General features: G+C 46.6%; 1 protein-coding gene across 1 annotated transcript; it reads right to left on the reverse strand.

The window, feature by feature from the left end:
* Positions 1-24,049: 24,049 nt before the first annotated feature.
* LOC137377255 (protein FAM180A) lies at positions 24,050-110,429 on the reverse strand. Its single transcript, XM_068046799.1, has 3 exons — positions 110,125-110,429; positions 105,668-105,753; positions 24,050-30,561 (listed from the first exon to the last, which is right to left on the reverse strand). Exons 1-3 carry the CDS (start codon positions 110,219-110,221, stop codon positions 30,226-30,228), a joined length of 519 nt encoding a protein of 172 aa, XP_067902900.1. The 5' UTR covers positions 110,222-110,429; the 3' UTR covers positions 24,050-30,225.
* Positions 110,430-141,410: the final 30,981 nt, after the last annotated feature.

Below are 141,410 nucleotides of genomic sequence, written 5' to 3' on the forward strand. Positions count from 1 at the left end.
CATCAGAGAGACAAATTATTCAAGAGAAATGGACATTTAACTGAGATTAAGAAAACACCACTGGTTTAAACCAGAAGTGGACCAGAGCTGCAGAGATAAGTTAGAGCAGGAAACAAGAGAGGCAGCAGAGATTGGGGCCTGAGTGCAGTGCGCCATTAGCAGCAAGCTGCACTGATACTCACCATGACCTTTCTGGTCAAGCTGCAGGACAACAGTGGGAGAGAGCACACTCTGTGCGTTAGTCACGGCTCCTGTTATTCTGCATACCTCCAAGATCAACTCATGGCCTGGAATATCAATACAATTCTTAAGGAGTAAAGTGTGGCCAATTTCAGGAGAAGCCCACACTACTTAAAAATAGTCAACACCTCTTAAAGAGGAAGTGGATTCTGGCTGCAGGAAGTGCTGTAACATTAAAATGGCTGAAGGAGGGGTAGAGCGGGTAGTAAGGGACTCTGATGCTGCACTTGAGGCCTTGGTGCAGGAACTGAAGAGGAGGAGAGACATTCTTTAACCCAGGAGGTAGAATTCCCTACTAGTTACAGATGTGGAGGCTATGGATGAGATTGCCAATCAGATAAATACCTGGAGTATTGCACCAAGAATATGAATGATTTTTTTGATTTGTTCAAAGGATGTGAGTGTTGCTGGTAAGGCCAGTACTTGTTGCCGTCCCTGATTGCCTTTAAGAAGGTGGTGGTGAGCTGCCTTCTTGAACCGCTGCAGTCTACGTGAGGTAGGTACACCCACAGTGCTGTTAGGAAGGGAGTTCCAGGATCTTGACCCAGTGACAGTGAAGGAACGGCGATATAGTTCCAGGTTGGGATGGTGTGTGGCCTGGAGGGGAACTTGCAGGTGGTGGTGTTCCCATACATCTGCTACCCTTGTCCTTCTAGGTGGTAGAGGTCGCGGGTTTGGAAGGTGCTGTCTAAGGAGCTTTGGTGCGTTGCTGCAGTGCATCTTGTAGATGGTACACACTGCTGCCACTGTGTGTCGGTGGTGGAGGGAGTGAATGTTTGTGGATGGTGTGCCATTCAAGCGGGCCGCTTTGTCCTGGATGGTGTCGAGTTTCTTGAGTGTTGTTGGAGCTGCACCCATCCAGGCAAGTGGAGAGTCTTCCATCACACTCCTGACTTGTGCCCACATTCAGCAAACCTGGGCTATATTCAGGTTTGGGCTGATAAATGGCAAGTAATATTTGCACCACACATGTGCCAGGCAATGACTATCTCCAACAAGAGAGAATCTAACCATCTCCACTTGATGTTCAATGACATTACCATCGCTGAATCCACACCTTCAACATCTGGGGGGGTGAAAACTGAACTGAACCAGCCACATAGAACTATCGAACCATCAAAGAATTACAGCACAGAAGGAGGCCGTTCAGCCCATCGTGTCCGTGCTGGCTGAAAAAAATAGCCACCCAGTCTAATCCCATTTGGAAACAAACGAACTTATTAGCGAGAGACAGCATGGTTTTGTGAAAGGGAGGTCGTGTCTTACTAATTTGATTGAGTTTTTTGAGGAAGTGACGAAGATGATTGATGAAGGAAGGGCGGTGGATGTTGTCTATATGGACTTTAGTAAAGCCTTTGACAAGGTCTCGCATGGCAGACTGGTGCAAAAGGTGAAGTCACACGGGATCAGAGGTGCGCTGGCAAGATGGATACAGAACTGGCTCGGTCACAGAAGACAGAGGGTTACAGTGTTTTTCTGAATGGAGGGATATGACTAGTGGTGTTCCGCAGGGATCAGTGCTGGGACCTTTGCTGTTTGTATTATATATAAATGATTTGGAGGAAAATGTAGCTGGTCTGATTAGTAAGTTTGCGGACGACACAAAGGTTGGTGGAGTTACGGATAATGATGAGGATTGTCAGAGGATACAGCAGGATATAGATCGGTTGGAGACTTGGGCGGAGAAATGGCAGATGGAGTTTAATCCGGACAAATGTGAGGTAATGCATTTTGGAAGGTCTAATGCAGGTGGGAGGTATACAATAAATGGCAGAACCCTTAGGAGTATTGACAGGCAGAGAGATCTGGGCGTACAGGTCCACAGGTCACTGAAAGTGGCAACGCAGGTGGATAAGGTAGTCAAGAAGGCATACGGCATGCTTGCCTTCATCGGTCGGGGCATAGAGTATAAAAATTGGCAAGTCATGTTGCAGCTGTACAGAACTTTAGTTAGGCCACACTTAGAATATTGCATGCAATTCTGGTCGCCACACTACCAGAAGGACGTGGAGGCTTTGGAGAGGGTACAGAGGAGGTTTACCAGGATGTTGCCTGGTCTGGAGGGTATTAGCTATGAGGAGAGGTTGGAAAAACTCGGATTGTTTTCACTGGAATGACGGAGGTGGAGGGGCGACATGATGGAGGTTTACAAAGTTATCAGCGGCATGGACAGAGTGGATAGTCAGAAGCTTTTTCCCAGGGTGGAAGAGTCAGTTACTAGGGGACATAGGTTTAAGGTGCGAGGTGAAAAGTTTAGAGGGGATGTGCAAGGCAAGTTTTTTACACAGAGGATGGTGAGTGCCTGGAACTTGCTGCCAGGGGAGGTGGTGGAAGCAGATACGATAGCGATGTTTAAGAGACATCTTGACAAATATATGAATAGGAAGGGAATAGAGGGATATGGGCCCCGGAAGTGCAGAAGGTGTTAGTTTCGGCAGGTATCAAGATCGGCGCAGGCTTGGAGGGCCGAATGGCCTGTTCCTGTGCTGTACTGTTCTTTGTTCTTCCAGCACCTGGTCCACAGCCTTGCTGGTTACAGCACTTCAGGTGCATGTCCAGGCACCTTTTAAAAGAATTGAGGGTTTCTGCCTCCATCACCATTCCTGGCAGTGAATTCCAGACACCCACCACCCTCTGGGTGAAAAAGTGTTTCCGCATGTCCCCTCTAATCCTTCTACCAATCGCCTTAAATCTGTGCCCCCTGGTAATTGGCCTCTCCGCTAGGGGAAGCAGGTCCTTCCTGTCTGCTCTATCTAGGCCCCTCATAATTGTGTACAACTCATTTAAGTCACCCCTCAGCCTCCTCTGTTCTAAATAAAACAAGCCTAGCATATCAAATCTTTCTTCATAGCTGCAACTTTCAAGCCCTGGCAACATTCTTGTAAATATCCTCTGTACTCGCTCCAGAGCAATTATGTCCTTCCTGTAATGTGGTGACGAGAACTGTACACAATACTCCAGCTGTGGCCTAACCAGTGTTTTATAGAGTTTCAGCATTTTGTATTCTATACCTCGGCCAATAAAGGAAAGCATTCCATATGTCTTCTTCACCACTCTATCAACCTGTCCTGCCCCCTTCAGGGACCTATGGACATGCACTCCAAGGTCTCTCACTTCTTCTACCCCTCTCAATATCCTCCCACTTATTGTGTATTCCCTCACTTTGTTTGCCCTCCCCAAATGCATTACCTCACACTTCCCTGGATTGAATTCCATTTGCCACTTTTCTGCCCACTCAACCAAACCATTGATATCTTTCTGGAGTCTACAGTCATCCTCTTCACTATCAACGACATGGCCAAGTTTTGTGTCATCAGCAAATTTCCCAGTCATGCCTCCCACGTTTAAGTCCAAATCATTAATATATACCACAAACAGCAAGGGACCCAACACTGAACCCTGTGGAACGCCACTGGAAACAGCTTTCCATTCGCAAAAACATCCGTCGATTACTACCCTTTGTTTCCTGTCTCTGAGCCAATTCTGGATCCAACCTGCCACCTTCCCCTGTATCCCATGGGCTTTCATTTTACTGACCAGTCTGCCATGTGGGACCTTGTCAAATGCCTTACTAAAATCCATGTCGACCACATCCACTGCACTACCCTCATCAATCCTCCTCGTTACTTCCTCAAAAAACTCAATCAAGTTAGTAAGACATGACCTTACCTTAACAAATCCATGCTGACTATCCCTGATTAATCCATGCCTTTCTGGGTGACAGTTTATCCTGTCCCTCAGAATTGATTCTAATAATTTACCCACCGCCAAGGTCAGACTGAGTGGCCTATAATTATTTGGCCTATCCCTCGTACACTTTTTAAACAATGGTATAATGTTCGCAGACCTCCAATCCTCTGGTACCTCTCCCATATACAGTGAGGATTTGAAGATGATCCTCAGCGGATCCGCTATTTCCTCCCTGGCTTCCTTTAACATTCTGGGATGCAATCCATTCAGCCCTAGTAATTTATGCACTTTCAAGGATGTCATACCCTCTAGTATTATCTCTCTCATTATGCTTATCGTATCTAATATTTCACACTCCTTCTCTTTTACTACAATGTCTGCATCATCCCTCTCCTTTGTGAAGACAAGAGACAAAAAACTCATACTGTGACTGCAAGAGCAGGTGAGAAGCTGAGAATTCTGCGGCAAGTAACTCACCTCCCAACTCCATAAAGTCTACCCACCATCTACAAGGCACAAATCAAGAGTGTGATGGAATACCCACCACTTGCCTGGATGAGTGCAGCTCCAACAGTACTAAAGAAACTCAGTCCCATCCAGGACAAAGCACCCTGCTTGATCAGCACCCCATCCATCACCTTAAACAATCACTCCCTGCACCACCAGCGCACAGTGGCAACAGTGTGTACCATCTGTAAGATGGAATGCAGCAACTTTTGACAGCACCCTCCAAACCCGAGACATTTAATACCTAGAAAGGCAAGGACAGCAAATGCATGGGAACGCCATCACCTGCAAGTTCCCCTTCAAGTCACACACCATCCTGACCTGGAACTATAGCGCCGTTCCATCACTGTCGCTGGGTCAAAATCCTGGAACTCCCTTCCTAACAGCACTGTAGAAGTACCCACTAGATGGACTGCAGTGATTTAAGAAGGCAGCTTATCACTGTACTATCTGTGTTGCTATACTCTTTGTCCCCTTTAAAGGTGGGTTAAGGTAACTGAATATTATTGACATCACATCCTCCAAAGATGCTTACAGTCTTTTTACATAATCCACCCAGCAACAACCTACATCACATTATATTACACCTCCCCCAAGTCTCTGACTTCATTCATCAGGATAAGTAATGCTGTGGTGTTTTCACAACTCTGCCTCAATGTGTTCTCCTTTCACTTGAAGGTGTTTGAGGTTTGAGTCTTTTAGTTCTTCCTGCTCACTTGCTTGTATTTGAGGGAACTATTCGATGACTCAAGTTCTCTATTCCTGTTGTCCTCTGGGTTATCTGTTGACTGCAGCATCACTGGTTCATCAGCTCTCTCTGATGACTGATTCTCTTGCTTTCCATTTGTTTCTTCTGCAGTGCCAGTACCAATGATCCTCTGTTCCTTTTCATCATCTCCTGATCAGTCTGCACAATGTATGATTGTGCATATGGTGATTTCTGTATCACGTTTCCATATTGAGTCTGGTCTTGAACTCAAACTGATTCTCCAGGTTGGATGTCTGACAGATTTCTCACTCTGTAGCATCTATCATAATTAGTTGCTTGAATTGACCACTCTCTATCCTCTCCCTTACTTTTCCAAGGCTTCTGCACTGATTCGTGGCTTTAGATTACTTGGAATTATCAGAAGTTGTGTCTTCAACATTCTTCCCATTAACAATTCGCATGGGGTTAACCCATTCTGAAGTGCTGTAGATCGATAGCTTAACAGCGCTAGTTGAAAATCTTTGTTTTTCTTCAATAACATCTTCACAGTTCCTATACCCCTCTCTGCTTCTCCACTGTGCTGAGGGTACCTTGGTGAACTGGTGACATGAACATAACTATATGTTTCAGTAAACTCTTTGAAACGTTTGTTCGCAAATTGAGGCCCATTGTCAGATATCACAATATCTGGAATGCCAAGTGTAGCAAAAACTTCTGACAAAGATTTATCACAGCTGCTGAACTCTGGCCATGTAGTCGCTTAACTTCAACCCATCTCGAGTAATAGTCAACGACAACAATGAACAACTTCCCTTTATGCTCAAAAGATCCATTCCTAGACACTCACATGGTCTGGACAGAAACGAAGATGACATGAGTGGCTCTCTCATCTCTTGTCTGGTAGTAACACATGTGTTGCATCTGGATATCATTTCTTTGATCTCTTTTGATATACCAGGCCACCATACTGAGTTTCTCACTCTTGCTCTACATTTGGTAATTCCTAAATGACTTTGGTGTAATTTTTCCAAGAGATCCAATATTAAAGCTCTTGGGATGACCAAACTTTTGTCATAGACTAGCATATCATTCACAATACTTAGAAGACTCCTTTGCTCATGCCATTTCCTTAAAACAGGGTTATGTGGCATATAGTCTGACCAACCATTTTGGTAATATTCTCTTATTCTTTCGCATATTTTGTCGTCTTTCTGCAAATTTCTGATTTCGCTCAATTTCTGAGCTGTTGCCAGTAAATTCTCGGTTATTGTTAAAGCAAAGACTTCTATCTCCTCCAAAAGTAGGAGATCTCCTTCTTCAGGTCTTCCAATTGCTGCTCATAATAATGCATCTGTTGTTATCTGCTGTTTCCCTGAACCATAGGTGGTCGTCGTATTATTCCTCATTAGTCTTAGTTGAAATCTTTGTAAATATTTGTACCCTTGGAGGTAACTTTGCTAGCTCTTCTGGATTCAACAGTGTCACAAGTGGTTTGTGGTTGATTTCAATCTTAAACATAAGACCCAATATGTAGTCCAAAATTTTGTCCAATGCCCAGGTTGTTGCCAATGCTTCCTTCTAATGACTGCACATCTCTGTTCAGTTTCAGTTCTGGACTTTAATCAAGACTGCACCTAATCCTGTTGCTGATGCATCTGCTGCAATTATGGTCGTAAGCTCTGGATCATAGTGTGTTAATGCCTCTGATGAAGTTAACATCTCTTGGATTTTCTCAAAGGACTTTCTGTGGATTTCTCCCCAACACCAGATATTACTGCTCTTTAGCTGCTGTCACAAAAGCTTGTTTATAGGAGGTATATTTGGTAAGAATTTCTCTACCTGCTTCACCATTCACATGAATCTTTGTAGTTCCGTTATGTTCTTTGGTTCTGGGAAATCTCTTGTTGCCTTCGTCTTTTGTGTATCTGACTTGATACCCGACCCATCAATTATGTGACCAAGGAACCTCACTGTTGGTTGCGAAAATACAAACTTTTCATTCAATATGACAGCTGCTTATTCTAATCTTTGTAATACTGCTCTTACCTTGTGTTGTGTTCTTTCTGGTTTGAACCATGAATTAGGATGCCATCCATGTGACAGATTATCCCCTCTTAAACCCTTCAGGATCCTTGTTATCATTTTCTAAAAGATCTCAGGTGCTGATGTAATACCAAATGGCAACCTGTTGTGACAGAATCTTCCAAATGATGTTATAAATATTGTCAACAATTTAGACACTTTGTCCAAAGGTAACTGTCAAAATCCACCATTTGCACCTAATTTTGTAAATATGGAGCTTTTTCCCAGTTTTGTCAAACTTTCATCCACTGATGTTGTTGGGTGGATCTCTCTCCACTGCTTTATTAAGTTCAGTGAGGTCTACACAAATTCTTATAGATCCATTTTGTTCCTTTACTGGAACCATACCAGAGCACCATCTAGTAGGTTTAATTATTGCTGATATCACTCTTTGGTTCTACATTGCTTCTATTTTTTTTAACCTTTTCGAGGAGTTGGTGAATAAACACACTGGCGCTGTTTCTTTTCTCAGTGATGTGATATTCCGTTTTCAAGTTTCCCAATCCTCTAAATACCTTCAGTTATTCAGCCCTAAAAACTCTTGGCTGCTTCTCTTGTCTCCTTAATTTCTTCTACCCTACATAACAGTTTCAGGTCGCTGCAAACCTTCCTGCTGAGTAATGAATACTCTAATTCTTATTAATATACAGCATTTCAGGAATCTCTTTATTCTCATATCTTAAAGTCGTTCTTAGTTCTTCTGTAACTTTCATCTCTGTGCCTCCAGGCCCTTATAGCTTCTTGTTTGTTGTTCCTTATCTTCCCTTTAGCCATGGTTCCTTATCCAATTGACAGAAACCACTGCCCCTGTGTTTAATTTAAAGCTAGTTTAATTTTCTCCTACCATGATATCTGCTGTCCAACAATTTTCATTGGCTCCTTGTATTTCTCCTAAGAAAGGAGTTTCAGTTGTTTGCTGATCTTATACCTCGTTTATTCTCTTGTTTAAATGACGTGTCCCTTTGCTGATCTGCAGTATCTCCTTCTTGCTGCGATATATGGACCGGAAATGTTCCTTTTTACAACATAAAGATTCTGCCCCCCATGGCTGGGCAATTTTCCTGCCGGTGCCTCTCCCGACCACACCTACTGCAATTCAGTGCTGCTGCCTCTAAATGCCTTTCCACTTTTCTGGCTTTTTGGCGCCATTCCTTTTGTTTTTATTCCCACAAACTCTTCTGAGTCTAATGCCTTCAAGATCGGACTCTCCCTGTCGCCTCGAACTACGGGTCGGTTGAATTTTCTATCCTTCGCCTGTCTGCTCAACTTAAGTCTTCCCTTGACTATAGCTATATGACAGCAAATTGTCTGTAATTCCGGCTATGATTCTATCTTGAATCAACTCCTGACGCAAGCTTCCATATGCGCAATCTCCTGTGATCTTCTATAGGTCATTAATAAACAGATCAGTGCTTTTCCCTTTTCTCTGGGTACGCTTATTAAACTTTGCCTGTTCAACGATAATGTTTTTCCTGATCTTGAAATACTGTTCTAAAGATTTTATAACTTCAGCATAGTCTGCTTCTCATCGATTCCTTGTGTTATAAGAATGTCGTCTGCACATTCCCCATGGCGGACAACAATGTACTGAGCTGTACCTTGTCTGGTCTCTGTGCTAAACCTGACGCAGAACGGTACCTGTCAAACCTCTGGACCCATTTCAGCTGCACCTCGGCTTGGTTTGGGCCTACTACCCACTCAAAGTTCTTTGGCAAGGGCAATGACTTTTCCACCTTCTTCTGTTTTTCAATGTTTTCATTTCTTCACTTTTCTGCTGCCACCGTATAATACCCAGGTTACTGTACTCTTTGTACCAAATGCAGATATTAGTCTGTGGGTTAAGGTAACTGCAGTTTACTTACAAGCTTCCACTACAATACTTCTCACATGAGGTTCTGTACAATCCGTGACATCATATCCTGTAATGATGCTTACAGTCTATTTACATAATCTACCCAGCAACAACTGCATCACATTATACCACAATCACCACCTTCTCAAGGGCAATTAGGGATGGGGAAGAAATTCTGGCCTTGCCATAATGCTGCCATAGAAACTCAGACCGCTGCCGCTCTGGGTGGTACTGGTGAAAGGGGCTTGCAGGGTGTCACAGCAGTCCAACAGTTTCTTCTCCTGCAGAGCACTAGGAATGCTGATGAACTGCCCAAGGAGAGTGGCCCTGACTACCTAGTGAGGAATCTGCTTTCCTCTCTCAGGATGACAACATGCCCCTTTCTAGTCAACCGCTCTGCTAGTGCGCTTGCAAACAGCCAGCTCTAACTGCAACCGAGGCCAAGATGGTGTCGTCTGCAGCCGTGTCCTTTAGACGTAGAGCTGCTCGAGGCCACTCTCCAAGTCCAGCTGGAATATCCTGAGTGGAAGCTCAGCAGTAATCCATCTCCCAAGCTGTAGCCACTGAGGAAATATCCCATCGAAGCATTAAGATAGGTAAAGAACAACAAGCAGTGAGGCAATGCACAAGGATGAAAGTCATATTTTGTGTGAGGACTGAGATTATTTATTTGATCAATTTGATTTAATGTTTAAATTTGGTGTAGGTATTTATGTTTCTATGGAAGTGAGGGCAAGAGCAGAAGTATGGTGTAAAGGGATGCAATGAGATGGTGTTTAGAAAAAAGAGATAATGATTGTAGGACAGTTGATGGTCAGGGAGTGGGAGATCCTCAATGAATGAGTCACTGCCTTTGTTACAGGTCTTCCTCCTGCTCCTCCTGCAGCTTGTGCAATGGACTGCCCCCTCCTGATGGTGAAGTTGTGGAGTATGCAGTAGACAATCACAAATCTACATATTTGCTCAGGGGTGTTCTGCAAAGCCTGTAAGGGACAGTCCAGGCAATAGAAAAGTTACTCGAGTACCCCGATTGTTTGCCCTTTGTGGCAGCGTGGCTCTCATTCCAGGCTTAATTTCCAACTGTGCACAAGTTCCTAACTGCAGTAATGAGCTATGACTGGAGGGAATAATGCTTACAACCAATAGCCAGCCTGCAACCCGGAGGTCTGGTTTGAATAAAGGCTGCACAGAGGACTGGTGCAGATTGAAGGAGTCAAGACTGCTGCTGGGATAACTGCAGGGTGTGCTGCCTGTGTTTAAAGTCAGCTGTATGGCCTTCTGTAGAGTGCCCTCCTCCTCCTCTTCCTCCTCCTACTCCTCCTCCTCCTCCTCTTCCTCCTCTCACACCTGACAGCTCGTCCTGCTCTGTGGCGTCTTTAAATATTCAGGCTCTGGAAGTAACCATGGCCCATGGTGAGAGCAGTCAGATATTACAGTAGATTCTGCTTTACTGTGCTCAGAAAGAGAGGATCACAAGGAGCAAATATGCAGAAGTAAATGGAATGAGAAGAACTGCTGCTCCTAAGGAGCCAACTGTTTACTGTTAACACAACCAGAGGAAGGACAATGGGCCCTGTTCCATTGTGGACCATCCATCAATTTAGCTCCAGGTGCTCCCCACAGGTCAGGGGCTGTGGAAGAACCACTGGACCATCCAGCTGTGAACTGCTCACTCGTACATAATGAGGCAGATTAAGTCTGGTGGGTACCCAGCATTGATCCACACAGCAGACTGAATCTGGGGTTACCAGAGGTCACTGTTGGAATGTGTACCTCAGCATCACCATCATGTCGATTGGGTTAATTCAGAAACCAATGATTTGGCCATATTGGCTGGCTGGCTCACTGTGGCTCAGAATAGTCAATTTCACTGCTCGGACTGTGAGTAACACGAACAAAAGATGCTCAATTTGGCGTTTGAACACTTTCTCTCATCTCTCAGTTGTCCAATGGTCACTTCTCCACTCACTGCTCCCATTCTGTATCCTGAGGGCCAAGGGTAACTCAGCCCCTACCCCACTCCAGATCCACCCCAAACCAGACACTCCCCCCACTCCAACCACCCCCCATCCAGACACTCCCCCCACTCTAAGCCCCCCATCCAGACACTGCCCCCACTCCAACCCCACCCCCAGACAATGCCCCCACTCCAACCCCCCCCATCCAGACACTCCCCCCACTCCAACCCCCCCATCCAGACACTCCCCCCACTCTAAGCCCCCCATCCAGACACTTCCCCCACTCCAACCCCACCCCCAGACAATGCCCCCACTCCAACCCCCCCCATCCAGACACTCCCCCAATCCAACCACTCCCCCCACTCCAACCCTCCCATCCAGACACTCCCCCCACTCCAACCCCTCCCATCCAGACACTCCCCCCACTCCAACCCCCCCATCCAGACACTCCCCCCACTCCAACCTCCCCATGCAGACACTCTCCCCAGTCCAAACCCCCCATCCAGACACTCCCCCCACTCCAACCAACCCCCATCCAGACAATCCCCTTACTTCAACCCCCCCATCCAGACACTCCCCCTACTCCAACCCCCCCGTCCAGACTCTTCCCCCACTCCAATGCTCCCCATCCTGGCTCCACCCCCCAACACCCCTCTGCATTTATCCAGAGTGAAAGACATCTGTTGCCATGTAGCTCGTCCCCCATTATATCTACAGTTGTTTTATTGATCAAATGGTGACTTGCTGTGCCCATCCTGGTAAGTGGTTCCATTCAAGCTCTGCTCCAAGTCAGTTTTAATGTTTAACAGGTTCCCACATTCCTCCACTTCTGATTGCTCCATCTGGAACTACTTCCATTGAATGTTATAGTCTGTCCGGCAGATTGAAACCAATTCACTCTCCAGGGGTAAATCCCACAGAGTGACATCTTACCCAAAGGCCTTCAAAGTGACACTTTATCGAAGGCTTTCTGTAAATCAAGGTGTACAACAGCAAGCTGTCTGCCATCATCCACTAACATGGTCATCTCTTCAAAGATCTCACTCAGATTAATCTATATCCATGCTGGGGTTGTCTAACAGCTGTTCATGTCATCATCATATACGAAACATTGGGGTACAAACCCACAGTGCCTCCCTCATCTCTTCTCTGCAGACATCCAGGCAAATGGGTCTTCCTGGACCTTCTTCACAGTCATCAAACTAACTGGAGGCATGTTCCTCGGGACTAACTTCTTCCAGGTCTTAAATATTAGACCCACATGTGCCTCCTTTGGCTGATTGGAATATTTATTTTATTTTTTATTTAGAGATACAGCACTGAAACAGGCTCTTCGGCCCACCGAGTCTGTGCCGACCAACAACCACCCATTTATACTAACCCTACAGTAATCCCATATTCCTTACCTACACTAGGGGCAATTTACAACAGCCAATTTACCTATCAACCTGCAAGTCTTTGGATGTGGGAGGAAACCGGAGCACCCGGCGAAAACCCACACAGACACAGGGAGAACTTGCAAACTCCGCACAGGCAGTACCCAGAATCGAACCCGGGTCCCTGGAGCTGTGAGGCTGCGGTGCTAACCACTGCGCCACTGTGCCGCCCACATGGGCTGCTCAACATATGAACTTGCATTGTCTCCCAGTACTCTCAGCCCTCTGGTGTAAATGGTATTGGACCCAGTAGCACAAACAGCCTGGAGTCTCAATTATCCATGATGAGAATGACCCTGAGGTGGGCGCATGTCGATACCTCTTTAAATAGTAGATGTGGCAGTGAATTACTACAATGATTTCTTTAAGCATATAAAATAACAAGTTAACTTACAGTTGTTTCAGGAGTTGCAAGTTGTCTGCTGCTTTATGGCATCACACACACAGGAGAGGGAAAAAAACAAAGGAATCACCTAACAAGTCACATGACAAATCCCACGATGATGATTCAGATGCTACTTAAAGCCAATGTGCACCTCACATCACATCTTTCCCCACAAAATAGAAGGATATACTGTCTACCTGTCTAAAAAAAACACACATTGAGAAACTCTGAAATTTAACCAACTCTAAACACGTGATCATAAGCAGGCACTACGACAACAAATAGTCCTTCACTTGAGATAGAGGCTGATGCCGTTTTCCAGATCTGTGATCAGTGATTGTGTTTGACTACCAAACATTTCAGGCGCAGTTGTTTTTTTCTTTGGAGATTGTGACTAGTTCAGAGGACCAATGGGAACCTGCTTTTCAGAAAGGTCCTCAATCTCTGGAATTTTGCTTACAGGTGACTCATCAGTATAAATCAACTGACGGTTCCTGCAGAATGATGAATCTCCGACTTTCACATTGCAACTTCGAGGACCCAGTACACATGTGCATGTTCCAGCACTCCGAGTATTCTGGCCACAGTGTTTCATCCATACTGTATAACCAGGTGTATTGCTTGAAATGGCTTGGCATTTCTGTTAGAGTGAATCTGCTGATGTTGTTTCATACAAGCAAGTGTCTTCCTCAGTCGAATATCTGAGCAGCAGCAATATTCCAGCTATGGAAAGCAGTGTCTCGCACTTTCAGCCTATAAGTCTTTGTGCAGGACATGCACCTACACCTTCACTCAGTGTGTTACACCAATCTAACAGAGCTAGAATATCTGATCAACTGAACTCTTACATGTCATGAAGTCTGATGTTATTCTCAGTTTGCTGTTGGATTGCAGGTAGTAAGGTGATGCCATCACATGTCTAAATCCCCATCTCTTGGCAAACACTATAAAACACTGCAAAGGAGGTGGTGGCGAAGTGGTATTATCACTGGACTAGTAACCCAGAGACCCAGGGTATTGATCTGAAGATATGGGTTCGAATCCCACCACAGCAGAAGGTGGACTTTGAATTTAATTAATAAATCTGGAGTTAAAAGCTAGTCTAATGATGGCCATGAAACCATTGTTGATTGTTGTAAAAACCCATCTGGTTCACTAATGTCCTTTAGGGAAGGAAATCCCCAGCCCTGTCGACTCTGCAAAGTCCTCCTTACGAACATCTGGGTGCTTGTGCCAAAGTTGGGAGAGCTGTCCCACAGACTAGTCAAGCAACAGCCTGACATAGTCATACTCACAGAATCATACCTTACAGACAATGTCCCAGACACTGCATTACTATCCACCAGAGGTGGCGGGACAGTGGTCTACAGTAGGGAGGGAGTTGCCCTGGGAGTCCTCAACATCGACTCCGGACCCCATGAAATCTCATGGCATCAGGTCAAACATGAGCAAGGAAACCTCCTACTGATTACCACCTACCGCCCTCCCTCAGCTGATGACTCAGTACTCCTCCATGTTGAACACCACTTGGAGGATGCACTGAGGGTGGCAAGGGCACAAAATGTACTCTGGGTGGGGGACTTCAATGTCCATCACCAAGAGTGGCTCGGTAGCACCACTACTGACCGAGCTGGCCGAGCACTAAAGGACACAGCTGCTAGACTGGGTCTGCGGTAGGTGGTGGGGGAACCAACACGAGGGAAAAACATACTTGACCTCGTCCTCACCAATCTGCCTGCCGCAGATGCTTCTGTCCATGACTGCATTGGTAGGAGTGACCACCGCACAGTCCATGTGGAGACGAAGTCCCGCCTTCACATTGAGGATACCATCCATCGTGTTGTGTGGCACTATCACCGTGCTAAATGGGATAGATATCGAACAGATCGAGCAATGCAAAACTGGGCATCCATGAGGCGCTGTGGGCCATCAGCAGCAGCAGAATTGTACTCAACCACGATCTGTAACCTCATGGCCAGGCATATCCCCTACTCTACCATTACCATCAAGCCAGGAGACCAACCCTGGTTCAATGAAGAGTGCAGGAGGGCATGCCAGGAGCAGCACCAGGCATATCTCAAAATGAGGTGTCAACCTGGTGAAGCTACAACACAGGATGACTTGCATGACAAACTGCGTAAGCAGCAGGCAATAGACAGAGCTAAGCGATCCCATAACCAACGGATCAGATCGAAACTCTACAGTCCTGCCACATCCAGCTGTGAATGGTGGTGGACAATTAAACAACTAACTGGAGGAGGTGGCTCCACAAATATCCCCATCCTCAACGATGGGGGAGCCCAGCACATCAGTGAGAAAGATAAGGCTGAAGCATTTGCAACAATCTTCAGCCAGAGGTGCAGAGTTGATGATCCATCTCGGCCTCCTCCTGAAGTCCCCAGCATCACAGATGCCAAACTTCAGGCAATTTGATTCACTCCACGTGATATCAATAAATGACTGAAGGCACTGGATACTGCAAAGGCTATGGATCCTGACAATATTCCGGCAATAGTACTGAAGACCTGCGCTCCAGAACTTGCCGCGCCCCTAGCCAAGCTTTTCCAGTACAGCGACAACACTGGCATCTACCCTGCAATGTGGAAAATTGCCCAGGTATGTCCTGTACACAAAAAGCAGAACAAATCCAACCTGGCCAATTACCGCCCCATCAGCCTACTCTCAATCATCAGTAAAGTGATGGAAGGTGTCATCAACAGTGCCATCAAGCAACACTTGCTTAGCAATAACCTGCTCAGTGACGCTCAGTTTGGGTTCCGCCAGGGCCACTCAGCTCCTGACCTCATTATAGTCTTAATTCAAACATCGACAAAAGAGCTGAACTCAAGAGGTGAGGTGAGAGTGACTACTCTTGACATCAAGGCAGCATTTGACTGAGTATGACATCAAGGAGCCCTAGCAAAACTGGAGTCAATGGGAATCAGGGGGAAAACTCTCTGCTGGTTGGAATCACACCCAGCGCAAAGGAAGATGGCTGTGGTTGTTGGAGGTCAATCATCTGAGCTCCAGGACATCACTGCAGGAGTTCCTCAGGGTAGTGTCCTAGGCCCAACCATCTTCAGCTGCTTCATCAATGACCTTCCTTCAATCATAAGGTCAGAAGTGGGGATGTTCGCTGATGATTGCACAATGTTCAGCACCATTCGCAACTCCTCAGATACTGTAGCTGTCCGTGTAGAAATGCAGCAAGACCTGGACAATATCCAGGCTTGGGCTAATAAGTGGCAAGTAACATTTGCGCCACACAAGTGCCAGGCAATGACCATCTCCAACAAGAGAGAATCTAACCCTTGACATTCAATGGCATTACCATCGCTGAATCCCCCACTATCAACATCCTAGGGGCTACCATTGACCAGAAACTGAACTGGAGTAGTCATATAAATACCGTGGCTACAAGAGCAGGTCAGAGGCTAGGAATCCTGCAGTGAGTAACTCACCTCTTGACTCCCCAAAGCCTGTCCACCATCTACAAGGCACAAGTCGGGAGTGTGCTGGAATACTCTCCACTTGCCTGGATGGGTGCAGCTCCAAGAACACTCAAGAAGCTTGATACCATCCAGAACTAAGCAGCCCGCTTGATCGGCACACCATCCACAAACATTCACTCCCTCCACCACCGATGCACAGTGGCAGCAGTGAGTACCATCTACAAGATGCACTGCAGCAATGCACCAAGGCTCCTTAGACAGCATCTTCCACCTCTACCACCTCGAAGGACAAGAGCAGCAGATGCATAGGAACATCACCACCTGCAACCTCCTGTCCAAGTCACACACCATCCTGACTTGGAACTATATCACCGTTCCTTCACTGTCTCTGGGTCAAAATCCTGGAATTCCCTTCCTAACAGCACTGTGGGTGTCCCTACCTCACATGGACTGCAGCGGTTCAAGAAGGCAGCTCACCACCACCTTCTCAAGGGCAATTAGCGATGGGCAATAAATGCTGGCCTAGCCAGTGACGCCCACATCCCATGAATGAATGAAAAAAAAAATTCCGCTAATTCAAATTGTGGGCGGTTATCCATTACTAGGAAATCTGGTATCTCAAATCTTTCGAATGAAAGAATTTGGAGGAGTGGACCATAGGGCCCCCTAAGCTTGTTTCGCCATTCAATGTGGTCAAGGCTGATCTTCTACCTCAATTCCACTTTCCACTCGCTTCCCATATCCCTCGAATCCCTGAGAGATTAAAAATCTGTCTGTAAGAGGATAAGAACATGTGCAAGCCTCTCTTAGAGTTCTCTTGGAACATTAGATGCAATTACAGAAGGTGATAAAGTTACTGTAATAGTCACACACAACAAGCAGGGTGCAGCCATTTAACTCACAAAGGTCAGCCCCAATCTTTGGCCAAGGTCTAGCTGCAATAATGGGCTGCATTTTAAGACTCTGCCACTGAAATAGGCGGCGGGCATAAAACAAAAGAGGCCCGCACGCACGGGGACCACGTCACTGAGTTGCTGCAATTTCAAACATAGCGGCTCATTAGCATGGCCGCAACGCCCGCCCACCCCACGATCACGGGGAGGGGGCGGGAAAGCTGTCACCAGCAACGGTGTCCGGCACCAATGCCCAGGTGCCGGCGCCATTTTTAAAGGGCTTGCAGCCCGAAATTAGCTTTCAAATTTTTCAAGGGCACGTTGCTTTTAAGGTTAAAAAATGAATGGACAAGTCTTCCCATGCATTCTCCCAACCCCTCCACTGGCATTTAACAACATTCCTGCCCTTTCCCCCCTCCCCCGGATTACCTATATTGAAAATTTGACCTGCTCCCCAACCCCCACAACCAAAGTTCAGCACCTTTGTCCTTCACCCTTCCCATCATCTCCCCGACCAATCTGAGGCATTCTAACCCTGCTCACCCCTCCCCACAGGTGTCGCGCCACGTTTCCCCAAACGGAGATTCGAAGACGCGGCATTGCCAGCCGCCAAAATGAAGATGGCAACGTGATGGCAGAATCGCTGCTGGCTGCAAGGTAAGTAGGCATTAATATATTTTAATGCGGGTCCCATCGCCGGGCGGCAGGACGGCCACCAGGAGGACTCATCATCGTGGCCGAGATTGGTACAGGGCCTGCTGTCGTTGGGGTCAGTGGTGGGCTTCCTCCATACCGATCTTCATTGTCCCCCCACCATCTTTCCCGGCGGCTGAGGGGCTTTAAAATCCGCCCAACGGCTCCTTACTTATAGAACTCCGATGAGCTGAACAGATTTCACACTTTGCTATGCACTCTATGCTCTGTTGACATCCTGGGCCAATAGAGGCTATGGATACAACCTCCCTATGCTAATGTGTGTCGAATGAGCTGCTGACATTATTTTCTTAAGCAATGCAGCTGGTACCATGAGGTTCTGTCCTTTGAATATCCCCTTGGATAGTTAGTCCTTCTCAAAAATCAAAAGAAGGGTGGATGCATTAAGGTACCTCTGGCTTGATCCCAGGCCAGCCTTGCTTCTGAACTGAGTCATCCATTGCAGCATGATTGAGATGTTGCCAGCGTGAGTCTCCAACTGGAGGTGATTCACGATGATCAGTTTCACCCAGAACATATGTAAAATCACAGGGGTAAACGTCTGGCAGGTATGCTTTGCTCAGTGTATCAGTCAGGACCATCTTCCCCGCTTTCTCCTAAGATACTTTCAGACAAAAGTTTTAGAATCTTAACAGCATTCTTTGAAGCCTCTGAGTCACATTGTTTAGTGGCTTGTGAATTGTTTCTAAGTGACAGTGATCTGTTTCAATGTTCATCATGTTCCGCTATAGATGTGGGCTTCAAATTTATCACAGGTGACCACGATCACCAGACGTTCTTTCTTTACCTTTTATGTGCCCTTAATGCAAATGTGACTGGCTGTCCATTCTGCATGAATGCTGCTCTATGTCCAGATTGAGATGCATCGCATTGTAGAGAGGCTTCTTCCTTGAGATTATAATGCCTAAGGACGGCTGTACTAGTGACTGCTTCTTTGAATCAGTGCAGTGCCAATTCTCATGTTTCTCCCCAGAACCATCCTGCGTCTTTCGCATTAAATCTCTGAGTGGTTTTGTAATGTCTGACAGACATGGGAGAAACTTACTCGAATACTGAACAATCGGTGGATCCCTGTTACTTCAGTCAGTGTAGCCATCTCCAAAACTGCTTTGACTTTGGCTCGATCTACACTAAGTCCTCTTCCCATAGCAAAGTGTCCAATAAGCAGAAATTCTGGCCTACAAAGCTTCATTTTGTTAATGTTTAACATTACCCTACAATAGTTGCATCAATGTAGGGATGCTTCTAGGCTTTTATCTTGGTCTTGAATAGCTGTTTCAAGTGTTTATCCAAAGCCAACCATCCCAAAACCATCTGCAATGACTTCTATTCCTTGCAGGTCTTCCACTAGCTCATGTATCTTTCGTTGGAAAACATCTGGTGCTGAGTTGATTCCAAATGGACTAAACTTCCAGCAATATCACCCAAAAGCTATGTGGAATGTTGTAGCATGTGACGACTGTTCTTTGAGACTCACCTGTCGAGCCTGATTCGATACTCTCCTTCAACTTGTCCTAACCCATCACTGAATATTGGTGGATGTTTCAGTATTAGACATGCCTTGGTTAGTGGTTTGTTGTCATTGATCACATATACCTTTAATCCAGTAGGTGCTACTCTATTAATTTCATCATTCTCATTTTACTTAATGATGTTCGTACTCACACAGGCCTTTCTATCCAGCAGAGGTTGCTTCGTCGTGCTATCGATGAGCTTACAGTCCAACTTACAATTATAGTCAGCAAGTAAGACCAGAATTCGTACTTGTCCTCTAATGGGGTGACTTCCGTCAGAAGCTAGAATCGTGAATTAAAGTGGTTCTGCCTTTGTAAACTTAAAATCTCTTGTTTTTTGTATATCTGAAGCAGAATTGTTGCATTTTGCACCCATTTCTATTGAAATCTTAGATAATTGCCAGACTCAAGTATAAGTAACAAACTCCAAGTCATCCAAACCAATAGGACTAACTTCATTGATGACAAATGCTTCTTTTGTCCTTGGTTCTTCACCTAATTACTCCAGTTGTCTACCTATGTGCGGGCGATTCTTTTCCATGTGAAATGATTGTTCTTTCCACACTTGTTGAACCTCTTCTCAAAGGCTGGACAAAGCTCTGTCTTGTGGAACTGGCGATCCTTTCCACAGTTCCAGCGCTCATGAGTCTTTGGGACTTTTGGAATTGACTCAAGGTTTGCCTCTATCATGACTTGAGGTTTCCTTGGCTTTAAGTATCGTACTCAAATTCTGTTATTACAACTCGCCGATGACTTTGAATTGCTGCACCATGCTTTTAGCCATGTGACAAATCTCATCTGTCTTCGACAAGGTTAAATGAGCTCTTGAAGCAGTCTCTCTCCTTCAACCTTGAACCTGCAACTCCAAACACGATTCGGTCTCTGAGTGTCTCGTTCTGGTGTTATGGTGTCAACCTCACACTCTTCAGTGAGTTTTCATAGTGCTGTACAATACCGGTCATATGTTTCACCAGCTTCCTGCATTCACCTGCTGAATTTATATCAAAAGAAACATTTGTGTCTGTCTGCTGCTGCACCAAAACACACAAAGGGAGCGAGAGTGACAAAGAAAAACAAAGGAATCACCTGATACATCATCTGCTGAGTCACATGACAAATCCCATGATGATGACTCAGATATAACATACTTACAGCCAAGCGTCCCAGCACCCCTCCAGAGATATAGGCCAATATCAAAGCCAGAGGGTGAGGGAGCTTGGGCCTGCAGTATCTACCAGAAATGTTATTAATCAGCTGTGACAGTCTTCCGTAAGCTGTTTTCTTACTCACAGAAAATGACCAATGAGCTCTCTCTATCTGTGATGTTAACCTCAAGAAAGATTTGACAGTTTCTCCGATGATTTTTTTGGAAACATTGTTGAATTTTAAGACTGTATGTTGTAAAATAAGATCCAGCACACAAGATAAAGGGAATTCAATCTTTGCCATTCTTGTCATTTATTATGTTTTTCATTTTTTTCCTGTCACTTACAGCCTTTGCCAGTAGATGGAAGCAATGGTCAGTAAGAATGGTCAGTGACAATGGTCTGGGGCAATGGTCTGGGGCAATGGTCTGAGACAATGGCCAGTGACAATGGTCTGGGACAATGGTCAGTGAAAATGGTCTGGGGCAATGGTCTGAGACAATGGCCAGTGACAATGGTCTGGGACAATGGTCAGTGAAAATGGTCTGGGGCAATGGTCTGAGACAATGGTCAGTGACAATGGTCTGGGACAATGGTATGGGACAATGGTCAGAGACAATGGTCAGTGACAATGGTCTGGGACAATGGTATGGGACAATGGTCAGAAACAATGGTCAGTGACAATGGTCTGGGTCAATGGTATGGGACAATAGTCAGAGACAATGGTCAGTGACAATGGTCAGTGACAATGGTCTGGGTCAATGGTATGGGACAATGGTCAGTGACAATGGTATGGGACAATGGTCAGAGACAATGGTCAGAGACAATGGTCAGTGACAATGGTCTCGGACAATGGTCTCGGGCAATGGTAAGTGACAATGGTCAGTGACAATGGTCTGGGACAATGGTCTGAGACAATGGTCAGTGACGATGGTCAGTGACAATGGTCTGGGAAAATTGTCAGTGACAATGGTCATTGACAATGGTGTGAGTGAATGGTCTGTGACAGTGGTCAGTGACAATGGTCTGGGACAATGGTCAGTGACAATAGTCAGTGACAATGGTCTGGGTCAAAGGTCAGTGACAATGGTCAGTGACAATGGTCAGTGACAATGGTCTGGGACAATGGTCAGTGACAATGGTCAGTGACAATGGTCTGGGACAATGGTCTGGGACAATGGTTACTGAAAATGGTCAGTGACAATGGTCTGTAACAATGGGCTGCGACAATGGTCTGGGACAAAGATCGGTGACAATGGTCTGGGACAATGGTCCGTGACAATGGTCAGTGACCATGGTCTGGGGCAATGGTCTGAGACAATGGTCAGTGACAATGGTCTGGGACAATGGTATGGGACAATGGTCAGAGACAATGGTCAGTGACAATGGTCTGGGACAATGGTATGGGACAATGGTCAGTGACAATGGTCAGTGACAATGGCCAGTGACAATGGTCTGGGTCAATGGTATGGGACAATGGTCAGTGACAATGGTATGGGACAATGGTCAGAGACAATGGTCAGTGACAATGGTCTCGGACAATGGTCTCGGGCAATGGTAAGTGACAATGGTCAGTGACAATGGTCTGGGACAATGGTCTGAGACAATGGTCAGTGACGATGGTCAGTGACAATGGTCTGGGAAAATTGTCAGTGACAATGGTCATTGACAATGGTGTGAGTGAATGGTCTGTGACAGTGGTCAGTGACAATGGTCTGGGACACTGGTCAGTGACCATGGTCTGTGACAGTGGTCAGTGACAATGGTCAGTGACCATGGTCTGGGACAATGGTCAGTGACAATAGTCAGTGACAATGGTCTGGGTCAAAGGTCAGTGACAATGGTCAGTGACAATGGTCTGGGGCAATGGTCACTGAAAATTGTCTGGGGCAATGGTCAGGGACAATGGTCAGTGACAATGGTCTGGGACAATGGTCTGGGGCAATGGTTACTGAAAATGGTCAGTGACAATGGTCTGTAACAATGGGCTGCGACAATGGTCTGGGACAAAGATCGGTGACAATGGTCTGGGACAATGGTCCGTGACAATGGTCAGTGACCATGGTCTGGGGCAATGGTCAGTGGCAATGGTCAGTGACCATGGTCTGGGAGAATGGTCTGTGACAATGGTCAGTGACAATGGTCTGGGGCAATGGTCAGGGACAATGATCAGTGACAATGGTCAGTGACCATGGTCTGGGAGAATGGTCTGTGACAATGGTCAGTGACAATGGTCTGGGGCAATGGTCAGGGACAATGATCAGTGACAATGGTCAGTGACAATTGTCTGGGGCAATGGTTACTGAAAATGGTCAGTGACAATGGTCTGTAACAATGGGCTGCGACAATGGTCTGGGACAAAGATCGGTGACAATGGTCTGGGACAACGGTCCGTGACAATGGTCAGTGACCTTGGTCTGGGGCAATGGTCAGTGGCAATGGTCAAGGACCATGGTCTGGGGCAATGGTCAGTGGCAATGGTCAGTGACCATGGTCTGGGAGAATGGTCTGTGACGATGGTCAGTGACAATGGTCTGGGGCAATGGTCTGGAACAATGGTCAGTGACAATGGTCTGGGGCAATGGTCACTGAAAAATGTCTGGGGCAATGGTCCGTGACAATGGTCAGTGACAAAGGTAATTGACAATGGTCTGGGACACTGGTCAGTGACAATGATCTGGGACAATGGTCTGGGACAATGTGCAGGGACAATGGTCAGTGACAATGGTCTGGGACAATAGTCAGTGATAAAGGTCAGTGACAATGGTCTGGGACAATGGTCAGTGACAAGGTCTGGGACAATGGTCTAGGACAATTGTCAGGGACAATGGTCAGTGACAATGGTCTGGGGCAATGGTCAGTGACAATGGTCAGTGACAAAGGTCAGTGACAATGGTCTGTAACAATGGGCTGCGACAATGGTCTGGGACAAAGGTCGGTGACAATGGTCTGGGACAATGGTCCGTGACACTGGTCAGTGACCATGGTCTGAGGCAATGGTCAGTGGCAATGGTCAGTGACCATGGTCTGGGAGAATGGTCAGTGACAATGGTCAGTGACAATGGCCTGAGGCAATGGTCTGGGACAATGGTCAGAGACAATCGTCTGGGACAATGGTCAGTGACAATGGCCAGTGACCATGGTCTGTGATAATGGTCAGTGACCATGGTCTGGGAGAATGGTCATTGACAATGGTCTGGACAAAGGTCAGTGACAATGGTCTGGGACAATGGTCAGTGACAATGGCCTGGGACAATGATCTGTGACAATGGTCAGTGACAATGGTCTTGGTCTGGTCTATTACCGGTAGAAGGTCTATGTATCTGTGTAATCAGGAAAAGTATAACTTTAGTTGAAGGTGGTAGTAGCATTTAATAAGCACAGTAAATTCTACGATACGTAGGAATTATTCTAAGTTAATTAAGGAAGCAATTAAAGCAAATTAACTAATAGCATAAGTAACAATGGCAGGACAGGTGTTATGTTGCAACTGTGGTATGTGGGAGCTCCTGAATGCCAAGACGATCCAGGACAATGACATCTGCAGAATGTGTGAGCAGCTAGAGGAATTACGGACCAGGATTATTGATCTGGAAGCCGAACTGCAAACACTGTGCAACATAAGGGAGGGGGAGAAATACCTGGACAATTTGTTCCGGAGGACGGTCACACCTCTTAGAACAGGGGCATCTGTTTTGGTCAGCAGTGAGGGACAGGAGGATGTGACAGTGAGTGAGGCAGGAAAAGGGACCAAGCAGATGGTCGTGGAGGAGCCTCAGACTTTGCAATTGTCAAACAGGTTTGAGGTGCTCTCAACTTGTGTGGATGACTGCAGGGTGGATGCGCAGACTCGTCATGGCACTGGGTACAGGAAGCCATTCATGTGGGAGGAGCAAAAAGAAATATAATGGTAGTAGGGGATAGTATAGTGAGGAGGATTGACACTGTTCTGTGCAGTCGAGAGCATGAGTCCAGAAGGCTTTGTTGCCTACCCGGTGCCAGGATTCAGGACATCTGCTCAGGGTTGAACAGGAACTTGGAGCGGGAGGGGGAGGATCCAGTTGTCGTGGTCCATGTAGGTACCAACAACATAGATAGGTCTAAGAAAGAGGTTCTGCTTAGACAGTATGAGGAATTAGGCAACAAATTGAAGAGCATAACCTCAAGGGTAATAATCTCCGGATTATTACCTGAGCCACCTGCCAATTGGCAGAGGACACATAAGATTAGTGAAGTAAATACATGGCTCAAAAATTGGTGTGGGAGAAGTGGGTTTAGGTTCGTGGGGCACTGGCACCCATACTGGGGAAAGTGGGGGCTGTACCATTGGGACAGTCTGCACCTGAACCATGCTTGGACCAGTCTTCTAGCAAACAGTATAACTAGGGAAGTAGAGAGGGCTTTAAACTAAACAAGGGGGGATGAGGGATCAAGCTTGGGTAGATGTAACAAATCAAGGCAGGAGAACAGAATAGTAATATGGGAAATGAAGGTCAGAGAATGGCAGGAACGGACAGAGAGAAAAGAAGCTAAGAACACACCAACAGTCAAGATTATGTGTTACAAGGATAACAAAAAGACAAAACTAAAGGCTCCGTATCTGAATGCACGTAGCATTCATAACAAAGTAGACAAACTGATAGTGCACATTGAAGTAAATAAATACAATCTGATAGCCATTACGGAGACATGGCTGCAGGATGACAAGGATTGTAACAAGGATGGCATTGGTGCAGTAGTTAGAGATGACCTTGGTTCAAGAGATCCGGATGTAGAATCGATTTGGGTGGAGATGAGGAATAGTAGGGGAAAGAAGTCACTAGTGGGTGTGGTCTACAGGCTCCCTAACAGTAACAATGTAGGACAATGAGATAAAGGGATGGCAATAATCATGGGTGATTTTAATCTACATATAAACTGGAAAAATCAGATTGGTGATTGTAGCCTGGATGAAGAGTTCATAGCATGCTTTCGAGATAGTTTCTTACAGCAGCACATTCTGGAACCAACCAGAGAGCAGGTTATATTAGAGTTGGTATTGTGTGATGTGACAGGGTTAATTAATGATCTCAGAGTAAAGGCACCTCTAGGTAGCAGTGACCACAATATGATTGAATTTTACATCCAGTTTGAAAGAGAAAAGAGTGGGTCTAAGACTAGTATTTTAAACTTAAATAAGGGCAATTATGTGGGCACGAAAGCTGAGCTAGCTGAAGTGAACTGGGTTACTAGGCTAGGAGATAAATCAACAGAGAAGCAGTGGCAGACATTTAAGGGGATATTTCTGAAAACTCAGAATAAGTATATTGCTACTACAAAGAAAAATTCTAAGGGGAGGACCCACCATCCATGGTTAACTAAAGAAGTTAAGGAAAGTATCAAACTTAAGGAAAAGGCATATAATTGTGCAAAGATGAGTGACAGGTCAGATGATTGGTCAGAATATCAAGAATGGCAGAGAATGACTAAAAGATTAATCAGGAGAAAGAAATTAGAGTATGAGAGGAAGCTAGCTAGAAATGTAAAAACGGATAGCAAGAGTTTCTACAGGTATTTAAAAAGGAAAAGAGCAAGTAAAGTGAGTGTTGGTCCTCTAGAGAGTGAGAATGGGGAGTTAATAGTAGATAATAAGGAAATGGCGGATGAAATGAACAAATATTTTGCTTCTGTCTTCACTATAGAGGATACAAAAATCATTCCCATAATAGCTGTAAATCAGGAGGTGGAAGGAAGAGAGGAACATTGTGAAATTACAATCACCAGGGAAGCAGGTCTGACCAAATTGATGGAGCTGAGGGCTGACAAGTCCTGACTGAATTCATCACAAAAAGCTGGTATGCAGATACAGCAGATAATAAAGAAGGCTAATGGAATGCTATCCTTTATTACGAGAGGAATTGAAAATAAAAGCAAGGATGTTATGCTTCAGTTATACAGGGCATTGGTGAGACCACATCTCGAATACTGTGAGCAGTTTAAGGAAGGATGTGAATGCGGTGGAGGCATTTCAGGTGGTTTATTAGATTGATACCTGGAATGAGTGGTTCTTCTTATGAGGAAAGGTTGGACAGACTGGGTTTGTCATTGAATATTTTTAAGCTGGAGGTAGATAGATTCTTGTTAGGCAAGGGAATCAAAGGTTATCAGGGTAGATGGGAGTGTGGAATTCGAGACAGATATGACCATTAAATGGCGGAACAGGCTTGAGGGGCTGAATGGCCTACTTCTGCTCCTAATTCGTAAGGTTGTATGGTATGGTTGTATGGACAGTGGTCAGTGACAATGGTCAGTGACATTGTTCTGGGGCAATGGTCTAGGACAATGGTCAGTGACATTGTTCTGGGGCAATGGTCTAGGACAATGGTCAGTGACAATGTTCTGGGGCAATGGTCTAGGACAATGGTCAGTGACATTGTTCTGGGGCAATGGTCTAGGACAATGGTCAGTGACAATGTTCTGGGGCAATGGTCTAGGACAATGGTCAGTGACATTGTTCTGTGGCCATTCACCAATCACTAGGACCTCCCAGATTGCTTGACATATGTAATTGGACAAATTTCTCACAGAAATAATTCCTAGAAAGCGTGATTAAAAGCTTGAGCTTGAGTGATATGTTTTCATGGAGGATCTTAAAGCAGGAAAGGAGGGTGTGAAGAGGCAGAAGGATTTAGCATATTGCCTAGATGCTGAAGCCATGGTGTAGGCTGGTGCATCAAGCGGTGTAGGGTAGTGATGCACTAGAGGCCATGTTCAGAAGAAGAGACAGTAAAAGTGATGTTGTAGAAGGAGGTTACAGAGACGGGCGCTGGCAAGCCATTGGGGGATTTGAACACAAGGGTAACCATTTTAAATTGGAGAGGTTGCGAAATTAAATTCCAGGGTCATTCAGTGAGAATAAGGGTGATGGGTGAATGGACCTTGGTGCAGGATAGAATAGCAGAATTTTGGAAAGGCTGAAGTTTGGGAATGACGTCTCCGGACGCGCACACAAATATGGGGAGAAATCCGGCTTGTGGTTACCCGTTCTGTAGCTGTGTAATCCCTGTGTCACAAAGCCAATGACACTATCTTCCAGCTTAGAAAGGGCAGTCAGTGAAGTTTGCAGCAAACACTTAACTGAGTCGTATGATGATCCCAGAGCTGGTTTTCTGACAAGAGTGTTAACCTTTTTATTTTAAATAAGTCAGTCTTTCCCCTAAAACATTAGCCAGAGGAGAGTCACATGATGTATCTTCCTGATTACGTCACCAGCAGTCTTTCTCAGCTTGCATCTGATGAAGGCTAGTATACCATTTGCCTTCCTAATTGCTTGCTGCACCTGCATGCTGGCTTTTTGTAACTCATGAACAAAGACTCTCAGATCCCTTTGGACATCAACACTTCCCAACCTCTCACCATTTAAGAAATACTCCTCCTTTCTGTTTTTTTTCAACCAAAGAGGGTCATTTCACACTTATTCACATTATATTCCATCTACCATGTCCTTGCCCATTCACTTAGTCTGTTCAAGTCCCCTTGAAGCCTCCTTGCATCCTCTTCACAATTTACATTCCCTCCTAGTTTTGTGTCATCAGCAAATTTGGAAATATTACATTTGGTCCCCACATCCAAATCATTTATATAGATTGTGAACAGCTATGGCTCATGCATTGAGCCTCTACCTCGCCCCTCATAGAGGTGTTAGTAGTTAAATGATATGATTGAAGTCAAATAAAACCATAGGCTGGGGGAGGGGATCATGGAAGGGAAGATTTTAAAGAAAAATAAAGTTCCATTTTTGTAGCGCTGTCTATAAGCTCTGAAAACACAAAGCTGTCTCCAACCAGTGAAGGCCTTTTGAAATGTCTTTTGTTATGAGAGTGCTTCTATTTTTTGTAAATGGTAGTTGAATTACGGACATAGATTCATCTGGAAGTTTGAAGAGATGCTGAACTTCGTGTTTTTTAAAAAGAGGTCACCAGAAGATTTCCTGGACTTGGCTTGTAAACAAGCCCTTACTGAAAGGCACCTGTTTTCAGATAAAATACCAGCTTGTGGTTTTGACTTGGAGAAGATGTTTACAGAGAAGTGACAGGTCAAGATTTATAGGAGGCAGGAGGCTTGATTCTTGTGACATTGTTTTTTTTTTAGAGATACAGCACTGAAACAGGCCCTTCGGCCCACCGAGTCTGTGCCGACCATCAACCACCCATTTATACTAATCCTATATTCCTACCACATCCCCACCAGTCCCTCTATTTCCCTACCACCTACCTATACTAGGGGCAATTTATAATGGCCAATTTACCTATCAACCTGCAAGTCTTTGGCATGTGGGAGGAAACCAGAGCACCCGGAGGAAACCCACGCAGACACAGGGAGAACTTGCAAACTCCACACAGGCAGTACCCGGAATTGAACCTGGGTCGCTGGAGCTGTGAGGCTGCGGTGCTAACCACTGCATCACTGTGCCACCCCTGTGCCGTTTTGGTTTCACTTTGGACAGTGACTTGGAGTGTAAACTGCTTGGAAAACAGTTGGGTTTTGCCTGCCAAGGAAACCCAGCTCATCTCTTTCTCTCCCTTTGAAAGAAACCCTGTGTGCCCAGTGTGTCAGTCTCCTCTTTCCTTCTATATTTGAAGAAACCCTGCGTATCAAATGTGTGGGAACTGAAACCCTTTTTGCCACATTTCTGCTGTAAGGCCTGAATGAAACCTCTGTTGCTGTATTTCCTGGAAAGCCTACCCAAACTGATCTTCAACATTGCCTGAAAAGAACTGTTCGAGGAAGATTCCAGATACAGCTGTCTGTATGTATCTGGAATGCGAAACCAAAAACAAAGGACATCTTTACATATTTTCTCATTTTTTTCCAGGAATTAGCAAGTATTTCACCCAAGTGTTTTTTTCTGTCTGCTTTTTTTGTAAGAGCTCTAAAACAAAAATCCCTTGATTTTTCTGGTGAACCAATGTCTGTGTGTATGTGTGTATGTGTGTGTGTGTGTGTGTGTGTGTTGGGGGGGGGGGCGCTAAGGTACAAAGGGAATGTTTATACTTCAATCTGTGTGTTTGTGTTTTGCTTCATTACTGGTTACAACTTGTTTTATGATAAACTGATAATTTTGTTGTTTATTAAAGAAACCTGGTTGGTATGTTTTATTCTGGGAAAAATAGAGTATATGATTGACCGTATCGGTAACTGGGAAAATTGTGGAGAAGTGGGATTAGAATAAACAGTGCACTCCTCCCACCTCGGTCACAACACTTTGCAATTGTAAAGTAGGGAAACGTGAGCTGGAGAAAATAGAGAATTGTGATTCCAGGGAAAAGGTTTGGTGACATTTGTTGTTGAATTAGGAGAACATAACAAATGTAATTGTGGGGACAGGAAGTCCCTCAGTCTCTGGAAAAATGTGTTGCTTGGCAACCTGCCGTCTGCCTTCCTATTAATACTCTGTATTACAGAATCAGCAGCAAACTATCAGGATAGGAGAATGACACATTCTGGAAGAGCTGGATAGTGATTGGCCAATCCCATCATATCATGGAGAAAATCTTTGTTCTTTTCAGTGATTCACGTCCTTATATAAATGTTTTAGAATCTTAATTATGAGAAAGAGAAAGATACTGTATCCTTGGAGACTGGGCTCTGAAGGCAGTAGGCGAGAGACTAACACATAACCACCTTCCCTGACAGGTCATGGGTTATTGCAGCCACCAGCTGACAGAACAGGTCACCCCAGGCCTGCCTGTCTGTCTGATTGCTGCTCTGGGCTCGGTGGGCTGTGTAGACTGACGCCAGGAGCAGTTGTTCAAAAGTGTCCATTTCTAAAGTTTCCCCTGTGCTTGAAGCATCGGCCAGCCTTTTCCGGATGGCAGAGGGCGTCTTTGGGACATGAGTGTTCACTATCCTGTGGAAGACACTAGCTGAGTGCATTGAAGATAGTTCCTCATCCTTCAGAGTTACAGTGTTGCTGTCATCAATTGTCAGGCCCCCGAACAAGAACTGAAAAAACAGAAACAGTTACACAGGAATAAAACATCACAATCCCTCCATACAAAGTCACACGGATTTAGTATTTAGTTACTTTCATAATACTGTGCGCTGTGTCCCATAGATCAGTTTAGTATCAGATAATTTAACAATATAGATCGGTTCCAGGAGGTTGGTAGATGGGGACCCATGCTCAAAAAAGCCCTGGATCCAAACTTCTATGATCAACCCAGGTCTGGATCTGAACTCTGTGATCAACTCAGCCCTGAGTCCATCCCATGTTCCTGACATACAAGTCATGTCCTGAGTGTTCTCTCTGACAGCTGGCACAAATTTCCTGGCCTCTTCACCCATCCAGTCTGGGATAATGTGCATGAGCTGCAGCAATCGAAAGAGGCAGTACATTGCTAGGAGCTGATTCCTCCCTGCCAGTGTAACACCATGTTCCTTTACCACAGGTAATCAAAGCGTCCAACACAATACTGACCGCTAACACAGTGCAGTAGGAGCAGCTCCCAGCAATACTGACCGCTAACACAGTGCAGTAGGAGCAGCTCTCAGCAATACTGACCGCTAACACAGTGCAGTAGGAGCAGCTCTCAGCAATACTGACCGTTAACACAGTGCAGTAGGAGCAGCTCCAAGCAATACTGACCGCTAACACAGTGCAGTAGGAGCAGCTCCCAGCAATACTGACCGTTAACACAGTGCAGTAGGAGCAGCTCCCAGCAATACTGACCGCTAACACAGTGCAGTAGGAGCAGCTCCCAGCAATACTGACCGTTAACACAGTGCAGTAGGAGCAGCTCCCAGCAATACTGACCGCTAACACAGTGCAGTAGGAGCAGCTCCCAGCAATACTGACCGCTAACACAGTGCAGTAGGAGCAGCTCCCAGCAATACTGACCGTTAACACAGTGCAGTAGGAGCAGCTCCCAGCAATACTGACCGTTAACACAGTGCAGTAGGAGCAGCTCCCAGCAATACTGACCGCTAACACAGTGCAGTAGGAGCAGCTCCCAGCAATACTGACCGCTAACACAGTGCAGTAGGAGCAGCTCCCAGCAATACTGACCGCTAACACAGTGCAGTAGGAGCAGCTCCCAGCAATACTGACCGCTAACACAGTGCAGTAGGAGCAGCTCCCAGCAATACTGACCGCTAACACAGTGCAGTTGGAGCAGCTCTCAGCAATACTGACCGTTAACACAGTGCAGTAGGAGCAGCTCCCAGCAATACTGACCGCTAACACAGTGCAGTTGGAGCAGCTCCCAGCAATACTGACCGCTAACACAGTGCAGTAGGAGCAGCTCCCAGCAATACTGACCGCTAACACAGTGCAGTAGGAGCAGCTCCCAGCAATACTGACCGCTAACACAGTGCAGTAGGAGCAGCTCCCAGCAATACTGACCGCTAACACAGTGCAGTTGGAGCAGCTCCCAGCAATACTGACCGTTAACACAGTGCAGTAGGAGCAGCTCCCAGCAATACTGACCGCTAACACAGTGCAGTAGGAGCAGCTCCCAGCAATACTGACCGCTAACACAGTGCAGTTGGAGCAGCTCTCAGCAATACTGACCGTTAACACAGTGCAGTAGGAGCAGCTCCCAGCAATACTGACCGCTAACACAGTGCAGTTGGAGCAGCTCCCAGCAATACTGACCGTTAACACAGTGCAGTTGGAGCAGCTCCCAGCAATACTGACCGCTAACACAGTGCAGTAGGAGCAGCTCCCAGCAATACTGACCGCTAACACAGTGCAGTTGGAGCAGCTCCCAGCAATACTGACCGCTAACACAGTGCAGTTGGAGCAGCTCCCAGCAATACTGACCGCTAACACAGTGCAGTAGGAGCAGCTCCCAGCAATACTGACCGCTAACACAGTGCAGTAGGAGCAGCTCCCAGCAATACTGACCGTTAACACAGTGCAGTAGGAGCAGCTCCCAGCAATACTGACCGTTAACACAGTGCAGTAGGAGCAGCTCCCAGCAATACTGACCGCTAACACAGTGCAGTTGGAGCAGCTCCCAGCAATACTGACCGCTAACACAGTGCAGTAGGAGCAGTTCCCAGCAATACTGACCGCTAACACAGTGCAGTAGGAGCAGCTCCCAGCAATACTGACCGCTAACACAGTGCAGTAGGAGCAGCTCCCAGCAATACTGACCGCTAACACAGTGCAGTTGGAGCAGCTCCCAGCAATACTGACCGCTAACACAGTGCAGTAGGAGCAGTTCCCAGCAATACTGACCGCTAACACAGTGCAGTTGGAGCAGCTCCCAGCAATACTGACCGCTAACACAGTGCAGTAGGAGCAGCTCCCAGCAATACTGACCGCTAACACAGTGCAGTTGGAGCAGCTCCCAACAATACTGACCGCTAACACAGTGCAGTAGGAGCAGTTCCCAGCAATACTTACCGCTAACACAGTGCAGTAGGAGCAGCTCCCAGCAATACTGACCGCTAACACAGTGCAGTAGGAGCAGCTCCCAGCAATACTGACCGCTAACACAGTGCAGTAGGAGCAGCTCCCAGCAATACTGACCGCTAACACAGTGCAGTTGGAGCAGCTCTCAGCAATACTGACCGTTAACACAGTGCAGTAGGAGCAGCTCCCAGCAATACTGACCGCTAACACAGTGCAGTAGGAGCAGCTCCCAGCAATACTGACCGCTAACACAGTGCAGTTGGAGCAGCTCTCAGCAATACTGACCGCTAACACAGTGCAGTAGGAGCAGCTCCCAGCAATACTGACCGCTAACACAGTGCAGTAGGAGCAGCTCCCAGCAATACTGACCGCTAACACAGTGCAGTTGGAGCAGCTCCCAGCAATACTGACCGTTAACACAGTGCAGTAGGAGCAGCTCCCAGCAATACTGACCGCTAACACAGTGCAGTAGGAGCAGCTCCCAGCAATACTGACCGCTAACACAGTGCAGTTGGAGCAGCTCCCAGCAATACTGACCGCTAACACAGTGCAGTAGGAGCAGCTCCCAGCAATACTTACCGCTAACACAGTGCAGTAGGAGCAGCTCCCAGCAATACTGACCGTTAACACAGTGCAGTAGGAGCAGCTCCCAGCAATACTGACCGTTAACACAGTGCAGTAGGAGCAGCTCCCAGCAATACTGACCGCTAACACAGTGCAGTTGGAGCAGCTCCCAGCAATACTGACCGCTAACACAGTGCAGTAGGAGCAGTTCCCAGCAATACTGACCGCTAACACAGTGCAGTAGGAGCAGCTCCCAGCAATACTGACCGCTAACACAGTGCAGTAGGAGCAGCTCCCAGCAATACTGACCGTTAACACAGTGCAGTAGGAGCAGTTCCCAGCAATACTGACCGCTAACACAGTGCAGTAGGAGCAGTTCCCAGCAATACTGACCGCTAACACAGTGCAGTAGGAGCAGCTCCCAGCAATACTGACCGCTAACACAGTGCAGTAGGAGCAGCTCCCAGCAATACTGACCGCTAACACAGTGCAGTAGGAGCAGCTCCCAGCAATACTGACCGCTAACACAGTGCAGTAGGAGCAGCTCCCAGCAATACTGACCGCTAACACAGTGCAGTAGGAGCAGCTCCCAGCAAGCTGTCAGCCATGGAGATTGAACACAGTGTCGCAGTATATTCTCCAGCCAGCTGTGGTTGCTGATGTGAAAGGCAGCTGCAGGAATGCTGAGCACTGGCAGGACACCCAGGACTGCTCAGTTCCGAGCTCTCAATCTCAGCAGTTCAGAGTATGGCCCTTCTCCCTCTCCCCCACACCCTGATGCCATTACTGGGGCAGTCACCAATGCTAAATTGAGATGGCAATGCCAACCAGTTAGTCTAGATATGACATGGTAGCTGCTTCAGACTCTTACATACCTGATTACTTATGCAGATCACATGAACAGATCAAGTTCAAGTGCGCATACACAGACTTTGACAGATGTTTATAGAGGAGGTCATGTACAAGCACAGAGGATTGCCATGAATCTGGTCTGACTTTGATAAACTGAAAGGAACCATCTGTGAGCTGCTGCTGAACTTCACTGTGAATTTCCATTGAAAAACAGGCTCAGAGTCTGAGAATGGAAACAGAGAGAGGGATCCAAGGAAACAGTTCTGGAAAAAGCACACAGGAACACTGCCAGCTTGAATTAACCATTACATCGTAGACAGCTATCTGCCTCTTAGGAACTTGAAAATGGATGTTCCTATATGTAAGTGTGTGTGTGTGAGTATATCAGTGTGTGTGTGTGTGTGTGTGGCTGTGTCTGCGTGACTGTATCCCTGTGAGTACGTATTTCTGTGTGCATATATTTGCGTCTGTGTATATGTGTGTGTGTGTTTGTGCGTGTGTGTCTGGGTGAGTGTGTGTCTGTGTGAGTGTGTGTGTCTTTGTGAGTGTGTCTGTGAGTGTTTGTGTCTGTGTATGTCAGTGTAAGTGTATGTGTCTGTGTGTGTCAGTGTAATTGTATGTCTCTGTGTGAGAGTGTGTGTTTGTGTGAGTGTATGTGGCTGAGTATGTGTGTCTTTGTGAGTGGGTCTGTGTGTGTGTCAGTGTAAGTGTGTGTCTCGATGTGAGAATGCGTGTTTGTGTGAGATGTGTCAGTGAGCCTGCGTGTCTGTGTGTGTCAGTGTAAGTGTGTGTCTCCGTGTATGTGTGTATAAGTGTGTGTCTGTGTGTGTGAGTGCGTGTGTGTGTCAGTGTAATTGTGTGTCTCTGTGTGAGAGTCTGTGTTTGTGTGAGTGTATGTGTCTGTGGTTGTGTGTTTGTGTGTGAGTGTACGTGTCTGTGGATGTGTGTTTGTGTGTGAGGGTGTATGTGTCTGTGAGTGTGTGTTTGTGTGTGAGTGTTTGTGTGTGAGTGTGTGTTTCTGTGTGAGTGTGTGTGTCTGTGAGTGTGTGTCTGTGAGTGTGTGTTTGTGTGTGAGGGTGTATGTGTCTGTGAGTGTGTGTTTGTGTGTGAGTGTTTGTGTGTGAGTGTGTGTTTCTGTGTGAGTGTGTGTGTGTCTGTGAGTGTGTGTCTGTGAGTGTGTGTTTGTGTGTGAGTGTTTGTGTGTGAGTGTGTGTTTCTGTGTGAGTGTGTGTGTCTGTGAGTGTGTGTCTGTGAGTGTGTGTTTGTGTGTGAGTGTTTGTGTGTGAGTGTGTGTTTCTGTGTGAGTGTGTGTGTCTGTGAGTGTGTGTCTGTGTGAGTGTATGTGTCTGTGAGTGTGTGTTTCTGTGTGAGTGTTAGTGTCTGTGAGTGTGTGTTTGTGTGTAAGTGTATGTGTCTGAGTGTATGTGTCTGTGAGTGTGTGTTTGTGTGTGAGTGTTTGTGTCTGTGATTGTGTGTTTCTGTGTGAGTGTGAGTGTCTGTGAGTGTGTGTTTGTGTGTAAGTGTATGTGTCTGAGTGTATGTGTCTGTGGGTGTGTGTTTGTGTGTGAGTGTATATGTCTGTGGGTGGGTGTTTTTGTGTGAGTGGATGTGTCTGTGAGTGTGTGTTTGTGTGTGAGTGTATGTGTCTATGGGTGTGTGTTTGTGTGTGTCTGTGTGTGTTTGTGTGAGTGTATGTGTCTGTGAGTGTGTGTTTGTGTGTGAGTGTTAGTGTCTGTGAGTGTGTGTTTGTGTGTAAGTGTATGTGTCGGAGTGTATGTGTCTGTGAGTGTGTGTTTGTGTGTGAGTGTTTGTGTCTGTGAGTGTGTGTCTGTGGGTGTGTGATTGTGTGTGAGTGTATATGTCTGAGTGTATGTGTCTGTGAGTGTGTGTTTGTGTGTGAGTGTTTGTGTCTGTGAGTGTGTGTCTGTGGGTGGGTGTTTTTGTGTGAGTGTATGTGTCTATGGGTGTGTGTTTGTGTGTGAGTGTATGTGTCTGTGGGTGGGTGTTTCTGTGTGAGTGTATGTGCCTGTGGGTGTGTGTTTGTGTGTGAGTGTATGTGTCTGTGAGTGTGTGTTTGTGTGTGAGTGTTTGTGTCTGTGAGTGTGTGTTTGTGTGTGAGTGTTTGTGTCTGTGAGTGTGTGATTGTGTGTAAGTGTATGTGTCTGAGTGTATGTGTCTGTGAGTGTGTGTTTGTGTGTGAGTGTTTGTGTGTGAGTGTGTTTGTGTGTGAGTGTGTTTGTGTGTGAGTGTGTGTGTCTGTGAGTGTGTGTTTGTGTGTGAGTGTATATGTCTGTGAGTGTGTGTTTGTGTGTAAGTGTATGTGTCTGTGAGTGTGTGTCTGTGTGGGGGTGTGTGTCTGTGAGTGTGTGTTTATGTGTGAGTGTATGTGCCTGTGGGTGTGTGTTTGTGTGTGAGTGTGTGTTTCTGTGTGAGTGTGTGTGTGTCTGTGAGTGTGTGTCTGTGAGTGTGTGTTTGTGTGTGAGTGTTTGTGTGTGAGTGTGTGTTTCTGTGTGAGTGTGTGTGTCTGTGAGTGTGTGTCTGTGAGTGTGTGTTTGTGTGTGAGTGTTTGTGTGTGAGTGTGTGTTTCTGTGTGAGTGTGTGTGTCTGTGAGTGTGTGTCTGTGTGAGTGTATGTGTCTGTGAGTGTGTGTTTCTGTGTGAGTGTTAGTGTCTGTGAGTGTGTGTTTGTGTGTAAGTGTATGTGTCTGAGTGTATGTGTCTGTGAGTGTGTGTTTGTGTGTGAGTGTTTGCGTCTGTGATTGTGTGTCTGTGGGTGTGTGTTTGTGTGTGAGTGGATGTGTCTGTGAGTGTGTGTTTGTGTGTGAGTGTATGTGTCTATGGGTGTGTGTTTGTGTGTGTCTGTGTGTGTTTGTCTGTGTGAGTGTATGTGTCTGTGAGTGTGTGTTTGTGTGTGAGTGTTAGTGTCTGTGAGTGTGTGTTTGTGTGTAAGTGTATGTGTCGGAGTGTATGTGTCTGTGAGTGTGTGTTTGTGTGTGAGTGTTTGTGTCTGTGAGGGTGTGTCTGTGGGTGTGTGTTTGTGTGTGAGTGTATATGTCTGAGTGTATGTGTCTGTGAGTGTGTGTTTGTGTGTGAGTGTTTGTGTCTGTGAGTGTGTGTCTGTGGGTGGGTGTTTTTGTGTGAGTGTATGTGTCTATGGGTGTGTGTTTGTGTGTGAGTGTTTGTGTCTGTGAGTGTGTGTTTGTGTGTGAGTGTTTGTGTCTGTGAGTGTGTGTTTGTGTGTAAGTGTATGTGTCTGAGTGTATGTGTCTGTGAGTGTGTGTTTGTGTGTGAGTGTTTGTGTGTGAGTGTGTTTGTGTGTGAGTGTGTTTGTGTCTGTGAGTGTGTGTCTGTGAGTGTGTGTTTGTGTGTGAGTGTATATGTCTGTGAGTGTGTGTTTGTGTGTAAGTGTATGTGTCTGTGAGTGTGTGTCTGTGTGGGGGTGTGTGTCTGTGAGTGTGTGTTTATGTGTGAGTGTATGTGCCTGTGGGTGTGTGTTTGTGTGTGAGTGTATGTGTCTGTGGCTGTGTGTTTGTGTGTGAGTGGTTGTGTGCGAGTGTCTGTGTGTGTCTGTGGGTGTGTGTTTATGTGTGAGTGTGTGTTTGTGTGTGAATGTGTGTGTCTGTGAGTGTGTGTGTGGTTGTGTGTGTTTGTGTGTGAGGGTGTATGTGTCTGTGAGTGTGTGTTTGTGTGTGAGTGTTTGTGTGTGAGTGTGTGTTTCTGTGTGAGTGTGTGTGTGTCTGTGAGTGTGTGTCTGTGAGTGTGTGTTTGTGTGTGAGTGTTTGTGTGTGAGTGTGTGTTTCTGTGTGAGTGTGTGTGTCTGTGAGTGTGTGTCTGTGAGTGTGTGTTTGTGTGTGAGTGTTTGTGTGTGAGTGTGTGTTTCTGTGTGAGTGTGTGTGTGTCTGTGAGTGTGTGTCTGTGTGAGTGTTTGTGTCTGTGATTGTGTGTTTCTGTGTGAGTGTTAGTGTCTGTGAGTGTGTGTTTGTGTGTAAGTGTATGTGTCTGAGTGTATGTGTCTGTGGGTGTGTGTTTGTGTGTGAGTGTATATGTCTGTGGGTGGGTGTTTTTGTGTGAGTGGATGTGTCTGTGAGTGTGTGTTTGTGTGTGAGTGTATGTGTCTATGGGTGTGTGTTTGTGTGTGTTTGTGTGAGTGTATGTGTCTGTGAGTGTGTGTTTGTGTGTGAGTGTTAGTGTCTGTGAGTGTGTGTTTGTGTGTAAGTGTATATGTCGGAGTGTATGTGTCTGTGAGTGTGTGTTTGTGTGTGAGTGTTTGTGTCTGTGAGTGTGTGTCTGTGGGTGTGTGTTTGTGTGTGAGTGTATATGTCTGAGTGTATGAGTCTGTGAGTGTGTGTTTGTGTGTGAGTGTTTGTGTCTGTGAGTGTGTGTCTGTGGGTGGGTGTTTTTGTGTGAGTGTATGTGTCTATGGGTGTGTGTTTGTGTGTGAGTGTATGTGTCTGTGGGTGGGTGTTTGTGTGTGAGTGTATGTGCCTGTGGGTGTGTGTTTGTGTGTGAGTGTATGTGTCTGTGAGTGTGTGTTTGTGTGTGAGTGTTTGTGTCTGTGAGTGTGTGTTTGTGTGTGAGTGTTTGTGTCTGTGAGTGTGTGTTTGTGTGTAAGTGTATGTGTCTGAGTGTATGTGTCTGTGAGTGTGTGTTTGTGTGTGAGTGTTTGTGTGTGAGTGTGTTTGTGTGTGAGTGTGTTTGTGTGTGAGTGTGTGTGTCTGTGAGTGTGTGTTTGTGTGTGAGTGTATATGTCTGTGAGTGTGTGTTTGTGTGCAGGTGTATGTGTCTGTGAGTGTGTGTCTGTGTGGGGGTGTGTGTCTGTGAGTGTGTGTTTATGTGTGAGTGTATGTGCCTGTGGGTGTGTGTTTGTGTGTGAGTGTGTGTTTCTGTGTGAGTGTGTGTGTGTCTGTGAGTGTGTGTCTGTGAGTGTGTGTTTGTGTGTGAGTGTTTGTGTGTGAGTGTGTGTTTCTGTGTGAGTGTGTGTGTCTGTGAGTGTGTGTCTGTGAGTGTGTGCTTGTGTGTGAGTGTTTGTGTGTGAGTGTGTGTTTCTGTGTGAGTGTGTGTGTCTGTGAGTGTGTGTCTGTGTGAGTGTTTGTGTCTGTGAGTGTGTGTCTGTGGGTGTGTGTTTGTGTGTGAGTGTATATGTCTGAGTGTATGTGTCTGTGAGTGTGTGTTTGTGTGTGAGTGTTTGTGTCTGTGAGTGTGTGTCTGTGGGTGGGTGTTTTTGTGTGAGTGTATGTGTCTATGGGTGTGTGTTTGTGTGTGAGTGTATGTGTCTGTGGGTGGGTGTTTGTGTGTGAGTGTATGTGCCTGTGGGTGTGTGTTTGTGTGTGAGTGTATGTGTCTGTGAGTGTGTGTTTGTGTGTGAGTGTTTGTGTCTGTGAGTGTGTGTTTGTGTGTGAGTGTTTGTGTCTGTGAGTGTGTGTTTGTGTGTAAGTGTATGTGTCTGAGTGTATGTGTCTGTGAGTGTGTGTTTGTGTGTGAGTGTTTGTGTGTGAGTGTGTTTGTGTGTGAGTGTGTGTGTCTGTGAGTGTGTGTTTGTGTATATGTCTGTGAGTGTGTGTTTGTGTGTAAGTGTATGTGTCTGTGAGTGTGTGTCTGTGTGGGGGTGTGTGTCTGTGAGTGTGTGTTTATGTGTGAGTGTATGTGCCTGTGGGTGTGTGTTTGTGTGTGAGTGTATGTGTCTGTGGCTGTGTGTTTGTGTGTGAGTGGTTGTGTGCGAGTGTCTGTGTGTGTCTGTGGGAGTGTGTTTATGTGTGAGTGTGTGTTTGTGTGTGAGTGTCTGTGTGTGTGTGTTTGTGTATGAGTATATGTGTCTGTGGGTGTCTGTTTGCGTGTGTGTGGTTGTGTGTGCGTGGTTGTGTGTGAGTGTGTCTGTGAGTGTATGTTTGTGTGTGTGTCTGTGGGTGTGTGTTTGTGAGTGTGTGTTCTGTGGGTGTGTGTTTGTGTGTGAGTGTTAGTGTCTGTGAGTGTGTATTTGTGTGTAAGTGTATGTGTCTGAATGTATGTGTCTGTGAGTGTGTGTTTGTGTGTGAGTGTTTGTGTGTGAGTGTGTGTCTGTGGGTGTGTGTTTGTGTGTGAGTGTATATGTCTGACTGTATGTGTCTGTGAGTGTGTGTTTGTGTGTGAGTGTTTGTGTCTGTGAGTGTGTGTCTGTGGGTGGGTGTTTTTGTGTGAGTGGATGTGTCTGTGAGTGTGTGTTTGTGTGTGAGTGTATGTGTCTATGGGTGTGTGTTTGTGTGTGAGTGTATGTGTCTGTGGGTGGGTGTTTGTGTGTGAGTGTATGTGCCTGTGGGTGTGTGTTTGTGTGTGAGTGTATGTGTCTGTGAGTGTGTGTTTGGGTGTGAGTGTTTGTGTCTGTGAGTGTGTGTTTGTGTGTGAGTGTTTGTGTCTGTGAGTGTGTGTTTGTGTGTAAGTGTATGTGTCTGAGTGTATGTGTCTGTGAGTGTGTGTTTGTGTGTGAGTGTTTGTGTGTGAGTGTGCTTGTGTGTGAGTGTGTGTGTCTGTGAGTGTGTGTCTGTGGGTGTGTGTTTGTGTGCGAGTGTATATGTCTGTGAGTGTGTGTTTGTGTGTAAGTGTATGTGTCTGTGAGTGTGTGTCTGTGTGGGGGTGTGTGTCTGTGAGTGTGTGTTTATGTGTGAGTGTATGTGCCTGTGGGTGTGTGGTTGTGTGCGAGTGTCTGTGTGTGTCTGTGGGTGTGTGTTTATGTGTGAGTGTGTGTTTGTGTGTGAGTGTCTGTGTGTGTGTGTTTGTGTATGAGTATATATGTCTGTGGGTGTCTGTTTGCGTGTGTGTGGTTGTGTGTGCGTGGTTGTGTGTGAGAATGTGTCTGTGGGTGTGTGTTTGTGAGTGTGTGTGTCTGTGGGTGTGTGTTTGTGTGTGAGTGTTTGTGTGTGAGTGTTTTTTATCTGTGGGTGTGTGTTTGTGTGTGAGTGTTTGTGTGTGGGTGTATGTTTGTGTGTGAGTGTTTGTGTGTGAGTGTGTTTGTGTGTGAGTGTGTGCGTCCGCGAGTGTGTGCTTGTGTGAGTGTATGCGTCTGTGGGTGCGTGTTTGTGTGTAAGTGTATGTGTCTGAGTGTGTGTTTGTGTGTGTGTGTGTTTGTGTGAGTGTATGTGTCTGTGAGTGTGTGTTTGTGTGAGTGTTTGTGTGTGAGTGTGTTTGTGTGTGAGTGTGTGTGTCTGTGAGTGTGTGTTTGTGTGAGTGTTTGTGAGTGAGTGTTTGTGTGTGAGTGTGTGTCTCTGTGTGAGTGTGTGTGTCTGTGAGTGTGTGTCTGTGAGTGTGTGTTTGTGTGTGAGTGTGTGTGTCTGTGAGTGTGTGTCTGTGTGAGTGTATGTGTCTGTGAGTGTGTGTTTGTGTGTGAGTGTTAGTGTCTGTGAGTGTGTGTTTGTGTGTAAGTGTATGAGTCTGAGTGTATGTGTCTGTGAGTGTGTGTTTGTGTGTGAGTGTTTGTGTGTGAGTGTGTTTGTGTGTGAGTGTGTGTGTCTGTGAGTGTGTGTCTGTGGGTGTGTGTTTGTGTGTGAGTGTATATGTCTGTGGGTGGGTGTTTTTGTGTGAGTGGATGTGTCTGTGAGTGTGTGTTTGTGTGTGAGTGTATGTGTCTATGGGTGTGTGTTTGTGTGTGAGTCTATGTGTCTGTGGGTGGGTGTTTGTGTGTGAGTGTATGTGCCTGTGGGTGTGTGTTTGTGTGTGAGTGTATGTGAGTGTGTGTTTGTGTGTGAGTGTTTGTGTCTGTGAGTGTGTGTTTGTGTGTGAGTGTTTGTGTCTGTGAGTGTGTGTTTGTGTGTAAGTGTATGTGTCTGAGTGTATGTGTCTGTGAGTGTGTGTTTGTGTGTGAGTGTTTGTGTGTGAGTGTGTTTGTGTGTGAGTGTGTGTGTCTGTGAGTGTGTGTCTGTGTGTGTGTGTTTGTGTGTGAGCGTATATGTCTGTGAGTGTGTGTCTGTGTGGGGGTGTGTGTCTGTGAGTGTGTGTTTATGTGTGAGTGTATGTGCCTGTGGGTGTGTGTTTGTGTGTGAGTGTATGTGTCTGTGGCTGTGTGTTTGTGTGTGAGTGGTTGTGTGCGTGTGTCTGTGGGTGCATGTTCGTGTGTAAGTGTATGTGTCTGAGTGTGTGTTTGTGTGTGTGTGTTTGTGTGAGTGTATGTGTCTGTGAGTGTGTGTGTGAGTGTGTGTGTGTCTGTGCGTGTGTGTTTGTGTGTAAGTGTATGTGTCTGTGAGTGTGTGTTTGTGTGTGAGTGTGTGTTTGTGTGTATGTGTGTGAGTGTTTGTGTGTGTGTGTGTTTGTGTGTGAGTGTTTGTGTCTATGGGTGTCTGTTTGTGTGTGTGTGGTTGTGTGTGTGTGTCTGTGAGTGTGTGTTTGTGTGTGTGTCTGTGGGTGTGTGTTTGTGAGTGTATGTGTCTGTGGGTGTGTGTTTGTGTGTGAGTGTGTGTTTGTGTGTGAGTGTTTGTGTGTGAGTGTGTTTGTGTGTGGGTGTGTGTGTCCGTGAGTGTGTGTTTGTGTGAGTGTATGTGTCTGTGGGTGCGTGTTTGTGTGTAAGTGTATGTGTCTGAGTGTGTGTTTGTGTGAGTGTATGTGTCTGTGAGTGTGTGTTTGTGTGTGAGTGTGTGTGTCTGAATGCATGTGTCTGTGAGTGTGTGTTTGTGTGTGAGTTTTTGTGTCTGTGTGTTTGTGTGTGAGTGTGTGCGTCTGTGAGTATGTGTTTGTGTGAGTGTATGTGTCTGTGAGTGTGTGTTTCTGTGAGTGTTTGTGTGTGAGTGTGTTTGTGTGTGAGTGTGTGCGTCCGCGAGTGTGTGTTTGTGTGAGTGTATGCGTCTGTGGGTGCGTGTTTGTGTGTAAATGTATGTGTCTGAGTGTGTGTCTGTGAGTGTGTGTTTGTGTGAGTGTATGTGTCTGTGAGTGTGTGTTTGTGTGAGTGTTTGTGTGTGAGTGTGTTTGTGTGTGAGTGTGTTTGTGTGTGAGTGTATGTGTCTGTGAGTGTGTGTTTGTGTGAGTGTTTGTGTGTGAGTGTTTGTGTGTGAGTGTGTGTTTCTGTGTGAGTGTGTGTGTCTGTGAGTGTGTGTTTGTGTGTGAGCGTTTGTGTGTGAGTGTCTGTTTCTGTGTGAGTGTGTGTGTCTGTGTGAGTGTATGTGTCTGTGAGTGTGTGTTTGTGTGTGAGTGTTAGTGTCTGTGAGTGTGTGTTTGTGTGTAAGTGTATGAGTCTGAGTGTATGTGTCTGTGAGTGTGTGTTTGTGTGTGAGTGTTTGTGTGTGAGTGTGTTTGTGTGTGAGTGTGCGTGTCTGTGAGTGTGTGTCTGTGGGTGTGTGTTTGTGTGTGAGTGTATATGTCTGTGGGTGGGTGTTTTTGTGTGAGTGGATGTGTCTGTGAGTGTGTGTTTGTGTGTGAGTGTATGTGTCTATGGGTGTGTGTTTGTGTGTGAGTGTATGTGTCTGTGGGTGGGTGTTTGTGTGTGAGTGTATGTGCCTGTGGGTGTGTGTTTGTGTGTGAGTGTATGTGTCTGTGAGTGTGTGTTTGTGTGTGAGTGTTTGTGTCTGTGAGTGTGCGTTTGTGTGTGAGTGTTTGTGTCTGTGAATGTGTGTTTGTGTGTAAGTGTATGTGTCTGAGTGTATGTGTCTGTGAGTGTGTGTTTGTGTGTGAGTGTTTGTGTGTGAGTGTGTTTGTGTGTGAGTGTGTGTGTCTGTGAGTGTGTGTTTGTGTGTGAGTGTATGTGTCTGTGGCTGTGTGTTTGTGTGTGAGTGGTTGTGTGCGAGTGTCTGTGTGTGTCTGTGGGTGTGTGTGGTTGTGTGTGTGTGGTTGTGTGTGAGTGTGTCTGTGGGTGTGTGTTTGTGTGTGTGTCTGTGGGTGTGTGTTTGTGAGTGTGTGTCTGTGGGTGTGTGTTTGTGTGTGAGTGTTTGTGTGTGAGTGTTTTTTATCTGTGGGTGTGTGTTTGTGCGTGAGTGTTTGTGTGTGGGTGTGTGTTTGTGTGTGAGTGTTTGTGTGTGGGTGTGCGTGTTTGTGTGTGAGTGTGTTTGTGTGTGAGTGTGTGCGTCCGCGAGTGTGTGTTTGTGTGAGTGTATGTATCTGTGGGTGCGTGTTTGTGTGTAAGTGTATGTGTCTGAGTGTGTGTTTGTGTGTGTGTGTTTGTGTGAGTGTATGTGTCTGTGAGTGTGTGTTTGTGTGAGTGTTTGTGTGTGAGTGTGTTTGTGTGTGAGTGTGTGTGTCTGTGAGTGTGTGTTTGTGTGAGTGTATGTGTCTGTGAGTGTGTGTTTGTGTGAGTGTATGTGTCTGTGGGTGCGTGTTTGTGTGTAAGTGTATGTGTGTGAGTGTGTGTTTGTGTGTGTGTGTTTGTGTGAGTGTATGTGTCTGTGAGTGTGTGATTGTGTGTGAATGTTTGTGTGTTAGTGTGTGTGTCTGTGAGTGTGTGCTTGTGTGAGTGTATGTGTCTGTGAGTGTGTGTTTGTGTGTGAGTGTTTGTGTGTGAGTGTGTGTGTCTGTGAGTGTGTGCTTGTGTGAGTGTATGTGTCTGTGAGTGTGTGTTTGTGTGTGTGTGTGTTTGTGTGTGAGTGTTTGTGTGTGAGTGTGTGTGTCTGTGAGTGTGTGTTTGTGTGAGTGTATATGTCTGTGAGTGTGTGTTTGTGTGAGTGTATGTGTCTGTGAGTGTGTGTTTGTGTGTGAGTTTTTGTGTGTTTGTGTGAGTGTATGTGTCTGTGAGTGTGTGTTTGCGTGTGAGTGTTTGTGTGTGAGTGTGTTTGTGTGTGAGTGTGTGTGTCTGTGAGTGTGTGTTTGTGTGTGAGTGTTTGTGTGTGAGTGTGTGTGTCTGTGAGTGTGTGTTTGTGTGTGAGTGTTTCTGTGTGAGTGTGTGTGTCTGTGAGTGTGTGTCTGTGTGAGTGTATGTGTCTGTGAGTGTGTGTTTGTGTGTAAGTGTATGAGTCTGAGTGTATGTGTCTGTGAGTGTGTGTTTGTGTGTGAGTGTTTGTGTGTGAGTGTGCTTGTGTGTGAGTGTGTGTGTCTGTGAGTGTGTGTCTGTGGGTGTGTGTTTGTGTGTGAGTGTATATGTCTGTGAGTGTGTGTTTGTGTGTGAGTGTTTGTGTGTGAGTGTGTTTGTGTGTGAGTGTGTGTGTCTGTGAGTGTGTGTTTGTGTGTGAGTGTATATGTCTGTGAGTGTGTGTCTGTGTGGGTGTGTGTCTGTGAGTGTGTGTTTATGTGTGAGTGTATGTGCCTGTGGGTGTGTGTTTGTGTGTGAGTGTATGTGTCTGTGGCTGTGTGTTTGTGTGTGAGTGGTTGTGTGCGAGTGTCTGTGTGTGTCTGTGGGTGTGTGTTTATGTGTGAGTGTGTGTTTGTGTGTGAGTGTCTGTGTGTGTGTGTTTGTGTATGAGTATATATGTCTGTGGGTGTCTGTTTGTGTGTGTGGTTGTGTGTGTGTGGTTGTGTGTGAGTGTGTCTGTGAGTGTGTGTTTGTGTGTGTGTCTGTGGGTGTGTGTTTGTGAGTGTGTGTGTCTGTGGGTGTGTGTTTGTGTGTGAGTGTTTGTGCGTGAGTGTTTTTTATCTGTGGGTGTGTGTTTGTGTGTGAGTGTTTGTGTGTGGGTGTGTGTTTGTGTGTGAGTGTTTGTGTGTGAGTGTGTTTGTGTGTGAGTGTGTGCATCCGCGAGTGTGTGTTTGTGTGAGTATATGTGTCCGTGGGTGCGTGTTTGTGTGTAAGTGTATGTGTCTGAGTGTGTGTTTGTGTGTGTGTGTTTGTGTGAGTGTATGTGTCTGTGAGTGTGTGTTTGTGTGTGAGTGTTTGTGTGTGAGTGTGTTTGTGTGTGAGTGTGTGTGTCTGTGAGTGTGTGTCTGTGGGTGTGTGTTTGTGTGTGAGTGTATATGTCTGTGGGTGGGTGTTTTTGTGTGAGTGGATGTGTCTGTGAGTGTGTGTTTGTGTGTGAGTGTATGTGTCTATGGGTGTGTGTTTGTGTGTGAGTGTATGTGTCTGTGGGTGGGTGTTTGTGTGTGAGTGTATGTGCCTGTGGGTGTGTGTTTGTGTGTGAGTGTATGTGAGTGTGTGTTTGTGTGTGAGTGTTTGTGTCTGTGAGTGTGTGTTTGTGTGTGAGTGTTTGTGTCTGTGAGTGTGTGTTTGTGTGTAAGTGTATGTGTCTGAGTGTATGTGTCTGTGAGTGTGTGTTTGTGTGTGAGTGTTTGTGTGTGAGTGTGTTTGTGTGTGAGTGTGTGTGTCTGTGAGTGTGTGTCTGTGTGTGTGTGTTTGTGTGTGAGCGTATATGTCTGTGAGTGTGTGTCTGTGTGGGGGTGTGTGTCTGTGAGTGTGTGTTTATGTGTGAGTGTATGTGCCTGTGGGTGTGTGTTTGTGTGTGAGTGTATGTGTCTGTGGCTGTGTGTTTGTGTGTGAGTGGTTGTGTGCGTGTGTCTGTGGGTGCATGTTCGTGTGTAAGTGTATGTGTCTGAGTGTGTGTTTGTGTGTGTGTGTTTGTGTGAGTGTATGTGTCTGTGAGTGTGTGTGTGAGTGTGTGTGTGTCTGTGCGTGTGTGTTTGTGTGTAAGTGTATGTGTCTGTGAGTGTGTGTTTGTGTGTGAGTGTGTGTTTGTGTGTATGTGTGTGAGTGTTTGTGTGTGTGTGTGTTTGTGTGTGAGTGTTTGTGTCTATGGGTGTCTGTTTGTGTGTGTGTGGTTGTGTGTGTGTGTCTGTGAGTGTGTGTTTGTGTGTGTGTCTGTGGGTGTGTGTTTGTGAGTGTATGTGTCTGTGGGTGTGTGTTTGTGTGTGAGTGTGTGTTTGTGTGTGAGTGTTTGTGTGTGAGTGTGTTTGTGTGTGGGTGTGTGTGTCCGTGAGTGTGTGTTTGTGTGAGTGTATGTGTCTGTGGGTGCGTGTTTGTGTGTAAGTGTATGTGTCTGAGTGTGTGTTTGTGTGAGTGTATGTGTCTGTGAGTGTGTGTTTGTGTGTGAGTGTGTGTGTCTGAATGCATGTGTCTGTGAGTGTGTGTTTGTGTGTGAGTGTGTTTGTGTGTGAGTGTGCGTGTCTGTGAGTGTGTGTCTGTGGGTGTGTGTTTGTGTGTGAGTGTATATGTCTGTGGGTGGGTGTTTTTGTGTGAGTGGATGTGTCTGTGAGTGTGTGTTTGTGTGTGAGTGTATGTGTCTATGGGTGTGTGTTTGTGTGTGAGTGTATGTGTCTGTGGGTGGGTGTTTGTGTGTGAGTGTATGTGCCTGTGGGTGTGTGTTTGTGTGTGAGTGTATGTGTCTGTGAGTGTGTGTTTGTGTGTGAGTGTTTGTGTCTGTGAGTGTGCGTTTGTGTGTGAGTGTTTGTGTCTGTGAATGTGTGTTTGTGTGTAAGTGTATGTGTCTGAGTGTATGTGTCTGTGAGTGTGTGTTTGTGTGTGAGTGTTTGTGTGTGAGTGTGTTTGTGTGTGAGTGTGTGTGTCTGTGAGTGTGTGTTTGTGTGTGAGTGTATGTGTCTGTGGCTGTGTGTTTGTGTGTGAGTGGTTGTGTGCGAGTGTCTGTGTGTGTCTGTGGGTGTGTGTGGTTGTGTGTGTGTGGTTGTGTGTGAGTGTGTCTGTGGGTGTGTGTTTGTGTGTGTGTCTGTGGGTGTGTGTTTGTGAGTGTGTGTCTGTGGGTGTGTGTTTGTGTGTGAGTGTTTGTGTGTGAGTGTTTTTTATCTGTGGGTGTGTGTTTGTGCGTGAGTGTTTGTGTGTGGGTGTGTGTTTGTGTGTGAGTGTTTGTGTGTGGGTGTGCGTGTTTGTGTGTGAGTGTGTTTGTGTGTGAGTGTGTGCGTCCGCGAGTGTGTGTTTGTGTGAGTGTATGTATCTGTGGGTGCGTGTTTGTGTGTAAGTGTATGTGTCTGAGTGTGTGTTTGTGTGTGTGTGTTTGTGTGAGTGTATGTGTCTGTGAGTGTGTGTTTGTGTGAGTGTTTGTGTGTGAGTGTGTTTGTGTGTGAGTGTGTGTGTCTGTGAGTGTGTGTTTGTGTGAGTGTATGTGTCTGTGAGTGTGTGTTTGTGTGAGTGTATGTGTCTGTGGGTGCGTGTTTGTGTGTAAGTGTATGTGTGTGAGTGTGTGTTTGTGTGTGTGTGTTTGTGTGAGTGTATGTGTCTGTGAGTGTGTGATTGTGTGTGAATGTTTGTGTGTTAGTGTGTGTGTCTGTGAGTGTGTGCTTGTGTGAGTGTATGTGTCTGTGAGTGTGTGTTTGTGTGTGAGTGTTTGTGTGTGAGTGTGTGTGTCTGTGAGTGTGTGCTTGTGTGAGTGTATGTGTCTGTGAGTGTGTGTTTGTGTGTGTGTGTGTTTGTGTGTGAGTGTTTGTGTGTGAGTGTGTGTGTCTGTGAGTGTGTGTTTGTGTGAGTGTATATGTCTGTGAGTGTGTGTTTGTGTGAGTGTATGTGTCTGTGAGTGTGTGTTTGTGTGTGAGTTTTTGTGTGTTTGTGTGAGTGTATGTGTCTGTGAGTGTGTGTTTGCGTGTGAGTGTTTGTGTGTGAGTGTGTTTGTGTGTGAGTGTGTGTGTCTGTGAGTGTGTGTTTGTGTGTGAGTGTTTGTGTGTGAGTGTGTGTGTCTGTGAGTGTGTGTTTGTGTGTGAGTGTTTCTGTGTGAGTGTGTGTGTCTGTGAGTGTGTGTCTGTGTGAGTGTATGTGTCTGTGAGTGTGTGTTTGTGTGTAAGTGTATGAGTCTGAGTGTATGTGTCTGTGAGTGTGTGTTTGTGTGTGAGTGTTTGTGTGTGAGTGTGCTTGTGTGTGAGTGTGTGTGTCTGTGAGTGTGTGTCTGTGGGTGTGTGTTTGTGTGTGAGTGTATATGTCTGTGAGTGTGTGTTTGTGTGTGAGTGTTTGTGTGTGAGTGTGTTTGTGTGTGAGTGTGTGTGTCTGTGAGTGTGTGTTTGTGTGTGAGTGTATATGTCTGTGAGTGTGTGTCTGTGTGGGTGTGTGTCTGTGAGTGTGTGTTTATGTGTGAGTGTATGTGCCTGTGGGTGTGTGTTTGTGTGTGAGTGTATGTGTCTGTGGCTGTGTGTTTGTGTGTGAGTGGTTGTGTGCGAGTGTCTGTGTGTGTCTGTGGGTGTGTGTTTATGTGTGAGTGTGTGTTTGTGTGTGAGTGTCTGTGTGTGTGTGTTTGTGTATGAGTATATATGTCTGTGGGTGTCTGTTTGTGTGTGTGGTTGTGTGTGTGTGGTTGTGTGTGAGTGTGTCTGTGAGTGTGTGTTTGTGTGTGTGTCTGTGGGTGTGTGTTTGTGAGTGTGTGTGTCTGTGGGTGTGTGTTTGTGTGTGAGTGTTTGTGCGTGAGTGTTTTTTATCTGTGGGTGTGTGTTTGTGTGTGAGTGTTTGTGTGTGGGTGTGTGTTTGTGTGTGAGTGTTTGTGTGTGAGTGTGTTTGTGTGAGAGTGTGTGCATCCGCGAGTGTGTGTTTGTGTGAGTATATGTGTCCGTGGGTGCGTGTTTGTGTGTAAGTGTATGTGTCTGAGTGTGTGTTTGTGTGTGTGTGTTTGTGTGAGTGTATGTGTCTGTGAGTGTGTGTTTGTGTGTGAGTGTTTGTGTGTGAGTGTGTTTGTGTGTGAGTGTGTGTGTCTGTGAGTGTGTGTCTGTGGGTGTGTGTTTGTGTGTGAGTGTATATGTCTGTGGGTGGGTGTTTTTGTGTGAGTGGATGTGTCTGTGAGTGTGTGTTTGTGTGTGAGTGTATGTGTCTATGGGTGTGTGTTTGTGTGTGAGTGTATGTGTCTGTGGGTGGGTGTTTGTGTGTGAGTGTATGTGCCTGTGGGTGTGTGTTTGTGTGTGAGTGTATGTGAGTGTGTGTTTGTGTGTGAGTGTTTGTGTCTGTGAGTGTGTGTTTGTGTGTGAGTGTTTGTGTCTGTGAGTGTGTGTTTGTGTGTAAGTGTATGTGTCTGAGTGTATGTGTCTGTGAGTGTGTGTTTGTGTGTGAGTGTTTGTGTGTGAGTGTGTTTGTGTGTGAGTGTGTGTGTCTGTGAGTGTGTGTCTGTGTGTGTGTGTTTGTGTGTGAGCGTATATGTCTGTGAGTGTGTGTCTGTGTGGGGGTGTGTGTCTGTGAGTGTGTGTTTATGTGTGAGTGTATGTGCCTGTGGGTGTGTGTTTGTGTGTGAGTGTATGTGTCTGTGGCTGTGTGTTTGTGTGTGAGTGGTTGTGTGCGTGTGTCTGTGGGTGCATGTTCGTGTGTAAGTGTATGTGTCTGAGTGTGTGTTTGTGTGTGTGTGTTTGTGTGAGTGTATGTGTCTGTGAGTGTGTGTGTGAGTGTGTGTGTGTCTGTGCGTGTGTGTTTGTGTGTAAGTGTATGTGTCTGTGAGTGTGTGTTTGTGTGTGAGTGTGTGTTTGTGTGTATGTGTGTGAGTGTTTGTGTGTGTGTGTGTTTGTGTGTGAGTGTTTGTGTCTATGGGTGTCTGTTTGTGTGTGTGTGGTTGTGTGTGTGTGTCTGTGAGTGTGTGTTTGTGTGTGTGTCTGTGGGTGTGTGTTTGTGAGTGTATGTGTCTGTGGGTGTGTGTTTGTGTGTGAGTGTGTGTTTGTGTGTGAGTGTTTGTGTGTGAGTGTGTTTGTGTGTGGGTGTGTGTGTCCGTGAGTGTGTGTTTGTGTGAGTGTATGTGTCTGTGGGTGCGTGTTTGTGTGTAAGTGTATGTGTCTGAGTGTGTGTTTGTGTGAGTGTATGTGTCTGTGAGTGTGTGTTTGTGTGTGAGTGTGTGTGTCTGAATACATGTGTCTGTGAGTGTGTGTTTGTGTGTGAGTTTTTGTGTCTGTGTGTTTGTGTGTGAGTGTGTGCGTCTGTGAGTATGTGTTTGTGTGAGTGTATGTGTCTGTGAGTGTGTGTTTCTGTGAGTGTTTGTGTGTGAGTGTGTTTGTGTGTGAGTGTGTGCGTCCGCGAGTGTGTGTTTGTGTGAGTGTATGCGTCTGTGGGTGCGTGTTTGTGTGTAAATGTATGTGTCTGAGTGTGTGTCTGTGAGTGTGTGTTTGTGTGAGTGTATGTGTCTGTGAGTGTGTGTTTGTGTGAGTGTTTGTGTGTGAGTGTGTTTGTGTGTGAGTGTATGTGTCTGTGAGTGTGTGTTTGTGTGAGTGTTTGTGTGTGAGTGTTTGTGTGTGAGTGTGTGTTTCTGTGTGAGTGTGTGTGTCTGTGAGTGTGTGTTTGTGTGTGAGCGTTTGTGTGTGAGTGTCTGTTTCTGTGTGAGTGTGTGTGTCTGTGTGAGTGTATGTGTCTGTGAGTGTGTGTTTGTGTGTGAGTGTTAGTGTCTGTGAGTGTGTGTTTGTGTGTAAGTGTATGAGTCTGAGTGTATGTGTCTGTGAGTGTGTGTTTGTGTGTGAGTGTTTGTGTGTGAGTGTGTTTGTGTGTGAGTGTGCGTGTCTGTGAGTGTGTGTCTGTGGGTGTGTGTTTGTGTGTGAGTGTATATGTCTGTGGGTGGGTGTTTTTGTGTGAGTGGATGTGTCTGTGAGTGTGTGTTTGTGTGTGAGTGTATGTGTCTATGGGTGTGTGTTTGTGTGTGAGTGTATGTGTCTGTGGGTGGGTGTTTGTGTGTGAGTGTATGTGCCTGTGGGTGTGTGTTTGTGTGTGAGTGTATGTGTCTGTGAGTGTGTGTTTGTGTGTGAGTGTTTGTGTCTGTGAGTGTGCGTTTGTGTGTGAGTGTTTGTGTCTGTGAATGTGTGTTTGTGTGTAAGTGTATGTGTCTGAGTGTATGTGTCTGTGAGTGTGTGTTTGTGTGTGAGTGTTTGTGTGTGAGTGTGTTTGTGTGTGAGTGTGTGTGTCTGTGAGTGTGTGTTTGTGTGTGAGTGTATGTGTCTGTGGCTGTGTGTTTGTGTGTGAGTGGTTGTGTGCGAGTGTCTGTGTGTGTCTGTGGGTGTGTGTGGTTGTGTGTGTGTGGTTGTGTGTGAGTGTGTCTGTGGGTGTGTGTTTGTGTGTGTGTCTGTGGGTGTGTGTTTGTGAGTGTGTGTCTGTGGGTGTGTGTTTGTGTGTGAGTGTTTGTGTGTGAGTGTTTTTTATCTGTGGGTGTGTGTTTGTGCGTGAGTGTTTGTGTGTGGGTGTGTGTTTGTGTGTGAGTGTTTGTGTGTGGGTGTGCGTGTTTGTGTGTGAGTGTGTTTGTGTGTGAGTGTGTGCGTCCGCGAGTGTGTGTTTGTGTGAGTGTATGTATCTGTGGGTGCGTGTTTGTGTGTAAGTGTATGTGTCTGAGTGTGTGTTTGTGTGTGTGTGTTTGTGTGAGTGTATGTGTCTGTGAGTGTGTGTTTGTGTGAGTGTTTGTGTGTGAGTGTGTTTGTGTGTGAGTGTGTGTGTCTGTGAGTGTGTGTTTGTGTGAGTGTATGTGTCTGTGAGTGTGTGTTTGTGTGAGTGTATGTGTCTGTGGGTGCGTGTTTGTGTGTAAGTGTATGTGTGTGAGTGTGTGTTTGTGTTTGTGTGTGTGTGTTTGTGTGAGTGTATGTGTCTGTGAGTGTGTGATTGTGTGTGAATGTTTGTGTGTTAGTGTGTGTGTCTGTGAGTGTGTGCTTGTGTGAGTGTATGTGTCTGTGAGTGTGTGTTTGTGTGTGAGTGTTTGTGTGTGAGTGTGTGTGTCTGTGAGTGTGTGCTTGTGTGAGTGTATGTGTCTGTGAGTGTGTGTTTGTGTGTGTGTGTGTGAGTGTTTGTGTGTGAGTGTGTGTGTCTGTGAGTGTGTGTTTGTGTGAGCGTATATGTCTGTGAGTGTGTGTTTGTGTGAGTGTATGTGTCTGTGAGTGTGTGTTTGTGTGTGAGTTTTTGTGTGTTTGTGTGAGTGTATGTGTCTGTGAGTGTGTGTTTGCGTGTGAGTGTTTGTGTGTGAGTGTGTTTGTGTGTGAGTGTGTGTGTCTGTGAGTGTGTGTTTGTGTGTGAGTGTTTGTGTGTGAGTGTGTGTGTCTGTGAGTGTGTGTTTGTGTGTGAGTGTTTCTGTGTGAGTGTGTGTGTCTGTGAGTGTGTGTCTGTGTGAGTGTATGTGTCTGTGAGTGTGTGTTTGTGTGTAAGTGTATGAGTCTGAGTGTATGTGTCTGTGAGTGTGTGTTTGTGTGTGAGTGTTTGTGTGTGAGTGTGCTTGTGTGTGAGTGTGTGTGTCTGTGAGTGTGTGTCTGTGGGTGTGTGTTTGTGTGTGAGTGTATATGTCTGTGAGTGTGTGTTTGTGTGTGAGTGTTTGTGTGTGAGTGTGTTTGTGTGTGAGTGTGTGTGTCTGTGAGTGTGTGTTTGTGTGTGAGTGTATATGTCTGTGAGTGTGTGTCTGTGTGGGTGTGTGTCTGTGAGTGTGTGTTTATGTGTGAGTGTATGTGCCTGTGGGTGTGTGTTTGTGTGTGAGTGTATGTGTCTGTGGCTGTGTGTTTGTGTGTGAGTGGTTGTGTGCGAGTGTCTGTGTGTGTCTGTGGGTGTGTGTTTATGTGTGAGTGTGTGTTTGTGTGTGAGTGTCTGTGTGTGTGTGTTTGTGTATGAGTATATATGTCTGTGGGTGTCTGTTTGTGTGTGTGGTTGTGTGTGTGTGGTTGTGTGTGAGTGTGTCTGTGAGTGTGTGTTTGTGTGTGTGTCTGTGGGTGTGTGTTTGTGAGTGTGTGTGTCTGTGGGTGTGTGTTTGTGTGTGAGTGTTTGTGCGTGAGTGTTTTTTATCTGTGGGTGTGTGTTTGTGTGTGAGTGTTTGTGTGTGGGTGTGTGTTTGTGTGTGAGTGTTTGTGTGTGAGTGTGTTTGTGTGTGAGTGTGTGCATCCGCGAGTGTGTGTTTGTGTGAGTGTATGTATCTGTGGGTGCATGTTTGTGTGTAAGTGTATGTGTCTGAGTGTGTGTTTGTGTTTGTGTGTTTGTGTGAGTGTATCTGTCTGTGAGTGTGTGTTTGTGTGAGTGTTTGTGTGTGAGTGTGTTTGTGTGAGAGTGTGTGTGTCTGTGAGTGTGGGTTTGTGTGAGTGTATGTGTCTGTGAGTGTGTGTTTGTGTGAGTGTATGTGTCTGTGGGTGCGTGTTTGTGTGTAAGTGTATGTGTGTGAGTGTGTGTTTGTGTGTGTGTGTATGTGTGAGTGTATGTGTCTGTGAGTGTGTGTTTGTGTGTGAATGTTTGTGTGTGAGTGTGTGTGTCTGTGAGTGTGTGCTTGTGTGAGTGTATGTGTCTGTGAGTGTGTGTTTGTGTGTGTGTGTTTGTGTGTGAGTGTTTGTGTGTGAGTGTGTGTGTCTGTGAGTGTGTGTTTGTGTGAGTGTATATGTCTGTGAGTGTGTGTTTGTGTGAGTGTATGTGTCTGTGAGTGTGTGTTTGTGTGTGAGTTTTTGTGTGTTTGTGTGAGTGTATGTGTCTGTGAGTGTGTGTTTGCATGTGAGTGTTTGTGTGTGAGTGTGTTTGTGTGTGTCTGTGAGTGTGTGTTTGTGTGAGTGTATGTGTCTGTGGGTGCATGTTTGTGTGTAAGTGTATGTGTCTGAGTGTGTGTTTGTGTGAGTGTATGTGTCTGTGAGTGTGTGTTTGTGTGAGTGTATGTGTCTGTGAGTGTGTGTTTGTGTGTGAATGTTTGTGTGTGAGTGTGTTTGTGTGTGAGTGTGTGTGTCTGTGAGTGTGTGTTTGTGTGAGTGTATGTGTCTGTGAGTGTGTGTTTGTGTAAGTGTATGTGTCTGTGGGTGCATGTTCGTGTGTAAGTGTATGTGTGTGAGTGTGTGTTTGTGTGTGTGTGTTTGTGTGAGTGTATGTGTCTGTGAGTGTGTGTTTGTGTGTGAGTGTGTGTTTGAGTGTGAGTGTGTGTGTCTGTGCGTGTGTGTTTGTGTGTAAGTGTATGTGTCTGTGAGATTGAGTTTGTGTGTGAGTGTGTGTTTGTGTGTGGGTGTGTGTATGTGTGTGAGTGTTTGTGTGTGTGTGTGTGTGTTTGTGTGTGAGTGTATGTGTCTATGGGTGTCTGTTTGTGTGTGTGTAGTTGTGTGTGTGTGTCTGTGAGTGTGTGTTTGTGTGGGTGTCTGTGGGTGTGTGTTTGTGAGTGGATGTGTCTGTGGGTGTGTGTTTGTGTGTGAGTGTGTGTGTCTGTGGGTGTGGGTTTGTGTGTGAGTGTTTGTGTGTGAGTGTTTGTGTCTGTGGGTGTTTGTTTGTGTGTGAGTGTTTGTGAGTGAGTGTTTGTGTGTGAGTGTGTGTTTGTGTGTGAGTGTTTGTGTGTGAGTGTTTGTGTGTGAGTGTGTTTGTGTGTGGGTGTGTGTGTCCGTGAGTGTGTGTTTGTGTGAGTGTATGTGTCTGTGGGTACGTGTTTGTGTGTAGGTGTATGTGTCTGAGTGTGTGTTTGTCTGAGTGTATGTGTCTGTGGGTACGTGTTTGTGTGTAGGTGTATGTGTCTGAGTGTGTGTTTGTGTGTGTGTTTGTGTGAGTGTATGTGTCTGTGGGTGTGTGTTTGTGTGTGAGTGTTTGTGCGTGAGTGTTTTTTATCTGTGGGTGTGTGTTTGTGTGTGAGTGTTTGTGTGTGGGTGTATGTTTGTGTGTGAGTGTTTGTGTGTGAGTGTGTTTGTGTGTGAGTGTGTGCATCCGCGAGTGTGTGTTTGTGTGAGTGTATGTATCTGTGGGTGCATGTTTGTGTGTAAATGTATGTGTCTGAGTGTGTGTCTGTGAGTGTGTGTTTGTGTGAGTGTATGTGTCTGTGAGTGTGTGTTTGTGTGAGTGTTTGTGTGTGAGTGTGTTTGTGTGTGAGTGTATGTGTCTGTGAGTGTGTGTTTGTGTGAGTGTTTGTGTGTGAGTGTTTGTGTGTGAGTGTGTGTTTCTGTGTGAGTGTGTGTGTCTGTGAGTGTGTGTTTGTGTGTGAGCGTTTGTGTGTGAGTGTCTGTTTCTGTGTGAGTGTGTGTGTCTGTGTGAGTGTATGTGTCTGTGAGTGTGTGTTTGTGTGTGAGTGTTAGTGTCTGTGAGTGTGTGTTTGTGTGTAAGTGTATGAGTCTGAGTGTATGTGTCTGTGAGTGTGTGTTTGTGTGTGAGTGTTTGTGTGTGAGTGTGTTTGTGTGTGAGTGTGCGTGTCTGTGAGTGTGTGTCTGTGGGTGTGTGTTTGTGTGTGAGTGTATATGTCTGTGGGTGGGTGTTTTTGTGTGAGTGGATGTGTCTGTGAGTGTGTGTTTGTGTGTGAGTGTATGTGTCTATGGGTGTGTGTTTGTGTGTGAGTGTATGTGTCTGTGGGTGGGTGTTTGTGTGTGAGTGTATGTGCCTGTGGGTGTGTGTTTGTGTGTGAGTGTATGTGTCTGTGAGTGTGTGTTTGTGTGTGAGTGTTTGTGTCTGTGAGTGTGCGTTTGTGTGTGAGTGTTTGTGTCTGTGAATGTGTGTTTGTGTGTAAGTGTATGTGTCTGAGTGTATGTGTCTGTGAGTGTGTGTTTGTGTGTGAGTGTTTGTGTGTGAGTGTGTTTGTGTGTGAGTGTGTGTGTCTGTGAGTGTGTGTTTGTGTGTGAGTGTATGTGTCTGTGGCTGTGTGTTTGTGTGTGAGTGGTTGTGTGCGAGTGTCTGTGTGTGTCTGTGGGTGTGTGTGGTTGTGTGTGTGTGGTTGTGTGTGAGTGTGTCTGTGGGTGTGTGTTTGTGTGTGTGTCTGTGGGTGTGTGTTTGTGAGTGTGTGTCTGTGGGTGTGTGTTTGTGTGTGAGTGTTTGTGTGTGAGTGTTTTTTATCTGTGGGTGTGTGTTTGTGCGTGAGTGTTTGTGTGTGGGTGTGTGTTTGTGTGTGAGTGTTTGTGTGTGGGTGTGCGTGTTTGTGTGTGAGTGTGTTTGTGTGTGAGTGTGTGCGTCCGCGAGTGTGTGTTTGTGTGAGTGTATGTATCTGTGGGTGCGTGTTTGTGTGTAAGTGTATGTGTCTGAGTGTGTGTTTGTGTGTGTGTGTTTGTGTGAGTGTATGTGTCTGTGAGTGTGTGTTTGTGTGAGTGTTTGTGTGTGAGTGTGTTTGTGTGTGAGTGTGTGTGTCTGTGAGTGTGTGTTTGTGTGAGTGTATGTGTCTGTGAGTGTGTGTTTGTGTGAGTGTATGTGTCTGTGGGTGCGTGTTTGTGTGTAAGTGTATGTGTGTGAGTGTGTGTTTGTGTTTGTGTGTGTGTGTTTGTGTGAGTGTATGTGTCTGTGAGTGTGTGATTGTGTGTGAATGTTTGTGTGTTAGTGTGTGTGTCTGTGAGTGTGTGCTTGTGTGAGTGTATGTGTCTGTGAGTGTGTGTTTGTGTGTGAGTGTTTGTGTGTGAGTGTGTGTGTCTGTGAGTGTGTGCTTGTGTGAGTGTATGTGTCTGTGAGTGTGTGTTTGTGTGTGTGTGTGTGAGTGTTTGTGTGTGAGTGTGTGTGTCTGTGAGTGTGTGTTTGTGTGAGCGTATATGTCTGTGAGTGTGTGTTTGTGTGAGTGTATGTGTCTGTGAGTGTGTGTTTGTGTGTGAGTTTTTGTGTGTTTGTGTGAGTGTATGTGTCTGTGAGTGTGTGTTTGCGTGTGAGTGTTTGTGTGTGAGTGTGTTTGTGTGTGAGTGTGTGTGTCTGTGAGTGTGTGTTTGTGTGTGAGTGTTTGTGTGTGAGTGTGTGTGTCTGTGAGTGTGTGTTTGTGTGTGAGTGTTTCTGTGTGAGTGTGTGTGTCTGTGAGTGTGTGTCTGTGTGAGTGTATGTGTCTGTGAGTGTGTGTTTGTGTGTAAGTGTATGAGTCTGAGTGTATGTGTCTGTGAGTGTGTGTTTGTGTGTGAGTGTTTGTGTGTGAGTGTGCTTGTGTGTGAGTGTGTGTGTCTGTGAGTGTGTGTCTGTGGGTGTGTGTTTGTGTGTGAGTGTATATGTCTGTGAGTGTGTGTTTGTGTGTGAGTGTTTGTGTGTGAGTGTGTTTGTGTGTGAGTGTGTGTGTCTGTGAGTGTGTGTTTGTGTGTGAGTGTATATGTCTGTGAGTGTGTGTCTGTGTGGGTGTGTGTCTGTGAGTGTGTGTTTATGTGTGAGTGTATGTGCCTGTGGGTGTGTGTTTGTGTGTGAGTGTATGTGTCTGTGGCTGTGTGTTTGTGTGTGAGTGGTTGTGTGCGAGTGTCTGTGTGTGTCTGTGGGTGTGTGTTTATGTGTGAGTGTGTGTTTGTGTGTGAGTGTCTGTGTGTGTGTGTTTGTGTATGAGTATATATGTCTGTGGGTGTCTGTTTGTGTGTGTGGTTGTGTGTGTGTGGTTGTGTGTGAGTGTGTCTGTGAGTGTGTGTTTGTGTGTGTGTCTGTGGGTGTGTGTTTGTGAGTGTGTGTGTCTGTGGGTGTGTGTTTGTGTGTGAGTGTTTGTGCGTGAGTGTTTTTTATCTGTGGGTGTGTGTTTGTGTGTGAGTGTTTGTGTGTGGGTGTGTGTTTGTGTGTGAGTGTTTGTGTGTGAGTGTGTTTGTGTGTGAGTGTGTGCATCCGCGAGTGTGTGTTTGTGTGAGTGTATGTATCTGTGGGTGCATGTTTGTGTGTAAGTGTATGTGTCTGAGTGTGTGTTTGTGTTTGTGTGTTTGTGTGAGTGTATCTGTCTGTGAGTGTGTGTTTGTGTGAGTGTTTGTGTGTGAGTGTGTTTGTGTGAGAGTGTGTGTGTCTGTGAGTGTGGGTTTGTGTGAGTGTATGTGTCTGTGAGTGTGTGTTTGTGTGAGTGTATGTGTCTGTGGGTGCGTGTTTGTGTGTAAGTGTATGTGTGTGAGTGTGTGTTTGTGTGTGTGTGTATGTGTGAGTGTATGTGTCTGTGAGTGTGTGTTTGTGTGTGAATGTTTGTGTGTGAGTGTGTGTGTCTGTGAGTGTGTGCTTGTGTGAGTGTATGTGTCTGTGAGTGTGTGTTTGTGTGTGTGTGTTTGTGTGTGAGTGTTTGTGTGTGAGTGTGTGTGTCTGTGAGTGTGTGTTTGTGTGAGTGTATATGTCTGTGAGTGTGTGTTTGTGTGAGTGTATGTGTCTGTGAGTGTGTGTTTGTGTGTGAGTTTTTGTGTGTTTGTGTGAGTGTATGTGTCTGTGAGTGTGTGTTTGCATGTGAGTGTTTGTGTGTGAGTGTGTTTGTGTGTGTCTGTGAGTGTGTGTTTGTGTGAGTGTATGTGTCTGTGGGTGCATGTTTGTGTGTAAGTGTATGTGTCTGAGTGTGTGTTTGTGTGAGTGTATGTGTCTGTGAGTGTGTGTTTGTGTGAGTGTATGTGTCTGTGAGTGTGTGTTTGTGTGTGAATGTTTGTGTGTGAGTGTGTTTGTGTGTGAGTGTGTGTGTCTGTGAGTGTGTGTTTGTGTGAGTGTATGTGTCTGTGAGTGTGTGTTTGTGTAAGTGTATGTGTCTGTGGGTGCATGTTCGTGTGTAAGTGTATGTGTGTGAGTGTGTGTTTGTGTGTGTGTGTTTGTGTGAGTGTATGTGTCTGTGAGTGTGTGTTTGTGTGTGAGTGTGTGTTTGAGTGTGAGTGTGTGTGTCTGTGCGTGTGTGTTTGTGTGTAAGTGTATGTGTCTGTGAGATTGAGTTTGTGTGTGAGTGTGTGTTTGTGTGTGGGTGTGTGTATGTGTGTGAGTGTTTGTGTGTGTGTGTGTGTGTTTGTGTGTGAGTGTATGTGTCTATGGGTGTCTGTTTGTGTGTGTGTAGTTGTGTGTGTGTGTCTGTGAGTGTGTGTTTGTGTGGGTGTCTGTGGGTGTGTGTTTGTGAGTGGATGTGTCTGTGGGTGTGTGTTTGTGTGTGAGTGTGTGTGTCTGTGGGTGTGGGTTTGTGTGTGAGTGTTTGTGTGTGAGTGTTTGTGTCTGTGGGTGTTTGTTTGTGTGTGAGTGTTTGTGAGTGAGTGTTTGTGTGTGAGTGTGTGTTTGTGTGTGAGTGTTTGTGTGTGAGTGTTTGTGTGTGAGTGTGTTTGTGTGTGGGTGTGTGTGTCCGTGAGTGTGTGTTTGTGTGAGTGTATGTGTCTGTGGGTACGTGTTTGTGTGTAGGTGTATGTGTCTGAGTGTGTGTTTGTCTGAGTGTATGTGTCTGTGGGTACGTGTTTGTGTGTAGGTGTATGTGTCTGAGTGTGTGTTTGTGTGTGTGTTTGTGTGAGTGTATGTGTCTGTGGGTGTGTGTTTGTGTGTGAGTGTTTGTGCGTGAGTGTTTTTTATCTGTGGGTGTGTGTTTGTGTGTGAGTGTTTGTGTGTGGGTGTATGTTTGTGTGTGAGTGTTTGTGTGTGAGTGTGTTTGTGTGTGAGTGTGTGCATCCGCGAGTGTGTGTTTGTGTGAGTGTATGTATCTGTGGGTGCATGTTTGTGTGTAAGTGTATGTGTCTGAGTGTGTGTTTGTGTTTGTGTGTTTGTGTGAGTGTATCTGTCTGTGAGTGTGTGTTTGTGTGAGTGTTTGTGTGTGAGTGTGTTTGTGTGAGAGTGTGTGTGTCTGTGAGTGTGTGTTTGTGTGAGTGTATGTGTCTGTGAGTGTGTGTTTGTGTGAGTGTATGTGTCTGTGGGTGCGTGTTTGTGTGTAAGTGTATGTGTGTGAGTGTGTGTTTGTGTGTGTGTGTTTGTGTGAGTGTATGTGTCTGTGAGTGTGTGTTTGTGTGTGAATGTTTGTATGTGAGTGTGTGTGTCTGTGAGTGTGTGCTTGTGTGAGTGTATGTGTCTGTGAGGTAGTGTTTGTGTGTGAGTGTTTGTGTGTGAGTGTATATGTCTGTGAGTGTGTTTTTGTGTGAGTGTATGTGTCTGTGAGTGTGTGTTTGTGTGTGAGTTTTTGTGTGTTTGTGTGAGTGTATGTGTCTGTGAGTGTGTGTTTGCGTGTGAGTGTTTGTGTGTGAGTGTGTTTGTGTGTGAGTGTTTGTGTGTGAGTGTTTGTGTCTGTGGGTGTTTGTTTGTGTGTGAGTGTTTGTGAGTGAGTGTTTGTGTGTGAGTGTGTGTTTGTGTGTGAGTGTGTGTATGTGTGTGACTGTTTGTGTGTGTGTGTGTTTGTGTGTGAGTGTATGTGTCTATGGGTGTCTGTTTGTGTGTGTGTAGTTGTGTGTGTGTGTCTGTGAGTGTGTGTTTGTGTGTGTGTCTGTGGGTGTGTGTTTGTGAGTGTATGTGTCTGTGGGTGTGTGTTTGTGTGTGAGTGTGTGTGTCTGTGGGTGTGGGTTTGTGTGTGAGTGTTTGTGTGTGAGTGTTTGTGTCTGTGGGTGTTTGTTTGTGTGTGAGTGTTTGTGAGTGAGTGTTTGTGTGTGAGTGTGTGTTTGTGTGTGAGTGTTTGTGTGTGAGTGTTTGTGTGTGAGTGTGTTTGTGTGTGGGTGTGTGTGTCCGTGAGTGTGTGTTTGTGTGAGTGTATGTGTCTGTGGGGACATGTTTGTGTGTAGGTGTATGTGTCTGAGTGTGTGTTTGTGTGTGTGTTTGTGTGAGTGTATGTGTCTGTGGGTGCGTGTTTGTGTGTAAGTGTATGTGTCTGAGTGTGTGTTTGTGTGAGTGTATGTGTCTGTGAGTGTGTGTTTGTGTGTGAGTGTGTGTGTCTGAATGCATGTGTCTGTGAGTGTGTGTTCGTGCGTGAGTTTTTGCGTCTGTGTGTTTGTGTGTGAGTGTGTGCGTCTGTGACTATGTGTTTGTGTGAGTGTATGTGTCTGTGAGTGTGTGTTTGTGAGTGAGTTTTTGTGTGTTTGTGTGAGTGTATGTGTCTGTGAGTGTGTGTTTGCGTGTGAGTGTTTGTGTGTGAGTGTGTTTGTGCGTGAGTGTGTGTGTCTGAGTGTGTGTTTGTGTGAGTGTATGTGTCTGTGGGTGCATGTTTGTGTGTAAGTGTATGTGTCTGAGTGTGTGTTTGTGTGAGTGTATGTGTCTGTGAGTGTGTGTTTGTGTGAGTGTATGTGTCTGTGAGTGTGTGTTTGTGTGTGAATGTTTGTGTGTGAGTGTGTTTGTGTGTGAGTGTGTGTGTCTGTGAGTGTGTGTTTGTGTGAGTGTATGTGTCTGTGAGTGTGTGTTTGTGTAAGTGTATGTGTCTGTGGGTGCATGTTCGTGTGTAAGTGTATGTGTGTGAGTGTGTGTTTGTGTGTGTGTGTTTGTGTGAGTGTATGTGTCTGTGAGTGTGTGTTTGTGTGTGAGTGTGTGTTTGAGTGTGAGTGTGTGTGTCTGTGCGTGTGTGTTTGTGTGTAAGTGTATGTGTCTGTGAGTGTGAGTTTGTGTGTGAGTGTGTGTTTGTGTGTGGGTGTGTGTATGTGTGTGACTGTTTGTGTGTGTGTGTGTTTGTGTGTGAGTGTATGTGTCTATGGGTGTCTGTTTGTGTGTGTGTAGTTGTGTGTGTGTGTCTGTGAGTGTGTGTTTGTGTGTGTGTCTGTGGGTGTGTGTTTGTGAGTGTATGTGTCTGTGGGTGTGTGTTTGTGTGTGAGTGTGTGTGTCTGTGGGTGTGGGTTTGTGTGTGAGTGTTTGTGTGTGAGTGTTTGTGTCTGTGGGTGTTTGTTTGTGTGTGAGTGTTTGTGAGTGAGTGTTTGCGTGTGAGTGTGTGTTTGTGTGTGAGTGTTTGTGTGTGAGTGTTTGTGTGTGAGTGTGTTTGTGTGTGGGTGTGTGTGTCCGTGAGTGTGTGTTTGTGTGAGTGTATGTGTCTGTGGGGACGTGTTTGTGTGTAGCTGTATGTGTCTGAGTGTGTGTTTGTGTGTGTGTTTGTGTGAGTGTATGTGTCTGTGGGTGCGTGTTTGTGTGTAAGTGTATGTGTCTGAGTGTGTGTTTGTGTGAGTGTATGTGTCTGTGAGTGTGTGTTTGTGTGTGAGTGTGTGTGTCTGAATGCATGTGTCTGTGAGTGTGTGTTTGTGCGTGAGTTTTTGCGTCTGTGTGTTTGTGTGTGAGTGTGTGCGTCTGTGACTATGTGTTTGTGTGAGTGTATGTGTCTGTGAGTGTATGTTTCTGTGAGTGTTTGTGTGTGGGTGTGTGTGTCTGTGAGTGTGTGTTTGTGTGTGAGTGTATGTGTCTGTGAGTGTGTGTTTGTGTGTGAGTTTTTGTGTGTTTGTGTGAGTGTATGTGTCTGTGAGTGTGTGTTTGCGTGTGAGTGTTTGTGTGTGAGTGTGTTTGTGTGTGAGTGTGTGTGTCTGTGAGTGTGTGTTTGTGTGAGTGTATGTGTCTGTGGGTGCATGTTTGTGTGTAAGTGTATGTGTCTGAGTGTGTTTGTGTGAGTGTATGTGTCTGTGAGTGTGTGTTTGTGTGAGTGTATGTGTCTGTGAGTGTGTGTTTGTGTGTGAATGTTTGTGTGTGAGTTTGTTTGTGTGTGAGTGTGTGTGTCTGTGAGTGTGTGTTTGTGTGAGTGTATGTGTCTGTGAGTGTGTGTTTGTGTAAGTGTATGTGTCTGTGGGTGCATGTTCGTGTGTAAGTGTATGTGTGTGAGTGTGTGTTTGTGTGTGTGTGTTTGTGTGAGTGTATGTGTCTGTGAGTGTGTGTTTATGTGTGAGTGTGTGTTTGAGTGTGAGTGTGTGTGTCTGTGCGTGTGTGTTTGTGTGTAAGTGTATGTGTCTGTGAGTGTGAGTTTGTGTGTGAGTGTGTGTTTGTGTGTGGGTGTGTGTATGTGTGTGAGTGTTTGTGTGTGTGTGTTTGTGTGTGAGTGTATGTGTCTATGGGTGTCTGTTTGTGTGTGTGTAGTTGTGTGTGTGTGTCTGTGAGTGTGTGTTTGTGTGTGTGTCTGTGGGTGTGTGTTTGTGAGTGGATGTGTCTGTGGGTGTGTGTTTGTGTGTGAGTGTGTGTGTCTGTGGGTGTGGGTTTGTGTGTGAGTGTTTGTGTGTGAGTGTTTGTGTCTGTGGGTGTTTGTTTGTGTGTGAGTGTTTGTGAGTGAGTGTTTGTGTGTGAGTGTGTGTTTGTGTGTGAGTGTTTGTGTGTGAGTGTTTGTGTGTGAGTGTGTTTGTGTGTGGGTGTGTGTGTCCGTGAGTGTGTGTTTGTGTGAGTGTATGTGTCTGTGGGGACGTGTTTGTGTGTAGGTGTATGTGTCTGAGTGTGTGTTTGTGTGTGTGTTTGTGTGAGTGTATGTGTCTGTGGGTACGTGTTTGTGTGTAGGTGTATGTGTCTGAGTGTGTGTTTGTGTGTGTGTTTGTGTGAGTGTATGTGTCTGTGGGTGTGTGTTTGTGTGTGAGTGTTTGTGCGTGAGTGTTTTTTATCTGTGGGTGTGTGTTTGTGTGTGAGTGTTTGTGTGTGGGTGTGTGTTTGTGTGTGAGTGTTTGTGTGTGAGTGTGTTTGTGTGTGAGTGTGTGCATCTGTGAGTGTGTGTTTGTGTGAGTGTATGTATCTGTGGGTGCATGTTTGTGTGTAAGTGTATGTGTCTGAGTGTGTGTTTGTGTTTGTGTGTTTGTGTGAGTGTATCTGTCTGTGAGTGTGTGTTTGTGTGAGTGTTTGTGTGTGAGTGTGTTTGTGTGTGAGTGTGTGCATCTGTGAGTGTGTGTTTGTGTGAGTGTATGTATCTGTGGGTGCATGTTTGTGTGTAAGTGTATGTGTCTGAGTGTGTGTTTGTGTTTGTGTGTTTGTGTGAGTGTATCTGTCTGTGAGTGTGTGTTTGTGTGAGTGTTTGTGTGTGAGTGTGTTTGTGTGAGAGTGTGTGTGTCTGTGAGTGTGTGTTTGTGTGAGTGTATGTGTCTGTGAGTGTGTGTTTGTGTGAGTGTATGTGTCTGTGGGTGCGTGTTTGTGTGTAAGTGTATGTGTGTGAGTGTGTGTTTGTGTGTGTGTGTTTGTGTGAGTGTATGTGTCTGTGAGTGTGTGTTTGTGTGTGAATGTTTGTGTGTGAGTGTGTGTGTCTGTGAGTGTGTGCTTGTGTGAGTGTATGTGTCTGTGAGTGTGTGTTTGTGTGTGAGTGTTTGTATGTGAGTGTGTGTGTCTGTGAGTGTGTGCTTGTGTGAGTGTATGTGTCTGTGAGTGTGTGTTTGTGTGTGTGTGTTTGTGTGTGAGTGTTTGTGTGTGAGTGTGTGTGTCTGTGAGTGTGTGTTTGTGTGAGTGTATATGTCTGTGAGTGTGTGTTTGTGTGAGTGTATGTGTCTGTGAGTGTGTCTTTGTGTGTGAGTTTTTGTGTGTTTGTGTGAGTGTATGTGTCTGTGAGTGTGTGTTTGCGTGTGAGTGTTTGTGTGTGAGTGTGTTTGTGTGTGAGTGTGTGTGTCTGTGAGTGTGTGTTTGTGTGAGTGTATGTGGCTGTGGGTGCATGTTTGTGTGTAAGTGTATGTGTCTGAGTGTGTGTTTGTGTTTGTGTGTTTGTGTGAGTGTATCTGTCTGTGAGTGTGTGTTTGAGTGAGTGTTTGTGTGTGAGTGTGTTTGTGTGAGAGTGTGTGTGTCTGTGAGTGTGTGTTTGTGTGAGTGTATGTGTCTGTGAGTGTGTGTTTGTGTGAGTGTATGTGTCTGTGGGTGCGTGTTTGTGTGTAAGTGTATGTGTGTGAGTGTGTGTTTGTGTGTGTGTGTTTGTGTGAGTGTATGTGTCTGTGAGTGTGTGTTTGTGTGTGAATGTTTGTGTGTGAGTGTGTGTGTCTGTGAGTGTGTGCTTGTGTGAGTGTATGTGTCTGTGAGTGTGTGTTTGTGTGTGAGTGTTTGTATGTGAGTGTGTGTGTCTGTGAGTGTGTGCTTGTGTGAGTGTATGTGTCTGTGAGTGTGTGTTTGTATGTGTGTGTTTGTGTGTGAGTGTTTGTGTGTGAGTGTGTGTGTCTGTGAGTGTGTGTTTGTGTGAGTGTATATGTCTGTGAGTGTGTGTTTGTGTGAGTGTATGTGTCTGTGAGTGTGTGTTTGTGTGTGAGTGTTTGTGTGTGAGTGTATATGTCTGTGAGTGTGTTTTTGTGTGAGTGTATGTGTCTGTGAGTGTGTGTTTGTGTGTGAGTTTTTGTGTGTTTGTGTGAGTGTATGTGTCTGTGAGTGTGTGTTTGCGTGTGAGTGTTTGTGTGTGAGTGTGTTTGTGTGTGAGTGTGTGTGTCTGTGAGTGTGTGTTTGTGTGAGTGTATGTGGCTGTGGGTGCATGTTTGTGTGTAAGTGTATGTGTCTGAGTGTGTGTTTGTGTGAGTGTATGTGTCTGTGAGTGTGTGTTTGTGTGAGTGTATGTGTCTGTGAGTGTGTGTTTGTGTGTGAATGTTTGTGTGTGAGTGTGTTTGTGTGTGAGTGTGTGTGTCTGTGAGTGTGTGTTTGTGTGAGTGTATGTGTCTGTGAGTGTGTGTTTGTGTAAGTGTATGTGTCTGTGGGTGTATGTTCGTGTGTAAGTGTATGTGTGTGAGTGTGTGTTTGTGTGTGTGTGTTTGTGTGAGTGTATGTGTCTGTGAGTGTGTGTTTGTGTGTGAGTGTGTGTTTGAGTGTGAGTGTGTGTGTCTGTGCGTGTGTGTTTGTGTGTAAGTGTATGTGTGTGTGAGTGTGAGTTTGTGTGTGTGTGTGTTTGTGTGTGTGTTTGTGTGTGAGTGTATGTGTCTATGGGTGTCTGTTTGTGTGTGTGTAGTTGTGTGTGTGTGTCTGTGAGTGTGTGTTTGTGTGTGTGTCTGTGGGTGTGTGTTTGTGAGTGTATGTGTCTGTGGGTGTGTGTTTGTGTGTGAGTGTGTGTGTCTGTGGGTGTGGGTTTGTGTGTGAGTGTTTGTGTGTGAGTGTTTGTGTCTGTGGGTGTTTGTTTGTGTGTGAGTGTTTGTGAGTGAGTGTTTGCGTGTGAGTGTGTGTTTGTGTGTGAGTGTTTGTGTGTGAGTGTTTGTGTGTGAGTGTGTTTGTGTGTGGGTGTGTGTGTCCGTGAGTGTGTGTTTGTGTGAGTGTATGTGTCTGTGGGGACGTGTTTGTGTGTAGGTGTATGTGTCTGAGTGTGTGTTTGTGTGTGTGTTTGTGAGAGTGTATGTGTCTGTGAGTGTGTGCTTGTGTGAGTGTATGTGTCTGTGAGTGTGTGTTTGTGTGTGTGTGTTTGTGTGTGAGTGTTTGTGTGTGAGTGTGTGTGTCTGTGAGTGTGTGTTTGTGTGAGTGTATGTGTCTGTGAGTGTGTCTTTGTGTGTGAGTTTTTGTGTGTTTGTGTGAGTGTATGTGTCTGTGAGTGTGTGTTTGCGTGTGAGTGTTTGTGTGTGAGTGTGTTTGTGTGTGAGTGTGTGTGTCTGTGAGTGTGTGTTTGTGTGAGTGTATGTGGCTGTGGGTGCATGTTTGTGTGTAAGTGTATGTGTCTGAGTGTGTGTTTGTGTTTGTGTGTTTGTGTGAGTGTATCTGTCTGTGAGTGTGTGTTTGAGTGAGTGTTTGTGTGTGAGTGTGTTTGTGTGAGAGTGTGTGTGTCTGTGAGTGTGTGTTTGTGTGAGTGTATGTGTCTGTGAGTGTGTGTTTGTGTGAGTGTATGTGTCTGTGGGTGCGTGTTTGTGTGTAAGTGTATGTGTGTGAGTGTGTGTTTGTGTGTGTGTGTTTGTGTGAGTGTATGTGTCTGTGAGTGTGTGTTTGTGTGTGAATGTTTGTGTGTGAGTGTGTGTGTCTGTGAGTGTGTGCTTGTGTGAGTGTATGTGTCTGTGAGTGTGTGTTTGTGTGTGAGTGTTTGTATGTGAGTGTGTGTGTCTGTGAGTGTGTGCTTGTGTGAGTGTATGTGTCTGTGAGTGTGTGTTTGTGTGTGTGTGTTTGTGTGTGAGTGTTTGTGTGTGAGTGTGTGTGTCTGTGAGTGTGTGTTTGTGTGAGTGTATATGTCTGTGAGTGTGTGTTTGTGTGAGTGTATGTGTCTGTGAGTGTGTGTTTGTGTGTGAGTTTTTGTGTGTTTGTGTGAGTGTATGTGTCTGTGAGTGTGTGTTTGCGTGTGAGTGTTTGTGTGTGAGTGTGTTTGTGTGTGAGTGTGTGTGTCTGTGAGTGTGTGTTTGTGTGAGTGTATGTGGCTGTGGGTGCATGTTTGTGTGTAAGTGTATGTGTCTGAGTGTGTGTTTGTGTGAGTGTATGTGTCTGTGAGTGTGTGTTTGTGTGAGTGTATGTGTCTGTGAGTGTGTGTTTGTGTGTGAATGTTTGTGTGTGAGTGTGTTTGTGTGTGAGTGTGTGTGTCTGTGAGTGTGTGTTTGTGTGAGTGTATGTGTCTGTGAGTGTGTGTTTGTGTAAGTGTATGTGTCTGTGGGTGTATGTTCGTGTGTAAGTGTATGTGTGTGAGTGTGTGTTTGTGTGTGTGTGTTTGTGTGAGTGTATGTGTCTGTGAGTGTGTGTTTGTGTGTGAGTGTGTGTTTGAGTGTGAGTGTGTGTGTCTGTGCTTGTGTGTTTGTGTGTAAGTGTATGTGTCTGTGAGTGTGAGTTTGTGTGTGTGTGTGTTTGTGTGTGTGTTTGTGTGTGAGTGTATGTGTCTATGGGTGTCTGTTTGTGTGTGTGTAGTTGTGTGTGTGTGTCTGTGAGTGTGTGTTTGTGTGTGTGTCTGTGGGTGTGTGTTTGTGAGTGTATGTGTCTGTGGGTGTGTGTTTGTGTGTGAGTGTGTGTGTCTGTGGTTGTGGGTTTGTGTGTGAGTGTTTGTGTGTGAGTGTTTGTGTCTGTGGGTGTTTGTTTGTGTGTGAGTGTTTGTGAGTGAGTGTTTGCGTGTGAGTGTGTGTTTGTGTGTGAGTGTTTGTGTGTGAGTGTTTGTGTGTGAGTGTGTTTGTGTGTGGGTGTGTGTGTCCGTGAGTGTGTGTTTGTGTGAGTGTATGTGTCTGTGGGGACGTGTTTGTGTGTAGGTGTATGTGTCTGAGTGTGTGTTTGTGTGTGTGTTTGTGAGAGTGTATGTGTCTGTGGGTGCGTGTTTGTGTGTAAGTGTATGTGTCTGAGTGTGTGTTTGTGTGAGTGTATGTGTCTGTGAGTATGTGTTTGTGTGTGAGTGTGTGTGTCTGAATGCATGTGTCTGTGAGTGTGTGTTTGTGCGTGAGTTTTTGTGTCTGTGTGTTTGTGTATGAGTATATATGTCTGTGGGTGTCTGTTTGTGTGTGTGATTGTGTGTGTGTGGTTGTGAGTGTGTGTGTCTGTGGGTGTGTGTTTGTGTGTGAGTGTTTGTGTGTGAGTGTTTTTTATCTGTGGGTGTGTGTTTGTGTGTGTGTGTTTGTGTGTGGGTGTGTGTTTGCGTGTGAGTGTTTGTGTGTGGGTGTGTGATTGTGTGTGAGTGTTTGTGTGTGAGTGTGTTTGTGTGTGAGTGTGTGCGTCCGCGAGTGTGTGTTTGTGTCAGTGTATGTATCTGTGGGTGTGTGTTTGTGTGTAAGTGTATGTGTCTGAGTGTGTGTTTGTGTGTGTGTGTGTGTGTTTGTGTGAGTGTATGTGTCTGTGAGTGTGTGTTTGTGGGTGAGTTTTTGTGTGTTTGTGTGAGTGTATGTGTCTGTGAGTGTGTGTTTGCGTGTGAGTGTTTGTGTGTGAGTGTGTTTGTGTGTGAGTGTGTGTGTCTGTGAGTGTGTGTTTGTGTGAGTGTATGTGTCTGTGGGTGCATGTTTGTGTGTAAGTGTATGTGTCTGAGTGTGTGTTTGTGTGAGTGTATGTGTCTGTGAGTGTGTATTTGTGTGAGTGTATGTGTCTGTGAGTGTGTGTTTGTGTGTGAATGTTTGTGTGTGAGTGTGTTTGTGTGTGAGTGTGTGTGTCTGTGAGTGTGTGTTTGTGTGAGTGTATGTGTCTGTGAGTGTGTGTTTGTGTAAGTGTATGTGTCTGTGGGTGCATGTTCGTGTGTAAGTGTATGTGTGTGAGTGTGTGTTTGTGTGTGTGTGTTTGTGTGAGTGTGTGTCTGTGAGTGTGTGTTTGTGTGTGAGTGTGTGTTTGAGTGTGATTGTGTGTGTCTGTGCGTGTGTGTTTGTGTGTAAGTGTATGTGTCTGTGAGTGTGAGTTTGTGTGTGAGTGTGTGTTTGTGTGTGGGTGTGTGTATGTGTGTGAGTGTTTGTGTGTGTGTGTGTGTTTGTGTGTGAGTGTATGTGTCTATGGGTGTCTGTTTGTGTGTGTGTAGTTGTGTGTGTGTTTGTGAGTGTATGTGTCTGTGGGTGTGTGTTTGTGTGTGAGTGTGTGTGTCTGTGGGTGTGGGTTTGTGTGTGAGTGTTTGTGTGTGAGTGTTTGTGTCTGTGGGTGTTTGTTTGTGTGTGAGTGTTTGTGAGTGAGTGTTTGTGTGTGAGTGTGTGTTTGTGTGTGAGTGTTTGTGTGTGAGTGTTTGTGTGTGAGTGTGTTTGTGTGTGGGTGTGTGTGTCCGTGAGTGTGTTTGTGTGAGTGTATGTGTCTGTGGGTACGTGTTTGTGTGTAGGTGTATGTGTCTGAGTGTGTGTTTGTGTGTGTGTTTGTTTGAGTGTATGTGTCTGTGGGTGCGTGTTTGTGTGTAAGTGTATGTGTCTGAGTGTGTGTTTGTGTGAGTGTATGTGTCTGTGAGTGTGTGTTTGTGTGTGAGTGTGTGTGTCTGAATGCATGTGTCTGTGAGTGTGTGTTTGTGCGTGAGTTTTTGTGTCTGTGTGTTTGTGTGTGAGTGTGTGCGTCTGTGAGTATGTGTTTGTGTGAGTGTATGTGTCTGTGAGTGTGTGTTTCTGTGAGTGTTTGTGTGTGGGTGTGTGTGGCTGTGAGTGTGTGTTTGTGTGAGTGTTTGTGTGTGAGTGTGTGTTTGTGTGAGTGTATGTGTCTGTGAGTGTGTGTTTGTGTGAGTTTTTGTGTGTGAGTGTGTTTGTGTGAGTGTATGTGTGTGTTTGTGTGAGTGTATGTTTCTGTGAGTGTGTGTTTGAGTGTGTGTGTTTGTGTGTGAGTGTTTGTGTGTGAGTGTTTTTTATCTGTGGGTGTGTGTTTGTGTGTGAGTGTTTGTTTGTGGGTGTGTGTTTGTGTGTGTGTGTTTGTGTGAGTATATGTGTCCGTGGGTGCGTGTTTGTGTGTAAGTGTATGTGTCTGAGTGTGTGTTTGTGTGTGTGTGTTTGTGTGAGTGTCTGTGTCTGTGAGTGTGTGTTTGTGTGTGAGTGTTTGTGTGTGAGTGTGTTTGTGTGTGAGTGTGTGTTTGTGTGTGTGTGTTTGTGTGAGTGTATGTGTCTGTGAGTGTGTTTTTGTGTGTGAGTGTGTGTGGCTGAGTGTGTGTTTGTGTGTGTGTGTATGTGTCTGTGGCTGTGTGTTTGTGTGTGAGTGGTTGTGTGCGAGTGTCTGTGTGTGTCTGTGGGTGTGTGTTTATGTGTGAGTGTGTGTTTGTGTGTGAGTGTCTGTGTGTGTGTGTTTGTGTATGAGTATATATGTCTGTGGGTGTCTGTTTGTGTGTGTGTGGTTGTGTGAGTGTGTTTGTGTGTGAGTGTGTGTGTCGGTGAGTGTGTGTTTGTGTGAGTGTATGTGTCCGTGGGTGCGTGTTTGTGTGTAAGTGTATGTGTCTGAGTGTGTGTTTGTGTGTGTGTGTTTGTGTGAGTGTATGTGTCTGTGAGTGTGTGTTTGTGTGTGAGTGTTTGTGTGTGTGTGTGTTTGTGTGTGAGTGTGTGTTTGTGTGTGTGTGTTTGTGTGAGTGTATGTGTCTGTGAGTGTGTTTTTGTGTGTGAGTGTGTGTGGCTGAGTGTGTGTTTGTGTGTGTGTGTATGTGTCTGTGGCTGTGTGTTTGTGTGTGAGTGGTTGTGTGCGAGTGTCTGTGTGTGTCTGTGGGTGTGTGTTTATGTGTGAGTGTGTGTTTGTGTGTGAGTGTCTGTGTGTGTGTGTTTGTGTATGAGTATATATGTCTGTGGGTGTCTGTTTGTGTGTGTGTGGTTGTGTGTGTGTGGTTGTGTGTGAGTGTGTCTGTGAGTGTGTGTTTGTGTGTGTGTCTGTGGGTGTGTGTTTGTGAGTGTGTGTGTCTGTGGGTGTGTGTTTGTGTGTGAGTGTTTGTGTGTGAGTGTTTGTGTTAGTGTATGTGACTGTGGGTGCATGTTCGTGTGTAGGTGTATGTGTGTGAGTGTGTGTTTGTGTGTGTGTGTTTGTGTGATTGTATGTGTCTGTGAGTGTGTGTTTGTGTGTGAGTGTGTGTTTGAGTGTGATTGTGTGTGTCTGTGCGTGTGTGTTTGTGTGTAAGTGTATGTGTCTGTGAGTGTGAGTTTGTGTGTGAGTGTGTGTTTGTGTGTGGGTGTGTGTATGTGTGTGAGTGTTTGTGTGTGTGTGTGTTTGTGTGTGAGTGTATGTGTCTATGGGTGTCTGTTTGTGTGTGTGTAGTTGTGTGTGTGTGTCTGTGAGTGTGTGTTTGTGTGTGTGTCTGTGGGTGTGTGTTTGTGAGTGTATGTGTCTGTGGGTGTGTGTTTGTGTGTGAGTGTGTGTGTCTGTGGGTGTGGGTTTGTGTGTGAGTGTTTGTGTGTGAGTGTTTGTGTCTGTGGGTGTGTGTTTGTGTGTGAGTGTTTGTGAGTGAGTGTTTGTGTGTGAGTGTGTGTTTGTGTGTGAGTGTTTGTGTGTGAGTGTTTGTGTGTGAGTGTGTTTGTGTGTGGGTGTGTGTGTCCGTGAGTGTGTGTTTGTGTGAGTGTATGTGTCTGTGGGTACGTGTTTGTGTGTAGGTGTATGTGTCTGAGTGTGTGTTTGTGTGAGTGTATGTGTCTGTGGGTGCGTGTTTGTGTGTAAGTGTATGTGTCTGAGTGTGTGTTTGTGTGAGTGTATGTGTCTGTGAGTGTGTGTTTGTGTGTGAGTGTGTGTGTCTGAATGCATGTGTCTGTGAGTGTGTGTTTGTGCGTGAGTTTTTGTGTCTGTGTGTTTGTGTGTGAGTGTGTGCGTCTGTGAGTATGTGTTTGTGTGAGTGTATGTGTCTGTGAGTGTGTGTTTCTGTGAGTGTTTGTGTGTGTGTGTATGTGTCTGTGGCTGTGTGTTTGTGTGTGAGTGGTTCTGTGCGGGTGTCTGTGTGTGTCTGTGGGTGTGTGTTTATGTGTGAGTGTGTGTTTGTGTGTGAGTGTCTGTGTGTGTGTGTTTGTGTATGAGTATATATGTCTGTGGGTGTCTGTTTGTGTGTGTGTGGTTGTGTGTGTGTGTGTGTGGTTGTGTGTGAGTGTGTCTGTGAGTGTGTGTTTGTGTGTGTGTCTGTGGGTGTGTGTTTGTGAGTGTGTGTGTCTGTGGGTGTGTGTTTGTGTGTGAGTGTTTGTGTGTGAGTGTTTTTTATCTGTGGGTGTGTGTTTGTGTGTGAGTGTTTGTGTGTGGGTGTGTGTTTGTGTGTGTGTGTTTGTGTGAGTGTATGTGTCCGTGGGTGCGTGTTTGTGTGTAAGTGTATGTGGCTGAGTGTGTGTTTGTGTGTGTGTGTTTGTGTGAGTGTATGTGTCTGTAAGTGTGTGTTTGTGTGTGAGTGTTTGTGTGTGAGTGTGTTTGTGTGTGAGTGTGTGTTTGTGTGTGTGTGTTTGTGTGAGTGTATGTGTCTGTGAGTGTGTTTTTGTGTGTGAGTGTGTGTGGCTGAGTGTGTGTTTGTGTGTGTGTGTATGTGTCTGTGGCTGTGTGTTTGTGTGTGAGTGGTTGTCTGCGAGTGTCTGTGTGTGTCTGTGGGTGTGTGTTTATGTGTGAGTGTGTGTTTGTGTGTGAGTGTCTGTGTGTGTGTGTTTGTGTATGAGTATATATGTCTGTGGGTGTCTGTTTGTGTGTGTGGTTGTGTGTGTGTGGTTGTGTGTGAGTGTGTCTGTGAGTGTGTGTGTGTGTGTGTGTCTGTGGGTGTGTATTTGTGAGTGTGTGTGTCTGTGGGTGTGTGTTTGTGTGTGAGTGTTTGTGTGTGAGTGTTTTTTATCTGTGGGTGTGTGTTTGTGTGTGTGTGTTTGTGTGTGGGTGTGTGTTTGTGTGTGAGTGTTTGTGTGTGGGTGTGTGATTGTGTGTGAGTGTTTGTGTGTGAGTGTGTTTGTGTGTGAGTGTGTTTGTGTGTGAGTGTGTGTTTGTGTCAGTGTATGTATCTGTGGGTGCGTGTTTGTGTGTAAGTGTATGTGTCTGAGTGTGTGTTTGTGTGTGTGTGTGTGTGTGTTTGTGTGAGTGTATGTGTCTGTGGGTGCATGTTTGTGTGTAAGTGTATGTGTCTGAGTGTGTGTTTGTGTGTGTGTGTTTGTGTGAGTGTTTGTGTGTGAGTGTGTGTTTGTGTGTGTGTGTTTGTGTGAGTGTATGTGTCTGTGAGTGTGTTTTTGTGTGTGAGTGTGTGTGGCTGAGTGTGTGTTTGTGTGTGTGTGTATGTGTAGGTCAGATGATCGGCGCAACATCGAGGGCCGAAGGGCCTGTACTGCGCTGTAATATTCTAATTCTAATTCTAATGTGTCTGTGGCTGTGTGTTTGTGTGTGAGTGGTTGTGTGCGGGTGTCTGTGTGTGTCTGTGGGTGTGTGTTTATGTGTGAGTGTGTGTTTGTGTGTGAGTGTCTGTGTGTGTGTGTTTGTGTATGAGTATATATGTCTGTGGGTGTCTGTGTGTGTGTGGTTGTGTGTGTGTGGTTGTGTGTGAGTGTGTCTGTGAGTGTGTGTTTGTGTGTGTGTCTGTGGGTGTGTGTTTGTGAGTGTGTGTGTCTGTGGGTGTGTGTTTGTGTGTGAGTGTTTGTGTGTGAGTGTTTTTATCTGTGGGTGTGTGTTTGTGTGTGAGTGTTTGTGTGTGGGTGTGTGTGTCTGTGAGTGTGTGTCTGTGGGTGAGTGTATGTGTCCGTGGGTGCGTGTTTGTGTGTAAGTGTATGTGTCTGAGTGTGTGTTTGTGTGTGTGTGTTTGTGTGAGTGTATGTGTCTGTGAGTGTGTGTTTGTGTGTGAGTGTTTGTGTGTGAGTGTGTTTGTGTGTGAGTGTGTGTTTGTGTGTGTGTGTTTGTGTGAGTGTATGTGTCTGTGAGTGTGTTTTTGTGTGTGAGTGTGTGTGGCTGAGTGTGTGTTTGTGTGTGTGTGTATGTGTCTGTGGCTGTGTGTTTGTGTGTGAGTGGTTGTGTGCGAGTGTCTGTGTGTGTCTGTGGGTGTGTGTTTATGTGTGAGTGTGTGTTTGTGTGTGAGTGTCTGTGTGTGTGTGTTTGTGTATGAGTATATATGTCTGTGGGTGTCTGTTTGTGTGTGTGTGGTTGTGTGTGTGTGGTTGTGTGTGAGTGTGTCTGTGAGTGTGTGTTTGTGAGTGTGTGTGTCTGTGGGTGTGTGTTTGTGTGTGAGTGTTTGTGTGTGAGTGTTTTTTATCTGTGGGTGTTTGTTTGTGTGTGAGTGTTTGTGTGTGGGTGTGTGTTTGTGTGTGAGTGTTTGTGTGTGGGTGTGTGTTTGTGTGTGAGTGTTTGTGTGTGAGTGTGTTTGTGTGTTAGTGTGTGCGTCCGCGAGTGTGTGTTTGTATCAGTGTATGTATCTGTGGGTGCGTGTTTGTGTGTAAGTGTATGTGTCTGAGTGTGTGTTTGTGTGTGTGTGTGTTTGTGTGAGTGTATGTGTCTGTGAGTGTGTGTTTGTGTGAGTGGTTGTGTGTGAGTGTGTTTGTGTGTGAGTGTGTGTGTCTGTGAGTGTGTGTTTGTGTGAGTGTATGTGTCTGTGAGTGTGTGTTTGTGTGAGTGTATGTGTCTGTGGGTGCGTGTTTGTGTGTAAGTGTATGTGTGTGAGTGTGTGTTTGTGAGTGTGTGTTTGTGTGAGTGTTTGTGTCTGTGAGTGTGTGTTTGTGTGTGAATGTTTGTGTGTGAGTGTGTGTGTCTGTGAGTGTGTGCTTGTGTGAGTGTATGTGTCTGTGAGTGTGTGTTTGTGTGTGAGTGTTTGTGTGTGAGTGTGTGTGTCTGTGAGTGTGTGCTTGTGTGAGTGTATGTGTCTGTGAGTGTGTGTTTGTGTGTGTGTGTTTGTGGGTGGGTGTTTGTGTGTGAGTGTGTGTGTCTGTGAGTGTGTGTTTGTGTGAGTGTATATGTCTGTGAGTGTGTGTTTGTGTGAGTGTATGTGTCTGTGAGTGTGTGTTTGCGTGTGAGTTTTTGTGTGTTTGTGTGAGTGTATGTGTCTGTGAGTGTGTGTTTGCGTGTGAGTGTTTGTGTGTGAGTGTGTTTGTGTGTGAGTGTGTGTGTCTGTGAGTGTGTGTTTGTGTGAGTGTATGTGTCTGTGGGTGCATGTTTGTGTGTAAGTGTATGTGTCTGAGTGTGTGTTTGTGTGAGTGTATGTGTCTGTGAGTGTGTGTTTGTGTGAGTGTATGTGTCTGTGAGTGTGTGTTTGTGTGTGAATGTTTGTGTGTGAGTGTGTTTGTGTGTGAGTGTGTGTGTCTGTGAGTGTGTGTTTGTGTGAGTGTATGTGTCTGTGAGTGTGTGTTTGTGTAAGTGTATGTGTCTGTGGGTGCGTGTTCGTGTGTAAGTGTATGTGTGTGAGTGTGTGTTTGTGTGTGTGTGTTTGTGTGAGTGTATGTGTCTGTGAGTGTGTGTTTGTGTGTGAGTGTGTGTTTGAGTGTGAGTGTGTGTGTCTGTGTGTGTGTGTTTGTGTGTAAGTGTATGTGTCTGTGAGTGTGTGTTTGTGTGTGAGTGTGTGTTTGTGTGTGGGTGTGTGTGTGTGTGAGTGTTTGTGTGTGTGTGTGTTTGTGTGTGAGTGTATGTGTCTATGGGTGTCTGTTTGTGTGTGTGTGGTTGTGTGTGTGTGTCTGTGAGTGTGTGTTTGTGAGTTTATGTGTCTGTGGGTGTGTGTTTGTGTGTGAGTGTGTGTGTCTGTGGGTGTGTGTTTGTGTGTGAGTGTTTGTGTGTGAGTGTTTGTGTCTGTGGGTGTGTGTTTGTGTGTGAGTGTTTGTGTGTGACTGTTTGTGTGTGAGTGTTTGTGTGTGAGTGTGTGTGTGTGGTTGTGTGTGTGTGTCTGTGAGTGTGTGTTTGTGAGTGTATGTGTCTGTGGGTGTGTGTTTATGTGTGAGTGTGTGTGTCTGTGGGTGTGTGTTTGTGTGTGAGTGTTTGTGTGTGAGTGTTTGTGTCTGTGGGTGTGTGTTTGTGTGTGAGTGTTTGTGTGTGAGTGTTTGTGTGTCAGTGTTTGTGTGAGTGTATGTGTCTGTGGGTGCATGTTTGTGTGTAAGTGTATGTGTGTGAGTGTGTGTTTGTGTGTGTGTGTTTGTGTGAGTGTTTGTGTCTGTGAGTGTGTGTTTGTGTGTGAATGTTTGTGTGTGAGTGTGTGTGTCTGTGAGTGTGTGCTTGTGTGAGTGTATGTGTCTGTGAGTGTGTGTTTGTGTGTGAGTGTTTGTGTGTGAGTGTGTGTGTCTGTGAGTGTGTGCTTGTGTGAGTGTATGTGTCTGTGAGTGTGTGTTTGTGTGTGTGTGTTTGTGGGTGGGTGTTTGTGTGTGAGTGTATGTGTCTGTGAGTGTGTGTTTGTGTGAGTGTATATGTCTGTGAGTGTGTGTTTGTGTGAGTGTATGTGTCTTTGAGTGTGTGTTTGTGTGTGAGTTTTTGTGTGTTTGTGTGAGTGTATGTGTCTGTGAGTGTGTGTTTGCGTGTGAGTGTTTGTGTGTGAGTGTGTTTGTGTGTGAGTGTGTGTGTCTGTGAGTGTGTGTTTGTGTGAGTGTATGTGTCTGTGGGTGCATGTTTGTGTGTAAGTGTATGTGTCTGAGTGTGTGTTTGTGAGAGTGTATGTGTCTGTGAGTGTGTGTTTGTGTGAGTGTATGTGTCTGTGAGTGTGTGTTTGTGTGTGAATGTTTGTGTGTGAGTGTGTTTGTGTGTGAGTGTGTGTGTCTGTGAGTGTGTGTTTGTGTGAGTGTATGTGTCTGTGAGTGTGTGTTTGTGTAAGTGTATGTGTCTGTGGGTGCGTGTTCGTGTGTAAGTGTATGTGTGTGAGTGTGTGTTTGTGTGTGTGTGTGTGTTTGAGTGTGAGTGTGTGTGTCTGTGCGTGTGTGTTTGTGTGTAAGTGTATGTGTCTGTGAGTGTGTGTTTGTGTGTGAGTGTGTGTTTGTGTGTGGGTGTGTGTGTGTGTGAGTGTTTGTGTGTGTGTGTTTGTGTGTGAGTGTATGTGTCTATGGGTGTCTGTTTGTGTGTGTGTGGTTGTGTGTGTGTGTCTGTGAGTGTGTGTTTGTGAGTTTATGTGTCTGTGGGTGTGTGTTTGTGTGTGAGTGTGTGTGTCTGTGGGTGTGTGTTTGTGTGTGAGTGTTTGTGTCTGTGGGTGTGTGTTTGTGTGTGAGTGTTTGTGTGTGAGTGTTTGTGTGTGAGTGTTTGTGTGTGAGTGTGTGTTTGTGTGTGTGTGTGTGTGTGTGAGTGTTTGTGTGTGTGTGTGTTTGTGTGTGAGTGTATGTGTCTATGGGTGTCTGTTTGTGTGTGTGTGGTTGTGTGTGTGTGTCTGTGAGTGTGTGTTTGTGAGTGTATGTGTCTGTGGGTGTGTGTTTATGTGTGAGTGTGTGTGTCTGTGGGTGTGTGTTTGTGTGTGAGTGTTTGTGTGTGAGTGTTTGTGTCTGTGGGTGTGTGTTTGTGTGTGAGTGTTTGTGTGTGAGTGTTTGTGTGTGAGTGTTTGTGTGTGGGTGTGTGTTTGTGTGTGAGTGTTTGTGTGTGTGTTTGTGTGTGAGTGTGTTTGTGTGTGGGTGTGTGTGTCCGTGAGTGTGTGTTTGTGTGAGTGTATGTGTCTGTGGGTACGTGTTTGTGTGTAAGTGTATGTGTCTGAGTGTGTGTTTGTGTGTGTGTGTTTGTGTGAGTGTATGTGTCTGTGGGTGCGTGTTTGTGTGTAAGTGTATGTGTCTGAGTGTGTGTTTGTGTGAGTGTATGTGTCTGTGAGTGTGTGTTTGTGTGTGAGTGTGTGTGTCTGAATGCATGTGTCTGTGAGTGTGTGTTTGTGTGTGAGTTTTTGTGTCTGTGTGTTTGTGTGTGAGTGTGTGCGTCTGTGAGTATGTGTTTGTGTGAGTGTAAGTGTCTGTGAGTGTGTGTTTCTGTGAGTGTTTGTGTGTGAGTGTGTGTGTCTGTGAGTGTGTGTTTGTGTGTGAGTGTTTGTGTGTGAGTGTGTGTTTGTGTGAGTGTATGTGTCTGTGAGTGTGTGTTTGTGTGAGTTTTTGTGTGTGAGTGTGTTTGTGTGAGTGTATGTGTGTGTTTGTGTGAGTGTATGTGTCTGTGAGTGTGTGTTTGTGTGTGAGTGTTTGTGTGTGAGTGTGTTTGTGTGTGAGTGTGTGTGTCTGTGAGTGTGTGTTTGTGTGAGTGTATGTGTCCGTGGGTGCGTGTAAGTGTATGTGTCTGAGTGTGTGTTTGTGTGTGTGTGTGTTGTGTGAGTGTATGTGTCTGTGAGTGTGTGTTTGTGTGTGAGTGTTTGTGTGTGAGTGTGTTTGTGTGTGAGTGTGTGTTTGTGTGTGTGTGTTTGTGTGAGTGTATGTGTCTGTGAGTGTGTTTTTGTGTGTGAGTGTGTGTGGCTGAGTGTGTGTTTGTGTGTGTGTGTTTGTGTGTGAGTGTTTGTGTGTGAGTGTGTGTGTCTGTGAGTGTGTGTTTGTGTCTGAGTGTGTGTTTGTGTGTGTGTGTGTTTGTGTGTGTTTGTGTGTGAGTGTGTGTCTGTGTCTGAGTGTGTGTTTGTGTGTGTGTGTTTGTGTTAGTGTATGTGTCTGTGAGTGTGTGTTTGTGTGTGAGTGTTTGTGTGTGAGTGTGTTTGTGTGTGAGTGTGTGTGCCTGTGGGTGTGTGTTTGTGTGTAAGTGTATGTGTGTGAGTGTGTGTTTGTGTGTGAGTGTGTGTGTCTGTGGGTTTGTGTTTGTGTGTAAGTGTATGTGTCTGAGTGTGTGTTTGTGTGTGTGTGTTTGTGTGAGTGTATGTGTCTGTGAGTGTGTGTTTGTGTGTGAGTGTGTTTGTGTGTGAGTGTGTGTTTGTGTGTGAGTGTGTTTGTGTGTGAGTGTGTGTGAGTGTGTGTTTGTGAGTGTATGTGTCTGTGAGTGTGTGTTTGTGTGTGAGTGTGTTTGTGTGTGAGTGTGTGTTTGTGTGAGTGTATGTGTCTGTGAGTGTGTGTTTGTGTGTGAGTGTTTGTGTGAGGGTATGTGTCTGTGTGTGAGTGTATATGTCTATGGGTGTGTGTTTGTGTGTGAGTGTATGAATCTATGGGGTGTGTGTTTGTTTGTGAGGGTGTGTGTCTGTGAGTGTGTGTTTGTGTGTGAGTGCATGTGTCTGTGGGTGGGTGTTTGTGTGTGAGGGTGTGTGTGTGTGGGTGTGTGTTTGTGTGTAAGTGTATGTGTCTGAGTGTATGTGTCTGTGAGTGTGTGTTTGTGTGTGAGGGTGTGTGTCTGTGAGTGTGTGTTTGTGTGAGTGTATGTGTCTGTGGGTGTGTGTCTGTGAGTGTGTGTTTGTGTGTGACTGCATGTGTCTGTGGGTGGGTGTTTGTGTGTGAGGGTGTGTGTGTGTGAATGTGTGTTTGTGTGTGAGGGTGTGTGTGTGTGAGTGTGTGTTTATGTGTGAGTGTATGTGTCTGTAAGTGTGTCTGTGAATGTGTGGGTGTGTGCCTGTGAGTGTGTGTTTATGTGTGAGTGTTTGTGTCTGTGAGTGTGTGTTTGTGTGTGGGTGTGTGTCTGTGAGTGTGTGTTTGTGTGTAAGTGTATGTGTCTGAGTGTATGTGTCTGTGAGTGTGTGTTTGTGTGTGAGGGTGTGTGTCTGTGAGTGTGTGTCTGTGAGTGTGTGTTTGTGTGTGAGTGCATATGTCTGTGGGTGTGTGTTTGTGTGTGAGGGTGTGTGTGTGTGAGTGTGTGTTTGTGTGAGTGTGTGTCTGTGAGTGTGTGTTTGTGTGTAAGGGTGTGTGTGTGTGAGTGTGTGTTTATGTGTGAGTGTATGTGTCTGTGAGTGTGTCTGTGAGTGTGTGGGTGTGTGCCTGTGAGTGTGTGTGTTTATGTGTGAGTGTTTGTGTCTGTGAGTGTGTGTTTGTGTGTGGGTGTGTGTCTGTGAGTGTGTGTTTGTGTGTGGGTGTGTGCCTGTGAGTGTGTGTTTATGTGTGAGTGTTTGTGTCTGTGAGTGTGTGTTTGTGTGTGGGTGTATATGTCTGTGGGTGTGTCATTGTGTGAGTGTGTGTGAGTGTCTGTTTGTGTGTGAGTGTGTGTCTATGAGTGTGTGTTTGTGTGTGAGTGTGTGTGGGTGTGTGTTTGTGTGTACGTGTATGTGTCTGAGTGTGTGTTCATGTGTGAGTGTATGTGTCTGTGAGTGTGTGTTTGTGTGTGAGTGTGTGTTTGTGTGTGAGTGTATATGCCTGTGGGTGTGTGTTTGTGTGTGAGTGGTTGTGTGCGAGTGTCTGTGTGTGTCTGTGGGTGTGTGTTTATGTGTGAGTGTGTGTTTGTGTGTGAGTGTCTGTGGGTGTCTGTTTGTGTGTGAGTGTATGTGTCTGTGAGTGTGTGTTTATGGGAGAGTGTGTGTTTGTGTGCGAGTCTCTGTGTGTGTCTGTGGGTGTGTGTTTATGTGTGAGTGTGTGTTTGTGTGTGAGTGTCTGTGTGTGTGTGTTTGTGTGTGAGTGTATGTGTCTGTGAGTGTGTGTTTATGTGTGAGTGTGTGTTTGTGTGTGAGTGTCTGTGTGTGTGTGTTTGTGTGTGAGTGTATGTGTCTGTGAGTGTGTGTTTATGTGTGAGTGTGTGTTTGTGTGCGAGTGTCTTTGTGTGTCTGTGGGTGTGTGTTTATGTGTGAGTGTGTGTTTGTGTGTGAGTGTCTGTGTGTGTGTGTTTGTGTGTGAGTGTATGTGTCTGTGGGTGTGTGTTTATGTGTGAGTGGACTGAATTTTCATTCCAGGCACAGGACTCTGACGTCGGACCCATTTCTGGGTCTTGACCCCGCTCCACATCACTGCTGGATGTACAATGCTGAAGATATCAGCCAATTGGTGACCCACTTTGCATGCTTGCTGTCCAGTTAGGGCCGTTGAACACATTGAGGGGGCAGGATGTAAACATGGCAGGTCCGATTTAAAGGGCAGAGGATACCTAACACCAGCATCCGGGGCGATGGCAGAGGCTGGAAAGCAGTGGAACAATGGTATGGTGTGCATTGAATTTAAATTCAACTAATTAATAAACCTGGAATAAAAAGCTAGTCTCAGTCATGGTGGCCATGAAACTACTGAATTGTCATAAAACCCATCAGGTTCACTCATGTGCTTTAAGGAAGGAAATCTGCTGTCCTTACCCATTCTGGCCTACATGTGACTCCAGACCCACAACTGTTAACTGCCCTCTGAACTGGTATAGCTAGCCACTCAGTTGTATCAAACAGCTACAGAAAAGTTAAATAAGAATAAAACCAGACGGGCTACTTGGCATCGAGCGAGAAATGACAACGGTACACCCTTGCAAAGTCGTCCTCACTAACATCTGGGGAGTTGCGCCAAAATTGGGAGAGCTGTCCCATAGACTAGTCAAGCAACAGCCTGACAATGTCCATCATCAAGAGTGGCTCGGTAGCACCACTACTGACCAAGCTGACTGAGTCCTGAAGGACATATGTGCCAGACTGGGCATGCAGGTGGTGAGGGAACCAAGAGGGAAAATCTACTTGGCCTCATTCTCACGAATCTACCTGTCGCAGATGCATCTGTCCATGACAGTATTGGTAGGAGTGACCACTACACAATCCTTGTGGAGACAAAGTCCCATCCTCAGTCTGAGGATACCCTCCATCGTGTTGTGTGGCACTATCACCATGCTAAATAGGATAGATTCAGAACAGGTCTGGCAGCTCAAAAACTGGGCATTCATGAGGCGCTGTGGGCCATCAGCAGCAGTAGAATTGTACTCAACCACAATCTGTGACCTCATGGCCCGGCATGTCCTCCACTCTACCATTACCATCAAGCCAGGGGATCAACCCTGGTTCAATGAGGAGTATAGGAGAGCATGCCAGGAGCAGCACCAGGCATACCTAAAAATGAGTTGCCAACCTGGTGAAGTTACAACACAGGACTACATGCATGCTAAACAGCAGAAGGAACATGCAATAGACAGAACTAAGAGATCCCACAACCAACAGATCAGATCTATGCTCTGCAGTTCTGCCACATCCAGTCATGAATGGTGGTGGACAATTAAACAACATTTCAGAGGAGGAGGCTCCACAAACATCCCCATCCTCAATGACGAGGGAGCTCAGCACATCAGTGCGAAAGACAAGGCTGCAGCATTTGTAACAATCTTTGGCCAGAAGTGCCGAGTTGATAATCCATTCTCAGCCTCCTCCTGAGGTCTCCAGCATCACAGATGCCAGTCTTTAGCTAATCCAATTCACTCCGCGTGATATCAAGAAATGACTGAAGGCACTGGATACTGTGAAAGGCTATGAGCCTTGACAACATTCCAGCTGTAGTACTGAGGACTTGTGCTCCAGAACTTGCCGCGCCCCTAGCCAAGCTGTTCAAGTACAACTACAACATTGGCAACTACCCAACAATGTGGAAAATTGCCCAGGTATGTCCTATCCACAAAAAATGGGACAAATCCAACCCGGCCAACTACCGCTCCATCAGTCTACTCTCCAGAATTGGATTAGCTGAAGACTGGCATCTGTGACGCTGGAGACCTCAGGAGGAGGCTGAGAATGGATCATCAACTTGGCACTTCTGGCCAAAGATTGTTACAAATGCTTCAGTAAAGTAATGGAAGGTGTTGTCAACAGTGTTTTCAAGTGGCACTTGCTCAGCAATAACCTTCTCAGTGATGCTCAGTTTGGGTTCCACCAGGGCCACTCAGCTCCTGACCTCATTATAGCCTTGGTTCAAACATGGACAAAAGAGCTGAATTCAAGAGGTGAGGTGAGAGTGACTGCCCTTGGCATCAAGACAGCATTTGACTGAGTATGGCATCAAGGAGCCCTAGCAAAACTGAAGTCAATGAGAATCAGGGGGAAAACTCTCCACTGGTTGGAGTCAAACCTAGCACAAAGGAAGATGGTTGTGGTTGTTGGAAGTCAATCATCTCAGCCTCATGTCATTGCTGCAGGGGTTCTTCAGGATAATGTCCTAGGCCGAAACATCTTCAGCTGTTTCATCAATGACATTCCCTTCATCATCAGATCAGAAGTGGGGATGATCGCTGATGATTGCACAATGTTCAATTCCATTTGGAATTCCTCAGATACTGAAGCAGTCCTTGTAAAAATGCAGCAAGACCTGGACAATATCCAGGCTTGGGCTGATAAGCGACAAGTAATATTCACACCACACAAGTGCCAGGCAATGACCATCTCCAACAAGAGAGAATCGAACCATCTCCCCTCCATAATCAATGGCATTACCATCACTGAAACCCTCACCGTCAACATCCTGACGTTACCATTGTCCAGAAACTTAACTGGACCATCCATATAAATACCGTGGCTACAAAAGCAGGTCAGAGGTTAGGAATCCTGTGTCAAGTAACTCACCTCCTGACTCCCCAAAGCCTGTTCACCATCTACAAGGCACAAGTCAGGAGTGTGATGGAATACTCTCCACTTGCCTGGATGCTGACCCAGCAACACTCAAGAAGCTCGACTCTATCCAGGACAAAGCAACCCGCTTGATTGGCCCCCCATCCACAAACATCCTCTCCCTCCACCACCGAAACGCAATAGCAGCAGTGTGTACCATCTACAAGATGCACCGCAGCAACCCAATAAGCCTCCTTTGACAGCACCTTCCAAACTCGCAAACTGTACCACCTAGAAGATCAAGGGCAGCAGATGCATGGGAACACCACCACCTGCAAGTTCCCCTCCAAGTCCCACACCATCCTGATGTGGAACTATATCACCATGCTTTCACTGTCACAGGGTCAAAATCATGGAACTCCCTTCCTAACAGCACTGTGGTTGCACTGTCATGGAACTATTTTTTTCTCCTCTGTTTAGAACAGTGTACCTTTAAGACAGAGAGAGAAGCTTTTAGCCTGTTCCCTAGGCAACAGCAGGAGAGAGAAGCCATGTTCTGTAAATGTATCAATTTAACTGTGTTGGGACTGACTGAAACTAGTCTGAACTGGAGCCCTACAAAGTGTGCTTACTGAAAAGAAACTGCCTATATCTCAGCACAAAAATCTACATTGATCTCAAACTGTATTTGCTCAAGGAGGGAAAAGCCCTGGAAAGAACATTTTTTATTGTTGGAGGTAGCAAATTCCATTTTATTTTGAATCTCTAAGAAGTCTCTGCTACAGAAGTGACTCTGTCTATTGCCTGTTTGTGTTTGCTGGAATTCTCAGTAAAGTTTTAACCGAAAGACAGCCAATTTAAAAATTCAAATTAACCTGCTGCTAGACTCGTCATTGAAAGAATTGTGTGATGCCTGCTGCAGCTAAAGTACTTTGAATGCAGATTCCTTAAAGACTGTTTCATCGAATTCGCCTGGAGACTTTGAGTGGCATACGATTATTCTACTCTGAGACACCTCATCAACCGGGAATGTAACCCACCAGGACTTACAACCCAGCTACTTATATTATTCCTAAGAAACACCATTTTTAAAACCAGTTAACTATTGGTTTTTGAATGTATGTGTGTGTGCATGGGGTTTAGGATAAATAAGAAGTTATAAGGTCTTTAGGCATAAATTTATCTTTATAGTGTTTAGATTAGATTAGATTAGATTAGATTAGAGATTAAGATTTAGTTTATTAATAGTTAATTTGCTGTTGTTTAAATATACCTGGTTTGGTGTATTTTATTCTCGGGATTAATAAAGTATTTAATTTGGCTAATTTCCGGTAGGTGGGAAAACTTTAATAATATGCTATGACCTATGGACTGATGTGACTGAGTAGACAGTGCACTTCTCCCGCCTCAGTCATAACAGTACCTACCCCACATTGACTGCAGTGGTTCAAGAAGGCAGCTCACCACCACCTTCTCCAGGGCAATTAAGGATAGATAATAAATGCTGGCCTGGCCAGTGACGCTCACACCCCGTGATTGATTTAAAAAAAGATTCAGAGCCTCAGGACTTATTCACACAGATTGTGCTCGTGAAGCAGCAAAGGGAGATGTTTGGACATCTGGCAGAGTTCCCTGAGGCTTTTGCACATTGTTGAGCAAAAGATGGATGAATCAGTCCATGCTATGAGCCTCACCATATCTCAGTCGAATGAGTGCCTGAGTACCTCCATTGAAAGCGTTTTCACCCCCTTGGAGACTCTTATACGCCAGGCAACAATTGGATGCAGGAGCAGCGCAAAGGCCTTCACAATGTGGTGGCAGTGATGGCACACAGATGCATGGAGCTGCTGCCAGGTGCTCTCCTGCTCCTGAACAGCACCCAAGTGCAGTTGTGTCCTGAAAGATTGAGGCAGCCAGGCCTACTGGCAATGGGACTCATCCCCAAGGCACCCCACCATCACTGACCAACACTCTGCCTCCTGCCCCCATGACTGAGGCTGCTCTTGCACAGATGCAGGAGGGACAGTGTGTGGCTGAGCCCTCATGGCAAGGCAACCCAGAGAATGGCAACCACGGACTTCTCGTTTGATAGAGCAGCATTTGGAGCAGGCTGCCTCCATGTCGGCCTCAGGCACGGGGGCAACATCACATAAAGCAAATGGAAGAGATCACACAAATTACAATAGTTTCACCAAGGGCAACACATGGGTGTTGTTTACATTGAATGTGAATTTTGAAGATGTGATGTTTAAATGAAGGATCATTTGTTCCCAACCTCAAAGGGTATTGTGGTTAGTTTAGTTTAGAGATACAGCACTGAAACAGGCCCTTCGGCCCACCGAGTCTGTGCCGACCATCAACCACCCATTTATACTAATCCTACACTAATCCCATATTCCTACCACATTCCCACCTGTCCCTATATTTCCCTACCACCTACCTATACTAGGGGCAATTTATAATGGCCAATTTACCTACCAACAAGTCTTTTGGCTGTGGGAGGAAACCGGAGCACCCGGAGAAAACCCACGCAGACACAGGGAGAACTTGCAAACTTCACACAGGCAGTACCCAGAATTGAACCCGGGTCGCTGGAGCTGTGAGGCTGCAGTGCTAACCACTGCGCTGCTGTAAAGGCTTGGTCATGAGCACCCTAGAGTGCAGCTTAGATATAGTCATGGGATGAAGTGTGGATGCGGCCCAAGGAAAAACAATGCTAAGGGCAGGCTGGATGGCTTGCTTGTTTTCAGGAAGTTCTGGAAGCAGCCTATAGTGATCTCAAATAGGGCAGGCCTGAAACCGACGACTGAAAACCTGGAATGAAAACCCAGTATTCATTCCTGAGGGTGTCCATGCTGTCTGCTGACACCTCAGAGGAACCTCAGCATGGGCAGCCTGCGCAGGGATAGGCACCGACATGTTGCACCATGGACATTTGACAAAATTATTGATTCAGCCATGGACATGGGGTCAATTAATCTGTACATAAAGTATATAGCCGGTCTAATACCAATCAAAACACAGTCCGATTTAAAACACATTTCTTCCTAAAAATAAAGTAGTTAAGCATACAAACATCAACGGAGAGTAGCAAAGAGAATTACTTCTGTTGACAGAACAGAGCTAACTACACCATGTCACGGCTTGGTAGATGGGACATTATCGGATAACCTCTGTGGATTCACACTGTGTCAGGAGTGCAAATTCATTCAATAAATCATTAAACCTGAGGAGAGGATTGTTATTGTGGTTATTGAAGTGAGGCCGTAGAAAAATCAGCAATAGGACGATGGACCGTTTCTCACACTGCTGTTGTCACAAGACAATTTAACCCGTGATGGTCAATGTTTGTGTGACTTCTTCACCTGCTTGTAATATGTATCTGAAGACAGGGCAGCCAACAAAAGGGCAGTGAGCTCCAAATCAGGAGAATTTTATAGTGTTACGACCAGGTGAGAAAGGTGTCCAAGGATCTTTTAGTGTCTTCACTTGGTCTTATTGTAAGAGGGTTTAGTTTTTAAACACACTGTGTTTTGAGCTTCCCCTTGGTGAATCCTTGTTCGCCACTTTCCAATTATAAGGCAAAGGAAGCAGCATAAACAGGGTTCCTTAGGATTAAAGAAAGAAAAGTGAAATTTTATTAAAACTTAAACTCTAATTCGGTTAACGCCTACGAATACATGCCATACCCCACACTAGCAAGCATACGCGATACTCACATGCACATAGGCCTAGAAAAGAGCAGAAGAAAAATAAAATGGAAAGGTTTGAGGCAATATCAGAAGAGTTTCTTGTTTATTGTGCTTCAAGCTCACTGTAGTCCTTTTGTAAGTAGTCTTTCTTTGTGTTGGGGCCCAGTATTCTTCTTAAACCTTGTTTACTGTAGGAGACTTTTCTCTCTTGGGGTTCATGTCTTGGTTCATGGTCCTCAATGGTTTCCGAAGCTGGTGAGAGTGAGATTAGAGCAGACAGGAGAGAGGTCTTTTCCAGTCTAGGAATGCACAGCCTTCTCATTTCAAATTCCTTGTTGGAAGTTCAAATTCAAAAATCTCCAACAGTCAGCCAGCATGTGACCAAACCAGTCCAACTACATCTGTTTGTGTATTCGGCCACCTTATCTGTTAACCTGGAATGCTAGCCTTTCCACCTTCAATGACTGGTAATCAAAAGTCCATTGTGGATATAATTGGAGCAGGGAATAGCCCCTTTGTCCTTTGAAGTACTGTCTGTTGATATGCTATTTTTTCTCTCCAGTCAAAGTCTCCAATTGTTTTTTAAAGCAAGTTCTTTCTTCACCAACAACAGTTTAAAATCAATGTTCATATGGCAAAATAAATTTTCCTCATTCTTGGCACGTGGGGGGCTTGCCTGACAATAGGATGGAGCAGTTAGTACTTCAGAAGAGTCATGGTAAAACAGAAAAGCAGAGTGGGACAGGAAGGAACAGGGAGATTACCAGTAGGTAGTCAAGATTAGTTTATTCACCTTGACAGGCTGTGAAATCAGGTCCTGGATTCTGAACTACAGAAACAACAGAATCTCCCATGGACAAAATTTAATTTGCTCACTAATGCTAGTGACAAAATCAGATAAACACAATTACAAACAAAGAGCACCCTTCAGTTCCTTGAATAAAGCAATTCGCTTAAATTCACATATCTATATCTCAGTCTATCATTGTTGATTCTGATTCAGCTCTGACATGATAATTATTACCAAAAAGCTTTTCTGCAAAAAGTTGAGTGGTGTTACTGCTTGTATTATTCAGTTACAAAACGTTTAGTCACTATCTGTAAGATTGTATGCCAGACTAACCAATTTGTGTCCAAGCCAAATCTCTTATCTGTTGACAAAGGTGAACTCTTAACGTAATGCAATTATAAGATACAGTCAATTTTCAAATGAGATTGGCCTCTCAGGTTATCTACCCTCAAACTATGCACATTTTATGTGATGCACATTTTACTTATTGATCTTTGACATACTTGTAAAACATTTCCTTTAATCCAATTTGCAGCAAAAACCATCAGTTAATGACTGTTTCTAACATGGTCATTGAAACATAATACATTTTTACTGTGTCTTCCCCGACAGTTTATAAAACTACAAATGCAGCATTGATTTTGTTAAGGAATCATAGCCGGTTCATCATAGATTAAGGTTTATTAAAGATATCCTATTGTATATGGGTCAGCAGCATCCTGTTTCTGACAAGATGACTCCATTACAGTGTACTCTTGTATTCATGACGAACTTACAGGGCTGACTTCTGGAGATTCCTTGGATTTTCTTACCTGTTTTCCCTTCAATAGAAGTTCTGAAACAATGTGATTCCATATGCATAGCAACAGAATTGCAATATTTATATTGAAGTAAAAGTCCACCAACTTTCAACATGTCACTGAGCTTATGTCCTAAGTGAAAGTAATGCATGCCAGAGCATAGAAATCGAGACATTCTCTAAGTGATTTTTGCTATTTTAAAATGAGTTTACATAACACAAGCCTTTAAACTTGTGTTTTAAAATAACCTAGCTGCAAGATTATTTAATAACACAAGGTTAAATGCTTGGAGCAGGGTGTCCAACCTTTTCGCATGGGGGGCCATGTTACAATTTTTGTCTTATGTAGGGGGCCAGTCAGACAATTTCAGAAAGATAAAGACATTAAAAATTTATCTCACTGTCAATCAAAACAACAACAAATGTGCAATTTTGTGAAGAACCTTTAAATGAGAAGACTAATTTATTGACCTGCTTTCTCATCACTATGTTGGGCACTGATTTAATGGGATACCTGGCATTTTTTTTGTTTGCACAAATAGTCAATGTTTGCCCACACACTTGTAGCAAAGTGGAGTATTCCAGATAGGAGTGATCTTGATTGCGCTCTCTCCCTCTCTCTCTGTCTCTCTCCCCCTCCCTCTCTGTGTTCTTCTGCTCTGTGTTCCTCCCTGTGTGTTGTCCCCATTATCTGTGTTGTCCCCCCTGCATCATTTCCCCTCTCTGTGTTGCCCCCCTGTATTGTTCCCTCCCCTCTCTGTGTCATACCCCCCTGGTGTCGCTCCCCCCCTCCCATGGCATCCTCCCCTTTGTGTTGTCCCCCTTTCTCTGTCCCTCTTTCTCTATGACCCCCCTCTCTCTGACCCCCCCCTTCTATCTCTCTTTCCCCTTTCTCTCTCTCTGATCCCCCTCTCTCTCTCTCTCTCTGCCCCTCTCTCTCTCTATACTTCTTCTCTCTTTGCCCCGTCTCTCTTGCTATCTGCCCCCTCTCTCTCTGTCCCCCTGTCTCTCTGCCCCTCTCTCTGTCCTCCCTCTCTCTCTGCCCCCTCTCTCTCTGTCACTCTCGCTCTCTGTCTTCCCTCTCTCTCTGCCACCATTTCTCTATGTCTCGCTCTCTCTCTCTCTGTTCTCCCTACGCCCCCACTCCCCACCCATCCCCACACCCCCTGACAGTTGCTGAGAGCAGAAACAGCTGTTTCCGAACTCCAGACAGATTTGAGATTTCCGGCCAGCTTTATAAAAAGAAAAATCAGGATGTGCCGTAAGACCGTGAAGCTGTCCAAAGTACAGAAACGGCTGTTCCCGTTCTCAGCACCTGTCAGCTGTGAGACTGGCAGCTGAAATTTGATTCAAAGTTGGTCTAGTTGGGAAGAAGAAGCCAATGGGAAATTTCTCATCCTTGAAATTACCAGGCACGGACTTCAAAGATTTTTTACCATGTACACTGGTGTTGTATGGGCACATTGCTGACCCCTGAGCCTACTCCAGCTGCTCCTCCTCTTCATCCTCCTCCTCCTCATTCAAGGATGGCCAGCACTTGCACCCAACAACTCTCTTCAGTTTCTCTGCTCACTGCATCACCATGTTGTGCAAAGTGCACAACACAACCACTATGTGAGAAACCCTTGAAGGTGCATACTGGAGGGCAGCCCCGAGAGATTACAACACCTACAATACAACTTGAGAAGTCCTATGACCTGTTCAATAATTGCCCTGGTGGAGCCCTGGCATTGCGTGATATCAAGAAACGACTGAAGGCACTGGATACTGCAAAGGCTATAGGCCCTGACAATACTCCAAAAATAGTACTGAAGACCTGTGCTCCAGCACTAGCTGCACCCCAGCCAGGCTGATCCAGTACAGCTACAACACTGGCTTCTAGCCAGAAATGTGGAAAATTGCCCAGGTATGTCCTGTACACAAAAAGCAGGACAAATCCAACCCGGCCAATTACCACCCCATCAGTCTACTGTCAATCATCAGTAAAGTGATGGAAGGTGTCATCAACAGTGCTATCAAGCGGCACTTGCTTAGCAATAACCTGCTCAGTGACACTTAGTTTGGGTTCCGCCAGGGTCACTCAGCTCCTGACCTCATTACAGCCTTGGTCCAAACACGGACAAAAGAACTGAACGCAAGAGGTGAGGTGAGAGTGACTGCCCTTGACATCAAGGCAGCATTTGACCAAGTATGGCATTAAGGAGCCCTAGCAAAACTGGAGTCAATGGGAATCAGGGAGAAAACTCTCCGCTAGTTGGAGTCATATCTAGCACAAAGGACGATGGTTGTGGTTGTTGAAAGTCAATCATCTCAGTCCAAGGACATCACTGCAGCAGTTCCTCAGGGTAGTGTCCTAGGCCCAACCATTTTCAGCTGCTTTATCAATGACCTTCCTCCATCATAAAGTCAGAAGTGGGGATGTTCGCTGATGACTGCACAATGTTTAGCACCATTTGCGACTCCTCAAATACTGAAGCAGTCCGTGGAGAAATGAGGCAAGACCTGGACAATATCCAGGCTTGGGCTGATAAGTGGCAAGTAATAATCGTGCCACACAAGTGCCAGGCAATGACCTTCTCCAGCAAGAGACAATCTAACCATCTCCCCTTGATATTCAATGGCATTACCATCGCTGAATCCCCCACTATCAACATCCTGGGGGTTAGCAATGATCAGAAACTGAACTGGAGTAGCCATATAAATACCGTGGCTACAAGAGCAGGTCAGAAGCTAGGAATCCTATGGTGAGTAACTCATCTCATGGCCAGAATTTTATGCCACCCCAGTGAGCCGGATGGTGGCGGGAGGGGTGGCATAAAATTGAGCGGGAGGCTCCAGGAGCCCTTCTGAACCCGCTCCCGCCTCCGCCTAACTTTACATGGGCCGGGGGGGGGGGGAGGGGGTGATGGTGGAGAGTGAAATGGGCCACTTAAGGGCCTTCGCCCACCTCCACGGGGACGGGGATTTTACCCGTGGCAAGTGGGCGTCTGGGAGACATGAAAGGCTACCCAGTGAAATCCGGCGGCCTCTCAGAGCACCGGGGGTCGGGCAGTGACGGTAAAATGGGCAGAGGTTGTCCGATTGAGGGCCGACCCCACTTCCCCAACCACCCCCAGGGCCCGGGATGCCCCCCACTTCCCCTCAAATGACCACCCTTACATCTCGGGGCACGACCGATTGGCCTGGTGAGGCAAACCCCAACTTACCTGGACTCCTGGCTCCATGTTCTCGGCTGGGCTGCCGTCGTAGCAGTGGCCACCGCACCAGGTGGCGCAGCTGGGAATAAGAACTGCCGGCCCGATGATTGGCCAGCAGCTCAATGATGGGGGACATCCTCCCTCAAGGGAGTGGAAGACCCACCTCGGAACAATTAGAGTCCAGGGACCTGATAAAATGCGGGTTGGATCCCCGGGCCAGGCTGAAGCGGGTTCGCCACCGACGTTTACATTGGTGACTAGCTGCCATCCAACCAACATCAAATCCAGCCTCCTGACTCCCCAAAGCCTGTCCACCATCTACAAGGCACAAGTCTTGGATGGAATACTCTCCACTTACCTGGATGGGTGCAGCTCCAACAACACTCAAGAAGCTCAACGCCATCCAGGACAAAGGAGCCCGCTTGATTGACACCCCATCCACAAACATTCACCCCCTCCACCACCGGCATACAGTGACAGCAGTGTATATCATATACAAGATGCACTGCATCAACGCACCAAGGCTACACAGACAGCACCTTCCAAACCCGCGACCTCTACCACCTAGAAGGACAAGCACAGCAGTTACATAGAAACACCACCACCTGCAAGTTCCCCTCCAAGTCACACACCATCCCGACTTGGAACTATATTGCCGTTCTTTCACTGTCTCTGGGTCAAAATCCTGGAACCCCCTTCCTAACAGCAATGTGGATGCACCTACCCCACATGGACTGCAGTTGTTTAAGAAGGCAGCACACCATTACTTTCTCAAGGGCAGTTAAGGATGGGCAATAAATGCTGGCCTAGCCAGCGATGCCCACATCCTATGATCGAATAAAAAAAACCCACCAGCACCACCTTCACCACAAACACCCCTATCACCAGCACCGGTACCAACACCACCACCCCTTCCAGACAGGTAGCCTCTGTTGCTGTTCACCTGCCTTTGGCAAGATCGTTCAGAGGTGGCAATGCGTCAGGGTGCTGACCCTACCTCTATTCTCTGATTTTGCTACCAGTCCTACCTTCAAACCTGCCTCTGCAGAGCTGGGAAGATTTCACCCACTGTCAGCAGCAGACGTGTGATGCCCAGGACCTGACTACAGTGCTGCAGAATCTTCAATAATCTCATTAGGCCCAGCAAGGTGAGTGCTATACCACTTGCAGGTGGCATCCATCACTGTCTGTCCTCCCTCACATCCACCCACACACCAGTAGTTCCACACATTCCTTTCTCTCCTGCCACCTCCCCAAACCTCCATCTCAACTGACAACACTCACTCTCATCCTCATCCTATTGCCCTGTCACACCCATCCCTCACTGTCACCCTCCTCAAATGTTATCATTCTATCCTCAGTAAACATCCCACTTCTCATACTCGTAACTCTCTGCCTTCTCTCCTTACAGGGGAAGAAATCCCACAACTCTCGGGAGAGACAGGGAGCATTGGGGTGGACCTGCAGCCTTAGCCACCCTGACTCCTGTGGGGGAGGATGGCCCAGAGATCAGCAGGGTGGCACACAGACAGGGCATCAGCGCTGGAGATATGAGATGATGCACTGCACTTGGGACTTAACAGTCACTCATGTTTAATTGATGTCACCACAAACTGAACTGTCATGATAAGCAGTCTGCTGAGTTTGTACCTTTTCTCAATGTCACCACTAACTCATTTCTTTCATCTCCTACAGGTATTGGAGCATTTTCTAAGGGAACAGGCCAAGGAGTTCTCAGAGGAGGGCGAGCACTTGGAGGATGTGAGCACCCTCCGCCAGTGCAGATACATACACCTCAGTAGGTCCTGCTTTAGAGGTAGATAGGTTGTCACATGGTGAGGAACACATCACAGGTCAACAGGAGCAGGTGCTGGAGACAGGAAATGCAATGGAGTGACCCCATCGGAGGGCACAGGGCATTTCAAGCTCTGCTCAGCTGGATTTATGCTGAGCCTTGGAGGTCACGGGTGAAAAGGGAACTTGTGGAGTAGCAACAGGAAATGTGTGTGCCTCTGTCAGCATTTCCAGAGGAAGTGCACACCCTTGGAGAGAGATTGGAGGAGTCCATCTCTAGCAGGAGTGCCATGATGTCTCAGGCATTTGTGCTGATGTCCACCTCCATGAAAAGAGCGGCTACTTGCATGGTCACTCAGTCACACAGGCTGCCGAGTACATGCTGACCCAGACCAATGGCCTACACACTCTGACTGCCACTTTACACAGGATGGTGACTCGACACTATCTGACAGGCAGCCAAGTGCACTCTAGCTCTTGGCTAGCAGGGAAGTGCAGGTTGAGGGAAGATGGAGAAAGGGTACATGAGAATGAGGACTCTTCTCAAGGTGCTTCCACTTCTCATTCCTCGCCCTCCTCCCCCCCCCCCCCCCCCCCCCCACCTCAGGTAGAGCCACACATGCTGCCTCAATGGTCGTCTGCCCTTTACGCCAGTCTTTGGTGGGGCACCTCACAGGCTCCAAAACCCAGAGGATGTCCACCATGGGCATCTCATGTCTCAGAGCAGGGGAATAAGCAGCCTGTCTTCAGCCCAACTGAAGTCACAGGGGTTGTACCACGCAGGAGAGAGAGAAAGCGAATAAGAAAAACATCTTAGTTGCACAAGGGGATTCAATTGGGTGCTTGTACCAATGTTACTTGACTTATAATGATGTTTATTGCAATGAATGAAAGACTTTATTAAACTCTTCATTCTCGTGGTCTCTTCTTTGGTGAATGTTGCTCCCCATTCACCCTAGAGAGTAGACTTCAGGTAAATGTTATGGTAAGCCATTATGAAGAGGAAAAGGTTTGAATATGATATCTGTCCAGTTGAATGTTGGAATGATATGTGTTTTGTGGGGACAGAAAGCACAAGGTTTCTGATGGCATTCTCTGATGGATTTACACACACATATTAAATGAAGGGTGCCTGGATGATTCCATTGTGGGTTTCTCTGGCAGCCAGGTGTGCTGCTGCAGGCATCATGGCCACATCTGGTTCTTCTTCTCCATCCTCCTCCTCCTCTATGGATACTGACCTTTCTGCACCTTCCTCTTGCTGCAGCTCCAATCCTCTCCACATCACATTCACACCTTTTCCTTCTCATAATGGCTTAGCATAACATTCACCTGAAGGATATTGTCCAGGGTGAATGGGGGACACAACAAAGTAAAGACCGTCAGACTGAAGAGTTCAAATAAAGTCTTTCATTCATCGAAAAAAACATTAACATGACACCATAAATATTGTTCCACACACCCAAGTGCACTATTTATTTTTTCCCATCCACTTCCTCTTACATGATGCAACCCCTGTGGCTGCAGCTGAGCTGGAGACAGGCTGCTTGTTCCCCTGCTCTGAGACACAAGATCCTGTGGCAGATGACCTCTGGATGTTGGAGCCTGTGAGGGCTCTGTCAAAGACTGTCCCACCTTTACCTGTGCAGGGGCAGATTCAGTCATCAGTACAGGAAGCAGCTTCTGGTGCTCTGACTGAGGGAATGGGTGTTGGTGGGCAAGGATTAGAAGAGGGCATGCTTGAGAAGAGCCCCACTGTCAAGTGACAGTGACATTTGTCACAGATTATTGTTTCTATAAACTTCCTTACCACTGAGGTTAAACTAACTGGTCTGTAGTTGCTGGGTTTCCCCTTACACCCATTTTTGAACAAGGGTATAACATTTGCAATTCTCCAATCTTCTGACACCACCCTTGTATCTAAGGAAGACTGGAAAATTATGGCCAGCGCCTCCACAATTTCCACCCTTACTTCCCTCAGCATCTTGGAAGCATCCCATCAGGTTCTGGTAAGTTACCAGCCTTAACTACAGCCAGACTTTCTAATACCTCCTCTTTACCAATTTTTAGCTCATCCAGTATGTCAAATTCCTGTGACTTTGGCAGCATCTTCTTTCTTGGTAAAGACAGATGTATTCATTTAGTCAGCCATGCCCTCAGCCATCATGTGTAAATCCCCTTTTTGGCTTCTGGCTCTTACTGGCATTTGGCTCTCAGAGAGGGAAGCCCTGTTGGATCGGATGAAACTTCCTGGGGAAACCCTAAATTCCTTCAGCCTTTGTGGAGCAAATGGGACATCGCATGGTGACACAGAATAGAATCACGGCCATTTACGACACAGAAAGAGGTCATTAAGCCCATCCAGTTCATGCCGGCTCTGCGCGGAGCAATCCAGTCAGTCCCACTCCCCCACTCGATCCCTGTAACCCTGCAAGTTTATTTCTGTCAAGTCCTCATCCAATTTCCTTTTGAAATCATTGGTGGTTTCTGCTTCCACCACCCTTGTGGGCAGCAAGTTCCAGGTCATTAACGCTCACTATAGTAATAACAAAAAAAAATTCTTCCTCACATTCCCCCACATCTTTTGTCCAAAACCTTTGATCTGTGTCCCCTAGTCCTTGTACCATCAGTTAATGAAAACAGTTTTTCCTTGTCATAATCTTGTACATCTGTATTAAATCACCCCTCAATCTGCTTTGCTCCAGGGAGAGCAACCCCAGCTTTTCTAACCTCACCTTGTGACTAAAATCCTCCATCCCTGGAACCATTCTGGTAAATCGCCTCTGCACCCTGTCAAGAACCAGAATTGGATGCAATAGTCTAGTTGGGGCCTAACCAGAGCTTTATAAAGGTTCAGCATAACTTCCCCACTTTTGTACCCAGTGCCTCTATTTATGAAGCCTAAGATCCCATATGCTTTACTAATCACTCTCTCAATACGTTGGGTCAAAATCCTGGAACTCCCTTCCTAACAATACTGTGGGTGCACCTACCCCACATGGACTGCAGCGGTTCGAGAAGGCAGCTCACCACCACCTTCTCAAGGGAAATTAGGGATGCCCACATCCCATGAATGAATAAAAATAATGTCCTGCCACCTTCAAAGATCAATACACATTCACCCCAGATCCCTCTGTTCCTGTATACCTTGATGGGGTGGAAAGTGAGGACAAGGGGAATCCTGTCACGGTTCTGGGAGGGAGGGGAAGGGGTGAGGGTAGAGGTGCGGGAATATCCATATCCAAAGGATCATCCTCCGCCATTTCCGCCACCTCCAGCGTGATGCCACTACCAAACGCATCTTCCCCTCCCTTGCCCTGTCAGCATTCCGAAGGGATCGTTCCTTCTGCGACACCCTGGTCCACTCCTCCATTACCTCCACCACCTCGTCCCCGTCCCATGGCACCTTCCCCTGCAATCACAGGAGGTGTAATACCTGCCCATTTACCTCCTCTCTCCTCACTATCCCAGGCCCCAAACACTCCTTTCAGGTGAAGCAGCAATTTACTTGTACTTCTTTAATGTAGTATACTGTATTCGCTGCTCACAATGTGGTTTCCTCCACACTGGGGAGACCAAACGCAGACTGGGTGACCGCTTTGCGGAACACCTCCGCTCAGTCCGCAAGCAGGACCCTGAGCTTCCGGTTGCTTGCCATTTCAACACTCCCCCTGCTCTCATGCTCACATCTCTATTCTGGGCTTGCTGCAGTGTTCCACTGAATATCAACGCAAGCTCGAGGAACAGCATCTCATTTACCGATTAGGCACACTACAGCCTGCCAGACTGAACATTGAGTTCAATATTTCAGAGCTTGGCGGGCCCCCCATTTTACTTTTAGTTTTAGTTATTTTTTCTTTTTTACATTTTTTACAATTTTCTTTCTTTTGTTTATTTCATTTCATTGTAATTTGTTCAGTTTGCTTACCCACTGTTTTTTTTTCATGTTTGTACTTGTTACTGTTCAATCTTCAGTTCGTTAACACCTTATCTGTGCTAATGCTTTGTCTTTCAACACACCATTAACATATTGTTTGCCTTTGCTCCATGACCTTTTGGTCTGCTATGTGGCCTTGTCTAATCTACACCTTCTCCTTTGTTATCTCTTGCCCCACCCCAGACTCATTTGCTTCTAACCTGTGACTTTTCTAATATTTGTCAGTTTTGAAGAAGGGTCACTGACCCGAAACATTAACTCTGCTTCTCTTTCCACAGATGCTGCCAGACCTGCTGAGTGGTTCCAGCATTTCTTGTTTTTATTTCAGATTTCCAGCATCCGCAGTATTTTGCTTTTATATTATTGTACTCTATTCTAGCCTTGCCCTGTACCTCATATAATCACCCTCTTTGTCCCTAATAGGCCCCACTCACAGAATCACACAATCGTTACAGTGCAGAAGGAGGCCATTCAGTCCATCGTGTCCACCGCACTGGTTCTCTGAAAGAGCAACTCCCTCAGTTCTATTCCCCTGCCTTCTCCCCATAATCCTGCACATTCTTCCTTTTCATGTAACAGTCTAATTCCCTTTTGAATGCTTCAGTTGAAACTGCCTCCACCACTTTCTCAGGCAGCGCATTCCAGACCTTTACCACTAACCACTTTATGTTGACTGCCATTTTATTCTCACATTCTCTCTTTGCCAGTCTTATTTGCCTTTTCATCTCCCCTCTCAATTTATTGTATTTGGCTTGGTCCTCATTTGAAGATTTCACCTGATGTGCATCATACATCTTTTTTTTGTTTTCTCATAATCTCTATCTCCCTTGTCAACCAGAGCCCTGTTTATGGACCCCTACCTTTCACCTTGGTTAGAATGTTCCTAGCTTGTACCTGAAGCATTGCTTCCTTAATGATAACCCATTGTTCTGATACAGCTCTTCCTGTCAGTCTTTGGTTCCATTCTATTCCAGCTAGTTCCCTGCTCGTTGCACTGAAATTATCCCTCTTCCAATCTAGCTGTTCTAACTTATCATTCCATGCTTTTCTGCCACGATGATCACACTTACTCAATGCTCTCCCACAGACACTTGGTCCACTTGGCCCATCTCATTCCCCAGCATCAGATCCAGCTATGCCTCCTTTCTATTTGGGCCAAGAACATACTGATCAAGGAAGCTGTCCTGAACACAATCCAAACAATCCTCCCCCTCCTTACCCTTTCCTAATACTATCCCGATTGATATTTGAATAATTAAAGTCCCCCAATATCAGCACTCTATAATTTCTGCACATCTCTGTAATTGCCCTGCAAATTTCACCCACCTCCTATTTGGAGGTGTAAGATTATTCAGCTACTAAAAGGTTACTAACCAGAATACTAATTGTTGAAATCCAGCTATTACAAACTAACAACTAACTTACCGTTAACTAACATTTAACTTTATTAGAACCCTTCTTTGTAGCATGGTTAAAGTGGAAAAACTTCGGAAATAAGGCACAGTATAGACAAGATGTTAAGGTAGAGGGATTCTGGGAGATTATGTCAAGTTTTACAATGCTTACTTGCAGTAAAAGGGTGAGGCCATGAGAGAGAGAGACCAACCAAAAACTTGAAGACTAAAAGCTGTAAGGGAAAGAGTCGTGTGCTCTGCTGTCCAGTTTCTAATATGGGTAGTATCGGTGTTAATTACTGCCTGAGTTTGAGACTATGGTTTATCTGAAAACTTAATAAACTTGTCCTTACCTTTATCTCAATAAAGTCGATTCATAACAAGCTGTTCTGCTGTCAAGTCTGTTCCCACCTTAGAAGGGGTATAAAACACCCCAATCTTATCAAATCTTACAGAGGCCTGTAGAATACCCCTAGTAGTGTGATCATAACCCTTTCACTTCTCAACTCTAACCAAATGGATTCTGTCCTTGCCTCTTCAAGGACATCCTCCCTTTCCAACAGTACAATTCTTCCCTAATCAGGACTGCCACCCCGCCTCCCTTTTTTGCTTCCCTATCTTTTCTGAACACTTTGTATCCTTTTATATTTAGCACCCAGTCTTCACCATTTTTCAGCCACATATCCATTATTGCAGCTACATCAGATTCCCACATGGCTATTTGTGCTTGTAGCTCACCAACCTTATTCACCACACTTTGTGTGTTTACATACATGCAGTGTAATCCTGTCTTTGCATTCCTCGTAGCCCTTCTCAGTCCACTCCTATCTAATATGGAACTACTCTCTTCTCTAATACTGTCCAACACCCTTGCATTATGCCCCTTATTCCTTTTTTCTACTTCTGTATGCTGCTTCCCATCCCCCTGCTAATTTAGTTTTAAATCATCCCTTCTCACACTAGTGAACCACCCTGTGACAACATTGGTCCCAGTCATGCTGAGGTGCAACCTGTCCCTTCTGATTAGGTGCTTTCTGCCCCAGAACTGGTCCCAATGACCCAAGAATCTGAAGCCCTCTCTCCTGCAGCATACCTCAAGCTAAGCAGTGATCCTCCCTGTCTTATTTCTACTCTAGCTTGTGCGTGGCACTGAGAGTAATCTAGTGATTATCATCTTTGAGGTCCTATTCTTTAACTTCCTTCCTTGCTTCTGAAAATATGATCGTAGGACCTCAATAACTGCCCTTGCTATGTGGTTGGTACTAATGTGTACCACAACATCTGGCTCACTCCCTTCCACTTGCAGAATATCCTGCACCCTCTCTATGATGTCCTTTACCCTGACACCAGGGAGGCAACACACCATGTGGGTCATAATGACAGGTACAGAAATGCCTGTCTTTCCCCTGACTATGGAATCTCCTATAACAACTGCATTTGTACACTTTGCTGATCCCTCCTGTACAGTCCCTTGCCCATTGCCGCCACGATCTGGACTGCACTCCTTCAGGGTTTCATCACTCCCAGCATATTCCACTGCTGAGTATGGGTTTGAGAGTGGCAGACACCCCAAAGATGCCTGCACTTCCTGCCTCTTCCGAGTCTTCCGGATGGCCACCCACCTACTATTCTGGATTCTCACTGCCTTTGGGGTGACCACCTACGATCCAGGAAACTCTCCTGCTCCCCGATGCTCTGCAATGAGTCCAGCTGCCCGCCAAGCTCAGAAATCCTGAGCTGAAGCTAAAGCAGCTGGGGACATTTCCTACACACATGGTCGCCCTAGACACAAAGTGTCATGAAGTTCCCATATGGTGCAGGAACTGCAAGCAACAGGTCACAACTGCCCATCTATGATTTTAAAAAAGAACTCTATTCCCTATTTAGAATCTAGTAGAGGACTAAACGATTGCCGGATTTCAAAATGGTCCAGATACTGGACACAGGCATTGACACAATGCAAGGGTTAAAGTCAGGCAGAAAGAGGATGAAAGCACCTTTAGCAGATCTGGCTATTACAGGAGAAGACTGAATTGGAATAGGAATTGGAAGCCCAATGAGAGGGGCTGGTTCTGGACTTAGTTTCAAAGAATGAAGCTGGACAGGTAGAAGGGGTATCAATTGGAGAGCACTTTGGTGGAAGTGATCATAATTCAGTTAGATTCAGGATAGTTTTGGAAAAGGTAAACCAGGAATAAAAGTTCTCTATTGGGGAAAAGCTAATTTTACTATGCAAAGGCATGATTTAGCTAAAGTGAACTGGAAACATCTATTTGAAGATCAATCAATGCCAGATCAGTGGGAGGTATTCACGGAAGAGATAGTGAGGGTTGTCAGGCAAACCCCACCTGCCAAGACTGAGGCACACATTATTTTGCCACATGAACATTAAAATGTAAAAAATTACAATCTCAGACTGGAAGTACATTTGCATAATTCAAGACAATGTGGAAACAAAGGGAGCCTGTCCCTGTTTCTCCAATACACAGAAGTGGGCAAACCCGTTCTAGTCACATGTCTAGCAGGCTGGAGCTTTTGGATTTGAACTTCCAGCAAAGGATGTTGAAGTCACTGTTCCATATAGTCACATGACTAACCTGCTGGGCACCCTGGGAGCTTTTTGAATTTTAAACTCCAAACAAAGGGATTTGAGGTCAGAGACAAAGCCATAAACACCTCTCTTGGAACTGAAGCAAGAATTACAGCCTCTCCTATCTGCCTGCCTTCATGTCTTCCCATGGAACTGAATCTTGTGAAAACCCATGAAACTCAAAGAGAGAAAGATTTGCCACGTGAACAAAGTTTTAAGAAGATTGCTGGGCCCTAACAAAACGTAAGACTATTTCTTCAATCAAGGACTACAGCGAGCTCGAGAAACCAGTAACAAGATATTGCCTCAAACTGTTCTACTTATCTTTTCTTCTGCTCTTTTCTGTCCCTATTTTGCATGTTTATATCACCTGTGCATGCTAGCATGGGCACGTCATATATCCGTAGGCATTAACCATATTAGAGTTTAGGTTTAAGGTTTAATAAATTTCCTTTTTCTGCTTTAAACCAAAGTAAGCCTGTTTGTGCTCAGTTATAACTGGAAACTGTGAACAAGGATTCACAAAAAAAGGGAGCTCAAAACACAGTGTGTTTAAAAAACAAAACCCTGTTACAATAAGACCAGGTAAAGACAGCAAAAGACCCCTAGACATTGATCACCTGGTCATAACAGGGTCCAGAGCAAGTGTGTTCCCTTAAAGAATAAGGTGGGACTAACAAATCCAGAGACATTGAATGGCAAGGGCTTGAAGAGGATAAGCAAAAAAGGGCTCAATACTGCAGAAAACTGAGGGGAATGTAGGAGCAAAATTAAAAAAGAAATTAGGTAAGGAAAAAGACAGCAGGAGAAAATACTAAGTAAATTCAATGGTCGATGGGGTTTTTGTGGCTGGAAGACTGTTTCCAATGGGGTTCTGCAGGGCTCAGTACTAGGACCTATCCTTTTTGTGATATATATCCATGATTTGGACTTGAATATAGTGGGTATGATTAAGAAGTTTGCAAATAATACAAACATTGGCTGTGTGGTTGATACTGAAACCTGAAGACTGCAGGAAGATATCAATGGACTTGTCAGGTGGTCAAAACAGTAGCAAATGGAATTCAATCCAGAGAAATGTGAGGTAATGCATTTGGGAAAGGCTAACAAGGCAAGGGATTACGCAATTAATGGTAGGATACTGAGAAGTGTAGAGGAACAGAGGGACCTTAGAGTGCATGAGCACAGATCCCCAAAGAAAACTATATAAGGTGGTCGAGAAGGCATACAGGATACTTGTCTTTATTAGCCAAGGCATAGATTATATGAGCAGTGAGGTTATGTTGTAACTGTATAAAACACTGTTTAGGCCACAGCTGTAGTACTGCGTGCAGTTCTGGTCATTGCACTATAGGAAAGATGTGATTGCACTCGAGATGGTATAAAGGAGATTTATGACGATGGTGCCTGGACTGAGGAATTTGAAGAAAGATTAGATAGGGTAAGGTTGTTTATTTTGGAACAGAGGAGGCTGAGGGGAGACCTAACTGAAGAGTATAAAATTGAGGGGTCTAGATCGAGTGGACAGGAAGGCCCTATTCCCCTTGGTTGAGGGGTCCATAACCTGGGGCCGTAGATTTAGAGTAAAAGGTAGGAGTTTTAGAAGGGATTTGAGAGGGATTTTTCACCCAGAGGGTGGTGGGGGTTGGGGGGAGGGTCTGGAATTCACTGCCTGAAAGGGTGGTAGAGGCAGAAACCCTCATAACATTTCAACAGTACTCGGATGTGCACTTGAAATGCTGTAACCTACAAGGCTACGGATCAAGAGTTGGAAAGTGGGATTAGGCTGGATGGCTAATTGTCAGCCAGAATGGACACCATGGGCTGAATGGCCCTCTTCCGTGCTGTAAATTTCTATGATTCTAATGAGTGAATAAATCCCAGGACTGCCCAAGGTGTGACTTAAAGTATTATTGTGATGAACTGTCCAAAGCGAAGAGGCAGGGTCCTTGAAATAATACATGACAGAGAATTCTGAGGTAGAGGGTGAAAATAATTATGAATCTGAACAAAAATTACATGTCACAAGAAGTTTTAGTCCTGGGATTAATGTGTGTTAGTCGGGGACTCACTCAACTGTTAATTATATATAAATTGTATGTAGATGGTGGGAATTAACTGAATTCACTTGAACACATATAAAGAGACATTTCTTGAAACTGTGGTGTGGTTGAGTTAAGAGGTATATGCTTATAATGTTTCACTCTGCAAATAAATGTAAGACTGAGTAAAGTTTGGTTCCAGTACTGTCCTTCACATACTGGCATTCCGGATTATAACATAGAAGAATTTTGGATTCCCCTTTGTTAGTTGTCAGTCTCTTTTCATACTCTGTCTTTGCCTCTCTTACTTCATTTTTCACTTCCCCTCTGAACTTTCTATGTCACCCTGGTTCTCACTTGTATTATCAACCTGACATCTGGCATATGGACTCTTTTTCTGCTTCATCATACTCTATCTCTCTTTCATCTTTCGGGGAACTCTGGCTTTGATTGCCCGACCTTGCCCCCTTGTGGGAATGTACTTTGACTGTACCTGAACCATCTCCTCTTTAAAGGCAGCCCATTGTTCTGTTGCAGTTTTGATGGACAAGCTATGATTCCAGTTTACCTGGGCCAGCTCCATTCTCATCCCACTGAAATTGGTCTTTCTTCAATTGAATATTTTTTACTATAGATTGCTCCTTGTTCTTTCACACAGCTAAGCTAGACCTTATGATAGAAATATCACTGTTCCCTAAACATTGTCCAAATGACACCTGCTCTACTTGACTGACCTCATTCCCCAGAACCAAATCCAGCAATGCCCTGTTCCTCGTTGGGTAAGAAATGTTCATGCGCATCTTGCAGATGTATATGTAGCTATGTACATGACTGCATATAGATGTATGCATCTGTGTATGTCTGTGCCAATGTGTGTATATGTGAATATTTAGGTACATGTACATGTGTGTAGGTTTGCCTGTGTGCCTATATGTATATGTGGGCATGTACACCTGTATGCATGTGCCTGTATGTGTGCACGAGTGAGCGCTATACATGTGTAGGTGAGGAAATGTGTCTGTGCACATGTTTGTATCTGCTTTATAATGTGTGTTTACATAGGTGTGTATTTGTATGCACATTATTTATGTGTATTCCTCAGTCTGTGATACCATGTGCATACCTGTGCACTCTTGTGTTGTACCCATAATATCAATATATGTATGTGTGTCCAATATGATCACACAGGCCTGCATGTGAATGCATGTGTTTTCACATACCTGTGCACCCATGTCTGTCTCTACGTGTCTGAGTGCAAGCCTGTTTGAATGTGTCTGTAAGTGTATACATGTGACATTGCCTTAGCAGAGTGTGAGGAACTATACCTCATACATCAGGAAGGTATCCCCAACATTGCGATGAAACACAATTGGTGCTTCTTGAATGGATTGATGTTGTCCCCAAAAAGAGTCTGCAACCAAACAACAATTAATTACCACAATGCATGACAGTCTGATTAGATTAGATTAGAGATACAGCACTGAAACAGGCCCTTCGGCCCACCGAGTCTGTGCCGAACATCAACCACCCATTTATACTAATTCTACATTCCTACCAAACATCACCACCTGTCCCTATATTTCCCTACCACCTACCTATACCTATACTAGTGACAATTAATAATGGCCAATTTACCTATCAACCTGCAAGTCTTTTGGCTTGTGGGAGGAAACCGGAGCACCCGGAGAAAACCCACGCAGACACAGGGAGAACTTGCAAACTCCACACAGGCAGTACCCGGAATCGAACCCGGGTCCCTGGAACTGTGAGGCTGCGGTGCTAACCACTGCGCCACTGTGCCGCCCTTTTAGATAGTTTACTGCCATTTTCTTAGTCCCATCCCCCACACATTAGACACATCAACATCAGTTCATCCAACAAAACCCCAGAAAATCCAGAGTCAGACATCCGTATGAATCCTGTAGCAATTACAACTTGTGGGAAAATATGGTCCATATTTGAAGTGTGTGAGTAAATACTGTCAGTGGTTAACATCATTGGATACTACTCAGTAATTTAAGTTACTATGGGAACAACATTATAGATACACAGGACTGATTCCTGCCCAATTAATCCCTGCAGGAACAGTGGGACAATACTCTAGTTGTGAACTCCATATCCTAATTGACGGTATTGCTGAGGCTTTCCCTGGAGCAATGCCTCCAGGCTCCCTGACCAATTAGAGAGGGTGGGTGGCATGACTAATTTCTAATTAATCATACTGAGACATGGGTTACCAGAGCTCACCAGAGGCTGAGTTTTCATTGACATGAAGAGGCGGGACTGGCTGTGGGCATGCTGGCAACTTTGTCCTACTGGCTGGCATGCTGGTCTGCTGCCATCTTCCTGTCTCCAGTTTATTTTCATGGAGGCTGCTCTGGAGGGGTGACTGTTACCTGCCTGCCAAAGGAGGGTAGCCAATTAGGTCAATTAAAGTGCTTATTGAGGGACTCAGCAGACACCACCTGGAATTTTCCAGATGGGAGGTGGGCTCTCTGCTGAGGATGAAGCCTGGCTGATGGATGGACACTGCCTCCTGGAGGTTGACCCTCCACAATGACAGCCTGGCAGCTGTGGCCACTTTTCCTTTTTTTAGAATTAGAATTAGAATATTACAGCGCAGTACAGGCCCTTCGGCCCTCGATGTTGCGCCGAGCTGTGAAACCATCTGACCTACACTATTCCATTTTCATCCATGTGTCTATCCAATGTCCACTTAAATGCCCTTAAAGTTGGCGAATCTACTACTGCTGCAGGCAGGGCATTCCACGCCCTTACTACTCTCTGAGTAAAGAAACTACCTCTCACATCTGTCCTATATCTATCACCCCTCAACTTGAAGCTATGTCCCCTCGTGTTTGCCATCACCATCCGAGGAAAAAGACGCTCACTATCCACCCTATCTAACCCTCTGATTATCTTATATGTCTCTATTAAGTCACCTCTCCTCCTCCTTCTCTCCACGAAAACAACCTCAAGTCCCTCAGCCTTTCCTCGTAAGACCTTCCCTCCATACCAGGCAACATCCTAGTAAATCTCCTCTGCACCCTTTCCATAGCTTCCACATCCTTTCTATAATGCGGTGACCAGAACTGCACGCAATACTCCAGGTGCGGTCTCACCAGAGTCTTGTACAGCTGCAGCATGACCTCGTGGCTCCGAAACTCGACCCCCCTACTAATAAAAGCTAACACACCATATGCCTTCTTGACAGCCCTATTAACCTGGTTAGCAACCTTCAGGGATTTATGCACCTGGACACCAAGATCTCTCTGCTCATCTACACTAACAAGAATCTTCCCATTAGCCCAGTACTCTGCATTCCTGTTACTCCTTCCAAAGTGAATCACCTCACACTTTTCCGCATTAAACTCCATTTGCCATCTCTCAGCCCAGCTCTGCAGCCTATCTATGTCTCTCTGTACCCTACAACATCCTTCGGCACTATCCACAACTCCACCGACCTTAGTGTCATCTGCAAATTTACTAACCCACCCTTCTACACCCTCTTCCAGGTCATTTATAAAAATGACAAACAGCAATGGCCCCAAAACAGATCCTTGCGGTACACCACTAGTAACTAAACTCCAGGATGAACATTTGCCATCAACCACCACCCTCTGTCTTCTTTCAGCTAGCCAATTTCTGATCCAAAGCTCTAATCACCTTCAACCCCATACTTCCGTATTTTCTGCAATAGCCTACCGTGGGGAACCTTATCAAACGCCTTACTGAAATCCATATACACCACATCCACTGCTTTACCCTCATCCACCTGTTTGGTCACCTTCTCGAAAAACTCAATAAGGTTTGTGAGGCACGACCTACCCGTCACAAAACCGTGCTGACTATCTCTAATGTACTTATTCTTTTCAAGATGATTATAAATCCTGTCTCTTATAACCTTTTCCAACATTTTACCCACAACTGAAGTGAGGCTCAGTTTTTAAGTTTTCTAAAGTCTTCAAAGGTCACCTCCATCTTGAGGGACTGTCTCGTTCTCCCACTACATCGACAGCTCCCCCCTCTCCTGGTCCACAGCCTCAGGCACTCCAATTGGCTCTCCCGGGTGTGGAGCCCACCCTGCTCACCACCCTTAATTGGACAGGGATCCTAGAGGTGGCCTCTTAACAGGACACCCCCTCAAATTGCCCTCAGGGTCCCGCCATTGGCATTTCAGGGTTCCCGATCCACATTTCATCCCAACAGCAGGATAGGGACCTGAAAACTAAAATCCATCCCCAGCAGTTGAAGGTGCAGCAACCACAGGAATGGCATGAAGACTGGGGAAGGCTGCTCCCCAGGGCTCTCACTCTTACCTGAAGGTCCTGCAGTGGGATCTGAGGATTGCAGTGAGGTGAGCTCTCCCAAGGACAGGAGGCAGAGGACAACCTCTCCAAACAAGCAGGTAAGGATGGAAGTGATTGAGGAAGTCAGCAGAAGAATTGTGGTCCCTCCAACCTCGAGACAGTGCGCAAAGAGGATTCAGGACCTCAGGAGGGTGGGAATGGTGAGTGGCATAACACTTTCAGGTGCCAAGGCCCACATGCTGACTTTCCCAGCATTCTCCTGTACAGCACTGCTCACACCTTGCAGATCCACTCATTCCTCTCTCTCCAGGCACCTCCTCACATCTCCGTCTGAACAGCCAACACTCAATACTCACCCTCGGCCTATTCTCTCCTCACACCCATACCTAACAGTCACCCTCCACAAATGGTGTGGGGTTGCCGAGGCTCTAGAGCTGCCAGCCCTGCGATTGGACCAGCGGCATTGGGAGATTACCTGCCATCCTTAATTGGACAGTGGCCTCAGAGGTGGCTAATTAACAGACGGTCTCCAGAGAAAATAGCTCCTTCAGTCCGGCTCCCGGTAAGTTCAGGCTTGGGACCTCCATTTAGTCCTGACATTGGAGTCCAGAAACCCATGGGGAAAATCCTGTCCTCAGTTTCACTGAAGAAGCTCTTGTCACTGTGTGCTTGCCTCATCACCCTAGCAGGGGCAGACAGAGTGGCTCTTAATTGTCTTTTTAATCACCTCAATACTTCCATGCTAGACCCACAGGTGTTCCCGGCTGAATTGGAATCTGCTGTGGGGAAAACTGGAAAAGGGCAGGATGATGTTTGGATCCCAACCCAGTGTCATTTTTCTGGGACTTTCCTGCCCCTCGCACACTGGAACCTGGCTCCACGTAGCTGGAAGAACTCCGCCCACCATGTTCACTGTGGTGTGTACGGTTGTGGGTGTGCAGGATCCAGTGTTTGTGAACTGATACAATGCAAGGTTGATTGAGGACCCTGTTGACTGTACCCAGTACAGTCCCTAAGGCTCAGTTCTGAGAACTGAGGACGGCTCGTTCTCCCCAGCTCAATTGTGAAATGCTGCATAAAAGCTTGGCAGCATTTGCCTGGTTGCTGTCACACAGTAACTTGTTAAACTGTAACAGAGTAACACAGCTCTTTTTGCTCCATTGATTTCCCAAACTCTTCCTGATCCACCTGTCTTCCCGGTAGTGTTGGAGCAGAGGTGAGGTAAAGATTCCTCACTAGCCTGGCCAGCTCTCCTGTACATACAATGACCAGCTGAAGTGTGGTGTTGGGATTTTCTTCAGCCCAGGTGCCTGGCATTCATCCCACTGTTACAGAAGAGAAACTAATGGGCAGAAAGTAACTGTTCCGCAGTAGGAAACTTTCAGAAGGAATGAGATTGGAAAGGAAGGCTGGGCTGTAGGAGCGGAAAGTAATGGTAAAGAAATCTCAACGCAGAGTATAGAAGAGCTCACCTGCATCATTCTTCAGGCTGTGTGTTGTGCACAGACCCACAGTGCATGAGAGACAGATCATCAGAGACCAGCACAGTCTCGTTGCCATCAGTATCATCTTCAATCACTCTGGGCTGAAAGCTGTCACCTTTGCAACACTCTGAACCTTCACTGTTCCTCTTCTCTGACACAGACTGACTCTTTAACACATTCCTACTCACTGAAATCACTCACACAGCTTGGCAGCAACTAACTGGGACTGAGATTCAGGACGAGGCCCTGGCCAGTAACACTCTCTCTCCTGGGCCCCTGTGTCTCAATCCATTTTAAATACAACTACACTGTCAGTAGGACTGATCCTCCAGACCTCCTGGCAACAGTGTAACCTTAGCAACAGAGGACAGGAGGTGTGCTCTAGTACAAGGAGTAATCTATTTCGAAACTACTTCTATTTATCACAGTGTGACAGTTAAAGAACAGCGATGAAGGTGGAGGTTATTTACAGGTTTAGAGTATGCACCTACATCACATTTTTGTTGGAAGTTACAAACAATCACTTCATGCTGTCTGCTAATTAACGTGTTTACAGTGTGCAGCAAGCACTAACCACATCGTAGAGTACTTCTATTTTTTTTTGTAAAATATATTTTAAGGACTTATAGTTGAATTATGGACATTGATTCATCTGGAATCTTGAAGATATGTTGAACTTTGTGGGTTTTTTAAAAAAGAAGTCACCAGAAGGTTCCTGGATTTGGCTTGTAAACAAGTTTTACTGGAAGGCACCTATCTGTGGATAATCACCCAGCAGGGGTTATTTTTGACTTGGGGATATGTTTACAAAGAAGTGACGGGTCAAGATTTATAGAGGTCAGGAGACTTGACTTTACATAACTGGACTTGACATAACAGGTCCAAAATAGTGAGAGGCTAGCACCAGTTAAAACTAGCCTGCACTACTTAAAGACAGCCTGCAACTCTTAAAGCGGGTGCATTGTGGCTGGAGCAAGTGCTGGGAGTCATGCTACAACTGATTCTGACCCCAGAAAGACTGAAGAATGGCCCAATATGGCAGATAACAGGCTCCAAGATTTCTTGACATTGCACGGAGGCCTTGGTTAAAGAGATGCAGAGGAAGAGGGATGTGCTACATCCACAGACTCTAAGTAGGTCATGGGAGCAGATAACCGTGGAGCTCAATGCCAGCAGTGTAGCTCCAAGGACCTGGATACATTGCAACAGGAAGTTCAATGCCCTCACACAAGTGGTCAAGATCAGTGTATGCATTTTCAAATCCTACCAACTGCACCACAAGCCTCACACCACTCAGTTCACCACACTCCTCCTGCCCCCTCCCTTACCCATCTACCAGCAATCTTTATGAATCAGGACTTTCATCTCACCCTCACACACTTAACACTGCTGTAAGCCTGACACCCACATCTCACAACTTACATACACTGCCAGCTAGTCAACCATGACAGCCACATCATCCAAGCACATTGCACCACACTTGCCTCTCTACTGCAGCTCAAGATGATACACAAGCAGAGGCAGCAACAATGAACAGGCGTGGGACAGGCATAGCTGCATCTTCTTAATCCGGTGTAGAAGAAGACCGTGGTTACCATCATTGGAGTGGCCATGACTGAGGCTATGTCCAGGGGAGGGGCTGAAAGCATCAAAGATGATGGTATCCTCATACCTAATTATCCTTGTCACATCCCACTCCCCCCTCATCCCACACTCTCTCTTCTGACTGCAGTAGATGGTGTAAGTATGCATCTCTTGCTTTCCCCTGCACTTCTCCTCGCCACAGCCCTATCTGTGTGCCTTCTCCTTTCAGATACCTGGGACTGTCACCTGGTCAGGCAGTGGAGGAACAGCAACACATGAAGAGCGAGAAGAGACTGATGATGAAGTAACACAGTCACTCAATCTCACACTCGCAACGGCCAGTTCAGATACCGACACAACGTGTATTTTAGAGGAAAGCTGAGAAGCGGGGTCTGCTCTTGGTGAGACACTGGGCATGAGTGGCCTGCAGCCAGGGCAAGGGTAGGGCAGGTGCCAACATCCCAGAGGGTGAGCTTGCACACGAATTCTGCTGTAGAGGTCTAGATCAACACTTCAATCGGGCAGCCTACAGAAGATGGCTAATGGGTATGCACAATATAATGCTCGGTACATTGTCAGGCCTGCCAGAAAGTCTGCTGTCACTGTCAAGGAGCAAGGAGGAGTCTGGCACCAACTTTGTAGTGGGTCTTTGGAGCCCCTCCTTTCCAGCCTGGAACTGGTGACCAATGCCATCAGCACAGTTGTGGACACAACCACAATGCAGTGTCTGATGGCCAGTGTCTAGACTGTCATTGCAGCACAGCAGAAGCAGAAACCGGCCAATGTCTGTCTGTCATTCTCTGAGCCGATGAGCTGCGAGTGTGAGTACATGATGGTGTTTCTTCTTCATCACTGTCTTCCTGCTCTTCTACCTCTTGCTATTCTACCACTGCCTGGCCAGGTTGCAGTTCTTGGCTAGCTGAAAGGAAAAAGGCACCAGAGTGGGGTTGTGCTGAGGATAAGGGGGGAAAGCAAGAGGTGCATGTGGCACAGTGGCACAGTGGTTAGCACCGCAGCCTCACAGCTCCAGTGACCCGGGTTCAATTCTGGGTACTGCCTGTGTGGAGTTTGCAAGTTCTCCCTGTGTCTGTGTGGGTTTCCTCCGGGTGCTCCGGCTTCCTCCCACAGCCAAAAGACTTGCAGGTTGGTAGGTAAATTGGCCATTATAAATTGCACTAGTATAGGTAGGTGGTAGGGGAATATAGGGACAGGTGAGGATGTGGTAGGAATATGGGATTAGTGTAGGATTAGTATAAATGGGTGGTTAATGGTCGGCACAGACTCGGTGGGCCGAAGGGCCTGTTTCAGTGCTGTATCTCTAAATCTAAAAAAATCATAAATTTTCAGCTTGTAAATCAGATTGTTGGATAAGGGGAGAATAGGATTTGGGAAGGATGATTAGTACCTCAGCAATGGCCAGTCCAATGATGACCAGCACTGTCAGTTCCATCAGAGTGAGGACATGCAGGCTCACCAGTTCCCCACTACAGTAAAAGATCAGACATCTGCCATGCAGGCTCTAACTGCTGCCATCATGTTCCCACCCTACCACCCTGCCAGCATCCTTGCTGTTACCTGTCAGCTAGCCAGCCCGGACTGAGATGGTGCAGTCCAAAGCTGGGCCTTCTTGGCCCAGAGCTATTGAAGAACATCCTGCAAGGCCATCTGCAGTCTCTCCCCCCCCCCCCCCCCCCACCAGTGAACACCAGCAGCCGTTTACCAGCCCTGCTGCACTCACTGGGGTAGCACTGTGTTGGAGCACTAGGACAGGGAAAGGCACACAGAAGACAGGCACAAAGGGAATGCACAAGGGTTATTAGTTTACATTTATTTACAATATTGCAATGTTTTTGATACCATTTGGTTTGGAATGTTTATTTGTGTTGGCTTATATTTTTACATTGTGGCCAAGTGAATGCTATAATGGTCAGTAACAGGGTAGGTGGGGTGTGAGAATGCTGGTGAATGGGGATTGGGGGTTGTGTTCACTGGTACTGCAGCCAGTTGAGTTAACCATGTACAGCCCGATCGAGAAAAGGCACTGAGCAGGTTTCCTCTGCCTCTTCCTCCACCTCAGCTGTTAGCTGTATAGCTGGTGGTAAGGGAAGTCCCCTCATGATGATGAGGTTGTGCAGCATGCAGCAAACCATGATGACTCTTAGCGCCCACTCTGCTGAGTACTGCAGGGCTCTTTCAGGCAGCAGAAGTATTGTTTTGGCATGCAATGGTCTGCTCTATCTCATTTCTTGTAACAGCATGGTTTTCATTGTAGGCGTGGATTGTGCACCAGTCATGAGCCATGTCATCAGTGCATAGCTCTCCTCACCCAGTCGTCACCCTTTGGTTTATCGTGATGGCAGAGGTTCAGCTGGCACAGTAAACTGCTGTCAGATGAAAGCATTGTGACTGCTGTCAGGATACCAGGTATTGCCCGACATGATTCAATATCTATGGTCACACACCAGCTGGATGTTGAGGGAGTGGAATCCCTTTCGGTTGTGCGACATCTGAGTTGACATGTGGAGCCCACATGATGTGCGTGCAGTCAATGGCTCCCTACACCATGGAGAAGCCTGCAATTTATGTGCTTGTTCCACCAGCTGCTCTCTGCCAAGTCAGAATGAAATGAAAGTTATCTCTCTTTGTACTGAGAGACTCAGTGACCTCCCTTACACAACAGTAGATGACAAACTGCAAGATGCAGCAAACATCTCCAGCACCAGCCTGGAAAAAGCCACACACGCAAAGGTTCATGATCACAATCCACTTTACAGCCACTGGCAATGCCATCCTCACCCTGCTCTGAAGATGTGGTTGTGACTGCATTTCAGATGACAGATTTCAGTGAGGTTATCCTTACTGAAGTAGAGATGTCTGGAACACTGTTCCTCACTGAGATTCAGGTTGGAGAATTGCTTCCTGAACACCCTGGACGAGTCTGACCTCCTGCTGAGAGCCCTTGTCGTTCTCCCTCTTCTAGCAGCTTGTCCTGCTCTGTGTGCCCTCTGTTCATTCTCTGTCATTGCAGGGGGAACTGCATCCAGTACAGGAGCAACTGATTTGTGCAGAAGTCTTGAAGTCAGGGCCAAGTCCTTTACCTGCCACACACTCCCTGGAGATTTTAGCAACTTTAGAGAACTCTACAAAGCACCAAACAATCTTAGCAACAGTCAATAAAAATCAATCAGCAATTAACCTGAAAGTAGTGGATGATCCCTTTAAATAACACTGGTGTGGGGGGTCCTTCCTGCTGTTGAACATATGTTCAGCTGTGTGTGATTAAAAGACAGCATTAGCTAGAGCAGTGAGTTTCAAAACAACAACGCTGGCATCAAATCAGCGATTGACATCATTATCTTCCCACTCTACCGACTTCCAGCAGACACTCCCTGTGCAGGCTCTAAAGGCCTCACTCATATTGTGTCTAGCCTGACTCTCACCAGAAGTGGGTGTCATGGATGCCATTTTGGACCTCTAAGGCCACTTGCAGTGCCCAAACAATGGGCGCCGCACATCTGAATTTTGCGCCATTCAGCTTTTAGCTACAACTGGCATCACTTGGAGAGAGTCTGCAGGACTTGAGTAGGGGGCATGTGTGGGCCTTGGTGGCCTCAGGGCAGAATGGTGGCAGAGCTGGGTAAGGGGATGGGAAAAGGGAGAGAGAATCTCTGCATCATTGTGGGGCAACAATGTAAGCATAAGGAGCGAAGCAGGAAAGAGTTGCAAGTGTGAAGTGGGGGTGGGTGCAGGCCTAGACTCATTGCCTAGGTAACTAGGCCGAACAAGGAAGAGGATTTTAAAATTGAGGTTTTGTACTGCCCCAGGTAAATAGGCCTTGTCCAGTAGTCATGTGTGTAATCTAGTCTTTTTGCCTCTGCATTTTCCTACCTCATTAGTATAACTTACTTCATTGACAGAGCCAGTGCTTAATGAGATGAACACTGCCCCAGCTAACAGAGATGGAAGTCTAGGTAATGGAACAGCGAGGTACAAGGATTCACCGGATCTCACTGTTTGCTACAATGGTGACGCTAGTACAAGGCTCAAGGTAGGTCAGATCACCCTGCAGCATCTAATTTATAATACTGCTCCAATCTGCACAGCCAAATAAATAATAAACCCACAAGACTACAACAATAATTTGCATTTATATAGCGCCTTTAACATAAGAAAGTATCCCAAGGTGCTTCAGCCAAAATTTGACATTGAGCCAGGACAGGTGATCCCAAGGCTTGGTTTCTGGGGTAGGTTTTAAGGAGTGTCTTAAAGGTTCAGAGAGGTGGAGAGAGAGGGAGGAGTTTCCAGAGTTTAGGCCTTTAGCAGCAGAAAGCAGTGAAACAGTGGATCCACTATGTACCCTCTCCACTACAGCCCTGCCTGAACAGCTGATCTATTCTAAGTGTAACAAGGCCCAAAAGAAAAGCATTTGGTGAGAAAGGGAAAAACATTGGGAAAAAAGGAACAAGAGCCTCATCATTACAAAAAAGGAAGGAAATTGTTAAAAGCTGGCAGCTGAAAAGTACAAAGACTGCCACCTGTTTCTGCAGGATAAGCAGTTTGCAAATATGTGAAGTATAGCCAGAGCCTGGCCCACATCCAGCAGGGCCTGAGTTCCCCTCATAGTTCAGTCAGGCTGGGCTGGGAGTGAGCCAATCAGTGATAAATAGTTCCATCCCACCTGGGAACAATGTGCAAAATAGTTAAAATGCCGGAAACTGGAACATTGGAACCAGAACATTGGCTTATAGAATGGAAAAAGCCTAAAGGCTGCCTGCATTACAGTACTGGAGCCTGCAACAGGCCTGAGCACTGGTTGTTATGGTACTGGAGCCTGCAACAATATTTATATTTAGAGATACAGCACTGAAACAGGCCTTCAGCCCATTGAGTCAGTGCTGACCAACAACCACCCATTTATACTAATCCTACATTAATCTCATATTCCCTACCACATCCCCACCCACCGACGTACACTAGGGGCAATTTACAATAGCCAATATACCTATCAACCTGCAAGTCTTTGGCTGTGGGAGGAAACCGGAGCACCCGATGGAAACCCACACGGTCACAGGGAGAACTTGCAAACTCCGCACAGGCAGTACCGAGAACTGAACCCGGGTCGCTGGAGCTGTGAGGCTGCGGTGCTAACCACTGCGCCACTGTGCCACCCCCATTATGGTTCTGGAACCTGCAACAGGCCTGAGCACTGGCTGTGTTATAGTACTGGAGCCTGCCACAGGCCTGCGCACAGGCTGTTACAGTACTGGAGCCTGCCACAGGCCTGAGCACTGGTTGTTATGGTACTGTAGCCTGCTACAGGCCTGAGCACTGGCTGTGTTACAGTACTGGAGCCTGCCACAGGCCTGCGCACAGGCTGTTACAGAACTGGAGCCTGCCACAGGCCTGAGCACTGGTTGTTATGGTACTGTAGCCTGCTACAGGCCTGAGCACTGGCTGTGTTACAGTACTGGAGCCTGCCACAGGCCTGCGCACAGGCTGTTACAGTACTGGAGCCTACTGGAGCCTGCCACAGGCCTGAGCACTAGTTGTTATGGTACTGTACCCTGCAACAGGCCTGAGCACTGGCTGTTACAGTACTGGAGCCTGCCACAGGCCTGCGCACAGGCTGTTACAGTACTGGAGCCTGCCACAGGCCTGAGCACTGGTTGTTATGGTACTGTAGCCTGCTACAGGCCTGAGCACTGGCTGTGTTACAGTACTGGAGCCTGCCACAGGCCTGCGCACAGGCTGTTACAGTACTGGAGCCTACTGGAGCCTGCCACAGGCCTGAGCACTAGTTGTTATGGTACTGTACCCTGCAACAGGCCTGAGCACTGGCTGTTACAGTACTGGAGCCTGCCACAGGCCTGCGCACAGGCTATTACAGTACTGGAGCCTGCCACAGGCCTGAGCACTGGTTGTTATGGTACTGTAGCCTGCTACAGGCCTGAGCACTGGCTGTGTTACAGTACTGGAGCCTGCCACAGGCCTGAGCACAGGCTGCTACTGCACTAGAGCCTGCCACAGGCCTGAGCACTGGCTGTGTTACAGTACTGGAGCCTGCCACAGGCCTGAGCACTGGCTGCTTTACAGTACTGGAGCCTGCCACAGGCCTGAGCACTGGCTGCTTTACAGTACTGAAGCCTGCCACAGGCCTGAGCACTGGCTGCTTTACTGTACTGAAGCCTGCCACAGGCCTGAGCACAGGCTGCTTTACAGTACTGGAGCCTGCCACAGGCCTGAGCACTGTTTGCTTTACAATACTGGAGCCTGCCACAGGCCTGAGCACTGGCTGCTTTACAGTACTGGAGCCTGCTACAGGCCTGAGCACTGGCTGTGTTACAGTACTGGAGCCTGCCACAGGTCTGAGCTCCGGTTGCTATGGTACTGTAGCCTGCCACAGGCCTGAGCACTGGCTGTGTTACAGTACTGTAGCCTGCTACAGGCCTGAGCACAGGCTGTTACAGTACTGGAGCCTGCCACAGGCCTGAGCACTGGCTGTGTTACAGCACTGGAGCCTGCCACAGGCCTGAGCACAGGCTGCTTTACAGTACTGGAGCCTGCCACAGTCCTGAGCACTGGCTGCTTTACAATACTGGATCCTGCCACAGGCCTGAGCACTGGTTGTTATGGTACTGTAGCCTGCTACAGGCCTGAGCACAGGCTGCTTTACAGTACTGGAGCCTGCCACAGGTCTGAGCACTGGCTGTGTTACAGTACTGGAGCCTGCCACAGGCCTGAGCACTGGCTGCTTTACAGTACTGGAGCCTGCAACAGGCCTGAGCACTGGCTGCTTTACAGTACTGGAGCCTGCCACAGGCCTGCGCACTAGCTGCTTTACAGTACTGGAGCCTGCCACAGTCCTGATCACAGGCTGCTTTACAGTACTGTAGCTTGCCACAGGCCTGAGCACTGACTGCTTTACAGTACTGGAGCCTGCCACATGCCTGAGCACAGGCTGCTTTACAGTACTGAAGCCTGCCACAGGCCTGAGCACTAGCTGCTTTACAGTACTGGAGCCTGCCACAGTCCTGATCACAGGCTGCTTTACAGTACTGGAGCTTGCCACAGGCCTGAGCACTGACTGCTTTACAGTACTGGAGCCTGCCACAGGCCTGAGCACTGGCTGCTTTACAGTACTGGAGCCTGCCACATGCCTGAGCACTGGCTGCTTTACAGTATTGGAGCCTGCCACAGGCCTGATCACAGGCTGCTTTGCAGTACTGGAGCCTGCCCCAGGCCTGAGCACTGGCTGCTTTAGAATACTGGAGCCTGCCACAGGCCTGATCACAGGCTGCTTTACAGTACTGGAGCCTGCCACAGGCCTGATCACTGGCTGCTTTACAGTACTGGAGCCTGCCCCAGGCCTGAGCACTGGTTGTTATGGTACTGTAGCCTGCCACAGGCCTGAGCACTGGCTGTGTTACAGTACTGTAGCCTGCTACAGGCCTGAGCACAGGCTGTTACAGTACTGGAGCCTGCCACAGGCCTGAGCACTGGCTGTGTTACAGTACTGGAGCCTACCACAGGCCTGAGCACAGGCTGCTTTACAGTACTGAAGCCTGCCACAGTCCTGAGCACAGGCTGCTTTACAGTACTGGAGCCTGCCACAGGCCTGAGCACTGGCTGCTTTACAGTACTGGAGCCTGCAACAGGCCTGAGCACAGGCTGCTTTACAGTACTGAAGCCTGCCACAGGCCTGAGCACAGGCTGCTTTACAGTACTGGAGCCTGCCACAGGCCTGAGCACTGGCTGCTTTACAATACTGGAGCCTGCCACAGGCCTGAGCACTGGCTGCTTTACAGTACTGGAGCCTGCCACAGGCCTGAGCACAGGCTGCTTTACAGTACTGGAGCTTGCCACAGGCCTGAGCACTGGCTGCTTTACAGTACTGGAGCCTGCCACAGGCCTGAGCTCTGGCTGCTTTACAATACTGGAGCCTGCCACAGGCCTGAGCACTGGCTGCTTTACAGTACTGGAGCCTGCCACAGGCCTGAGCACTGGCTGCTTTACAGTACTGGAGCTTGCCACAGGCCTGAGCACTGGCTGCTTTACAGTACTGGAGCCTGCCACAGGCCTGAGCACTGGCTGCTTTACAGTACTGGAGCCTGCCACAGGCCTGAGCACTGGCTGCTTTACAGTACTGGAGCCTGCCACAGGTCTGAGCACTGTTTGTTATGGTACTGTAGCCTGCCACAGGCCTGAGCACTGGCTGTGTTACAGTACTGTAGCCTGCCACAGGCCTGAGCACAGGCTGTTACAGTACTGGAGCCTGCCACAGGCCTGAGCACTGGCTGTGTTACAGTACTGGAGCCTGCCACAGGCCTGAGCACTGGCTGCTTTACAGTACTGGAGCCTGCCACAGGCCTGAGCACTGGTTGCTTTACAGTACTGGAGCCTGCCACAGGCCTGAGCACTGGCTGCTTTACAGTACTGGAGCCTGCCACAGGCCTGAGCACAGGCTGCTTTACAGTACTGGAGCCTGCCACAGGCCTGAGCACAGGCTGCTTTACAGTACTGGAGCCTGCCACAGTCCTGAGCACAGGCTGCTTTACAGTACTGGAGCCTGCAACCGGCCAGAGCACTGGCTGCTTTACAGTAGCAGTGGCTGGCAGATCTCATCCGAGTCCAAATGTAGATCAGCATATGAGAAATTCTGGACTTGCCTCCTTCTACCCCACTTGCCTGAACCCTTCCTTGCGATCCACTGGTGTGTGTATGGAAGCCATGATGAAGCCTTGAGAAAACAAACAAAGCCTTTGGTAAGGAGTCAGTGAAAATTATTTACATGAGCCAACTCAGCAGCACCTGATAGGGGCCAGTGATACACTTCACCAGTGCGTGGGAGGTCCTTGCCCCTGTCACGTCAGGCTCACATCTGGCCTTATTCAGTCCCTTTGGGCAGTTGGGTTTGGGGGCAGCTGCCCTCAGCTGGTCTCCCGCACCTGAAGCAATGGAACTTCATGGATATGGAAATGTCTGAAGGGATAGGGATCCGCCAGTGTTTATTCAGGGGTGTGATGCAGTGCTGGATTAGGAAATGCTGACTGGGCTGTCCCCAGCGAGCAGTGTTGAGAACCCTTACTATTCCTCCTGGACAGTAATGGCTGGTAGAATGTTGAGATTTGTAGATGGTCTATTAAAGTGGGGATGGAGGTGAGGAATAGTGTTAATCTGAAGACCCGACTTCAGTAACAAATGGCACAAGTAGGGATAAATGGACAGTGTCACAGATGGGCAGGAAACACAGTGACTTTGGGTGAAGAGTGCTGAAGGTGAGGGTGGAAGATATATAACTATCAGTAGATGTTATGCATAGCAAAGACCAGTCGCCCAGCAACAACAGCTAACAGGACAGTGAATCACACAGCCTCAGACATGATCAGTTAGTGCTCTGGTCAGACTGCACATGCAGCCATGAGCTCCCTGGCTGATTTCAAACATAGGAGGATTGAGGAAAATCTGGAGAAACCTGAGATTTTCGGCCTTGAGAGGAGCTGGGTGAGAGGAGGTCTCCTAGAAAGAGGAAACTTGTATTTATACAGTGCCTTTCATGACCTCAAGATGTCGCAACGCTTCATACCAATTTAGTACTTTTGAAATGTGGTCACTGTTGTAATGTAGGAAATGCAGCAGCCAAGACTGACAAGTGTCAGACTAGACGTTGTGCTCAAATCCTGGAGTGGGACTTGAACGTATAATCTTGTGACTCAGATACAGGAGTGCTACCAACTGACCTACAGCTGACACTTTATGTAAGGGAATAAATTGTAGAGAAAAGATCAATCTGGAGCACAGGTTGAAAGTGCAACAGTAATGCAAGGAGGCACAGGTTCAAAATGGTGAGGGGGTTGTTGTACAGGAGGTACAGAGAGAATCGCATTTGTTTAGAAAGATAAAGGGATGAGAGTGCTGTGGTTATGGTACTGAACCAGTAACCCAGAGAATGAGTTTAAATCCAACCATGGTCAGTTATGAGCTGCTAATTTCCAAGCTGACACCAGGCACATAGATACACCAGATAGATAGAAGTCTGCTGTGTCCAGGAAAAACCTGTGGGATCCTCTCAGAAGGTAAGTTTTTTTAAAGTCGCAAGCTGTTTCTGTCTGTCTCTGAACTTGAAGTTTTGATGACTGACTCCCTTTGTTCTCAAATGATTCCTTTTAAAAATAAATTTCTAAAGTGTTAGTTTCATCCATGTGACTTTAGGCTTTCACTTGCTGATGGGGTGTGTAATAGCTTCTGATGGTAGCCCATTTTGATAAGATGAGGGCTGTTCACACTCTATTGTGGTAAGTGTAGCTGGAGACGTAGAGTCTGTGAGTGTCTCTGTTTCAGCTCATTTTGTGGACAGCTCATATCCATGTGTGATGAACTATCTCCTTTCAATGCAGACAGGATTAATGAGTTTTAGTTCTTAGCAGACATGGATGTGTATTTTTAGTGCAGGAGATGGTATTCGTTATGTGACTGTGTCCTTCATCTTGTTGAAGGCAAAAATGTACCAGTCTTTTATTAAAATTGTTCCAATTTTTTAACAACTCTTCAGATTATTGTTGTATGTTCATCGCTGCACTTGTGTGTGTGACAGTGCCAACACTTAGACTGCCTATTTTCACCTCCGTAACATCGCCCGATTCCACCCCTGCCTCAACTCATGTGCTGAAAACTACATCCATGTCTTTATTATCTCCAGACTTGACTATTCCAATTCTCTCTTGCCCAGCCTCCCACATTCTACCTGCTATAAACTTAAGGTCATTTAAAACTCTACTGTCAATGTCTGAACTCACACCAAGTTCTGTTCACCCATCACCCCTATGCTCATTGACTTACACTGGTTCCTGGTTAAGCAACACCTTTTTTTTCTCATCCTTGTTTATAAATCCCTCCGTGGCCTGACACCTCTTTATTTCTGTTATTTCCTCCAACCTTACAAACCACCCCTCCCCAAACCACACCCCCCCCCATCCCCTCCCCCCCCCGCCACTGCGATATCTGTGCTCCTCCAATTCTGGCCTCTTGTACATCTTTGATTTTAATCACGCCACCATTGGTGGCCATTCTTTAGCCGCCTGGACCCCAAGCTCTGGAATTCCCTCCCTAAACCTCTCCGCCTCCGTACCTTGCTTTCCTCCTTTAAGACACTCCTTAAAACCTATCTCTTTGACCAAGCTTTATCATCTGACCTAAAATCTCCTTTTGTGGCTCGGTGTCAAAGTTTGTCTAATAATGCTGTCTTGACGTGCCTTGGGATGTTTAACAATATTAAAGGCTCTATATAAATGCAGGTTGTTGTCACTAAGAGGGAGAGAGAAGTGGAGAAAGAGGAAGGAGCAGCAAAGGAGGGAAGAGGAAAAAAGAGAGGATGGGAGTGAAAGACAAAGAAGGAAGAGAGGTCAAGGGAAGGGAAGGGCAGAGAGAAACCAATCATTGTGTAAATCCTGCAGGTATGGTCCTGTTTTAATCACTAAAAGGCATTTTTCTTTTGAGTTAATGCAGCCACATTACTGTGGTACTGTTCAATTTGTACATCTGTCAGGTAATGTTAACTCAACAGGTGCTGCAGCTGCTGCTGTTGCAGTAGATACTCCTGAGTGCTGCTTAGTATAATCAAGAGTGTTCGAAGAGTTAAATGGGATGGCTGAATCTAACTAAAAACAAGCTGCTTTCACTCTGAGGTTGCTGAATTCAGGTTCTGAGAGCCTAGTGTCTGTAAGTACAGATGGGAACAGGAAGTTACAAAGGGACATGGGCTGACAAAGTGAGTGAATGGGCAGAACTGTGGCAAATACAGTTCAATGTGTACAAGTGTAAAGTGAGCCACTTTGGGCACAAGAAAGAGAAATCAGTGTATTTTCTGAATGGTGAGAATCTAGGAACTGTAGTGAAGTGGTATTTGGGAGACTAAGTATACAAATAACTAAATGCCAGTAGACAGGTACAAACAGCAATCAAAACGGCTAATGGGATGTTGGCCAGTTGTATAGAGCCTTGGTCAGACCGACCCCATCTGGAATACGAAGTTCAGTTTTGGGCACCGCACCTCAGGATATAGTGGCCTTAGAGGGGGTTGCTGCGCAGATTCGTAGAGGATTAGATTATGAGGACAGGTTGCATAAACGTAGCATGTATTGCCTTGAATATAGGAGATTGAAGGGTGAACTCATCAAGATGTTTAAAAAGTTAAAATGATTTTATAGGGTAGATACAGAGAAATTATTTCTTCTGGTGGGAAAATCAAGAACAAGGAGACATTATCTTAACATTAGAGCTAGGTCATACAGGAGTGAAATCAGAAAGCACATTTTCACACAGAGGGCATGGGAAATCTAGACCTCTTCAGCTGAGGATGCTGGGGGTCAACTGAAATGTTCAAGACTGAGAGCAGTAGATTATTGCTGGGTAAGGGTGGAACAAAGGTGGGGAAATGAGATTAAAGTACAGATCAGCTATGATCTAACTGTGTGCCAGAGCAGACTCAAGGGGCTGAATGGCCTTTTCATGTTCCTAAAGTTCTTCTGTTCCTGACCAAATGTGTTGCTAAACCAGCACCTTTCTCTGGGCAGAAGATCTATAGATTGATGAAAGGCTGGATGAACCAATTCATGACTGCCATTTATTAGTGTTCACATTGGGAGTGCTTCACACACATCTGGATTCCAGACTCCAAACTAAGTGGAACCAATAGAAAGGCAGCTAAAGCTTTGGGCCGGTGAATGAACGGGGCCTCTGCAGGAGTTATAAAGAGCCAATAACAAATCAAGGTGAAGGCATAACCTGCAATCCCACATGGGAATGAGGACTAGGTTCTCACAAGGGGCAACATACAGTCCAATAACTTCAGTAGTGCAAGAATCTCTCTGCGTAATAAAGCCAAATCAATCACCTCGCACATCGTACCCTATTGCTAACTGTGTTTTACTATTGTCATGATGAAACAGTGTAGAGGGAGCTCTGTATCTAACTGGCTTTTTTTCCCCGGTTATTTGCTTTTCTGTTAAACTGTGGCTTGTTGGCATGGACAATCTGATTCCAACAGGCATTCCGTACAACAACCATACAGAGAGAGCCACAGAATGGCCAGTGTGGGAAATGCAGAAATAACACAAAAATAGTATGTATCATTTTTTTACATTTAGAGCTGGGGCATGTAAACAGGGAAGACTAGACGGAGCTTTACTCTCTGTTTAACCCTGTACTGTACCTGCCCTGGGAGTGTTTGATGGGACAGTGTAGAGGGAGCTTTACTCTGTATCTAACCTGTACTGTACCTGTCCTGGGAGTGTTTGATGGGACAATGTAGAGGGAGCTTTACTCTGTATCTAACCCGTACTGTACCTGTCCTGGGAGTGTTTGATGGGATACTGTAGAGGGAGCTTTACTCTGTATCTAACCCGTACTGTACCTGTCCTGGGAGTGTTTGATGGGATACTGTAGAGGGAGCTTTACTCTGTATCTAACCCGTACTGTACCTGTCCTGGGAGTGTTTGATGGGATACTGTAGAGGGAGCTTTACTCTGTATCTAACCCGTACTGTACCTGTCCTGGGAGTGTTTGATGGGACAGTGTAGAGGGAGCTTTACTCTGTATCTAACCCGTACTGTACCTGTCCTGGGAGTGTTTGATGGGACAGTGTAGAGGGGGCTTTACTCTGTATCTAACCCTTACTGTACCTGTCCTGGGAGTGTTTGATGGGACAGTGTAGAGGGAGCTTTACTCTGTATCTAACCCGTACTGTACCTGTCCTGGGAGTGTTTGATGGGATACTGTAGAGGGAGCTTTACTCTGTATCTAACCCGTACTGTACCTGTCCTGGGAGTGTTTGATGGGACAGTGTAGAGGGGGCTTTACTCTGTATCTAACCTGTACTGTACCTGTCCTGGGAGTGTTTGATGGGATACTGTAGAGGGAGCTTTACTCTGTATATCAATGAAGAGGGAACTTTACTCTGCAGCTAACCTGAGTTGTACCTGACCGGCAATACTTGATGGTTCTGACAGGAACTAAAGAACAACTAAAGGTTTTGTTATTTATCTGCACTGATATTCCACATCAAGAAGAGCAGAAAATCTACCAAGAAAACAATGTAAAAGTGTGTGAACTCCAGGAACGTGACCACGAAGTGATCTAACATGATGAGCTCCTGCCCATCAGGTTGCAGTTTCCCAGCTCAGGAACACCCAGTTTAGTCAGTTCAACCAACCTCCTAGGATTGCCTTCACTTCATTCAGGGATGGTCTGGAATGGATTTATGCCGTCTCTCAGACGCCGAACTTGCTGTTTGTCTTATTCTGTAGTATGGAGACAGTCTATCTGATGGGATACAGCTGCACACTATAAATCAGCATGGATCCACTGCCAGTACTTGAACTTGGGCCAGGCCCTCTCTCCCCTGCTATCCCCCACCCCCATCACCCCCAGCGCTCAAGCATTACACAGCTGCAGTCTGGAACCAGCCACAATCAAAGTGGAAATTGGGAAAGGCGATTAGCCTTAGGGAAACACAAGAGGAGCAGGGCTATACTGATCCAGGAAGGTTGGAGCCATCCAGGACCCAATGGTATGCAGTCATTAACCCTCCTACCCACTCAACATGGGCACTGGGAACTGAACATAGTTGTCTCTCTAAACATCAGTTTGTGCACAACAGCAAACATTTTACTGTGAACTTTAGGACTTCTTGTAATTAAGGCCTCGACTTGACATCCTAATTTTAGTGGAGTCCATGCTGAAGGGCAGAGCTTTGGACTACCAAAGGAGGTGTTACGACCAGGTGAGAAAGGTGTCTGGGGGGTCTTATTGTAACAGGGTTTTATTTTTAAACACACTGTGTTTTGAGCTCCTCCTTGGTCAATCCTTGTTCACCGCTTTCCAATTATAAGGCAAAGAAATAAGCATAGACAGGCTTTCATAGGTTTAAAGAAGAACATTGAAATTTATTAAAATTTAAACTCTAATTCGGTTAATGCCTACAGATACATGCCATGCCCCGCTAGCAGGCATACATAATACACACATTCAAACAGAGTCAGAAAAGAGCAGAAGAAAAATAAAGTGAAAAAGTTTGAGGCAATCTCTGAAGAGGGGTTTTTTTGTTATTGTGCTTTGAGCTCGCTGTATTCCTTGCTTGTCGGTAGATCTTGCTTTTCGTTGGGGCCCAGTATTCTTCTTAAACCTTGATCACTGTCGGAGACTTTTCTCTCTTCGGGATCATATGTCCTCAATGGTTTCTGAAGCCGGTGAGAGAGATGAGAGCAGACAGGTGAGAGGCAGCAAGCTAGCCACGGGAGGTCTTTTCAGTCCAGGAGCAAACAGCTTTCTGTCTTCAAACACTCTGTGGCAAATTCCAATTAAAAAAACTCAGGTTTCCCAGCAGGTTAGTCATGTGACTAGGGTGTGTGTGACCATGTCCGTTTGTGTATTCGGCCATCTTAGCAGGCAACCAGGAATGCGAGCTCCTCCACTCTCAATATCTGGTAATCAAAAGTCCATTGTGGATTAAATGTGTCAGGAAATGGTCTTTTGTCCCTTCCAAGTACTGTCTGTTACTATGCAAATCTCTTTTCAGTCAAGGGTTTGGTCTTTTAAAAAAAAAAACAAGCTTTCTTTACTCCAGTAACAGTTTAAAAATCAATGTTCATATGGCGAAATTAATGTGCCTCATTCTTGGCAGGTGGGGGCCTGGATGACAGAGGGCATGGGTTCAGGTGCAGGTAAAGGGTTCAAGCTGTGAAAAATGCTGGTGGGTCAGAAACTTGACATGATCCCGCCCACTTTGAGTTTTTACCAGGGTGCGTTTAAAGACATGTGGGAAACCCCCGTGGTTGGGTCAGGCAATTAAATATACAAATAATCAATTAATTGAGCTTTTACCACAGAATTCTGGCTTTAACAGCCAGTGCATCGGTTTCGAGCTGTGTGGAACTCACCAGGGTCATCAAGGTGAGAACACAGCAGAGAGCTATTGTTCAATGAAACTGACAGGCTTGAAACCTTTAACTAGTGAAATTGCACAGCTGCTGGCCAGCCTATGTGAAAGGTTTGTGTTTACAGCACTTGTTGTGACAGCCTGATTACACTGATCACAGGTCATTTCCAACTTTTTGGAAGTCATTTCACCTACCTTGGACTTTGTTTTTATTTAAGTAATGTGCTGGAAATACTCAGCAGGTCTGGCAGCATCTGTGGAGAGAGAAACAGAGTTAATGTTTCAGGTCCATGACCAGAATTTACTCGCCTTAACCTGAACCTCCCTGCTGTCAGCCTTCACTGTAGTATGGGAGCAATTTATGCAGCTGTAGCATGGACCTCAGGAATAACAGGAGCAGCCACACCAACACCAGCAGCTGTAGGAGCAACCATACCAACACCAGCAGCTGTAGGAACAGTGACAACACCAGCAGCTGTAGGAACAGCAACAACACCAGCAGCTGTAGGAACAGCAAGAACATCAATGACAACAGCAGTTGCCTTCTCTGCAGCCACTTCTCAGGACAGAGGTGATGGATGCAGAGTTCCAACTCGAAGGAGATGAGAGCCAAGCACAGGGTATATAGACAGAAGATCAGCTTCCTCGACATGACTGAGCAATAGTGTCCCAGGAGGCTCAGACTTTCACAGCAGGTAGTTGATGACATCTGCAGAGCTCCTTTCTGGCAATGCCTGCTTTTTTATGGGATATGTAGACCATTCCTTGTTCCTGTCCTACCCAGGCTTTTTCTGGTACATTGATGATTGTATCGGTGTTGCTTCCTGCTTTCACCCTAAACTGGAAAATTTCATCAACTTTGCTTCCAGTTCCACCCTCTCCTTCATATAGGCCATGAACTCCCACAGCTACCTTGACTACGCTTCCTCACGCCCTGCTTCCTGTAAGGACTCCATTCTGTTCTCCCAGTTTGCCATCTGCATTGCATCTGTCCTGATGCTGCAACCTTCCATTCCAGTGCTTCCGATATGTCATCCCTTTTATCCTCAACCGAGGATTCCCCACACGATGGTTGTCAGGGCCCTCCACCATGTCCGTTCTTGCACTTCTGCTCTCACCCCTTTCCCTCTCTCCCAGGACCCTTGTCCTCACCAACAGATCATCCTCCATCATTTCTGCCACCACCAAACACATCTTCCCCTCACCTCCCCTTTGAGCATTCCAGAGGGATCAGTTCCTCCGTGACATCCTGGTCCACTCTTCAGTCATCCTCCAACACCCCCTCCACTTCCCATGGCAATTTTCCATGCAACCACAGGGGATGCAGCACCTGTCCTTTTGCCTCATAGATATCATAGAGAGATACAGCACTGAAACAGGCCCTTCAGCCCACTGAGTCTGTGCCGACCATCAACCATCCATTTATACTAATCCTACATTAATCCCATATCCCCTACCACATCCCCACCTTCCTTCAATTCCCCTACCACCTACCTACCTTCTCATAATCCAAGGCCCCAAACATACTCCTTCCAAGTGAAACAGTGATTTACTTGTACTTCTTTCAGTTTAGTATACCATATTCACTGCTCATAATGTGGTCTCCTCTGCACTAGGGAGACTAAATGCAGACTGGGTGGCTGCTTTGCTGAACAACTCTATTCAGTCCTCAAGCATGACCCTGAGCTCTCAGTCACCTGCCATTTCAATTTTCCACCTGGTTTCCACTCTGACCTTTCTGTCCTTTGCCTTCTCCAGGGTTCCAATGAAACTCAAAGCAAGCTTGAGGAACAGCATATTTTCTGACTGGACACTTTACAGCCTTCCGGATGCAACATTGAGTTCAATAATTTTAGATCATAACTCTGCCCTCATGTTGTTTCATTTCCTTGCTGTTTTATTTTCTCTCTCATTTCCTTTTTTTTTGCTTTCGGATGGCAGCTATTCACAGTCAGTCCATTCACACCTTTTGCTTCTTTACTTGTCCCATTACCACTCCCTTTGGCTTTGCACCTTGTCATTTAATCTCTCCTGCCCACCACCCTATCACAGACATACCCTTTTGTTCTTTTTCCTACCTTCCCCATTTCACTTGCTTAAAACGTATACATCTCTAACTAACTTTTCCCAATTCTGATGAAGGGTCACAGACCTGAAACATTAATGCTGTTTCTATCTCCACAAATAGTGCCAAAACTGCTGAGTATTTCCAGCACTTTGTTTTTATCTCCTAAAAGGGGCAGATGGCCATGCATTTCCAGTGGCAGTCGAGGTCATCCCAGTCCTGAATTTCTTTACCACCTCCTCCTCCTCCTTCTTCCAGGGATCTGCTGGTGCCATCTCCAGGATCTCAATCAGCTGCCCACCAGTGCTTCTCCCAGGTGACCGAGCCCTTGTTTGCCAAGACTGCCACTTATGTCCACTTTGACCCCCGGTCAGGGGTCTCGTTTGGATTTGCTGCAGTGGCTGGATTCCCACAGGTACAGGGAGTCATTGTTACATGTGACAGTCAATCAGGGTGGCCTCAGATCAGCCTGGAATCTTCATCAATCGGAAGGGATTCCACTCCCTCAATGTTTAGCTCACTTGTGACCACCAGAACATTATCATGCATGTTTGTGCACAATATCCTTGAAACTGCCATGATTCTTTTTAGGAACGTCACAGGTTCTCACACCTCCACACAGCATGAGTGGGTGGCTCCTTGGAGCTGAGGGCTACTCCCTGAGGACCTGGCTGACTCCTGTAAGGAACCCTACCATTGATGCAGAGAACAACTACATCAGGAGTTGTATGACCACAAGGGCAATCATTGAACAAGCCATTGGGTTGTTCAAAATGTTGTTCGGGTGCGTGGACAAATCTGTGGGCACTCTTCAGTGAGTGACATCAAGGGACTTCAGAGTGGTTGTGGTTTGCTGTGCCTTGCCCAATATCTCACTGCAGAGAGGAATGCAGCTGCACGAAGACCAATGGGCAGCCTTCCCCTCCTCCGAGGAGCCATATATGGCTAGGATGCCTGCAGCCACTCACCTGGCTGTCAGAGAAACCCACAACACTCTCATCCAGGCACATTACAGTGAATCTGAGTGTGAGGCCATACGCCAGTGTGATCATATACCTTGTGCCTCCCCAACATATCATTCCCACAGTCAAAAATCCAACTATTACATTCACACCCTTTCCTTATCTTCCAATCTGTCATCTCATTCTCCTGAAGGCTAATGTCCACATGGAATTCAGAATGCAACAAGTTAGAGGGCAGGAGAATGAAGAGTTCAAATAAAGTGCTTGATTCAGCAAACAATTAGGAAAGCAGATGTTATGTTAGCTGTTGTAACAAAGGGGTTGGAGTATAAGAGTAAAGAAGACTTGCTGCAATTACACAGGGGATTGGTGTGGTCACACCTGGAGTACAGTGTGCAGTTTTGGTCTCCTTACCTAAGGAAGGACATATTTGCCCGAGAGGGAATACAACAAAGGTTTACTAGACTGGTTCCTGGGATGAAATGATTGCCCTATGAGGAGAGATTGAGTAGCCGAGGCCTATAATTCCCTGGAGTTTAGAAGAATGAGAGGTGATCTGACAGAAGTATATAGAATTCTTAAGGAGCTTGACAGGGCAGATGCTGGGAAAATGTTTCCCCTGGCTGGGGAATCTAAAAAATGAGGTTACAGTCTCCAAGTAAGGGGTCAGCTATTTAGGACTGAGATGAGGAGACATTTTCTGAATTTCCTGTTCCTGAACTGAGCGGCTGGAAAATGTGGTAATTGACTGTTTTGTCCCTTTAAATAGAGGAGGTCACAGTGTCACAGTTATGTTTGATGCTGGCAGTAACCTATGGTAACCTATGGCTGACTGAGTTGTCATAAAATTGATTGAATTAATGGGGTAACAGAAGACTGAGTTTCTGTACTATTTTTACACTCTAATTATTCATGCTATTGAAATTTGAGTTTGAGCTTCTCATGCTGCGCACGGCCCTGTGTTCAATTAGTCACATTGGCCAATGTCAGTGAAGGTTGGATGAGATTCATATGCAAATTAAAACACCTCATCGGGATTACTGAGATTTGTCAATAGACAAGCCCACACAAGTGGACTTGCCCTGACACATTTTCTTGCATTGTATAAAATTAGTATCTTTCAGAGTTTCTGGTTAACAGAATACCAGTGGTTGATTCTGTGTCAGTGTCAGATTCTGATGCACAAAGATTGCTGTGTCCGTTGTATACAGTTTGCCATTGCCTCATGTATATAGAGTACTATGGCACATATGAGGTGCTGCTGCTTGGTGTACGGAGCCTAGAACTGACAGAGCATCAGTGCTTATTGCATACACATGGCAGATTTTAGTTGAGACAGCAGGGGTCCTGACATCGGGCCAAAAAGGCCAGGGGAATCCCACCTCTGCCCTTCGGAGTCACCCTGGGCAGAATTCAATGGTGCTCGGGCACTTAACTGCCCTGCGCCAGGATCCCCATTCCTTTAAGGCCAGGGATCTCACCTCCCAGAACTGTCAGCCAATCAGAGGGCCGGCAGCTCAGTAGTATTGGCAGCTCGACCGGGTGCGGTGGCCACTGTCGGTACTGCACCAGGCCTGGGATCAAACCCAGTGCCAGAGACCCGGATGGTCTTTGAGGGCAGTACTCTACGAATGGTTTGCCTGTGCTGGGATGAGGGAGCAGTACCACAGGGCATGTGCGATGCCAATATCATCACCCTCTATAAAAACAAAGGTGACCGCGGTGACTGCAACAACTACCGTGGAATCTCCCTGCTCAGCATAGTAGGGAAAGTCTTCGCTCGAGTCGTTTTAAACAGGCTTCAGAAGCTGGCTGAGCGTGTCTACACTGAGGCACAGTGTGGCTTTCGAGCAGAGAGATCCACCATTGACATGCTGTTCTCCCTTCGCCAGCTACAGGAGAAATGCCGTGAACAACAGATGCCCCTCTACGTTGCTTTCATTGATCTCACCAAAGCCTTTGACCTCGTCAGCAGACGTGGTCTCTTCAGACTACTAGAAAGGATCGGATGTCCACCAAAGCTACTAAGTATCATCACCTCATTCCATGACAATATGAAAGGCACAATTCAGCATAGCGTCGCCTCATCAGACCCCTTTCCTATCCTGAGTGGTGTGAAACAGCAACGACAGTGTTCTCGCACCTACACTGTTTGGGATCTTCTTCTCCCTGCTGCTCTCACATGCGTTCAAGTCTTCAGAAGAAGGAATTTTCCTCCACGCAAGATCAGGTGGCAGGTTGTTCAACCTTGCCCATCTAAGAGCGAAGTCCAAAGTACGGAAAGTCCTCATCAGGGAACTCCTCTTTGCTGACGATGCTGCATTAACATCTCACACTGAAGAGTGCCTGCAGAGACTCATCGACAGGTTTGCAGCTGCCTGCAACGAATTTGGCCTAACCATCAGCCTCAAGAAAACAAACATCATGGGACAGGACGTCAGAAATGCTCCATCCATCAATATCGGCGACCACGCTCTGGAAGTGGTTCAAGAGTTCACCTACCTAGGCTCAACTATCACCAGTAACCTGTCTCTCGATGCAGAAATCAACAAGCGCATGGGAAAAGCTTCCACTGCTATGTCCAGACCGGCCAAGAGAGTGTGGGAAAATGGCGCACTGACACAGAACACAAAAGTCCAAGTGTATCAAGCCTGTGTCCTCAGTACCTTGCTCTACGGCAGCGAGGCCTTGACAACATATGTCAGCCAAGAGCGACGTCTCAATTCATTCCATCTTCGCTGCCTCCGGAGAATCCTTGGCATCAGGTGGCAGGACCGTATCTCCAACACAGAAGTCCTTGAAGCGGCCAACACCCCCAGCTTATACACACTACTGAGTCAGCGGCGCTTGAGATGGCTTGGCCATGTGAGCCGCATGGAAGATGGCAGGATCCCCAAGGACACATTGTACAGCGAGCTCGTCACTGGTATCAGACCCACTGGCCGTCCATGTCTCCGCTTTAAAGACGTCTGCAAACACGACATGAAGTCCTGTGACATTGATCACAAGTCGTGGGAGTCAGTTGCCAGTGATCGCCAGAGCTGGCGGGCAGCCATAAAGGCGGGGCTAAAGTGTGGCGAGTCGAAGAGACTTAGCAGTTGGCAGGAAAAAAGACAGAAGTGCAAGGGGAGAGCCAACTGTGTAACAGCCCCGACAACCAATTTTACCTGCAGCACCTGTGGAAGAGTCTGTCACTCGAGAATTGGCCTTTATAGCCACTCCAGGCGCTGCTTCACAAACCACTGACCACCTCCAGGCGCTTACCCATTGTCTCCCGAGTCAAGGAGGCCTAAGAAGAAGAAGAAGAAGAAGAAGAAGGATGGCTGTTAGTGGAGGGGCAGCCTTTGCCACCAAGTTCCCTCTGTGGGCCACAGATTGCCCATTGAGGAAGTATTCCTTTCCCCAAGCCCTGAGGGAGGCTGTCTTGTTTTACTGGGTGACCTCCCCATGTGGCGGAGGCTCCCCTTCCTGCACCACTGGTTTAATTTCAGCAGCAGTGGGAAGAGGTCCTAAAGTGGCTAGTAATTGGCCACCTAAGGGTCTTGATTGGCCAACTTAATTGCAGGGCGATGGGCCCTCCATCCTCTGTCGTGATTCTATGGGCCCCTCTGCCTCCTAGCCCATCTCCTGGGGCCCATTAAATTCTGCCCACAATGTGACTGAAATACAGAGTGCCAGTGGCTGCTGGGACTGAAGAGCTTTTTTTTAATCCTTTCATTGGATGTGGGCGTCACTGACAAAGCGAGCATTTGTTGCTGATCCCTAATTGCCCTCGAAGGTGGTGGTGAGCTGCCTTCTTGAACCACTGCAATCCATGTGGTATAGGTATATGCATCGTGCTGTTAGGAAGGGAGTTCCAGGATTTTGACCTAGTGACAGTGAAGGGACAATGATCTCTAGTTTTGCTAGGGCCCCTTGATGCCATACTCGGTCAAATGCTGTCTTGATGTCAAGGGCAGTCACTCTCACCTCACCTCTTGAGTTCAGTTCTTTTGTCCAAGGCTGTAATGAGGTCAGGAGCCAAGTGGCCCTGGCAGAACCCAAAGTGAGCATCAGTGGGCAGGTTATTGCTGAGCAAGTGCCGCTTAATAGCACTGTCGACAACACCTTCCATTACTTTACTGATGGTTGAGAGTAGACAGAATGGGTGGTAGTTGGCCGGGTTGGATTTGTCCTGCTTTTTGTGAACAGGACATAACTGGGCAATTTCCCACATTGCTGGATAGATGCCAGTGTTGTAGCTGTACTGGAACAGCTTGGCTCGGGGTGCAGCAAGTTCTGGAGCACGGGGCTTCAGTACTATTGCCGGAATATTGTCAGGGCCCATAGCCTTTGCAGTATCCAGTGCCTTCAGCAGTTTCTTAATATCACGTTGTGTGAATCGAATTGGCTGAAGTCTGGGATCTGTGATGCTGGGGACTTCAGGAGGAGGCTGAGATGGATCATCAACTCGACACTTCTGGCTGAAGATTGTTGCAAATGCTTCAGCCTTATCTTTTGCACTGATGTGCTGGGCTCCCCCATCATTGAGGATGGGGATATTTGTGGAACCACCTCCTCTAGTTAGTTGTTCAATGGCCCACCACCATTCACGACTGGATGTGGCAGGACTACAGAGCTTAGATCTGATCCTTTGGTTGTGGATCGTTTAGCTCTGTCTATTGTATGCTGCTTACGCAGTTTGACACGCAAGTAGTCCTGTGTTGTAGCTTCACCAGGTTGACACCTCATTTTGAGGTATGCCTGGTGCTTCTCCTGGCATTCCCTCCTGCACTCTTCATTGAATCAGGGTTGGACTGCTGGCTTGATGGTAATGGTAGAGTGGGGGATATGCTGGGCCATGAGGTTACAGATTGTGCTTGAGTACAATTCTGCTGCTCCTGCTGATGGTCCACAGTGCCTCATGGATGCCCAGTTTTGCATTGCTAGAACTGTTTGAAATCTATCCCATTTAGCAGTGTGGTAGTGCCACACAACACGATGCAGGGTATCCTAAATATGAAGGCGGGACTTTGTCTCCACAAGGACTGTGACAGGTTGATTGCTGAGGATGAGGTTAAGTAGGTTTTTCCCTCTTGTAGGTTCCCTCACCACCTGCCGCAGACCCAGTCTCACAGCTATGTTCTTCAGGACTCGGCCAGCTCGGTCAGTAATGGTGCTACCGAGCCACTCTTGGTGATGGACAGTGACGTCCCCCACCCAGAGTACATTCTGTGCCCTTGACATCCTCAGTGCTTCCTCCAAGTGCTGTTCAACATGGAGAAGTACTGAGTCATCAGCCAAGAGGAGAGGGTGGGGAGCAGTAGTTGGTAACCAACAGGAGGTACCAGTGCCCATCTTTGACCTGATGCCATGAGACTTCATGGGGTCTGGTATCAATGTCGAGGACGCCCCTTCTGACTATGTGACACTGTGCCGCCACATCTGGTGGCACTGTCCTGCCAACAGTTCTTGGAGGAGGGACCTCTGCTCTAAAGGAACGAGAGGCCCAACTCCTAGCAGTTAATTGTCTGATGGACACAGAAATTGATCAGGGCTCACAGGAATGGCCAAGGTAGTTTTCCCCTGGCTTTGGCCTGCCATAAGGGCCATTACGGCTGGCATTAAATTCAGCCCACAGTGTGACTGAGAAACAAAGGGCCAGTGCATACTGTACACAGCGTGACTGATACACGGAGGGCTGGTGCCCATTGTACACAGCGTGACTGAGAAACAGAGGGCCGGTGCCCACCGTACACAGCGTGACTGAGAAACAGAGGGCGGGTGCCCACTGTACACAGCGTGACTGAGAAACAGAGGGCAGGTGCCCACTGTACACAGCGTGACTGAGAAACAGAGGGCGGGTGCCCACTGTACACAGTGTGACTGAGAAACAAAGGGCTGGTGCCCACTGTACACAGCGTGACTGAGAAACAGAGGGCGGGTGCCCACTGTACACAGTGTGACTGAGAAACAAAGGGCTGGTGCCCACTGTACACAGCGTGACTGAGAAACAGAGGGCGGGTGCCCACTGTACACAGTGTGACTGAGAAACAAAGGGCTGGTGCCCACTGTACACAGCGTGACTGATACACGGAGGGCGGGTGCCCACTGTACACAGCGTGACTGAGAAACAGAGGGCGGGTGCCCACTGTACACAGTGTGACTGAGAAACAAAGGGCTGGTGCCCACTGTACACAGCGTGACTGAGAAACAGAGGGCGGGTGCCCACTGTACACAGTGTGACTGAGAAACAAAGGGCTGGTGCCCACTGTACACAGCGTGACTGAGAAACAGAGGGCGGGTGCCCACTGTACACAGTGTGACTGAGAAACAAAGGGCTGGTGCCCACTGTACACAGCGTGACTGATACACGGAGGGCGGGTGCCCACTGTACACAGCGTGACTGAGAAACAGAGGGCGGGTGCCCACTGTACACAGTGTGACTGAGAAACAAAGGGCTGGTGCCCACTGTACACAGCGTGACTGAGAAACGGAGGGCTGGTGCCCATTGTACACAGCGTGACTGATACACGGAGGGCGGGTGCCCACTGTACACAGCGTGACTGAGAAACAGAGGGCCGGTGCCCACCGTACACAGCGTGACTGATACACGGAGGGCGGGTGCCCATTGTACACAGCGTGACTGAGAAACAGAGGGCGGGTGCCCACTGTACGCAGCATGACTGAGAAACAGAGGGCCGGTGCCCACTGTACACAGCGTGACTGATACACGGAGGGCGGGTGCCCACTGTACACAGCGTGACTGAGAAACAGAGGGCCGGTGCCCACTGTACGCAGCATGACTGAGAAACAGAGGGCGGGTGCCCATTGTACACAGCGTGACTGAGAAACAGAGGGCCGGTGCCCACTGTACGCAGCATGACTGAGAAACGGAGGGCGGGTGCCCACCGTACACAGCGTGACTGAGAAACAGAGGGCGGGTGCCCATTGTACACAGCGTGACTGAGAAACAGAGGGCCGGTGCCCACTGTACGCAGCATGACTGAGATACGGAGGGCGGGTGCCCATTGTACACAGCATGACTGATACACGGAGGGCGGGTGCCCACTGTACACAGCGTGACTGAGAAACAGAGGGCGGGTGCCCACTGTACACAGCGTGACTGAGAAACAGAGGGCCGGTGCCCACTGTACGCAGCATGACTGAGATACGGAGGGCGGGTGCCCATTGTACACAGCATGACTGATACACGGAGGGCGGGTGCCCACTGTACACAGCGTGACTGAGAAACAGAGGGCGGGTGCCCACTGTACACAGCGTGACTGAGAAACAGAGGGCCAGTGCCCACTGTACGCAGCGTGACTGAGAAACAGAGGGCCGGTGCCCACTGTACACAGCGTGACTGAGAAACAGAGGGCGGGTGCCCACTGTACACAGCGTGACTGAGAAACAGAGGGCCGGTGCCCACTGTACGCAGCGTGACTGAGAAACAGAGGGCCGGTGCCCACCGTACACAGCGTGACTGAGAAACAGAGGGCCGGTGCCCACTGTACGCAGCATGACTGAGAAACAGAGGGCCGGTGCCCACTGTACGCAGCATGACTGAGAAACGGAGGGCGGGTGCCCACTGTACACAGCATGACTGACAAGCAGAGGGCCGGTGCCCACTGTACACAGTGAGCTGGATTTAATGGGCCCTCTGGAAGCGGGCTGGGAGGTGTGGGGTCCCATGGAATTGCGACAGGGGGCAAAGGGTCCATCGTCTTCCCTTGCATCGCAATTAAGTCAGGGCAGGATAGGCCGATGACAGCCTTCCTGCCCAAAGGCCAACGGAGGCACTTAAAAGGTCTATTTCCCCGCCCCACCACTAGAATTAAGTGAGGGTGGGCAGAGCTGCTCTGGCATGCGAGGATGTCACCCAATAAGAAAGGTGATCACCCTTTGGGCTTCAGTGGGTGTGCGGGGCCACGATATGTGAGACCGTCGCTGGGACATACTGCAGGTCTCCACCAGATCGATCCAAACACTGGAATCTCATTTTCAGCAGCCTAATGGCCTGCTCGATGGTCACTCGGGCTGAGCTGTAGCAAGCATTGTACCTCTTCTCTGCTGCATTGTGAGGGTTCCTCACAGGCGTCAGTAGCCATATCTCTCTGAATGAGAGCCGAGGGGATTTGTGGGGGTGGGGGGTTGCAGTTGATAGAATGGAAGCCCTTCCTGTTGATGAAAACTGCTGGCTGGTCTGTGGAGGTTTTGATGGTCACATACGTGCAATCGATCACACCTTGCATCTGAGGGAATCCAGCGATGGCCCTGAATCCAGTGGCCCTCTCGGCCTGACTGTCAGGGTCTGTCCAGTAGTGCACATTGTCAACAGCTGTCTTGGACAGGGCATTGGTCACCTTCTTGATGCAGTGGTGGCCTGCTCTGCCTGAGAGGCACCAACATGTCCCTGCTGGATCGCTGGAAAGACCTAGACGTGTAGAAGATAATCTTCAAGTCTATGGGTATAGGGTGATCACCGAATCCCATCGATCACAACTTGTCCTGCAGCAAGGCAGATAAGTCAGTGACGGCCTCCCTGGAGAGCCGCAGTCTTTGCTGACAATGCTGCTGGGCCATCTGGAAGTAGCTGACTTCAGTCCGGTACACTCTCTGGCGTAGGTGCTTCCTTTTTCAGCATGGTCGACTGCTGTTGTTCTCATTGTGGAGATTTATGGGCAGGTGCAGCTGCCTCCTGGTCCTCCCTCCATCAGATGCATTGTATCATGCCATGGGGCTCCAAAAAGACAGTGTATGAGACGCACGCCAAGTGATCAGGAGGCCTCCAGATTGCTGCCAATGCAGAAATGGAGTTGCCTTGCAGCTTTGCCTTTGCTGGTACTCTCAGCTTCCTCGCTAATGGCCCTCTCTGCCCACTGTTGCTGTGACCACCCGACCTTCTCACTCAGCAGTATGACCACCCGTGCAGACCACCCAAGAGCAAGCCCAGCTATGCAGAGCGCAAAGCACTGACAATGACCTTTGTTTACCCCTCTTCTCCCATCCAGTGCTGTCAGCTTTCAATGGCCGGGGATCCAAAGGCACTTGAGGGCCGCCTGTCATCCACTTAATCCCAAGCCTAGCTATTGAATCACTTTCAATTTCACGCAAATGTACTATAAGGAACTGTTCTACAATTTAAATGTCAGTCACGTCACGTTGGAGCGGCAATGCCACCTTGGTACTTTCCTGCCACTGACTAAATCTGGAACAGATGTCACAACATTGATCTTCTGTGTGGATGTGTCCAATGCTATTCTCCGGTCCCCCACACCACCATTCCCACTCCAGATGGGCTCACTAAATTCAGCCCAGAGTATGATTGAGACATGCTTGCTGCATACTGTTGACTGAATTTTATGGGCCCCTTAGGGATGGGAATGGAGGTGGGGGATTGCATGGGAAGGTAGGGGGTGGAGTGTCCTTCGCCTTCCCAATGCCTTTGAATTTAGTCTGGGGCAGGAAGGCCGAGGACAGCCTTCTCACCCAGAGGCCAATTGAGGCCCTTTAGTTCCCAATTAATGGCCATTTAAAAGCCTCCTCCCAGCACTGCTGGTATTTTACCAGCGGACGGGGCACTTCCACCATTTGAGGAGGCTGCCCAATAACTCTAGGTGGTCTCCATGTGGGATTGGGTAGGGTGGGTCCTTGTGCTTGGGCAAACTGTGGTCCATGGAGGGCCAACCCCTCCCCCCCACCCCTCCCCGCAGCAAAGGCCACTCCTGTGCCACCATCCACACCCCTGCCCTTAACATCCCACCCACCCCAACTCCTCACTGTGGCCTGCCTGACACTAGCGAGCCTGCCCCACTTACCTGCAGACTGGGCTCCATGGCTGCTCCTCTTCAAGTGGCTGCTGAAGTTCCAGCAGTGGCCACCGCTCCCATTGGCGCTGCTGGGACTGCTGAGCTGCCAGGCTTCTGATTAGCCTGCAGCTCTTAGAAGTGGGATCCCAATCATTAAAGGGACAGCGAGCCCAGTGCTGGGCAGCTAATTGACCGATCACCATTAAATACAGCCAAGGGACCTCCCTCGCCTTTTGGGCCCAGTGTCAGGACCCCTGCCGGCTGCACAAAATCCAGCCCAGTGTGACTGAGAAATGGCAGTTTTTGCTGCACACAAAATAGTAAAATATTTTACAGGGACATCACTAAAAAATGGAAGGCTGAGCTAGTAATAGGGGCAGCACAGTGGCGCAGTGGTTAGCACCACAGCCTCACAGCTCCAGCGACCCGGGTTCGGTTCTGGGTACTGACTGTGCGGAGTTTGCAAGTTCTCCCTGTGACCATATGGGTTTCCTCTGGGTGCTCCGGTTCCTCCCACAGCCAATGACTTGTGGTTTGATAGGTAAATTGGCCATTGTAAAAATTTCCCCTAGTGTAGGTAGGTGGTAGGAGAATTGAGGGAAGGTGGGGATGTGAGAGGGAAAAATGGGATTAATGTCGGATTAGTATAAATGGGTGGTTGATGGTCAAAACAGACTTAGTGGGCCAAAGGACCTGTTTCAGTGTTGTATCTCTCTATGACCATTAAGGTATAGATAGGATAATACCACTGGTAACAATAAAGAGATGGCAGAAATATTAAATAATAATTTTGCTACAGTATTTTCCGGGGAGATAGAACAGGTAGACATGACATTGGCTGATGAGATGAGTAATAAGTGCATTTATAATTTAAAAGGGGGATGTATTGAATAAACTAATCAAACTCAAATAGGATAAAGCCCCTGGTCAAGATGGATTGC

The sequence above is a fragment of the Heterodontus francisci genome, chromosome 14 (genome assembly GCF_036365525.1).
Source record: "Heterodontus francisci isolate sHetFra1 chromosome 14, sHetFra1.hap1, whole genome shotgun sequence".
Taxonomy (NCBI): Eukaryota; Metazoa; Chordata; class Chondrichthyes; order Heterodontiformes; family Heterodontidae; genus Heterodontus; species Heterodontus francisci.

Coding starts and splice junctions, on each gene's coding strand:
- LOC137377255 (XM_068046799.1), bottom strand. CDS start 110,221: ATGATACTGATGGCAACGAGACTGTGCTGGTCTCTGATGATCTGTCTC. Junction 105,754..110,124: donor CAGCCTGAAGAATGATGCAG/GTGAGCTCTTCT, acceptor GTTTGGTTGCAG/ACTCTTTTTGGGGACAACAT. Junction 30,562..105,667: donor ATACCTTCCTGATGTATGAG/GTATAGTTCCTC, acceptor CTGTTTTTTCAG/TTCTTGTTCGGGGGCCTGAC.